Below are 144,179 nucleotides of genomic sequence, written 5' to 3' on the forward strand. Positions count from 1 at the left end.
ATTAACGCTGGTCCGCTGGTCCGAGACCAACAGAATCCCCGACGGACCAGCAGTTTTTCCAGAAAATTCACATAATAATTTTGAAAATCGAATTTGTTTGGCTATGTATCCAACTATTAGTCGGTCCGATCCCCGCTTGCATGAGTGTTATTCCTAGTTTTGCTACTGCAGTACGTAACGAATTACAAACTCTTTGGACAGAGAACGACAGCCACGACAGCTAAAACTTTTTTAAAATAACGCACGCAATTGGCCAATTTCAAGGGCAGGCTATTATTTTGACTTATCACAATTCTTGATACTAGCAAAGTTTGTTAGAAAGGTCATAGGTCTTGCAAGTCCCACTCGCGCGACTTGACTACGCTGTTTCGGATCACTCTACCAATATGTGGGGCACGAAGGAAATATGAGGCCAAAGAAAAAAAATTGTGCTCTTCCGATAACCCGACCTACCCTATTTTTTGCCTGCTGACCCTACATTAGAGCTACGTAAACACGGGAGTAAAAAAAAAGAAAGAAAAAACCCGTAAAATCAAGTGTTCGTAATACTTGGCATTTGATTTTTACTTGAACATGGATGTCTTTTATGTTTATTCCTTTTATATGTATGATACATTTTTCTGGAAATGTTTTGGCCAGTGTTTGACCGCCCTGAACCCCTGAAAAATACATATTTGAAAATAAAAATATTGAATTGGAAAAAAATCCCTGCAGACTAACCTACCTTATTTGTGAAAACCATTTTATCGGAACAGCACAATTTATTTATTTATTTTTTGCCTGATTGAGAAAGAGGAAAACCGCGATCTTTTCAGCATGCATGGCAGAATGAGTTCCGCGACTGGTTGTTATTTGATAAGTCGAAGATGTATGTACTGTATGCCATGCCGACGAGCATACGGCGATCTCTCTGCCCGTAAGGTAGCCGCATATCTTGTAAGTCTGTTTTCTCAACTTATTCTAAGGGTCCGTTTGTGGTTGGCACTAACAACTTTAGACACTCAAATTTAGCCTCACACAGTCAGTCAGAGTTTCATAAAATCGCCGTGGAACACGCTAAGAATCGTAATGCGCCAAAGCTGAGGCAACACTGTAAAAATGAACAGTGCGGTCTTCACAAAACTCTGCTATCTCAGTATCTGTCCCGTAATGCCCATGCCATATGTATGAATAACCGTCTATCAAAAGACTTTGTCTGGATGGCTTCACTCGACGTAAAAAGTGACAGTCACTGCATCTGCATACTCAAGAACAGGAAACTCTGCAAAAGGAGGCAGATACTACAAATGCAGTTGCTACTGAGTGTGCAGATCGGGACACTGATGTAGAGTCAGACTATGGATCTGACTTTGAGTTTGGAGACTCTAGCTGCTCTGAGAATGATGATGCCTATGATCTGTTTGAAATAGCTGATGGTGTAAATGAAACTGACTGGAGACTTGTTCCAATGTTGTAGAGATTTGAGATGAAAACTGAAAGACTTTTCCCCATGTTTATTTGAAATGAAAAAACTGAGACTATTCCCATGTTAATTGGAAATGAGGACTGAAAGAATTTTCTCATATTAATTTGGAATGAAAACTGAAAGACTTTTCCCCATGTTTATTTGAAATGAAAACTGAGACTATTTCCCATGTTAATTGGAAATGAGGACTGAAAGAATTTTTCTCATATTAATTTGGAATGAAAACTGAAAGACTTTTCCCCATGTTAATTTTGGAATGAACTATAAAAACTTTTCCCATAGGGATCTTGTACTGGGTGATACCTACCTCTAGTCATGGCATATATTATTGAGCAAAAAAAATTAAATTTTAAAATACATATTTGTTCATTTATTTGTATCAATTTTGTATTTACAACACCAGAGTAGGAGAGACTGATAATTCACCATATTATCAGCTATTTTCAATTGAAAGTACATTTTTGAAGAGGTTTTTGTTAGTTTTTGTTGGACCAACATACATCAAGAAGGAACAGCAGATTCTCTTTGCTATTGGTCCTTTGAACCAGCATGCATTTCAAGTTAATTTCACACACTGCGTGGTGGGGATGTTGACATGAAACTTTCACAGTACAGTGCGTGCCAAGAGTATCTCTATGATAGCAGCTAACATTTTCTACAGAAACGTCATCATGGTCGATACCAGTTCGCAAGAGAATAAGTTCAGACTTTGTGACAAGATTTTTAGACTGACAAACTCTTCTGAGACGTGCAGTGATGTCTCGAGTACACACTTCAAGGGCTGTTAGCGATCCATGGCATTCACTTGCTTTTCCGGCAGCAATGCCGACATCACAACCCACAGCTGTGACAGAGATATCCATTTCATGACAACAGGTAGATCTGAAATTATTGTGAATTAAGAATGAAAACAAAATTACGTTCCAAATGATTATTTGCTTGTACCTCTCTCAGACACTTTTACACATTCGCCTATTTCGAATTATGAAGCTCTCATACGCAGCATTTGATAATGTGATGCGACGGTAGGTATAAACATTCGACACTCAGGGCATTGCTAGCCAGGGTTTTCCCTACTGCCTCCATGTTTCCAGGTAAAGTGATTGCTGATAATGTCACAGCAGTTCAAGATAGCAGTACATTGCTAGGATTCATCAAGTCATCAAGCTGAAATATGACATTGACTGACATTGACTCATATTTTGATAAATAAACGTCAAGTCAACACACCGGGATCGCTATCACCAATTTGAAATTCCCGCTGTTTCGACCGATGCAGGTTGCCTGGATTTTATCACTGAATTTCACTTCCGAAGTTTGTAAAACTAAAAAAGCAAAACTGTTTGGTGTGTCGAATTTATTTTCATTGATAATATCATGGATAAAAATGCCAATACTCACCAATTTTCTAGGAGTGCACCGGCGGCTGCTTCCGGATTGCGGCAAGCGGGTCCATTGTTTACGTTGGACTGCGTGTTGCAGGTATGGTTACGTAATGTCATTAACCTTTGACCTCATAGTGACTGAAACCTTTGTATTATTTGCTTTTTATGTCTAAACTTACAAACGTCAAAGAATCCCTCTAGCAGTTCCAATGACGGTAAATATTTTTATACTTGTAGTAGAAGCAGTGCTTACTTGCTTGCTGTATCTAAACACTTCCTAATGTCAAATATTTTCAAAGGCGACAGACTTTCAGTCAATACATACAAGAAGTCTAACAATTATTTGTAGTACTCAATGCTACTTCAAGCTTACAAGGAAATGTGTCATCGTATTTTGTTTAGTTTGGAGTTTAAATTGTTCAAACTATTTTTTTGTGTGTGTGTTAAATGTCATATTCCATTTTTTCGAAAGTAAACTGTTAGCAATAAACTGATGATGAAAATAATAACAAAGAAATTAATTTATGAATTCGTCACCCTTATACCTGGAGTATATGTATTCGTATGGTAAAAATAAAACGTGTCACGAAGTTGCTACTTGTGTTGTTGTTGTTATTGTTGTTGTTTGTACATTTGAAATATGTTTTTTTTTTGTTTATTTTTTATCAATGGTATAAAAAACAAACTTGTTAATAAATGATTAAGACAGGCTTTAGCAAAAATCAAAATAGGAAAGTAGCAATATTTCATAACTTTTCATGACAGCATAACATAAAAAATAACTGTTTGCCCGCAAGTTTTAAAAGTGATTCACAAAATATTAGTCATGTTATGTAACATGATGTATATGTCACTACGGGATCTCGCACAAGGGTTACCATTTTTAATTTTAAAAATTGGAAGTTTTTAATGCTGAAATTTGCTCAGATTTCACTTCTCCGGCATTAGAGCGCCCTCTACGGCAGAGAAGGGTCAAAGGTCAATATAAGGTTACGGACTTGCTGAGGGGACCTTACTCATGACAAATATATATACTTAAACATCACTTTTTGTTAGTTAAAAATCTACAATATAGTGAATATGTTGCATTTTTCCAGAATTTTCAACTTGTTAAAGGGGAAAACGTAAGGAAATATTAGGTCCTCACCATATCACGTGACATGGCCTGTAACATCAAAATGGGTCCGTTTTAAACAAAAATTAAAATTCATTCCTTCTTAGTTAAACTATGCCCTATCATATGTGATATGTTTCGTCTGAATTGAAAATTTGACCTTGGCCACCTTTGCAGGTTTTTACAGACAGTGCCTCTTAATAACAGATATAAATATATTTGATTTGCATCAGTTGTTTACAAGTGCTCATGTGAACAAGATATTTAATTTTGGAATTTCGCTCAAAGTGTTGATAAACTATACATGGGAATCTATGACAAAACTGTAAAATAGTTTTTTCACAATTAAAAATATGCAATATTTGTGCATATATGGACCCTGAATAATTGATATAATTGTACTTGATTAGAAGAAGGTGGTAACACGTGCATCTGTGTACAAGAAATTTGTTTTTTGGAATTTCGCATAAAATGTTGATCCATTATAAATTGTTGTCTATGACGAAACCATTATTTTTTTAAAAAACAAAAATCTGTGTATTTATATATGCTTGATTATGATATTCATGTTCTTGATTAGATACAGTGGTTACAAGTCCATGTATGTGCAAGAACTTTGATTTTTGAATTTCACCGAAATGTTGATTCACTATACATCGCAGTCTATGATGAAACCCTATGAATAATTTTTATCCAATAAAAAAGTAGGATAATCAGTCCATTTATGTACACCCGATTATTGGTATTAATGTTCATGATTAGGCAAGAGTGGTTTCAAGTCAATGGTTGCGCAAAAAATTTGATTTTGCCATATCACTGAAATGTCGATTCACTATACATGGCAGTCTATGATGAAAGTATGAATAATTTTTTTCCCAAAACAAAACTAGGTAAATCTGTGCATTTATGTACACTTGATTATTGGTATTAATGTTCATGATTAGACTAGAGTGGTTTCAAGTCAATGGTTGTGCAAGAAATTTGATTTTGGAATTTCACTGAAATGTCGATTCACTATGCATGGCAGCCTATGATGAAACTATGAATATTTTTTTCCAATACAAACTCGGTAAATCTGTGCATTTATGTACACCTAATTGTTAGTATTGATTTTCATGATTAGACTAGAGTGGCTTCAAGTCCATGGTTGTGCAAGAAATTTGATTTTGGAATTTCACCGAAATGTTGATTCACTATACATTGTAGGCTATGAGGAAACTGCAAATTTAACTCATAGATTATCTGATCCTAAATTGTTATTCAAAAGTTGTTCGACCTGAAGCTTCCAGTTGTTATTGATGACATTTTGCAAGTATTCTGAATAGTTTGTATTCGGTCAATGTCCTCAAAAAATAAAAAAAATATACATACAGCTACATGAACATTTGACACCGACCTATACCCAATGTTTTGTCAATGGGAGAATGATATCAAATAAGTGATCTCCCAAATTGTTATTGAAAGCGTCAATATAGGGGACAGTTTATATGCACAATAGAGGAGTTGGATAAGTAGAAATCATGACAACTTAAATCAATGTGCTCCTTGAATCATCAATATATTGTTTATTATACCCTTAAACTGGCGCCCGAAGGGCGCGCCGAAAATGGAAATGACAGAAAATAATATCGATGTTTTTGCACCATTATCAAGACATAATATCTTTTCCTTTTAAATGCACTGTCCTTTATTCGTTTACAAACAAAAACCTTGCATTGTTATGCTCGCTATGGGGCCGCCATGTTGGATATTCGGACTCATTATCAGTAATAGTTAGGGAGTATGACATCACAAAATTCACTTGCATTGACAAAACTATAACATAATTGTTGATAAAGTTAAATTAACAGTCACCCACGCTGCCGTGGATGAAGTAGAACAATTAGTTAGGGAAAGCTGGCTCATCTATCCTAACAGCCCTTTCCAGTTAAGGCCAAAGTAAGTAAATTCTTTGTATTGTGTGTCAAGTACAAATTCTAAAAGGCACTCAGGCACATAAGCGTAAAAACACACATTACATCAACACAAAATCAACTTGCCTTTATTTTACAGTTTTCTGGAACAATGTGCACATTCTTATAGCTGTGTGCTTCGACGGTAAACCACATGACCTTACTTTATGGTGCAATGATTGAAATATGACTGTTGTGAGGAAGTATTTTGTCGCAATGTAAAGGTTAAAGCATGGAAATGTTGCAACGAAAGTTTTTTCCCCTAAAATATGCGCGCGACAGGCGCGAAAAAATAATTGTACTTGTTACGACCTAAAAGTAAATTAACTCCCAAAGTGAAAATATCAATAGCAGGGTCATTGCATTTTTTTCATTTCACCCGTTTTAATTGGTACTATGAAAGGAATTGTTCGCTTCGTAGTAGTAATAGTAGAAGTATTTATTTATTATTGTGACCTGCAACTCTCAGGTTGCCAGCCCTATGGACTTATAAGTCACCATTTACATCTTAACAAGTACAATAACAGAAAGTGAGGAATTGATAGTTGATCTATACAAATGAATCGTATCAAAATTAAACATACAAAATCTCCTTCCTTCTATAAAACGCCTTTTCAACAAAATTTGCAAGCTGTCTTACTGGACCAGAAAAAAGATATTCCAGCTTCTCTTCATTTTGCATCCCTTGAATAGTCGTCAATATTTGACCAAGATGTTGTTGACGTATTTCATCGTATTGGTGATAATCAAAGAGAAAATGACTTTCATACTCGATAACATTCATGTTACAAAATCTACAAAGTCGATCAATTAGTCGTTCACGTCTAAATCTACCTGTTTCAATACGAAGTGGTAGGATACCCATACGCAACTGAGCAATTAAAGACCGCTGACTTCGACTTAAGTTAAGCGTTACATATTTTTCTACTTTGTAATTGAACTTAAATTTAACATAAGTTCGCAGCTTCGGTTTATGGTGAATATTCTCCAACCATGTTTCACAGGTTTTCCGCAAGATGTTCTCCTTAATTACATTAACATTCAAGTCAAAAAGTACATCTTCATGCAAATCAATATCATCTATGATTTTATATATTTCTGAGGACCAGTTATTGTAATTCAGGGAACAATCCCACAGAAATACTCTCTTGGTTATTCTATGTTCATCTAAATTAGTCAAATGTTTCCATAATCTCAGCATATTCAGAAATCTACGATCTCTACATGAACTTCATCCTGTATCACCCATAACAGCTGGGAGGGGAGAGAATCTGTGAATTCCTAGATAAAATCCCAGAGCTCTGTTTTGAACTGAATCACACTTATCAAGTTTTGAAAATCCCAAACACCAGAGCAATAGTCGAGAATCGGTACAACACTTGCTTCATACATTTTTGTATATGTTCTAAAACATATTTTTCAACCCCTTAAATTAACATTGAGGGCTCCTAGAGCTCTACTTGCGGCTTCGGAAGTTACATCCGCAGTTACCGTATAATCTAAAAATTGATTCAGTACAACTCCCAAATATTTATAGTTATTAGAATAACTTAAAGATACATCTCCAATATGAAACTCAAAGTTACTTCTATGAACACCTTTACGTCTGAAATGGAGAGCCTTCGATTTAGCATTATTTACACTTATCCTCCATTTCTTACACCATTCATCAATATGATTTAACATCTGTTGCATGTCATTTTCATTATCAGCAAGGATCACAATATCATCTGCATATAGTAAAATGCTTATATTGTCATTATCAATGTTGACACCTTTACGCATATTTTTAATTTCCATAGCCAAATCATTAATAAACACTGAAAATAAAGTAGGGGAAAGGTTATCACCTTGTCTTACGCCTTGACTAGTAGAAAACCAACATTCAAGAGTAGTTTGTACAACAATGCATTTCTATCGACACTATCTAACGCCTTTCTCAAATCAATAAATGTTGCAAAAGTAGACAGTCCATATACATTTCTATTACGAATGATTGAGGTTAAAACAAAAATATGATCATGACAACTTCTGTCTTTCCTAAAACCATTTTGCTCATCAACAAGTAAATTATTATTTTCTAAATAAATCAAAATTCTAGTATTAATCACAGTACTATACAGTTTAGACACTGTAAACAATAAGCTGATAGTACTTGCTTGTAAGCAACGAACATTCACATGTGTATTTGAATTCATAATAGCTTCCTTAAGACTTAAGTACAACACTAAATCAAGTTTAAAATTTGTATATGTTCGTGAAATGATCTTGAATAAGTAGGAAAGCGGTATCGTTTTTGAACACCGAAATAAGTGGTGCCATATTAATTTTTGTAAAAATATGCAAAAAAGTTTGTTTTCAGTTATTTACAGTATTTTTGTTTGTTTATGGACAACATTACAGCGATAGGATCTCGATTTCGTTATGGAAAGGGTCTGAAAAAAGGGCTGTAACAGTAAGCTGTCATTCAAGTTCTGGTGGTTTGTCCGTCGTATTAATCCATCTTGATGGAAGGCTTTGTACAATGAATGAACCTTCATTAAGACTTCCTACATACTCCAATCATGGTTATTATTTGTGTATACCTTCGACTGTAACGAATTGACATATTTATTAACACAGGGCCAGGTCTGTGCGCTCAATTGTTAGAAGTTATTAAGTAGTTCGGTATCAAGGCCCTTGACTTTAAATTTACTTTGTTTGGGTCAAACCATTTGAAACCTCAAGTTGATATATACTGACTCAAAGCAAAGCCACAAGGATTATCCGCATCGAGTAACACAATATATGTACATTAGAAATGGTGTTATCGCTACCTGATGAGCCTTTTCTGAGAAATTTTGAAAGGAAAATGAGAAAAAGCTCCAAATACTTTGCATATACAAATGTTGTGCTATACGGACACATATCAGCGTCGCAAACCCTTACAAAATAATTTACTGAGTTAAAACTGTATACTCAGCCATTTTTGAGAAAATATTTCGAAGCTTATTCGAAGAAAATGGAGTAACAATATCCTGTAAAATGTACACAACCAGCTAGTTTGAACATACATACACTAACAGAAACATAAACAGACAGACAGACAGACAGACAGATATATACAGATAGACATACAGATGTGCAGACGTGTTGCCACACTTTCTTTACGGTCGACAACTTGAGTCGGAGAATGAGCTCGACGAGAGGTAAAACAGGATGCCACTAAGCAAAAACGTCGTAAGGTGTTGAAGTTGATGAAGTTTATTTATAAGCCGTCAGTTGAGACCAACGAAAAGTCTGCCAAGACCAGGGGACGCCTAGACTGACAAAAGTCTAAGTCTTCCCCTCAAAGTCTTTAAAGTCTAGAGTCTAAAAGCCTCCAAAAGTCTCCTAACGTCTCCAAAAGTCACCGAAAGTCTCCGAATGTCTACCTATACACATCAAAACTTCACATTATATCGACAATTTTAAAAGCGTATCTTAACATGTTAAATACATAGTAGAAAGTAATCATACATTGGCTGAAAAGTATGGAAACTACCTGATTGGATAAAAAGTGAAGTCCCAAATACTTGAGTGGGAGAATGTTTAAGATACACATAATTATTCTGCTGACTCTGCATACCAAACGACGGTTTTCAGTATTTATGATACTCTTGTGGTAAAATGTCGACTTCTAAAAATAGTAGTTACTAAAGTTGCATGGTCAAGATCTGTGGAAGCATAACCGGATATATATGTATGAGCTATTGTTTCATTTAAGTTAATCAAGTGTTGACTAAATTGACATAACCGTATAGTTTTTAAAACTTTTTACTTGTTTTAACTCAAATGTTCATTGGAGTACCAGTATCATTGTCAATGTCAGTAAACATCTTTCGTCCGTACTTAATGAAAAGTAAAGATGTTGGTTGTTTTCCGCTAGCTGCATTATATGTTAATTAACACATTGTCCATGATCCTTGAGTTAATAAATGAAACACCTGTAATGATATTGAAGTTAATCAAAGAGAGAGCTTCAACATTTTGACCGACGACAATTGTTTGTATTTCAACCCACCGGGTAGAATGTTCGTCATGGAATTAAAAGAATTATACATATACCGTGTAAGACTTTAAATTTACCTGAATATTACAATAGTAAAAGACGCACAGACATGTGGACATATGGTAAGTTATCCCAAAAGTTACCCATACTGGAATTATGATATATAAATATTTTAACCATAGTTTAATCCTTTGTCGCAATACATGTCATAGGACCCAAACTGTGTAAAAAACAAGTTTTGTAATATCCGCGCCGTAAGTTGGCAAAAATGTCCTCATTGATTGTACATGAAACGTTACTTCGGAGCATTTCAGTTGAACAGCTTTGAAAATTCAATAACCCTACCAATGTGTTGATAGATTTTGGTAAAAGTTAACGTATGTGCCACCTCATGCACAGAACGTATCTGAAGTAAAATGAATTCTACGAGAAACAACCAAAAAGCGCAACATATAACAACGAAAGGCACATTATGATTTGACATTAAAATTTATGAATATTGTGACACCCAAAGCTTACTTTCATCAAGAAAAATACAATTACTAAATGTAAGAAACATGCAAGATCATCATAGGTCGTGGGGGTAACATCTTTTATGGTTGAGTGGTGACAACACGTTGTTGTCCGAACAAATAAAATCATTTTGTAATGATATTATGAAATAGTTACATGTGAAGTTATCGTCTAAAAACAAGTACTATTGTACAGACAATACATTCGGAGCTAATCCTTAAAGTTTAAGCTTTCGAGCGTATTTTAAGCGTACAACAAAAAAATTCTAGAAACCAAAAGGAAATTGGAATACTTTTGAAGTATTCATGTCAGTGCTATCTTTCTTATATTGTCCTTTTCAAAGAAAAATGTTCTCGCAACTTAAGACACTATTATTCAAAGGGCCTCAAAGCTGTAACTTTTTTTAGTTTTTTTCCCTTTGTTTGTTTTGTGCGTCTATTAAAAGTTCTTATTCTATCCCCAAAAGGAAGTTTAAACACCAACTATGTAGCTTGTCAATTAGTAATGCCAATTTTAATTTCTCTTTTACTTCCTTATTGCCTTTTTAACTGGTTATCCCGGTACAAAATGTCTAAATTCAGAACTGCGCTTTTGAATGGAATTAGCGTTATCGCACTTTTCAATGACTATGCAATGCGAGCGAGCCAACATTAAATTAGAACACCTGCCTGCACTTAGTGACAGGGCAGGCAAAGATCAACGTACAATCCCTTCCAAAAGTCATTATTGTGGTAGGGTAATGACTAAGTAAATGTACTATGCATATAAAATATGGAAAAGCTATTAACATGAGACTGTATTCCTCCTCCGACAGTGAATAACTCTATGGAATAACGCTGCTTTTCAAGAATTAAATGAATGAAAACGTATGATGACAAGACCGCTTGCACATCATTTACTTGCCACAGTACACACATCTTCAATAATTATGAAGATGTTAAACTTCAAAGTCTATTCCCGACTCATGTGAAAAATACAATTGACACAAACAAATGTTTCCTGCCCCTTCCCTTGAAATATCAAACGACCTACTTTTTATTTGGTGTATGAAAAGAAACACCCGCATATTAAAACCAAGAAAACCTCTGCCGGAAATCAAACGTAGGCCATTTAAAGTTATTGCTATTCTCCCAGCAGTCTAATTAATACTCATTCGTATCGCTTATAATTTGAAACATTTCAGGTTCATGTTCAAAAGTAGGTGCTTGACCATTTCATCCACTGGAGCGTGTTTTCTAAACTTCGCATACTTCTGGTTTGTGATCCGTACATGTAAGATATTGACGTCACTACAACTAGCCAGACGAATTTTTCCCAGTCTGTTGACAAAGTATTCCGTATGCCCAATTCTTTCATATTCTGGATCGAACACTCCTCGACGGAAAGCTTCAGTTCTTGCCATGAAGAACATGATGATAGCGTCTGTCATGTAGCATTGAGGATACTCTTTGAGTTGCTGATAGTGGGTGTTGCTATGCCGAACAAAACAATCACCATCATCGTCGCCTTTATACCAGCTAATAGTTCGACAGCCGTACCACTCTTTTCGAGATACGCCATCTTTGTTACCGAGTGTACCTCCAATCACGTCTAAAAGTATATTTTGGTTTTCAAACTTTTCGATAAACAGTTCCAATTTGGTACCGTTGGTGAAAATAAAATCGTCGTCCACCCAAAGAAAGTATTTTGTGCGGATTTGGCTGAGAGCTAAGTTTCTTCCCGCCGAGACACCTTCTGCGAAAGGCATTATGTATTGCTTGATGTTGCTACCGTTGATTTTCTGTGGACGTTCTGAGTCGTCAGCTACAATTATTGTCATCCCTGGATAGTATTTATTGATGCTTTCAATGAGTCTGGTAACGGCTTGATAACGTTCAAATGTTTTGGTTATTACTGTGACTTTTTTAGTGATGTCATCACCAGGACCGACATCAAACAGAAAAGGCACAGTGGTTCGTCGGATATGAATATGGATCTGAACAGTGAAATTGTTGAATTGAAAGTTGACTATGTCTCTCTCGTTTATATCGTACACAGTGCTGTTATAATACAGACTTCTTAAAATTGGATCAAGCACAGAGATTTTGAGCTCACCTCTTATCTGAAGCATACTTGTTCTGTTCCCAACAACTTCAAAACCTTTTGCTTGAGGAGGTTCATTTAAGTATAAGACTCCTAAAGATTTTTCTGATCGAAGGAGAACAACAAACGTCTTGTCTTCAGCGAAAATTTCAGTTACTGCTGGGTGCATAGCTAATCCAACTAATCGCACACTGTGAAGCGGTTCAACGGTGATTCCACTACCGATATATTGAATTGGTGATAACGCATAACAAAGAGACAATGGTTCTAATTCGGCTCTATGATGTCTCTCCCATTCCTTGGCTTCGATGATTCGTCGTCTATTTAAGCTCTCATCTAAAGGTCCATAACGGTTGCGGTTTTGGTTTCCACACGAGCATGGACCATATTCTCTGTCAACCTCGAACGGCAATTTGTTTTCAGCAGCCATGTGTCTCACATACATTTTGCTGTCGCGGATTTGGTCGGCACCAGTCATGCTGTCTCTTCTTAAATGATAGATAATTGATAGCGAGCCGAATATCAAAGCAAGCGAAAAAAGCAGTAATATTCGACATGAAAGTACCTGCCATCTCGTCGACATTATTGCAACTTGCAGCAAGCTGTGAAAATCACGGAGGCCCCGGTTCTTGAACAGCCACTTCCTCAAAAAAGTAGGTGTCTAGAATCTACTATTTAATATTCAAACTGCCATAAAGTGAGAACTTTACCCGTTTGCCAAAGGTGATGCCGTACACATATGTTTCAGATAAAGCTATGATTGGATTATACGACTCGCGGAAGGCTTTCACGCGCATGTGGCCCTGGTTTAATAAATAAAAAAAATAAAAGGAAACGTGTTTACTAAAATAGGTTGGCTGTAATTGTTATTTAATGCCTGTAACTTTTTTCGTGTCTTGAAGTTTTCTTCATGCCTGTACTTTTTATTTCATGCCTTTATTTTTTTTTCATACCTGTAGGTTTTCCTTCATACCACGCTTGTAATTTTTATTTCATACCTGTTATGTGATACCTGTAATTTTTTTTTAATGCCTGTAATTTTTATTTCATGTCAGTCATTTTTATCCTTACCTTTAAATCTTATTTCATGCCTGCAATTTTTGTTTCATGCCTATGGCTCGCAGGCGACCTCATTGTATTGCATCTCTGCCGTTCCCGGTCTCCGCCGGTGTCAACTCGTCAAGCCCAAACCCAGCCGTAAATATTACTTATAGTGACAAGCATGCTGCATATAGACATCTTCAAACTTCTTTCACTTAATAAAACTCTGTTATGTTGTTGATTTTGGACAATATCAACAGCCCTGCAGAGTTGAGGCTGCAGTTCAGGTACTAGGTTGACAATTGTCTTCGCTAGCCCTGGAGGTTCGATTCCGATAGAGAAAGTTTACGTAATTTTGTTAATGTGCTAAAGAAAATTTTATAAAGGAGGCAGTCCAACCAGTACTCTTTGCCTTCTGATGATCTTTATTTAAAGTATACCGACGTTTCGGCAACACACAAGTTGCCTTCTTTAGGGTAAAAGTTGACAAATAAAAGCGAGCACATACAAAAGTAAAAATCAGGCTGGCAAAAGGTAAACTGAGGACATGTATAACGCAAATCAAATCTCCTCATAAAATCTTGAACTAACCCTCACACGCATTGACCACGTGAGGGACGCTTCGAGATAAAATCCCTACGAGGGAGGGCGTTACACTTCGAAGATGTGTTATGTTAGCCCACGACTTTGGTACGGTAGGGTTACATTTCGGATATGAGATCAAAGGAATTTGTAATCGAACAGACAACTCAGGTTTATGGCCAGTAAGAATAATTGAATTGTTTATCGGAATAGCTGTCTCTACTTTAGCCAATTTGAGTTTTGTTTTGAAATTGATAAATGTATATTTCCACTTTGCAATTATTTACCGCGGTGAAGAGGATAAACATGGGGTTAACGCAAACTGAAAAGTTCAAATGGTAGACCCAAATCTGAGGACGTTAAAACACATGGCAATTATTTACTTTTAAGATATTTTTGTTGTACATATGTTTACAGTTTTTCTCCGTCTTGGAGTACTTGTGAAAGTGCTTAGACTTTATGGTCAACAATGACTGTATACGGAATGCTTCTATTATTGCGGTCAGTTTATAAAATCTAGACTTCAAGTCGTCACTAAAAGTGTCAGTGGGAGAGTTTGTTTTGAAAAATTCGAGGAATGGTAATTTTTTGTCGTCCCTTAGAATTAAACCAATGAGAATACTATGCTTCACTGCAAGGGATGTGTTTGTTATGGGTCAAACAGAAACGGTCAAATTGATCACGAAGTCGTTGATATACCATGCATTGTATATTGAACGTCGCACGCAGACAGACAGTCACAGCTTTCAGCTTCTTTCCTAATGGCATCTCACAAAGAATCAGAATCTACCAGTTGAGCGCCCTCTGTGTAATGACATTTCGGCCCGTTGTTACTAGCACCACTCAGACCTGTTTATGTGAGATAAATAAAACAGAGTTTTACTCTTGACTTACTCTGTTCAATTTCGTGGAAGAATCTTATTGTCACACTCTAAAGAATAACGTAATGAACAAACCGTACCGAGGGCAAAGTTGTCGGTTCTGAAGATTCGTCCACATAATAAAAAATATAACAAACTGGATTAAGTGTAGAAACTTTCGTTGCCGAAAGCTTACCAAACACAAATTTATCTGGCCTGGAGATCTGACCGAAGGTCCAGAGCGGACTGTCCATGGTGCCAGGCTCCGACTCTATCGAGAAAGAACGGGGTATATACTTGTCACCGGTAGCTTCATTGTAGTAGAAGTTGATTCTTTCAAGCTGCAGATCTGAGTCACCATGGTAGGTACCAGTGGGATCGATACCATGTTCATCGGAGAAGACTTCCCAGAACTACCGTGATAAGGAAGGAGAACAAATTCTATGTGAGTTGCATTCAAATGTATAGAAAATGTTCAACGAAGAGCGACGAAGATGCTCCAGGTTTACAGAATTTGACATACGAAGATCGTCTGAGGATTTTACAATTGCCAACACTTAGATTTCGACGTCTACGCGGCGATCTCATCGAGATGTTTAAAATTATGGGCGGATTTTATGATAGACGGGTCACAGAGAACTTATTTCAACGTGCTGTATATCTACAAACCAGAGGTCACTCATACAAGGTGGATAAAAAACTATGTCGACTTGAGCTTAGAAGAAACTACTTCACATCAAGGATCACTGACATTTGGAACAATCTTCCAGAGCCAGTCGTCACTGCAACATCAATCAACATGTTCAAAAATCGCGTGGACAATTACCTAAAGAATCAACCAATGAAATATAACTACACTGAACAGTATATTATCAGAACCAGACCGGACAAGACTACACTAGCTGACATTCCAGAGCTGAACATAGAGGCACTAGGGAGCCTGCGTTCAGAATCAACATAACATAACATAACATGTGTAAAAAAAATTGAAAATCCTAAGATCCTAAGATGCTGAAACTCTCTCTCTCTCTTTCTCTGTCTCCGTCTGTCTGTCTGTCTGTCTGTCTGTCTGTCTGTCTGTCTGTCTGTCTGTCTGTCTGTCAGTCTGTCTGTCTGTCTCTCTCTCTCTCATTCTCTCTCTCTCTCTTTTGTATACTGAGCATGTCATGATTCTCTAAAAATGTCGTCTGGCAACCTTTAATGGGGTCATCATCAGACTGTCGCATATTAAAAGACTCTTTTCAAAACAACGTCGCGAGAGGGTCAACTAAAGTAGCGTTACTTTTTTCACCTTGAGTTGAAATTACCCACAGGGGCGCTGGAGCGTCATCCATTGAAACGATGTCAGGGAAGGGTTAGTTATGGCGTTACGATGGCAACGAGAGGTGACGTCAGTAAACAAACGCAGAAGTCGCTAATGAGGGCCGAACGCATCCTTTTCCTGGTGATGCGTCTCCTGCGCGACAGGTCATCGTGCATCAGACCTTGTGAGCCAGTGATGGAACAGACATGTACTCATTTGTTTTCAGAAAAGCATTGCAGTGCGAGGCACAGGTAATTAGATTGCAAATACCACGTGATGTCAATTAAATAACGACAATTTTTCCCATGCTTACCACTGCTGCCATGACGATAATATATGTTCCGTAATGAAAATTGTCATCGTAAATCAACGACATGTGATTTGAAAAAGTTGGGCTTCGAACAGATAAATCTAAGAGGGAACCTACACGCCTGATCCCATGGAAACTATTGATCGCATTTGAAGACGTCATTGAAAGGCATGAGGAGCCTTTGTCTGGTCCTCTGACATATTTCTACCGCTGGCTGTGCTGTTAACGAAAATAGGGTCAGGCGTGGGCCGTCATTTTGTCAGAATTTTGACTACATATTAATGAGCATGTCGCAACCGCCACGTGGTGCAGGGAGATTGGCTGCAAATTGTCGGAAAGTTGTTCACTAGAAGAAAAGTATTTTGTATTAAGAGCCTACAGCTCGTGATTTTTCAAGATAAAAAGCCTGATAAACATGTCCTACTCCTTTGAAACTGGGATCTTTCCTTTGATGAACATTTTGTGAACGTCATTCAACTATGTTCCCCTGCTGAATTGTGAACTGATGGTCCAGAAATGGTCCAGTGACCATGACGAAATAGGAGCGAAATAGACCGAGATGCAAAATCATGCCGATGAAGATGGTAATAAGAAATTCACATTGCAAAAATAGCTGTCGTCATTTTTGGCATGAATAATTCATTTTACACGTTGTGCAAAAGTAAGGCAGGCAGGTGTGCGGCTGTTGCTTCTATCAATTTAATATTGATCGCAGCTATTAGCTGAGAACACAGCAGGCACTATTGGTATTATGTCTTCGCGCTGAAAATTTTCGATCACAGGTAGTAGCTCAAATCAGGTGCCGCCGACTGGTAAATTTAATCAATTCTACAAAATCATCACAAAAATGTTTTGAAGGCTTATAAATTTATTTTGCTTATTGTTGACCTCGACCTAAATTTTGAAGGGGAAAGTTGAGCTGTTTGATTGCCTTGTTTGATTGCCCTGGACGTAGAACTACCATGCTAGCAACAATACGTTATGTACCGATGCACGCCCCTGAAAGTTAAAGAGTAGGCATTTGTACATCATGTGTCCAGTGTGAAAGGTTTAGTCATGGAGCTAGAAGGGACTTTTAGCTCGATGGTTGAGTAGAAGCCGATAAACGGAGTAGACATGGGCGCAGTTGATTGAGATCGGGTCGGTTTGGGGTCGTTTCGTCCAGGAACCTACAAAGTCCTGTGTCTGTGCGGCATGTGGATTAACTCAAATTGGCTCGCTCATAGTAATTCCGTAAAAATGTATGCCAGATTTCCTGTTTTGTTTTTGTCACCGTCATATGGTTATACGGACGGTTTTCGAATAAAAACGGTCAAAATATTCAGTGTTCCTTAATGCGTGCAAAGTATATCTAAGCCTGCTGCTGTTTTTCTTTGTTAATCGGCACACGGCAGTCGTCGATACAATAGAGTAGGATTTGTCACATAAATCAGATGTAACCCGCATCAATGGTCCATATGGAAATTTTGTACTGAATCGAGGACGACAACAATTGTAGTAGGAAAGGTCAGTCCATTTACCATCAAAGTTGTTGATCTGAAAAATCTTCACCGTGCACAAACTACATAAGTGGCTATGATAGGTCTACACGTCTCACAGGCACTCCACTGTTCCTGTTCCGAACTACGTTCAAAGTGCCTCAAGCAACGACTTTTGTCAAGTCTGGAGTTACAGACATTGGTGGTGAATCACATTGATTGTGTTCACAACCACCACCTGTTTGTCACTCGTGTTTTTTGTGTGTGCGTTATGTTAACCGACTTTATTTGCGTACACACATATCTGCCAGGAGTAAGATTTCCCTGATAATTAGATACACTCATAGTTTATTACGCCTATAAAGTAATGGTAGACACTGTGTTACATTTATCGCTCCTAGGCCCTTGGATCGATTTCCCTACCTTTAAAGACTTCACATATCAAATATTTGGTTGCCACACTGGCCAGCTCACATTTGAACGATTTCGCGCATCGTGGAAGTTGTGTTCTGTGCTCAAAGCAAAAGAAGCTGAAGATTGATGCTTGTTTTTCTCTAAGATCTATTGCCTTCAAGACAACCCAGAAATGTGACGTAAATGTGCACAAAATCACAAATTTCAACTCTTGGGCCTGACAACGCACTTAATAAACACGCTCACTCCGCCTATCAAGCAGATCCGTTGAACCACAGAAATACTAACAATTCTAAAAATTCACTCTTCTCATATAAAATCGTAGAAATTTTCAGGATCCAAAAGTTTGAAATACTTTCCATGGTAATATGACAAACTTTTGTATTAGTGAGACAAATCTTAGCAACAGAAGTGAAACAGAGCAGTTACTTTTGTTTACGGTGGCTCAGACTGGTGTGAACTACGATATAATCATCTGCTGGTGTGAGAAGGCTGTGTATGCCACGTGGTTGGCATGTGTCGTTATCACAAAGCTTAGTGAGAAGTTGACAAGTCTGTCCGACCTACTACATTACACCGACGAAATGTCTCTACACACTGCTTCCAAGAAACAAATCTGTCAGAGGGACACTCGGTTGAGAAAATAAATTCTGAGAGTGACGAATGGCAACTTTTCACACCCGCACAAAAGGAGATTGCTTGGCTTACAACTACAACCTAAACTGACAAAGCGATCGTGTGTTACTGTTGGAATTTAGAAGTCACGACAGACAGCAATTGAACCTCTATCAGTTGCAAAGTCACAGATAAGAATCTAGACATGTTCGAGGGGATCAATAGCGGTATTTACAATTTTCGACGATGGATCACTGCCAATTGCTTTTCGGTGTGATATGAATCGTTCTTTGCTACACTTGTCGTTATTCGAACATATAGTACAATACGAGTCCTTTCTTTAAAAAACAGCATGGACCCATACATATTTTCAAGTAACAAAATACGCAAGATCCTCTTTGCTGGCCGTTGTCTCCTTCTAATTGACGTGTAGATAAAGAATAAATGACGTCATCGATTTTTAGTATTATAAGGTTTACCATGCGCACTGTACTCGTGGTCTCACACATCATTGTTGTATCTCTGCCACTCTCTTCATGTATTAGTTTTTGGTGTCTGACATACGCGGGTTTTTAAGAAGGATAGAAAGTTTTCGTTTGGTGGGATAGTTCAACTTGCATTGAGTGACAGAACTCGCCAGATGAAGTATTTCTTTTTTTTCAGTCTTACATTCTACTGAGTTTCCTTCACCAACTGACATTAAGGTAGACCGTGCCTTGGGGACAGATGCCTTGATTTGATCCGATTATATATTTGATCCGATTGAAAACTAGCCGTATTCTCTAACCTGGGTTGGTAACACTGCTGGTGGACAGAATTGTCCCCGAGGTTATCGTTCGCCCAGTTAAAGCGATGAAATTCATTTCTTCGCTTCGATAAAGTGTGTATGTGCGATGTATGATAGTGAGCATGCGTGCGTGAGTGCTTCACAAACTCTACAACGTGTTGAGCGGTCTCAGTCAGAAAAATGTAACAACTTAGCCGGCTATTGAACCACTCTTTTTGGGAGGGGAGATTTAGCCGAGTGGTTCTGTCTGTGGCCTCTCAGCTAGGCGACTGATGCCGTATGTTGTGGGTTCGAATCCGATTGAAAACTAGCCGTATTGAATAGATATCAGACGGACAACTATGAATGCTTAAATGTGTTCAGTCATACCCGACAACGGACTCGCCACATTCTTCGTCTCCACAAACACATCAACACAGTTAGTGATTGACAAACAGCACACAATACCCATATGAACTCTGAGGCAAAATACATAATAAAGCTGCAAGCAGCTCGCAAGCAGCTTCACGGGGCCCAAGTACTTGCAAACACTTGGAAAGGTACCAGAATGATAATCAATAACCCTCTAATGCTGTTAGATATTTCATCCCTTCATATTTAAAGGGTGTGGCACTTGTGGTTGCTTATTTACAGGCGTATTTGTGAAACCAAGGTTAAAGGTTAATTTGGTCACATGACAGTTTGGCAAAAACCGTTTTTCTGATATTTATTCCCTATACCAAAAATTGAAGCTTTAGCTCTATTTGCTAGCCCAGATTTGCATATGCGCATAATTAATGTGGCACAGAATGTGGTGCTATTAGGTCACCAATCATACCGAATATCATTTGTGGTTTCTTGATTTATAAGCAATTATCTATATCTGAGGTCAAAATTCATCGAGTTCACATGAAATGTCCAAAAGATTTCATCCCTAGTTATAATTTTGTATCTAAAATTAGCCCTCTTGCTCTACTGGCTAGCCCGGAATTAGATATGTGCATAATTTAGGTACAGGATATTGTGTCATGAGGTCTCCCATCATACGAAGTATGAATTGTGTAGCACATGTGGTTACTTATTTATTGCATATATATATATATATATATTATATATATATATATATATATATATATATATATATATATATATATGAGGTCAAAGGTCAATGGGGTCATGTGATATTTTGACCAAAATTTTGTTCCCATAGTTATAACTGTGAACCAAAAATCTGACCTCTAGCTCTATTACCAAGGCCAGAATTAGCTATGTGCATAATTAATGAGGCACATGAGGTGGCTGGTCATGTGACAATTGGTCAAAAAACTTTGTTCCCATGCTTTCCCCTGTATACCAATAATCAGACCTCCAGCTGTCCTGGCTAGCCAAGAATTAGATATGTGCATAATTAATGAGGTACAGTATGATGCCAGGGTCAAAGGTGAACAGCAACTCAAAACTTAGATGTGCAATTTGGTCCCATACCTTACATTTTTCGATTGACACCAGCCCTTTCATACACTTGTACAGGCTAGAATGAGATAGCCATAGCTTAGCTGCAGAGGTATAGGGCAGGTCATAGGTCATTGGAATATGTGAAAAAGAATATTTTAAAATCTTTTTCTCAAAATTGACATTGCCTGTGTCCTTGAAATGTGGCATGAAGGAGCCTTGCCGTATGGTCCCCAAATAGTGTGTCAACAGAGTTTTGATTGATAATTTTTATGCAAATGAGATGGATTTTAAACTTTCATTTGAAGATGCCTTTTCGGTCATGTGACTTGTTGGCATGGTAACAAAATGGGAAAATGTGTTCTTTCAGTTTGACCCATGTGCTAAATTACAAGATATTTGGTGCAACGGTCTTTGAATGGAAGCCATGATAATATAAAAGTAGGTCAAAGGTCATTCAAGGTCAGCCAGAAATTGTAAAAAAACTTTTGGTCCCATAGTGACTCCTATAAACTAGGAACCATACCTGTAGCCCCTGTATGCGTAACTAATTAGTTATGGTAAAATATCGATTTAATCACTTAAAAATCTTCTTCTCAAAAACGACAAGGTCAATGAACCATAAATTTGGCATATGGCATCTCAGTACTATGTCTTACAAAATTTGTTCACGGCATTTTGATTGGTTAAGTTTTATGCAAATTAGGCAGAATACAAAATTTGAATCCAAGATGGCCGCCAGGTCACATGACCCACAAAAATCAAAAGGTCAGGTGAACTAGAATCCTATAGGCTTAATAAGCCCTGCAAGTTTGAAAAGGCTTTGCGCAACAGTTTTTGAGATCCAGCTACGCAAAAAAGTGATGGAAGAAGGAGAAAAAGAAGAAGAGGAAGAAAGTTGAACCCCAGTAGATACAATAGGGCTTGGGCCCCTAAATAGAAGTAAATCCTAGACACAAGGAGAGAGAGAGAGAGAGAGAGAGAGAGAGAGAGAGAGAGAGAGAGAGAGAGAGAGAGAGAGAGAGAGAAGACAAAATAGCAAAAATACAACCTTAAAGCGTAGTTTTGTATATAATTGATAAATATAGGGCTGTGATTCTTCGTTTTATATCATCTAACGTTAATAACAGACATTCAAGATACCGAGAACTCTCCCTTGTTCAGAGTGATATACAGATAGAACCCTAAGTTGTTGGCTATGCATTGAGTACTGCGAAGTCAGCATCCTATGGAGATCTTTATCACAGTTAAAGCTGTGACATTGTCAGATTGGTTTCCCTCACAGCAAATCTCAATATGCATGAACCAAAAAACCGCAGGTGTTTGTCATAACATTTATTCACTGTTATTAACAATGATATGACTTCAATGTCGGTTGATATATAACAGGGGCAAATAGTTTTATTGTCACCCCGTGCTTGTTGATAATTCGAATTCCAAAGATGTCTTCGGGGAGAGGACGGTGATGTTGCGAGAATGTATAAAAGGTGTCATATCATATCATATTCTATCATATCATATAATCATATCATTATTACACAGCAAATCAGTAAATCTTCATATTTGACAATTTTAGTCAAAAAAGGTGTGAAAAGATATTTTGATATAAAATTGCAAGTTTCTTTCAATTTAAGTTCAGTGGCAAACTTTCACAAATAAGACCATAAAAAAAATCGTTGACTGATAAAATCAAAAGAAGGCTGTAAACGACACTTCATATTTGCGAGGTGAAATCATTCTTCATAGCCCTGTGTTCTTGTTACTCTCACCCCTTATGCAGTCTAAAGTGACTTTTTCGTATTTTTTCGAAGATAGTGCCAAGTTTACAATTGTGAACCGTCAACGAAACAAAATTGAACACCATGTTATTGAGTCAGAAGATAACCAGGAGCAGATGTGGTATCGCAAAATAAATGTTGGAGATACTAACATTCTAAAGTGGGCAAATACTGGCTCGGGACGGACCTTATGCTATTACCAGTATTTCGAGCTTGATTGTAAAAAACCTTTACTTGACATTCAATCAAGAGGTTTTGGGAAAGTACATGTCACGGCAAAATATCATGAATTCCAGATTTCCAGCTTCGGCCACACTTTATTTTGTACAAAACCTTTGGAAAATTCAGACTAAAGATTTGTACAGAACCTGGTGATTGGTATTCGTTCAACTTTACACAGGGTATAGGTAGCCCGTCATGCCTGTTGATTCCCGTAAGGAAAGTGAAAAACTAAAACTTTTGCTCAAACTGTCCTCAAGGAAACCTTGAATAATCTCTTCCAAAATCGATATACATCAGCAGCCACCGTGCAAATTTGATACCAGAGAAAGGAAAAATCTTAAATTTGCCCTTATTTGAAATTCAAAACGACCACCTTTCCTATGTTAACTCTATGGGATAAATAGTGATTTCGATTTTCAAAAAAATGACGGTGTTTATACACCAGGCAGCTTCAAAATGCGTCAACACAAGTGGTAGATCTGAAAAGTATTGTATTAATGTCAGAGTCCGAATATTGGTTCCCGCATTTTCCCTTAATATGTAAATTTTACAGATATTTGATATTTTGTCGTAATATCGTTCACTAGACTATTTGTTCAGCAAGTAAATAGCGGTTGTATTCAAGGTTACGTAAAAGGCTTAGTTGGAAAATGTTTCGAGATGCCACGCAACACAACACTCATAAAGCTCACACAAAGCAAAATATCGTCTAAGTGATTTTTCCCATTTCACATATCGGGAGCTGAGGGGGTGATGTTAGGCGATGTAGCATTGTAAATAGGCTGGTGACCCCATATTTTATTTGAAGCATGTAATGTGCAATATCTGAACAATAAATTATGTGAAAATAAACAAAATTCTTTGATTGGAAATCTAAATAATTCTTCAAAGTATGGATAAGGCCTGGTCATCACTTTTAAGTTTGCAATATCTTTAACTGTTGTTTGGGAAGGCCTGAGAAATGACAATTTAATTTCTTATGCACATTTTCAGCGGAACAATAGCTTAAACTTTCATTTATTATTCAATGTGGATCACATGTACAAGTGCACCATTTCAAGAAAGGGACTGAAAGTAAATATATCGGGTTTGGCAACGCTTACGGCAGGTTCATAATTTCTGTCATTCGAATTGGATAAAGTGGGTGTATTTCAAATCCTTCTAGCTGCCAAATTAATCTGGTGACATATTGATTTTTTGTTGTAATCTCATCCCCACATCTAAGTCTTACTGTTACAGAAAAATAACGAAAATTTTTGGTAAAAGATTTAGTGGCTCGATCACCCTTAAATTACAGAGATTGAAAATGCTGTCATTTATCGGAAGCATTTTGCATGCAGGTATCGAGCGACGATGACATGTTACTATAGAGTAGAAAAGAACATAGATGTTGAGAATTCAGAATTTATGCAAGTCAAGTTCTGAAGTTAGAGTGCAACAACTCAGAATATGCAAAAAATACCGGCATAAATAAAACTAGGCTTAAACGTAAGCAGGTAAGAGACTACAAGATAAGAAGAGGTCACAGCAACCTTTCAAGCACAATTTCTTGGTTACAATTTCTTAAGCAAAATAGAATCTGCTAGGCGAAAATAAGCGGGGTATGACTCGGACAATAACTGATAGCATCTTGTTGAAGTCTTTCCTTCAGAACCAAACGGCGTTGCATAATGGCCTGATTGATTGATACTTTCTGATGGGATTGATAGTTTCTGTCAGGACTCTGTGAACTACATGACATTTAGTGCCTTGATGACACTACGTGTCTATTACCTGGTCCACGGTTGTAGATGTATGAAGGCATCCTCGTTTCACGGTGTCTTCCTGCACAACTATTTTTATTGGATCTCATTTTTAATCACCAGCTGCTTTCGTTTTTCTGTTACCACCAAGCCTACTTACTCTTGTTCAAATCACACCACAAAGTTTGCATAACATAGCACCAGCAAAGGTTTTCAAGGTTTTCTTGTAGCAAGCGGTTCTCTTTGTTGGTTCCTTGTGATGTAATCGATGTTCAAGTAAACGACCACAACTTGCAGTTTAGTGTATCGAAAACTGACAAGAACAACAGCAAAATCGATGTGGTCTACGATTTGTTAAGTACAGTTTATAAGGAAAGACTGCATCGCATTACACTCGAAGCGATCACCATGGTTGTTACGGATTGCAGAGTGTTTATACGAAAAAACATCACGAAGTATGGCGGATGAAATTAACTTTCTGGCCACTGGAGTTTTAATCGATGGAATGAAAATAATGCCTACTTTATTCACAATAAAGTTTTGAAGCTGAACTAACTGCTGCAAATTTTATATAAAAGTTCAACTTAATACGTTCAGTTAATCATTATCATGTTACGCAGTTCTCTCTGCAGAGTAGTTCTTACATGATACAATTCAGCCTCCCATATTGGTGGCTTGTGCGAATGCCTTTCTTATGATCAACCTAGGGTGGATAATTCAGTAAATTCTCGATCTGGAATAAGCATCCAGTCACAAAGCGAAGGTATTCCAAAACGCTCAGGTCCTTTAAAAAAGAGTGGTTCAAATAAACGAGCTAGGTTCTATTATTTTTTCAAATCAAAGTTCCACCACCTCATACTAGCAACACATGTCGCCAATAATCTCGCAGAGTACGCCTACATATCATGATCGTGCGAGTAGGCATACAAACCTCGCTGAGCCCTGGTTACAAGGTAACTATGTCTGACAATTATGCAAATCAATGTTCAACAGGATGTGACCCTCACTTTTCAGAATAATGATAATAGAGCCAAAAGGCTGTATACATTCGATACTTCACACACAATCTTATCACAAAACTTAGCGACATGCTTTCAAATGAGTTCATTAAGCCGTAGTTTAATATAATACATGATAAAACATTGTTATAGTGCCTTAATTTTCGAATCGCTGAAGACAGCTGCGTGCACACTGATTTGTTCATAGGCTTTAAAAATCGTTGCCAAACGGACATGCCGTTCCCTGTAGGTTAATGATAAGGCTATGATTGCTAGCCGAATTTTCAGTGAATTGAGATTATATGGCACACAAAACAATTATTCTCTGACATAAAAAACTCGAATTTAGTTAATTACTGATGGTTTGGTCGTAGTTTCCAAGCACAGATGTATTTTGTTCAGAGTCGTCAGGGACAAATGCAGCCATCCCTCAGGCTGGATAGTATTTATTGATGCTTTCAACGAGACTGGTGGTGGCTTGGTAACGTTGAAATATTCGTCTATCACTGTGACTTTCTTAGAGGTGTCGTCACCAAGACCGACATCAAATTAAGCTAGAGTGGTTCGTCGGATATGAATATGGATCTGAACAGTGAAATTGTTGAATTGAAAGTGGACTATGTCTCTGTCGTTTATATCGTACACAGTGCTGTTATAATAGAGACATAAAATTTGAACAAGCACAGAGATTTTGAGTTCACCTCGTAGCTGAAGCAAACTTGTTCTGTTTCCAACAACTGCAAAGCATTTTCCATAAGCCTGTTGATTTAAGTATAAGACTCAAAGACTTTTCTGATCAAAGAAGGACAACGAACGTCTTGTTTTCAGCGAAATCTTTAGTTACTGCTACGTGTACTGCTAGTCCGATTATTGGCGCACTGTGAAGCGGTTCAACAGTGATTAAACTACTGATATACCGAATTGATGATAACGCATTACAAAGAGACAATGGTTCTTATACAGTTCGATGATGTCTCTCCCTAATCCTTGGCTTCGATAGTCTCATCTAAAGGTCCATAGAAGCTGCCCTTTTGGTTTCCACACGAGCGTGGACCATATTCTTTGTCAACTTCGAATTGCAAATTATTTTCAGCAGCCAAGTGTCTCACATGCATGTTGCTGTCATAGATGTGGTCAGCACTAGTCATGCTGTCTTCGTAAATAATAAATAATTGATAGAAAACCAAATATCAAAACAAGCAGCAATATTCGACGTTGTTGCAACTTGCAGCAAGCTGTAAAAAATTCGGAGGCCTCAGTCCTTGAAGAGACACTTACTCAAAATGTTTATGTCTGGAATCGTCCACTAAATATGCAAAGAACTTTAACCTATTATCAAAGGTGCTGACCTATACGTACATTTATTAAGCTATGACAACTCGCGGCAGGCTTTCATGCACACGTGGGTTAGGTTTAATAAATCAAATAAAAGATAAGACATCTCGTAAAATGGGTCATGTGATCTTTACCAGTGTTTTGAAGTACAAGGTAAAGAAGCGTCGCGGGGTTTTAATGTTATCATCAAACTTTACAGGTCCGTGTATTAAGGCTACCTGTAAGTATATGTCGGTATGTGACGTGTATGTATGTGTGTATAAATGTGTGCTATGTTGCATTTAATAAAACTACACAAGATGTATACGTGTGGCTGTTTCTTACACAATCGCATTAATTAGAGGCTGACCCACATGAGTGATTATTGGTGTTAACTATGAAAGTAGAAGAGAGAAGGACATGTAACCGCGGCGAACGTCAATGGACCGCTTGATTTACACTATTTAACTGGCTTTATTTACACTATTTAATATGGAGTGCATAAAACAACAACAAGTAAGCATGTGCAGGATTCCCACTCGCTTTACATCTCTCTCATATAGACGCAATTACAGCTTAAGAGCAGGTTTAAGTGTTTTTGTAAAGAAGAACTTTGGATACTTTTCATCCCAAGTTTGATTGATAAGTTACTATTTTCTATCAACTATTACACTATTATTTTTAAACGGTCATCTTTGTTGTATTTTACTGTGCACCGAGCTCCAGTGCACCGTTGTACTGTTGTCGTTCGATAAATCGATTTTGACACAATGAGTCAAATTGTACTAGAACTCTTCATTAGGTAAAATATCAATCGAGCTTTGGAGAAAACAAATCGTTATTTTGTTATCCAGGAAGTGCAAAATCCCCTTAACTGTGATTGCATGGGAAGAATAAGGGGTCTTTTTATGTAGGCAAGTTGTGTTGTGTTTGCAACCTTTTCGTCACCGCCCAATATTGTTTTACCGCTCGACTAGACACGTCAATTTTGTACCAACTCTCAATCCTGGATATCTATCCATCTAGCTGTAGAAGCAAACAGATCGTCATTTGATTTGTAAATTCCGAATAAATTTGAGTGTAGAGGAAGAATGTTTTATTTCGGTAAGGAAATTTTTTTGTGTTCAAGATGTTACTATCATGGTGTTGATGCCATATTTGTTAACGCTCGAAAAAAAGACTAAACAAGTTGACTTTGTGTCAACTCTGCTCCTCTGTGAAATTATAAAGCCAGCAAAAAACATGACAAAATCGTCATTTAGTCATATGGGAATGACAGAACTCTATGGTTTTAGTGCATATCATGGGTATAGGATCATTTGTGGCAGGGAAGTTTAGCTGTGTTCACGATCTTTCATTTTGAGGCGTCGACGCCATATTATTTACAATAACAATCGACTGAAAGCACAGGACATCTTAACTCGTCGAGTTTGTATCAACTCTCCTCCTTTGTAAAATTATAAATTGAGCGGAAAACATGACGAAATCGTCATTTAGTCATCTGGGAATGGTTAAATCCATATGGTTTCAATGCATATCATGGATATAGGATAATTTGTGGTAGGTAAGTTAAGCAGTGTTCACCATCTTACTATCATGGCGTGGACGCCATATTTGTTAACGCTCGACTAAACGACTAAAAACGCGTCGACTTTGTATCAACTCTCTTCCATTTTGAAATTATGAATTGAGCAGAAAACATGATGAAATCGTCATTTAGTCATCTGGGAATTGCAAAATCCATATGATTGCAATGCATATCAGTGGTATAGGATCGTTTGTGGCAGGGAAGTTTAGCTGTGTTCACGATCTTTCATTCTGAAGCGTTGACGCAATATTATATACAATAACAATAGACTGAAAGCACACGACAACTACGGTCCCTCTATCACTCGTCGACCTTGTATCAACTCGCCTCCTTTGTGAAAATATAAATGAGCAGAAAACATGACAAAATCGTCCTTTTAGTCATCTGGGAATGGTTAAATCCATATGGTTTCAATGCATATCATGGGGATAGGATCATTTGTGGTAGGTAAGTTTAGCTGTGTTCACCATCTTACTATCATGGTGATGACGTCGTATTTGTTAACGCTCGAATAAACGACTAAAAACACGTCGACTTTGTATCAACTCTCTTCGTTTTTGAATTATAAATTGAGCAGAAAACATTATGAAATCGTCATTTAGTCATCTGGGAATTGCAAAATGATTGCAATGCATATCATGGGTGTAGGATTGTTTGTGACAGGGAAGGTTAACTGTGTTCACCATATTTCATCCTGAGTCGTCGACGCCATATTATATAATAACAATCGACTCAAAGCACATGACTTAACTCGTCGTTCTTGTATCAACTCTCCTCCTATGTGAAATTATAAATTCAGCAGAAAACACGAAATCCATATGGTTTCAATGCATATAATGGGTATAGGGTCGTTTGTGGCAGGGAAGTTAAGCTGTGTAAACCATCTTTCATTCTATCTCTACAATCCTCTGTGAACAGCTCAGCCAAAATATCAAAACCATATTTTTGATACACTTCTTTCGAGTGTCTATATGTTATCCATGTGCTACTTGGATGATAGCAAGAAATAGGAGAATCTCTTGAACTTGATATTTGAATGACTCTTTACTCTTTGCACAAATTACATTTGCGTAATTATATATTGTCCACCTTAATCAGAACAAAATCCTCCAAATTTCAAAACTGAAAGGGACATTTCCTCTCTAGGGAACCTGGAGAAAACACTTAAAAACGGATGTATAATATCAACCCAAATATGACACAAATGTGCCTAAAAACAATGGCAACGTTATTGGTAGCCTAAAAGGAAATGTTCCTTTCTAGAAAAGTAAAGACGACGATAATTGCTTAGGTGATAAAATCAATTTAATAATAATAATAATAATAATAATAATAATAAAAATAATAACGCGAATAATAATAGGTCCATTTCTGTGAAAATTTCATCATATGGGTATTTTGGGTCGAAAAGACCAAATATGATATCGAATTCACTGCCCCATGTTTCCATGGTAACCATTTTAGGGGTTGAAAATTTCAGTTTTTCTAATATCCCATGAAACGTACTTTGATTGATATGAAAATAATCTATTGGGGGAGTTCGGGTCAGAGAACACAAAAACCAGACTTATTTTAATGTTTCGAGTTGCCATGGTAACTATTTCCAGAACAATGTCATATTATGGCAAATTTCTGTGCCCAGTTTGGTTTGACTGCATTTATCTAGCTCGTCCCAAAGTGACGGACGCATCTTTCAACCTTTCAGCTGGTGAAAAAACGCATTTATTGATTCGCCAAAGGCCTGTGGATTCGCTTATTTTTGCACAAGTGCTACATGGACATAGGAAAAACTTCGACTCACCCTAGCCCTCTCGATTGTTGAATACAACCACGGTCCATGATGAGAGTTCTCGAATCAAAAACTGTAGCCATGCTCGAATACAAATATCTTCTCATTAAATTACGCCATTCTTGATATACAAGAGTTAGCATTCCAAAGTCTGTCACCCTTTTTTTTCAAAGTTTTGAGAAGGGCGGTATTTCCATCTGAATGATTGAACGACGTGAAACGCAAAATTCCATCGCATATGTTCCGGCAATATGTGCACTGTACAGTAGAAATACTGTATACGCTGCAGCCAGTGCAGGTACGTATATACTCCACAAAATGGCCACAGACAGCGTGAACTTTCTGAAAGGATTTCCTAAACGTCCTCCTTGGTACCTTAGAGACTTACATGTGATGTCCTGGAAAGTATTCTCTGCAGTAATTCCAGTTTCTGTTAACATGCACACATTTTATAGCTGAACGACATGATAGCGCGAGAACTCGCGCTCGCTCCAGGCTCAATTGCGCGTGCTCATACTGGCAGACTACGTCACCTGTGTTTTGCTTCCGGCGCGGCGACTTGGCAACTTAGGTTGAGCAAACAAATAACTAACAGCCGAACGCACTCTCAGTGATGGCGGCCGTGTGTATACCGAGACGATCGCTCGCCGTGCGCGTGTTGTTCCTCGAGTTCTGACCAATAATTATTTAAAAAATGCATTCAAATGTGATAGTGAAAGCTGTTCTCAATTAATAAGGTGGCATACTCAGCATAGCTGGATGTTTATCGCTAGTTTACCTTTGACCTCGCGACATTTGCAGGAGAAGTTCTTAGCACGGACAACTTGATAACATAAAGCATGGCGGTCTGTAAGTATTTTCATTAATGTGATGTGTAATTTACGAGGTTCAGATTTTAAGTAAATCAATTTTAACAAGATTGAAACCGATTTAACCGTGTCCGCAGTGATTTAATCTGTACATTTCATGGCGTGATTTGTCATGGGTTATTTTTTATGCGTGTGGTTTTTTTTATTACGTCCATATGGCATGATATGTGCGTTGCAGTTGAGCATAGTTTTTCGGACCATCACGCATGTCTCCCTGGTAACGGGTTTGTTTACACACTGGCATATTTTCTGGCGCCTTTTTAATCGTCTGTTGGCCTAGACTGTGAAAATGTCATTCCAATTTCATGCTCGTGTGCTAAAAAACTGGTGTCGTATTTGTGCACGGAAAATAAATGGCACAAGTTATCCATGCTCCAATTTTATCGTGGAGTTAAAGAATTGTTTCAGAGTACAGTTTTAGTGAAGACATTCTGATGTTCACCCGTCCAATTTTTGTTGTCTCTGTAAGAGAGTCATTGCTTCATGGCAGCAGGCAGAAAGCAATAACAAAACCTATCGGCCAGGGACACACGTAGTGAAATGGTCCAGACACTGTAGAGGACGGAGATGTGCGGTGTGTGATGCATTGTGTAAGGCAGGAAAGAAAAAGAAAGACAGTAAAAACAGGGGCAGACCAAGTCAATACCAAGGCAGTGACATTTCTGGTATCACTGGCAAGGAGACAGGAAAGACGGGGAAACTACAGAGTGAAACTCATGGCAGTTGTGCCACTGCAAGATCTGCAACACAACATGGAACGGTGTGTTTACCAGTCCATTGCTGGAGACCACTGCTTCTCGTCAGTGAGCCCATTTCCCATCAGAAGCCACCATACTCCAGTCCCCATTCCTGACCCAAGCAATACCGAGACATCAAATGATGAAACATCAAGGGATAGGCAGAACAATATATGTGCAGTGAAGGCCGCAGAAATTGTGTTGCAGAATGTATCAGCGGTGCATATGCTGCCACAGTATGAAGAAATGGCAACAACACTTGTCAAGAAAAAAAATAGAAGCAAACAGAAGTGATGATAGTTTGATAAAGGTTAAAACCAAGGGCCAGGTGAGTTTTTTACCAGCATTACTCTTGCTGATCTATACCCACATATCAATATACAGTTAGATTTTGGAGTAAATTCTTCTGATAAAGCTATCATGGAATATGATAATTTGTAAATTTGTATTTGTAATAATATTTATTTGGTTTTGTAGTACATGTGTGACCTGGTAGTGGTTCAACAAATTAATTTCATCAAGTAATGAGCTAGTCTAATTTCATGAATTTATCACCCACATATACTTTTGAAAGATAAATTTTGTTTTTCAATTTTTGGTGTGATTTTTTTCAGCCATTGTGTTTAACATATACACCAAAGCCACGAAAAACAACCTCAGAAGCTAGTACTAGGACAAGATGTCAGAGGGTGTTGCAGTTAAGTCAGAGGAGAGACATTGTCAGTGGTGGTGATGCGATGCGATGCTGCAGCTGAGTGAGAGGAGGTGAGACACCAACAAAAGGACAAGAAGGAAAATCCTCCAGATCTTGGGACTCACTCCTGACATACCTCCAGGTGCTGGCCTTCATTTGGAAGTTGCTATGGGAACAACATGGGCTGCCAAGAGGAAATTACGGCGTTACTTCAAGGCATGGCATGTGAATATTGGAAGTGAGGTATGTTATGCAGGTCATTTCCCCCCACACTCATCAAGGTCACTGTCCTTCTTGACCTCACAACCATGAATTTAATAAGTCATGTTTGGAATTTTCTGGAAATTTAATTAGTTGCGTAAGAGAGAGAATTTTAGAACAGTAATTAGCATGTCAATAAAAGTTCTAGATTGTTCTTATATGCTCTTATATAAGCACATGAGTATTAATATTGGGACAGCAGGCTTGCAGTCAGACTTTTGGGATTGTGTGCAAACTCTATTATGATCATGTAGAGAAAGACTGTGGATAAGTAATCTTGTTATCACATATTACTGAATATAAGTGTTACTGTTGTTTTTGCATCTTGTTCATATTTGTCTTTAGGTCTAGCAAACTTACCCGGCATGGTACAATACCTACCAGTGAAATTTGGATAAAGTTAGGTGGGGACAAGGGTCAGGGAACCCTGAGAATGGTTTACCAAGTTGCTAACATCAACAATCCAAATGTAGCAGATAATACAGTGATTTGGAGTACATTTGCAGCACCTGATTCCTATTACAATTTAGAAATAGCTTTAGCTGTTAACAGAGGTCAGGTAGACAAACTGGATGGCACAAAGTGGAAGTAAGTCTAAACATGCATACTGTGTTTTACTAAACAATGAACAGATTGTACCATATATCTATTTTGGTACAATATTTGGAACTTAAGATACATACATATTGGTTATCCAAGTTTAATACATGCATTATACTGCTGATCCAAAAATCTGAAAAACAATGTGCAAATCTGACCAAACTTATGCAGCATAAATATGATACCTACATTAAATAGTAAAAAAGGCAAAGTTGTTTTCTTGCATGTACAAAATGCATTGATGTGTAGAAACATGGGTATTAATTTAGAATGGTGTGGACAATTGTCTTACATTCCACTTTGATTTATTTCAGGGACAAGACACTATTAGCACGGATGATGGGAGATTATGAGTATCTGGCCAAGAGTTATGGATTGTCTGGACCAAATGGTATGAAATGTATACTTGCATGCTATGATTTATACGTAAGAAAAGTTGAGGCACTGACAGGACAGGCAGTTTATTGTGTACACTTCAGTTTTACCTATGATTTACATGTGTACATCCTTGACCTATCAGTTTGCAATATGTGCGACTGTTAATAATCAGCATGCATTGTGTATGATATGCTGTAGAACACAATTATGATAATTTGTTGTAGTTTTTCGTTGACTTAAGACATTCACAGCTAACATTGATTAGTCAGATAAATTTAAAGGAAGGGGTACACAGTGGGTCAGATCTTGATAATATTTGCAAGCTATTGACAAATGATTGTTTTCCTCTGTAGAAATTCTTGTATTTATTTCTCAATTTAATTCTTACACATAGTATTAATATGTATACTGGCAATGCAAAATGTAGTAACCATGAATTTCTTTGAAATAAATATTTAAATTGATAAGTTTGCATATTACAGGTACATCCTCTTCAATAGTTCACACATGCACATCAAATTGACTTCATGAACACCAGTCATGTCTATACCTACTAAGGTTTTTAAGTAATTATGTCAGTTTTTGTTCCTTGTCTTCTCACATTGAAATATTTTAGGAAATATTTTTGCGTATGCTGTGTGATCAGCAAGGAACAAGCACAGTTGCTGAGGGAGGAACAACTATTGTCATCAATGAAGATGAGAAACCTTGATGATATCAGAAAATGTCACAGTGAATTTCTTTCAACTGGCTGAAACCTAAGGCATGCCATGCAGCACTACAATAGTGTCAGAAAGCCACTTTTCAATGTACCACTGCACAGAGTATGTACTAATCAATTCAATCCACTATGTTGTTTGCTTCCATTGACCAACTAAACATATAGCTCTGTTCTGTTTCAATCAGTTCACTTTACCTTTCTCTGAACAGTTCAACAGACCACACTGTGACTATCTACATGTATGCATGCCACTATGTCCATAATGGTGTGCACAAATAGAAGTTTATTAGTGAAGCTATATGCGAAAACAAGTTGACAATGAAGCCAGCACATATGTCAGCATTTGTGATCAATCTAGTTGTTGTATATTTGTATGTAGTGTTTTTCATAAATAGGTAGGTATGAAAGTTACAAGATATTGTCATACATTAAAAGTAAAAGATACATGTGCTAACCCTTATATTTTATCACAGGTTGCAGTCCCAGGGTTGCACATCAGTCCTGGCTTGTTTTAAAAGTTTTTCACCATGATGGAAGCTAGCTGTGCAGTACTGGATATCAAGATCATCACGAATCTGGAGAGAGATGATGACATTGATGAACCCGTGCTGAAGCCTGCTGGATTTGACACATATGTAGCCATGTTGAAACAAGTCAAGACATTACAGTGTGAAGCGAAAGAACTCCAAGAAGAAGCTAAGACCTTGGCTGATAGTGTTGAAAAGGCTCTCCTTGCTGATGATGACTGTGACAATGATGATGATGATGACGACAACAGTGAAGATGATGGCAGACCGCCACTATTGACCTTGGGCAAAGTTAAAAAAGCCCAGGAGAAAGTGCAGGAACTCAGTGAAGAAGCTGACAGGAAGGTTAGTATTTATTAATAGAAGACCATACTACATTAACAAAATAAAAATACATGATTTTGTGATAATTTGAAATCTTGTGAGACGCAATTAATTTCAGTGGCAGTGAGTTGCTAGCCAAGTCAAACTTTTTATCAAACTGGAATAGTTGCCATGTTAAATAAACATGTAATGTTTGTTTAGCATGGTGTTAAATTTCCTGTATCATGTGAGAACACCCACAGATAACCTGTCTAGCAACCTGAGATCTCAGAGGGTCTCCTTCATCTTTGAAAATGGCATATTGATACCAGAAGTAAGATCATTTTTGTGATGATAAGCAATAACATCGTCAATCTCAAGTGCACAGTCATGTCTATGCTGCATTTTCAGAATTTTGGCTTGTGCACATTTGTAGTGCAGTCAATACTTTCCAGACAACACAGTGTTTATCTTTGTTTTCTTAGATATCTGAACCTACAGACGTAAAAGCGAAACTGCCAAAACAATGTGGTTTTGTAGTCTGCGGTATTGACCAAGCTCTGCAGTCATTTGGTGTTGGACGTTATTCTTACCACGGGCAGGCATTCATCGGAAATCATGTGAACAAGTGCTGTAAAGTATGTGTTTTACAACTGTAAACTGTTTTGTTGCTAAAGTCATTAAAAGGTTCAGTATTCTGCTTGTCAGGATTTTCAAGCTTTCAGTGTCAGATTTATTGTGTGTTATATATATACTACAGAAGATGTATTTCGTCTACATTATTTTGACCTACTTTCAGTGAAACAACTCTGTTTGCTTCTTTGAAAGAAAGTTATCATATCCTTTTTTTATTTTTTGTGTTTCAGGAAGAAAACATTCAAACGTTGTGTAAGAGCGTCATCAGGACCACAGCAAGAATATGCCCACAGCTGAATGAACAGGCTGCACACATTTGTGGTCTGTATAAGCCAATATTTTCAAAATTTGCAGCCTGCCATAATCTTTAGAGTACAAGCAATAGAATGTCAGATGAATATATTAGCATTCTCAGTTCAAACATATCACATTTAATGGCATATTACAGAGAACACTTTCCTAATGAAAGTGTACCCCCCAAAATGCATATGTTAGAAGATCATGTCATCCCTCAGATTGAAAACACAGGGTTTGGCTTTGGTTTCCTCACAGAACGGTGTAGAGAGTATCCATCATGAGATTAGGAAGGGAATGGATCGGTATAGTAAAGTACCTGGCCATAATGGTTTAAAGAAATTAGAACTTATGGTAAGGGAGCATCATGTGATGACCAATTCAAGTCATGTGAAAGTGCCAAAAACACAAAGGGGTTCATACAGAACCAAATAAGCAACGTGAAATAATGATGGCCATAGTGATAAAAGTAAAGATAAATCATGATAAAATAAACATGTAAAGAACAAATTAATTAAGTCAATAACAAACCAATATGTAAATAAAAACATTGAAATCTGGTTCTTTCTATGATCATATTTTTACTAAATTGATGCTTGTATTTTTAGTCCCCAAGATACCGTCCGGGGGGACTTATAGGTTTGGTCATGTCCGAGCGTGTGTCAGTGTGTGCGTTTGTCGTCCATGCATCCGTCTGTTCACGCAGATATCTCAGAGATACATGGAGCGATTTCATTCAAACTTGGTACAAGGATTACTTGATATGTCATACATATGCACGTCCAATATACATACATATGCATGATCCAATGTGGCCGCCATGCGGCCATTTTATTACAATTTTGTTATGTACGGAGCCATAACTCAGGCATATCTCAACCGATTTATTCAAAGTTGGTACAAGGACATTGACCTATGTCATACATATGCATGTCAATTTGTTTCATGATATGATCCAATATGGCCGCATGGCAGCCATTTTGTTACAATTTTTTCATGTCCTTAGCCATAACTCAGGCCCGTCTAAATGGATTTTATTCAAATTTGTACAAGGACTTTGACCTATGTCATACATATGAACATGATATGGCTACCATGCCACCATTTTGTTACAATTTTTTCATGTACGGAGCAATTACTCAATCATATCTCAACCGATTTTATTCACAGTTGTTACAAGGACATTGACTCATGTTATACATATGTATGTCGATTTGTTTTATGATATGATCCAATATGACCACATGGCGGCCATTTTGTTATGTTTTTTTTTCATATCGAAAGCCATAACTCTGGCAAGTCTCAACCGATTTTATTCAAAGTTGGTACATGGACATTGACTTATGTCATACATATGCATATAGATTTTTAGAAAGTAAGATTAAATATGGCTGCATGGCTGCCTTTTGTTACGATCTTTTCATGTACAGAGCCATAACTCAGACATCTTTCCACCAGTATCATTCAAAGTTGGTATAAGGACATTGACCTATGTCATACATATGCACATCGATTTGTTGAACGGCGTGTAGCAGTATCATGTCAATTACCTAAGTTTCATAATTAGACTGATATGTCGAGAAATACTGCATCAGATTTCATGAAACTTGGTACAGATGTTAAGCTTACATTGCTTTAACAATGAAAAAGGCATTTATCAGTGTCATTTTACTTAATTTGTAATTGCTTATTTAATGAACTTTCCCAATTAGAGTTATATATCCACAAATACTGCGTCAAATTTGATGAAACTCGGTACAGATGTTGATCTTATAGTTTGTAAATACTGCATCAAACTTTATGAAATATGGTACCGGTGATAATCTATTAGTGTTAGGATAGTATGCAAAAATGTTTGGCAACATCCTGTTGATTCATTACTAATTGACTCATTTAATGACCTTTTGTAATTAGGATGGCGGCCTACATTGGTTTTATGTTTTCACCACCGTGGAACTCATTCTTGGCCAATTAGCGCCATCTGTATCACAGTATTTTTATCATAGACCTAATTAATGAAGAGGACTCTATCCTCTCTGAGGACTTTAATTAAAGTACCAACGAACAAGTGGGGACTGTGCCATCAACGACTTGTTCAATTTAAAATTGATGCTTGAAAAGTCATCTTTATGGTAAGTCCAGTATATGTAATGATGACTTACCATTTTAGGATGTTTTCACATGTTCAAATGAAACTTCCTTCAGTTTTATCTTACATGAAATATCATTGGAAAAGTTAAATTTTTAGCATGAAAATAAGAATGAAATACTTCTAAATGCTTTCATTATGATTTAGTATATATACTAACAAGTACAGATGTAAATAACCTTGTTTTGCTTATCTGTTTAGAGAATACAACGACCCTGGAAGTTGCAGGTGTCCATTTGATTTCAAGTATTTCTCATTTTTTAATTTTGTCTGTATTTTCATATTGTATTTAAAATAAAGGTATTTGATCATTTCAATTTGTATTTTTTTCAGTTTCTGTGTACCTTTCCTTTTCGTTTCCTATATTTTTTGTTTAGCTCTTTATTTGTCCCTTTTTTAAAATGCAACTTTGTGGGATAAGTTACTTTTGATATTCAGAGAGTTTGTAAAAGATGTTTGCCCGAAACTTTGTTATCGGTACATGTAATTTATTTGAGTCTTGTCACTTCAAGAAATAAAAAAAAATGTTTTATTCTATATGCACGTGCCTGTTTTGATCATTTATGTTATGGTTTGAAGTAATTTTTAATAACATTACAGTTAATTTGCCATTGTGCTGTTAAACAATCACCGTACAATACAAATAAGGCAATAATACATTGATTTCTGCCTATATGATGAAAAAGGTGCATCTCTAATTTTTGCCGTTTGTGGCACTGTTCTGTGACTTCCGATTGAATGTGTATCCATAAAGTTCGCACACAAGTTAAAAGTCTGGGCCTGCTGGGTATCGCTTTAAACTGCTTAGTGTCACTTTTCCGACAAGTATTTAATTACTCCTTGGCCTAATGATGTCCCTCTCTTCGTACAGTATTATGTATAATTCTGCGCTGCACGTACAACAATTAGAAGTCACCCCTTTTGACAAAATTAAAATAAACAACACCTCTTTTTCAGAATTCCCAGAGCTTCAATGAACTAGTGTTTTTACATTTCTATATAATACTTATAGCCCCTAAACTTGTAATAATAATAATTTAATAATAATAATAATAATAATAATAATAATAATAATAATTCACTAATTAATCTCACCTAGAAAAAGTATGATCACAAATCAAACAAATATATGTAAGTATTAATCAAACAAATATATGCAAGTATTTTGATCGTATACAGTAAGTGTTTACAAAACTAGGTGAAAGACTAGAAAATCAGAACAATATCATTATCCCAGACAAAGTAAAATTAAAGATGATATTTTGTAAGTAAATAAACAAATAAATGTGTGTATGCATGGCAACTGTGATCACGCCATTAGCCGGAATCAAGAACTCTGTCGTTTTTGTCAGGTTAACACTAGCAAGGTCGTTCCAATAATTACATACGAAGTACTGGTATGCTTGCAAACTATGTCCCCTCCCTTAGCAACCAGCAACATTCGGGTATTGTAGGGAATACTACTGGTAGTGTTTAGTGAACTATATATAATTCAAATAAACAATAAAATTACTAGCAAGCATTGCTGTACCATTTTCTAACTAATTACAGCATTATCTTGATGCAATTATCTCTTAAATGCATGAGAAAATGTTTGGAGATAACACTGGCTGCTATATTTAAAGTTTAACGTATTTTCGGTAATCAAATGTGTAATAAACTCTCAGTGGGCAATGTAAGTTTTATTTCATATCGGATAAATCCAACATGTAATAATTCAGTAAATTCTCCAAGCGAAGACATCACAGTCAAAATCGCTTGGCTAAATTCCCACCCTTAAAAAAGTGATTCAATTAAACCGAACTATGATTTGTTACAATTAGTCTGACTGCCACCCCTCCAAACGGTGTAGAGTTCACGAAGCACTCACACATATATACTCGCTATTACACAGGAATGACAAACTTTCGAAGCAATGAATAAAATGATTATACAGTGATAACAGGGTGGCAAACTGCCTAGGCGACAATGCTGTCAAACAGCAGAGCAATTAACCTAGGGTAAAAAATATATTACCATACCAAGTCCGTCACATTTTAAGTGGTGGAGCTGAACCAAGTGACTGACCACAAATACAAGGTAACGGGTTGTTTACTTGACCGAGAATATGAATAATAATATTAAGAACTCACATTATCGAAAGCATCGTACCCTTACAGTTAAAACCTACATTGTGATTTGCATAATGATCACAATAAAATGAGACACTTTTTTCCAAAACTCTCCGGATTTGCAAACTTTTGACAGCGTACGTGACAGTGTCTCGTGTTTTGAACTACTAGCCTCTAACGTAGCACGTCACTGTTCAGTGAATACTACATTTTTGTAATACAAGTTCTGAGGTCCCGTTGTCTTTCGTGAATTTTGACAGTTTTCCTGGGTTCATTGATAAAATAATGAAAATAATAGACTCCGCCCTGACCACTAACGTTTATTTATGGGCTCAAACTACTACATATTTAAAACGAACATACAATCATCCAAATCTAGGCTTTTTATATGTGTTGATTATTCTTCCATCAGTGTTACTAATATTAACCCTTATCGATTATAACTTGAAACACTTAAGATTCATATTAAGAAGTTGGTGTTTAACCATTTTATCCACTGGAGAGTTATATCTAAACTTCGCATACTTCTCGTTTGAGATCCTCGCATGTAAGATATTAACGTCGTTACAACTTGCAAGTCGAATTTTCCCCAGTCTGTTAACAAAATACTCGGTATGTCCAAGTCTTTCGTATTCTGGATCGAACACTCCTCGACGGAATGCTTCAGTTCTTGCCATGAAGAACATTGTTATAGCGTCTGCCATGTAGCATTGAGGATACTCTTTGAGTTGGTGATAGTGGGTGTTGCCATGCCGAACAAAGCAATCACCATCATCGTCGCCTTTATACCAGCTAATAGTTCGACAGCCGTAGCACTCTTCTCGAGATACACCATCTTTGTCACCAAATGTACCTCCAATCACGTCTAACATTACATTTGGGTTTTCAAACTTTTCGATAAACACTTCCAATTTGGTACCTTTGGTAAAAATAAAATCGTCGTCCACCCAGAGAAAATATTTGGTGCGGATTTGGCTGAGAGCCAAATTCCTTCCCGCCGAGGCACCTTCTGCAAAAGGCATTATGTATTGCTTGATGTTGCTACCATTGATTTTCTGTGGACGTTCCGTGTCATCAGCTATAATTATTGTCATCCCTGGATAGTATTTATTGATGCTTTCAACGAGACTGGTAATGGCTTGATAACGTTCAAATGTTTTGGTTACCACTGTGACTTTCTTAGTGATGTCGTCACCGGGACCGATGTCAAACAAAAAAGGCACGGTGGTTCGTTGAATATGAATATGGATCTGAACAGTGAAATTGTTGAATTGAAAGTTGACAACGTCTCTGTCGTTTATATCATACACAGTGCTTCTATAATACAGATTTCTCAAAATTGGATCAACCACGGAGATTTTTAGCTCACCTCTTATCTGAAGCGCACTTGTTTTGTTTCCAACAACTTCAACACCTTTTACATGAGCTTGTTGATTCAAGTACAACACTCCTAAAGACTTTTCCGATCGAAGGAGAAAGTTAAACGTCTCTTTTTCAGCGAAATCTTCAATCACCGCAGGATGTATTCCTAATCCAATTAATCGCACACTGTGAAGAGGTTCAACAGTGATTCCACTACCGATATATTGAATTGGTGATAACGCATTACAAAGAGACAATGGTTCTAATTCGGCTCTATGATGTCTCTCCCATTCCTTTGCTTCGATGATTCGCCGTCTATTTAAGGTCTCATCTAGAGGTCCATACAAGCTGCCTTTTTGGTTTCCACACGAGCATGGACCATATTCTTTGTCCACCTCGAACGGCAAATTGTTTTCAGCAGTCATGTGTCTCACATACATTTTGCAGTCGTAGATTTGGTCGGCACCAGTCATGCTATCTCTTCTTAAATAATAAATAATTGATAGCGAGCCGAATATCAAAACAAGTGAAAAAAGCACTAATATTCGATGCGAAAGTAAATACAATCTCGTCGACATTGTTGCAACTTGTAGTAAGCTGTGAAAATCTCGGAGGTCTCAGTCCTTGAAGAGATACTTCCTCAAAAAAGTGCGTGCCTAGAATCTTCCATTTAATATTAAAACTGCCAAAAAAGAGACCTCATCCCTCTGCAACAGGTGATGACATATACATATATTTCAGATAAAGCTGTGATTGGACGATACAACTCGCGACTGGATTTCACATGCATGTGGCCTAGTTTCATAGGTTAAATAAAAGGGAACGTGTCTCGTAAAATGCTTTTTGTATGGTAGCTTCATTACGGTGGCTCAATGAAGCCACTAGAGTAATTTTTTATTTCATACCTTTAATTATTATTTCATGCCTGTAATTTTTATTTCATATCTCAGTTTCCTATTTCATGTGTGTAAGGTTTATTTCATGCCTGTAATTTTTAGTTCATTCTTGTAATTTTTAGCGTACGTGTTCAAACACGTGAGCTAATGTCACAGCGATTAAATATGCCTGTGCGTGTCTGTCAGTCTGTCTGTCAGTCTGTTGTGGATCCGATATCTCAAAAACGGCTTATCAGATCAGAATCAAATCTATTCATAGATTATATTTTGGAATGGCAAGAACTGATTAGTTTTTGTATGTGTGGCTTGCATATTTTGTGCTCGTTTGCATAATTCATGATTTCAGAATAATCATACATACATTGCAAAGAGTTTGATGAGATTTGCTACAAATGTTGATCACACAGAAACTTATCCATCATTTAAGACATAAAGGGGTAACATGAAAGTTAATCGCTAATTTGCATATTTGATGAACTTTTCTAATGAGGGATATATATCTTAATGAAGATGATCAAAATTTACAAAACTTGGTATGTATATTGAAGATACCATGATTTAACACTTCTAAAAGTCATTTAGCATTTTTACTTCAGCAAATTCCTAATTTAATATTTAATGAACTGTCCAAATGAGGGTTATATATCTTGATTGACTACACCAAAGTTGACGAAACTTGCTACGTATATTGAGGATGCTATGATACAACATTATTTAAAGATACTTAGCATACTTATGGCATTCAAACTTAGAGGTCTGGTGAAATGATCCCGTTCATGTGACTGAATATCTCTCAGGGGATCAATACTATTACACTCGCAACATAATTGCAACCTAAAAGTACGCGCAAGTGTTAATTTTTTTGATATTTCTATGCGCGGCTTTCATGGGGTCATTTTGCGACACTCAGGTCACGCCCGCAGCGGTGATCATGGTTGGTCGTCTGTGACGTCACAGGTGTGTTCATTTACATCGAATAGCGGTCCAACGCCGCCTTATCTCTGCCCGGCATCCGCTAACAAAACAGTGTTCGCGCTGCCCATTCGCCACGTTCGTTCGCCAATGCGAATCGAAATCCGAAGTGGCGAAAAAAAATCGATCATAATTCGTCACAGTGGCGAAACTGATTTTTGTTTAAAAAATATGGTAAAAAAAAGAAAAAACGTGGGTTTTTTAATCTTTTGTTTAATCTGCGCTTCTCTCTCGGCGATTCACAAAAACTGTGTCTACTTCCGTATTATTGCGTTCTTCCGTCGTACATATTTGCAATCGAGCCAAGTCTCGCGAGAGATTTGACGTCATTTAGTCTAGTGTATAACATGCATAAATGGCTCTCGCGAGAATTGAAACTTCACACGCAATAGAGCCCTCGCGATAAATTTGACGTCATTTTGTCTAGTGTACAGCAGGCATAGGAACGCTCGCTCGCGAGAATTGAAACTTTTGCTATACATAGCAGACATACGCATTTTAATCGAGGCAACAAGGTTCGGTGTTGCAGTTGATTTATTGCGGTCTAGATGTTCTGTGTTGTGCATTTTAATTCCATGTTGCGGTCGATTTGCATCGCGGTCCAGTCCTCGTGGTCCGGTATTCCCCGTTGTTCTTCAATTTAATCGCCGTCCCAACGACGCGTTCCGTGTTGCTGTCGTTTTGTATCAGGGAGGACTCTACCTCCATGATTTGTATCGCGATCTCTACGTTCCGTGTTGTTGTTTGTTTTAATGGTGGTAGTCTCAACGTTCAGTGTTGCTGTTCATGCAGCTGATTTGCATCGGGGTCCCAACCTTCCGTGTTGTAGTTCATTTTAATCACGGTCCCATTTAAGCTTACGTTTTAAGTTACTGTCGATTTGCATTGCGGTCTCGACGTTCCGTGTTGTAGACTAGTGCATTTTATAAGTGGCAGTCACAACGTTCAGTGTTGGTGTTCATGCAGTTGATTTGCATTACGGTCCCAACCTTCTGTGTAGCGAGTAGCGAGGCAGGCTCAGCCGATGGACAGTGGCCGATCGTACGAACCAGAAGAGACAAGCACATTATGGTTCAAACACTCAACACTGAAAAAGTTTACAGTTGAGCCGTTCATGTTCTTGCCGCTAGCGCTGTCATAGCCACCAAAAGAACAACGTGAAGGAGGACACTGTCCTGATCATGTAAGCGGAAACCCTAGAAGTTACCCCCGTGGGGAGCTTACGGAGGTGTGAAATACTTTTCTTTCCGTTATGAGATACGGAGTCGGGCAAACTTCGGAAAGCCGAAAAAAGTCAACTGGAGAGGCTCGGGTACCAGGCGCCCCAAATGTAAAATAATTATTTTACACATTAGAAGAACATATTCATACGAAAGGGTGTATTTGCATGCATTTATCAATAAAAATAAACTACTATAGCATAAGTATAAATAAATCAATACAGACATAAGTAAATACATATATGAGTGAAAAAACATACATATATGTGAACCAATTCACACAAGACATGAAGACAACACATACATACATACGTGCATACGTACGTGCATACATACATACATACGTACGTGCATACATACATACATACATACATACATACATACATACATACATACATACATACATACATACATACATTCATACATACATACATACATACATACATACATACATACATACATACATGCACTCACGCACGCACATACATACGTGCATACGTACGTGCATACGTGCATACATACATACATACATACATACATACATACATACATACATACATGCATGCATGCACTCACGCACGCACGCACGCACATACATACATACATACATACATACATACATACATACATACATACATACATACATACATATACACACATACAGGATCGAAAAGTTTACATGAGGGGAACGAAGTACGCATGCGTATATCCAGTCGCACACACACACACTCACACACACACACACACACACACACACACACACACACACACACACACACACACACACTGCTACTCGGAAAAGTTTACATGAGGGGGAACGAAATACGCATGCGTATATCTACTCGCACACACACACTGCTCTGAAAAGTTTACATGAGGGGGAACGAAGTACGCATGCGTATATCCACTCGCACACACACACTTACACACTCACACACACACACACAACAAACACAACACACACATTGCTACTCTCTCTGAGATACACACACTGACGCGACGATCTGCAGGCCCGGAAGTGCCACACCGGGGAGCTCACTCCTAACTCGGACTCTACGTACCTCGCGGCGTCGAAGGCTAGTGACGATGACAAAGATGTGCGACACTTTTTCTCTTTCTTGCCTTTGTGTCGTGAGTCGGGTTCGTACAGGGCTTTACACAGCGGTAAAGTGGTAGCCAGCCTGAGTAATACTACACTGCTTAGAGGCCCCGTAAGGTTTCTGACTTAATGGTACCTGCCATGCCGGCGAAGTTCTGCTGGGGTTAACGGCCCAACCCAGGCCAATAAAACACTGGAGTCGTGTATTACAGCTCTCTGCCATTCGGCTTATATTCTTTAATGGTTAAATACAGCATTCAACAGGAACTACAGCAACAGCTTACTGGAACTAAAGCAACAGCTTTACCAGTCCGGGTTATGTCCATAGAGAGGATATTACGATTGACCAATCAGCGAACCTGCCGCCACCAACGTCACGAATAATTAATCATGCAAACCTGGGCTCGTACATTGCAACGAGTTTGGAACTTTTCGGCTTGATTTCGCCCTTTACTTTTAGCACTGGGTAGTTTTTAGATGTAGACGTTACTCACAATGTTTAGTACGGTCGAGATGGTGACCGATACCAGTGATTAGTACATTGAAAATTACTTATTTGGATGAATTTCCTGGCGGGTACGACTCCTAGAAATCAGTATTTGACCCTTGTAAATCTACAGTAAGTTATTTGTCGCCAAATATCGCCTATTTTTGGTCAAATTTCAATTTAACCTTGTAATCTGCAGTATGGAGAATGTTTCAAGCTTTGCAAAGATGGGTCAACTGTTTTAGTCGGTCATCGGAGCACGATGGAGCACGATTTTTTCGATCACCATGCATTTCCCGGTACGATTGACCCTTTGCTCAGAAAAACGCGCGCCGGAACAATCGCCGAGAAGTTAACCAAAAGCTGGAAAAGAGAACGAAAAACGTCCAATAACTCTTTGTCGAATATGGTCAAGGTAAAGAAACTTAGAAAACTATTCCTGAAGAAATCTTACAATTTTTAACACGGTAGAACGTCGCCAATCGACTGGAGCTAAGATACTTCCGGGTAGCAACAGTCTCACTCGATCGGTGGATCTGTCCGGTCACATCGCTATCTGAACAAAGTGAACCAACGTAACCTTTGACCCTTATTACATATACAGTACGTGATTGGTTCTTGCCTTAATTTTATTACATATACGGTACGCCATTGGCTCTTCCCTACTATCCTCTATATGGACATAACCCGGACTGTTTACTGCTAAACTCTCTGCTCTCTAAACTCTCTGCTTACTTTACTCTGGATCGTACGTAGCTCCACTCAGCAGGAATGAATGTCTGGAATGCCAAGTATGCCCACTGGAACTAGACAGCAACGGAGTACGGAGAACTGGAATTTTCAAACTAATATTAAGAGCCACTGTGTATTTTCTAATAAACTCATTTTCACGCCTACGACATTTCAGTGCCTGATGTACAAGGCAGTGGTATTTTTTTACGAATTTTCATTAGTTCTACGCGTGAATTTTTTGATCGAAAATTGATGCTTTGTAAAGTTTGGTCAAACACCAAATGTATTCACTTTCCCCGGACGTTTTTTGATGAAAGTCATATGGTCAACCCGGTCAATGTAGTATCATTCGACTCTTAATGGTACGAAATGTGTCAAACTGTCATCCGACCCCTATCGACCCCTAGCGTTTTCACGTAATGGGGGCTTTCTTTCTGCCTACTTTTAGTGATTTTCTAAAATGTGGACGCCTTATGTAAACATAGCCAGGCCGTCAGGCCTGCAGTTGAGGACCGGGGCAGCAGGTCACCTCGACCCCTGTCCGTTTCGACCCAAGTAATTCACACCCTCTTGTCGTTGTTTGTGGTCAAATCAATCCCGTGGCCTTAGTCACTTCGACCTCAGTCAGTTTTCATGTTACATGTACCTGACAACGTTTTACTGAGTACATTATGCAACTTGTTTCTGTGAGAAAAACTGCTGGCTTCGCTACAACAATCCACGGGTAGCTGTGATATCGCAGCGGTACTTGTGGCGTGTCGAACGCGCTCGGGTCATTAGTTTGGGGTCATCGCCACAGTCCCTGTGGCGATGACCCCAATGACTCGATCGCGTTCGCCACGAGTACCGCTGCGATATCACAGCTATCCACGGGGCTGTGAACACTCTGATACTTGTGGGAGGCCTGGGGTACCCCGGCCCCATTGTCATTTACTGACTGGGGAACGTGTCTTCACTGAAGTACGGATGGATAAAGCATGTCATTTACTGATTTTTGGAAATAAAGCATTCGTCATTAGCGCCAGGTCATGTAAAACCCCCACCCCCCCACCTCGGGGTTTAGTGGGGGATTTGGAAATTAGTGCTGTGAAATCTGCCAAATGCCCCACCCCCTGGGGCAAGACAATCTGGAAAATCCCCACCTAAACCAAGTAAATCCCCCACATAGGGGGTGGGGAATTTGTAAATTCCTACACACAACCACTCTTTGGAATTTTCATGTCGTAACAACCTGCATCAATATAAAAAGTTCATGATCAAGTTTAGAACAATCTTATCATTTAAAACAGGGTTTTGTGACATTTATGCTGTTCACAAATGTCTATCACAATCAACACAAATAGATCCAGGAAATAACATACTTTTCGCATTTGTTTTTCAGCCACTTATACTGTGACCAGATAAAAGTGTTGAGGTGTCACTGTCACGTAATTCACCTATTTTGGAGCAAGAATTTACAATATTTTTCAGTCTAGTTTGCTTGTATGTTCTCAGGCATAAACATATTTCAGGCTAGAACAAATGATTTAATTAGATCAAAACCAGATGTATCACACAAGACATGTCGCCTCAATAAACTTATTGAAGCAGATGAACAAGATACATGATGTTCAATCTCACAAGTGCAGCCTTTTTGTCTTCTCGCTCTCATGTTACAAGCACAATGACACATTCTACGTCAGTCATGCACTGATTTAAAACAAGCAGAGGAATGAAAATTCACAATGGTCCGTGTTTATTCATCATAAAACACGGCAGAAAGATACTGTGTAAAACTCAACAGAACAGATGATCAGAATGATCACACTGATGAAACAGAACTGTTTCCCTAGCTATATGGGTCATCATGAATAAATTTGATAATACATTTAGCGGACATAAAATGGAATCCCGTCGTGACCGAACATGTTTTCCAAATACACGAGCAATTTAAAGGGACAAAGTCGGCCATTTTTCATGAATTTTGTTTGATGTGAGATACTACTTATATTGTTAGACATGTCGAAAGATACCGAATGAATGGCTGACCATGCTTATATTCGACCCCAGGTTTTAAACACGATACATGCAAACCATCAAAAAAATGAATTCATAGTCAAGACCATTAATTCGTTTTCGTGATTGTTTTATTTAATTTGTATAAAACCGGGGTCAAATATATGTATGGTCACTCATTCACTCAGTATCTTTCACATGTCAAACAAATAAGTAGTATCTCGCATCAAACAAAATTCACGAAAAATGGCTGACTTTGTCCCTTTAAGCTTTATCAAAATAGAGTTGACCCGGAGGTCTTTTTAGTGCTGGACCATGTCGATGACGCATCGTGAACATCCGAAATGTCACGCTCACGTGGGAAAATGTGGGAAATTTTGCGTATGGTATGTTCAGTTTTCCAAAAAATAAGAATACACGGCGGATGAAAATCATTATTTAGTTATCGATATTTAAGCCATCAATCACAAATATACTGTCATACACACCTCTGAATATTGCTGCATCGCGTTCATCAATAGCCAGTTGAAAAGCTGCTTACCGGCCCACATGGCCTTGACAGCCACCTTTCGCCATGCTACCGCTCTGAACAACAACATACCATTACCAGGGCCTGAAAATTTCTGTTTTTTCCCACTGGTCCCAGGACCAGTGACCTGTTTTTTTTTCACTGGTCCAAAGGTAAAATCCACTGGTCCTCAACAATTTGCATAACAATACAAGAATGATTCATTTCTCATACTCATGCTATATATGCATTTCTATCAGATTTGCTTGGGATTTACATACAGCATAAACTGCCAATCTTTGTAATACAGACACACTGCATAAACATTTACTTGGTAGTTTGCTCAAGTTCTTGTACACACACTTGACATGTTTTTTTGTTTACTATTGCTATAAAGTTCACTTCATTTTTATAAGTGCCCAGCAGTTGATTCTTTTCCATTTAAATTGTAAAAAATAGGTTGAAAACACCAAAAACCTGAGAGGAACTTCTTTTTCCTTTGATAGCAATAGCAAATTGCCATAACGCTGTTTTGACAAGCTAGGCGGTTCTTGTTAAGGTCAACTACAATCGAGCTAGGAAGTCTTGACTATATAAAGAATTCAGCATATTGACCTTCTAAATTCAGAAGCATGAAGCTTGCTTGCAACGGACGATCGGAAAGTTGTAATCAGACTCCTTCCAGAGAATTTTACTGAAAAATAATACTTTGATAGACAGAGATATAATATTTTCACACAATTTTGGGGTTGCTGATATTTTTAGCTGAGGCTATGGTCTGGTTTTTACCACATTAAATTTTACATGTAAAATGAGTACATGGCCCGTCATTTGATTTTTGCAGTGCCGTGGCTAGTGGAAGCACATCGCCTGGCTCATATCATGAATCGCAAGCTGTAATAGAGTAACTGATTTTCCTTTAGAGTTTACGTTGTGATGAAAGATATAGACTAAATTTTAAATGTTTGATTGACTTAAAGACCCAATAATTATTGTAATTTTGTAGGTAGAAGACGTAGTCTCTCAATGGGCTCTTGGTTTTAGTGGAACCATGGAGCCATATGGTGTAACTGGCTTTAGTGCGTCTCTGCTACCTCCATGGTTTCAGTAACTTCGGGGGACGTACTTTCTAATTTTTCGTCAAAAGACACTAAAACACAATCTGGGAAAAACACTGGAAATTCCCTTGCAAAATAAATTGGCTCCCGTTTGTACTGGTCTGCGGACCTTGTAGAGGTAATTTGTACTGGTTCAGGATAAAAAATCACTGGTCCGGGACCTCGGATCAGGGTAACTTTCAGGCCCTGCATACGTGCGCATGCGTAGTTATTTACGAATATCTTCTTGGCCGTCAAAGGAATAGGGGGTCAAAACGAGGCAATTGCCCCACCCCCTCGGGCACAGTTTCATGGCACACACGGTCTAATCCCCCACATTTTTCCCGTATCGCCCGAGGTGGGGGGGGGTGGGGGTTTACATTGACTGGCGCATTATCGCAATTGCTTGCCATATGCGGCAAGATTGGATGAGCGAGGCCGGTCCGCTCGCCTTGGTGTCTTGACGCCAAATGAGCCTATTTCCGTTTTAGGCGTTGGGCTTACAGCAATGCATTATAGGATATCTTCCAGGGCGGCGTGGATCAGTGTGTGTGTGTGTGTGCGAGTAGATATACGCATGCGTATTTCGTTCCCCCTCATGTAAACTTTTCAGAGCAGTGTGTGTGTGTGTGTGTGTGTGTGTGCGAGTAGATATACGCATGCGTATTTCGTTCCCCCTCATGTAAACTTTTCCGAGTAGCAGTGTGTGTGTGTGCGAGTGGATATACGCATGCGTACTTCGTTCCCCTCATGTAAACTTTTCGATCCTGTATGTGTGTATATGTATGTATGTATATATGTATGTATGTATGTATGTATATGTATGTATGTATGTATGTATGTATGTATGTATGTATGTATGTATGTATGTATGTATGTATGTATGTATGTATGTATATGAGTGTGTGGGTTTGTGTGTATGTGCGTGCGTGCGTGCATGAGTGCATATGGGCTATGTATGTATGTATGTATGTATGTGCGTGCGTGCGTGCATGAGTGCATATGGGCTTGTGTATGTATGTATGTATGTATGTATGTATGTATGTATGTATGTATGTATGTATGTATGTATGTGCGTGCGTGCGTGAGTGCATGTATGTATGTATGTATGAATGTATGTATGTATGCATGTATGTATGTATGTATGTATGTATGTATGTATGTATGTATGTATGTATGCACGTACGTATGTATGTATGTATGCACGTACGTATGCACGTATGTATGTATATGTCTGTGTTCATATGTCTTATGTGAATTGGTTCACATATATGTATGTTTTTTTCACTCATATATGTATTTACTTATGTCTGTATTGATTTATTTATACTTATGCTATAGTAGATTTTTTATTGATAAATGCATGCAAATACACCCTTTACGTATGAATATGTTCTTCTAATGTGTAAAATAATTATTTTACATTTGGCGCCTGGTACTCGGGGACACGCCCACATTGCATTTTTCTGTTGCCATATTTCATAATCACGCACGCTAAACGAAAAAAGAAATGAATGTAACTGTTTTATAGACCATCAACTGTATTTCTGTGATTTTTGCAACATGGGCATTTCACCAGACCTTTAAGGCAATTACTAATTTGCATATTTTGATAACCTTTCCTTATTAGGGATATATAACTGGATTAACTTGATTAAAGGTAGTGAAACATGCTACGTACATTGATGATATTAGGTTAAAACAATATTGAAAGTCATTTAGCGTTTTCACTTCAGCTAATCACTAATTTTAATATTTAAAGAACTTTCCTGAGTTTGGATATATATTTGGATTGGCATGACCAAAGTTGAGAAAACTTGTAATGAACACTAAAGATACTATTTCCAAAGATTACTGAAAGTAATTTAGCATTTTTATCTTAGCTTATTGCTAATTTGCATATTAACGAACTTTCCTATTTAGGGATATATATCTGAATTGATTCGATCAAAATTGTTGAAACTTGCTCTGTACATTGAAGAAACTATAATGACCAAAAGTCGGTTTAGATTTTTTTAAAACATCTATAAATTCAACAATCTTTCCTAATCAGAGAGATATCTCTAAATTGGCTTAATCAAAGTTGACGAAATGTTCTATGTACATTAAAGATACTGAGATAAATAACATTATTAATTGAAGATACTGAGATATAACATTATTGAAGTCAACTAGCATTTTTATTTTAGTTAATTGCAAATTTGCGCATTTCACAAACGTTCCTAATTAGAGTTAGATATCTGGATTGACTTGATCAAAGTTGACGATACTTGCTATGTAAATTGTAGATACTATGATATAATATTACCAAAGTCAGTTTCGATTTGTAAAACATCTTTATTGCTAATTTGAATATTTGGCAATTTTCTCTCGTAGGGATATATCTTGATTGACTTTATCAAATCTGCTATGAAATCTGCTATGTACATTGAAGAAATATTTTTTAATATAAATGAAAGTTGTTTGGCATTTTTAAATCAGCAAATTACTAATATCCATATTTAATTTACTTTCCCAATTTGGGATATAAGACTGGAAGGACTCTAAAAAGATTATGAAACTTGCTAATATGTGTATTGATGAGACAATTATGTTGTAAAAGTGTAAGATATTATGCATTTTCATGTCAGCTAATTTATAATTTGTATATCTAATGAGCTTTCACAGTTTGGCATATACTGCTTGATTGAAATTGCTATATAAAGTGGTAATACAGTGGCAGCAGTCAAGGAAATTTTAATTTTTATTTCAGCTTATTACATATTTTTATACCTAATGACCTTTGGCATTCATCTGTTGATCGTAACACTTTCACTGAAGTTGCAAAGATGTGGCAAAAGTTTAAATTCACAGACAACTGCAATGTATACTGAAACACGTGAGCATTTTTAGTTCATATATTGTTATTTCATGCCTTAAATTTTTTAGTTTTATGCCTGTATTTTTATTTTATTTCATGCTTGTTATTTTTATTTCATGCCTATAATTATTGTCATACCTGTAATTTTTTAGTTTTATGAACTTTTAACCTACCAGTACTGATCGCTGTCCGCCTGGGTCAAAAGCCTACTTTCGCCTCAAATGATGCGTTGTTGAAGCCAACAAATATCCCTCTTACATTCGTACCAGGCGCCAAATGTAAAATAATTATTTTACACATTAGAAGAACATATTCATACGAAAAGGGTGTATTTGCATGCATTTATCAATAAAATAAACTACTATAGCATAAGTATAAATAAATCAACCCAGACATAAGTAAAGACATATATGAGTGAAAAAACATACATATATGTGAACCAATTCACACAAGACATGAAGACAGACACATACATACATACGTGCATACGTACGTGCATACATACATACATACATACGTACGTGCACATACATACATACATACATACATACATACATACATACATACATACATACATACATTCATACATACATACATACATACATACATACATACATACATGCACTCACGCACGCACATACATACGTGCATACGTACGTGCATACGTGCATACATACATACATACATACATACATACATACATACATACATACATACATACATACATACATGCATGCATGCACTCACGCACGCACGCACGCACAACATACATACATACATACATACATACATACATACATACATACATACATACATATACACACATACAGGATCGAAAAGTTTACATGAGGGGAACGAAGTACGCATGCGTATATCCAGTCGCACACACACACACTCACACACACACACACACACACACACACACACACACACACACACACACACACACTGCTACGCTACTCGGAAAAGTTTACATGAGGGGGAACGAAATACGCATGCGTATATCTACTCGCACACACACACTGCTCTGAAAAGTTTACATGAGGGGGAACGAAGTACGCATGCGTATATCCACTCGCACACACACACTTACACACTCACACACACACACACAACAAACACAACACACACATTGCTACTCTCTCTGAGATACACACACTGACGCGACGATCTGCAGGCCCGGAAGTGCCACACCGGGGAGCTCACTCCTAACTCGGACTCTACGTACCTCGCGGCGTCGAAGGCTAGTGACGATGACAAAGATGTGCGACACTTTTTCTCTTTCTTGCCTTTGTGTCGTGAGTCGGGTTCGTACAGGGCTTTACACAGCGGTAAAGTGGTAGCCGGCCTGAGTAATACTACACTGCTTAGAGGCCCCGTAAGGGTTTCTGACTTAATGGTACCTGCCATGCCGGCGAAGTTCTGCTGGGGTTAACGGCCCAACCCAGGCCAATAAAACACTGGGAGTCGTGTATTACAGCTCTCTGCCATTCGGCTTATATTCTTTAATGGTTAAATACAGCAGCAACAGCTTACTGGAACTAAAGCAACAGCTTTACTGCTAAACTCTCTGCTCTCTAAACTCTCTGCTTACTTTAGGGGAGAACCATTTGATTTCTGGGGGGGGATATGGAGGATTTTGAGAAAAAAAAATTTGTCACCAGGTGAGAGAGAAGAAAAAAAAAATTGATCCTGTCATGGCCTGAGAAAAAAAAATTGTCATAACAGACAGAAGAGAAAAAAAAAATTGTCACAATGCACCAGAAATAAGCAAAATTTGGAGACTTATTCTCATGTATTCTATGCCGGCACGCCGCCATAGGCGGCGCAAATGTTTTTACCACAAGCAATTCTTATGTTTTTTTCCCCAGCACTTATGATATAAGCATGCACTACATAGGTCTACTTTACACCTCAGTACACTCAATGTTTTCCTTCCCTTTTCTGACCCAAGAAATCATATTGCAGGATTTCTGTTGCAATATCTCAATGGCATAGGCACTATCTAAAGGGGACTATTTGACTTCTGTAAATTGTGAAAATTTAAAACACAAGACAGGAGTCAATAAACTAGTATTAAAACCAATATATTATTTTCTTGATATAAATTTGTTAGAAAGATGTACCTTAACAATGAAAAATTGAGGAACAACAAATATAATGAAATACAATGTGTGAGCCTTGTTTTTCTGACCACAAACACCGGATCGCAAACATACCATATTCAGGCTTTTCATTAGAAGCTGGCAGCTGGAGAAATGACACCAGAAGGTCACAGATTTTACGTTCCTGTATATTCATTTGTCTTCAGTCTCTGGCAACAGAACTGTTTTTCACAATTGTATTGTCATTGTTTGGTTGTTGAATATTGTGACTCAAAAACTGATCATGCAAAAAAATGTAAAAAATATCAGTGTTCAATGTCATTTTCAAACAGTTTTACCGAGTGCAAAATAAACTGAAACTCCTCTCAGATTGCATCATTAAACACATCAATTTCTCAAAATTTCCAATACGAGAGGGGGAACCCCCCTCTCGTGCTCTCCCCCTTAGGGTATTCTAACAGTTTCACTTAGTAAACAAATTAAAAAAACTCTCAGATTGCACCAGACTGCACCATTGCACACATCAATATCTTAAACATTTCCATGCAAGATAGGGAAAGCCCCTGTGACACTTTCCCCCTAAGCCTCTCTCATGTTCTCCCCCTGTACTTTCAAATTCTGCCCGCGGTCAGATATCCTAGTGAAAACCCTGTCATAATATCCATCCAAATTAAACAATATACTATATGATTAGATACTGCGTGATCTTTTATATCTTTATTTTATTGTGACTTTGAATTTCATTTTGATGTGTTCACCTTTGTTGAACCATCATGAGATAACTGATGATAGTCTAGCAGGGTACATCAGGATTTGATAGGTCTTTACTGTTGCTGTATTTTGTGAATTTTACAATTACATGTATTGGTATTTAACTTTTCTAAGTGGGGGATCGGTCAAAATTTCAGAGTTAGAGAGGGAGGTTACTCAAATTCATCATGGTTGGCAAAGGGCGGGGGGTCACTCGAAATTTCGGAGTTTCAGGCCGTAAATAATGACGGGTCCCTTATATACAACGCATTACAAACTTGATGACCAATAAAAAAAAATTGCACTGCTACTCCATTTGGAAAAAAAAAATTGATGCAGGTCTGACAGTAGAAAAAAAAATTGCTGTCACTCTGACAGGAAAAAAAATTTGCTCCCATACCCTCTTCCTCCATACCCCCCCCCAGAAATCAAATGGTTCTCCCCTTACTCAGGATCGTACGTAGCTCCACTCAGCAGGGAATGAATGTCTGGAATGCCAAGTATGCCCACTGGAACTAGACAGCAACGGAGTACGGAGAACTGGAATTTTCAAACTAATATTAAGAGCCACTGTGTATTTTCTAATAAACTCATTTTCACGCCTACGACATTTCAGTGCCTGATGTACAAGGCAGTGGCATTTTTTTACGAATTTTCATTAGTTCTACGCGTGAATTTTTTGATCGAAAAATTGATGCTTTGTAAAGTTTGGTCAAACACCAAATGTATTCACTTTTCCCCGGACGTTTTTTGATGAAAGTCATATGGTCAACCCGGTCAATGTAGTATCATTCGACTCTTAATGGTACGAAATGTGTCAAACTGTCATCCGACCCCTATCGACCCCTAGCGTTTTCACGTAATGGGGGCTTTCTTTCTGCCTACTTTTAGTGATTTTCTAAAATGTGGACGCCTTATGTAACATAGCCAGGCCGTCAGGCCTGCAGTTGAGGACCGGGACAGCAGGTCACCTCGACCCCTGTCCGTTTCGACCCAAGTAATTCACACCCTCTTGTCGTTGTTTGTGGTCAAATCAATCCGGTGCCTTAGTCACTTCGACCTCAGTCAGTTTTCATGTTACATGTACCTGACAACGTTTTACTGAGTACATTATGCAACTTGTTTCTGTGAGAAAAACTGCTGGCTTCGCTACAACAATCCACGGGGTAGCTGTGATATCGCAGCGGTACTTGTGGCGTGTCGAACGCGCTCGGGTCATTGGTTTGGGGTCATCGCCACAGTCCCTGTGGCGATGACCCCAATGACTCGATCTGCGTTCGCCACGAGTACCGCTGCGATATCACAGCTATCCACGGGGCTGTGAACACTCTGATACTTGTGGGAGGCCTGGGGTACCCCGGCCCCATTGTCACTTACTGACTGGGGAACGTGTCTCACTGAAGTACGGATGGATAAAGCATGTCATTTACTTATTCTTGGAAATAAAGCATTCGTCATTATCGCAATTGCTTGCCATATGCGGCAAGATTGGATGAGCGAGGCCGGTCCGCTCGCCTTGGTGTCTTGACGCCAAATGAGCCTATTTCCGGTTTAGGCGTTGGGCTTACAGCAATGCATTATAGGATATCTTCCAGGGCGGCGTGGATCAGTGTGTGTGTGTGCGAGTAGATATACGCATGCGTATTTCGTTCCCCCTCATGTAAACTTTTCAGAGCAGTGTGTGTGTGTGTGTGTGCGAGTAGATATACGCATGCGTATTTCGTTCCCCCTCATGTAAACTTTTCGAGTAGCAGTGTGTGTGTGTGTGCGAGTGGATATACGCATGCGTACTTCGTTCCCCTCATGTAAACTTTTCGATCCTGTATGTGTGTATATGTATGTATGTATATATGTATGTATGTATGTATATGTATGTATGTATGTATGTATGTATGTATGTATGTATGTATGTATGTATGTATGTATGTATGTATATATATGAGTGTGTGGGTTTGTGTGTATGTGCGTGCGTGCGTGCATGAGTGCATATGGGCTATGTATGTATGTATGTGCGTGCGTGCGTGCATGAGTGCATATGGGCTTGTGTATGTATGTATGTATGTATGTATGTATGTATGTATGTATGTATGTATGTATGTGCGTGCGTGCGTGAGTGCATGTATGTATGTATGTATGAATGTATGTATGTATGTATGTATGTATGTATGTATGTATGTATGTATGTATGTATGTATGTATGTATGTATGCACGTACGTATGTATGTATGTATGCACGTACGTATGCACGTATGTATGTATATGTCTGTCTTCATAGGTCTTGTGTGAATTGGTTCACATATATGTATGTTTTTTCACTCATATATGTATTTACTTATGTCTGTATTGATTTATTTATACTTATGCTATAGTAGTTTTTTATTGATAAATGCATGCAAATACACCCTTTTCGTATGAATATGTTCTTCTAATGTGTAAAATAATTATTTTACATTTGGCGCCTGGTACATTCGCGACTCAATTGCCCTCAGAATCGACAGTATTATATTCACTTCACGCTGGAAACACTTGTTTTCTGCACTATGCTACATAATTGGTGGCTGCCACAAGTCCTACATCATGGGCTGTCGTCATAACCCCTTTTTTCAGTAAATCTTCAATTTTAGGCATGCCAACTGCATTTGAGTAGTGCATAGGGATACTTGTTAAATTCAAGAATGCTACATTTAGGGCGAAAAGTCGGCTTGTTGTGACCCAGGATGATGGCAATCAGTACTTGTGGGTTCAAAGGACACAAAACTACAAAACATTACAGGTAATTTTTTCATTCCTCTAATTTTATTTTCATACCTGTAATTTTTATCCCACACCTGTCTTGTTACGTTTGTTTCTACAACTATAAGCTTACATATCACTGTCAGCTTGGCTGTACGAGCGGCGCCAGCTCCAATAACCCTAAGTACAAAGATTTTGACATGACATGATTAACATAGCGTGTTTCAAATGTGTTGTCAGTTAGGCCGATGTAATTTTTCGCCTCCATTAGATGAAACATTACATCGGCATATCTGCCCGATTGTTCCTAAGCAAGGTATATGCTTCTAGCAAAGAATTATTAAAGTATGTCTGGGACTTGAAATCTAAGGACAAACCGTTTACTATATCATGGTCAATCCTATCAAAAGCAAGTAGTTACTCAAATGTGTCCATGGATATTGCATCGTTATTGTTCTAACAAGCTGTTACAAAAGAAATTATCATTTCTTCATCATATTATCAATCAAAATTATCTTTATAAAACAAAGGAAATACTTAGCATTAGGAGTTGATATGCTCACGATATTGGGATTCTGCTAAACAACGTTATTGTATTTACGCTGTTGGTAACAACGGAAATCATAATAATAATTTACGGTTGCATTCAAATGAAAGGCGGAGCAGCTGCCCACTTCTAGCCATGGGATTCAAAATTCCCCTTTTAACTTACAACATTGGCGATAAATTGTACCTACATTAATGGTTCTTATATTATACTACAGTTGATCAGACATCGATTTTTAGACATGTTTTGAGATATTGAGAAGAGGGAAAAGGAAGCCAAGAAATTGGGTGGTTTGGGTTTTGGTTTGCATACATTTTCACCTCTTTCTCTATACCATGCAAGATTCAAGGTACATAATAAGGAATCATTATCATAAAATTTTAATACCGAAACAATCCTCATTAATATCATTTGTATACATACATATAACACGATTGGAAATATTTTGGGATAATAGGATATTGTAGTAATATTGGTTTATTCAGTAATTTAAGCTCATCTACTCTTCTGTTTTTGCAATTCACATGTTTTTTAAGGGTAATCTGTAACATTGTAACTTTCAGCTATAGGGTACCCGACACTTTTGATAAATTTGCACAATAATAGATTTCTACCATTTCAAAATGACAGATCCTATTGTTTTCTTTGAAATTGTCATTATTGTTTTGTCCATTCCCCAAGTTTTGGTAATTTGAGAAAATAGAGGGTCATGTCCAAGGTGGCCTTGAACAATAGAGAGTCATGTCCAAGGTGGCCCTGAAAAATAGAGGGTCATGTCCAAGGTGGCCCTGAAAAATAGAGGGTCATGTCCAAGGTGGCCTTGAAAAATAGAGGGTCATGTTCAAGGTGGCCTTGAAAAATAGAGGGTCATGTCCAAGGTGGCCCTGAAAAATAGAGGGTCATGTCCAAGGTGGCCTTGAAAAATAGAGGGTCATGTTCAAGGTGGCCTTGAAAATATAAGGTAGTGTTGTCATGTACAATTTTTAGACATTTTCAACTTTTCAATTTCAAAATATCTTTTTAATACAAATATTTCACCAGCTACTTGAACTCCTTGTATTTTTTAAGTAGGTAGAATAAAAAAATACAATTTTAACTATTTTACTTTGCCTTATTGAGGTACTACATCAAAAGTATGAAATACCTTAGTTTCCTGAACATCTACCACACAATGAAAATGACAGTTTAGCAAAATAGGAGAGTTTACAATGTACTATCAGCAGTCAAACAAAGTAGTTGTTATAACTGTTCGAAAAATCGCAATTTGACAACCGTGATATATCAAAAACAGGTAAAGGATCAAAATTTGTAAGATTCAAACATTCTGCAGAATTATATGATAAGTACAGTTTGCAAATTTTTTGTTTATTTCACTGTATTTACATTTGCAAAAAAAGCAAATTTGACTAGATTTAGTAAAAAGCAGTTAACTTAACTTTGTTGCCAAGTAGATTGAACAAAATTTACCTTAGTCTGTAGCAACAAATTATGGTCTGGTGCCTTATTTTTCAATAATTTTTGACAAACTTTTCAAAATCCTATAAACCCAAAATATTTCCAATCGTGTTATATTGATCCACCTCGCATCTTGCAGAAATGTCTTTCTCACCCAACTTGCGACTGCTTGACAAGCTTAAAAATGAACCCAGTCAATACTTTAATCTTTTGTTAACAAATTAATAAACATGGAATAAAATTTTGCAAAAAAGGCGATTTGGTCAAATAAGCTGTATTACGTTCAACGTACGTTTATTTTATAGATGACGTTGAAGCCGAGATTCTACATTGCTTTTTTTCATATACTATTGTTCCAGAAGGAAAATAACATTATCTATTTACATTCATTGATGTTGTACTAGCTATTGTCCTCTATAATTTTATCTAACATTACTTTAGAACATTTTTCCACAAGACAAAGAACTTTCCATAATTGTCCAATCTTTGAGTCATATAAATAAAGTGCAGGTAGTTTTGAAATATATCGTTCGATAGCACCGATTTTTGGCTTTCGTTTTCTGTTCTTAAATGGGCGCGTGAAGAAAATATGCAATACTTTGATTCATGAAATGGTTTATAACCTAATGCAACGATACGCAAATTTATACTTATTAATATCACGTTTTGTCAGCAAAGAATTGGCCTGCTCCCAGAAGAGTTAAAGCCTTTTGCAATTTAGAGGCATGTGCTCAAATGAATAAGACATTGTTTATTATTACTTTTTCGCTGCTGTCAATTTTCGATGATAATGATGATATTGATGATGATGATGATGATTATGACAACGATGATGATATTGAGCATACGTCTCGCTTTCTTTATACGGATCAACATGCATCTTTTGAAAATAAATAACGTAAAAGTGTTTCCATGTTTTAGGTCCATAGATCTCTGTCTCTCTGTCTGTCTGTCTCTGTCTGTCTGTCTCTGTCTGTCTGTCTGTCTGTCTGTCTGTCTGTCTCTCTCTCTCTCTCTCTCTCTCTCTCTCTCTCTCTCTCTCTCTCTCTCTCTCTCTCTCTCTCTCTCTCTCTCTCTCTCTCTCTCCGCACAATGAGCACGCCATGATTCCCTGAAAGTGCGATCATGTCGTCTGGCAACCATAAAGGGTGTCCCTACCAGTCGTACATAGAAAGACTCTTTTCAGAACATCGTCTCGAAAGCGTCAACTAAAGGTTGCGTTACTAATTGTTCGCAATGAGTTGAAAGTGCCCAGGGGCACGTGCACTTCGGTGATACAATGCCAGGGCAGAGTTATTTTTAAGGCGTTACGATGGCAGCTGCAGGCGAAGGCACTAAACATACTCAGAATCAATAATTAGCCGAACGCATCTAAATTCGTTCAGAGGCGTCACCTGCACGATAAGTCCCTTTGCTCGTGAGCCAGTGGTGGAACAGATGTTTTCGAGTCATTTGCTCATCTTTCTTAAGAAAAGCTTTGCACCGATTTGGTTGACACAGGCTGGCATGATGGAAGTTGTGTTCTGTGCTGTGCTCAAAGCAAAAGAAACTGAACATTTGTTCAAACTTTGGTTTTTCTTCAAGATCTATTTGCCTTCAAGACAGCCCCGAAAGTGGACGTATGTTTGAACAAAGTCACATATTCAACTTGGCACATATCTTAGCAACAGACGCTAAAACAGAACAGTAACTTATGTTGACTGTGGCTTCAGACAGGTGTGGATTACGATATAGTCATCCGCTTGTGTGAGAAGGTCATCTGAAGTTAACTGAGTAGATGCCCCGATGTGACCCTGCAGGCGATTAAACGAGTTCGTTCAGGTTGACATACGTCGTTCTCACAAAGGTTGGTGGGAAGTTGACAAGTCTACCCTGTCCATTACCTTCCACCAATGAAATGTATGCAAACACTCCTTCAAAGAAACCAAAGCTTTAAGAGGACACAAACACTCGATTGAGAAATAAATTCTGAGAGGGACGAATGACCCGCACCAAAGGAGGTTGCTTTGCTTGCAACTACAGCTTAAAGTTTCAGAGTGATAATGCATTGCTGTTAGAATTAGGAAGGCACGATAGACAGAAAATTGAACAGCTTTCATTTGCAAGTCACAGTTAAGAATCTCGACATGTTCGGGAATCAACAGCGGTATTCACAATTTTCGACACTGGGTTGCTGCCACTTGCTTTTCACTGTGCTCTAAGTGCCACCTTTGCTTCACTTGTTATTAGGCAAGCACTTTTATCGAACGTATACATGCAGTATACAATACGAGTCTAAACACCACAGTTGACCCTCAAGTGACAATATTCGCATAATCCATTTTGCTAGCCTGTCTCATAATTGATTTGTAAATAAAAAAATCAATGATGTCATCGATTTTCGATATACCATATAAGATTTGACCATGTGCACTGTTCTCTTAGTCTAACGTCATTGTTGAGGCTCAGCCTGTCTCTCCACTTATTTGTTTATGGCGCCTGACATAAGGGGGTTTGTCTGAATGACATAAAGTTGTCGTTGGCAGGATAGTTCAGGTCGCATTGAGTGACAGAACTCACCGGATGAAGTATCTTTTTTATTCTTACATTCTATTGAGTTTCCTTGCCCAACACACATTAATTTTCAGGGGGTAACTTTCCCACTGTAAAAAAACCCTGACGTTAATGAATTATGTTTATGTTTTGCAATTTTTACCGTAAAGTACAAATTTGAAACAAAAATACTGTAATAGTGGCTTCTCAAAACAATTGCAACGGCATTTTGTTTGAAGGGGTTGACAAGCTCGTATGTGGTTTTCGTCTGTGTCATGCTCGGGTACACTAGATCCTGTCATTGTGATCTATGCAAGCCCTGATTTGAATATAAATCAGACAAGACAACTATAACAGTTTCAACATGTACAGTAATCTACGCAAAAGGACGCGCCTTATTCATGGTCTGCACAAACTCATCCATACAATTATTGATTTAGACTAAAATTGCCCACATGAACTCCGAAGCTAAAACATACCTGAATACAAAGCACATTCTAAGTGCTCAGGGAGAAAGAGAACGGGTAGAGAGAGGGTGAGAGAAGAAAAGACAGAGAGGGAGAGAGGGTAGCGACAGAAGACAAACAAAATGAGAAAAATATGCTGCCTAAACAGTGTTTTCCTATTTGATTGAAAAATGTACTGCGATGATATGATTTCTTCGTTCAATGTATAATGTAGTATAACGATTAATTCACGTTGAAGATACTGTTCTTCTCCCTTGTTCAAAGGGATATGCAAATACAGTCTCTGAAGTCGTAAAACTGTTTGCTTCCACTGTATTGACAGTGTTTATTTACACAGGCATTGCAGGCATTGTTGGCAGCAGTGAAGAAATGTTTGAAACTAAACACAGTTGAAAAGAAGTTAAAAAAGAAGTAATTTTAAAAACCTGCAGTTTCTTTTGTTGATGCATTTCTAGAGCGAAACCAATCTAACGATGTTACAGCCTATACTGTGATGACAATCTAATGATATCAAAGCTTGTACTATACTAAGATAAAGATCTTCGTTTGATGTAGACTTCAGAGCACTGGATGTATTTCCTATAGCGTTTTATTATCTCTTGCTAATTGATAAAGCTATAGATTTACTCTCTATTGTTTAATTTGGATGGAGAAAAAATATGTTGCAAATTCGTATAATGTGATCTCATATCATCATAACATAGCAAATCAGTTAATCTCTATATGCCAATTCAAATCAGATGAAGATGTGAAAACTTAGGATATTTTAATATCAAATTGCAAGTTCAGTGCGGTGGCAAATGTTCAAAATAAAGCATGAATAATCATTGACTAATAACCATTCAAAAGACAGGCGGTACACGACACTTCATTTTTGCGGGGTGAAATCAATTTTTATGTTCCTATGACTTTCATCTCTTATGCAGATCAAAAGTGGCATTTTCGTTTTTCTTCGAAGATGGTGCCGAGTCTACAATAATAGTGAACCGTTGACGAAGCAAAGCTGACCACCGTGTTATTGAGTCAGAAGATAACCAGGAGCAGAAGTGGGATGGCAAAGTAAAATGTTGGAGATACTGACATTCTAAAATGGGCACATTCTGGCTTGGGACGGTCCTTATGCTATTACCAGTGTTTCGAGGTTGATTGTACAAAACCTTTACTGGTTCATGACATTCAATGGAGAGGTTACGGGAAAGTACATATGATGGCAAAATGCCTAATTTCCAGCTTCGGCTACACCTTAATCTTTACCAAAAACCGTTGGGAAAATTCAGACTAAAGATTTGTACAGAACTCGGTGAATGGTATTCACTCAACTTTACTGCCATAACAGTATGAACCTCGAAAATGAAAGCTTTTGTTCAATTTTTTCTCAACGAAACATTAAAATATTCTCTTCCAAATCCAATATTCATCAGGGTCCACCGTGCAAATTTTGATACCAGAGAAAAAAAATTCCTTAAACTTTCACATTTGAAATTCGAAATGGCCACGATTCTTATATTAACTCTATGGGACAAATTAAAAATTTCGATCTTCACAAAACTAAGACTGTGAAAATTTTATTTACACTAGGCAACTTCAAAATGAGCCCACACAGGTGATAAATCAGAAAACTATGAAATTCTATATCTGTCAGATTCCGCATTCTCCCTTAAGGTGACTTACGAAAAAATCATGCTAAAATTAAAAGTAATGTCATTTTCATGAAATTTTGCGAATACATTCTTTAATGTAGTAGCATTTCAAAAATGAAATAAAAAGTGGCGGTCACCATCTCCAGTTCCATGGAAATAGGATCTGAATAGGGCTCCCTAAGATATGGAAAAATTGCCAATTTGAAAATACAGCTGATTTTATCATTATAAAGTATCGACAATATGTTCTGACTTATTGATATTTCGATCAATTCCATTTCATGTTTTAACATAACTGCTTCTTTAGATATTTCATTGTCGACTACATTGTAAATCAAAGTGAGACTTGAGTGGACACCATGGGTCATCAGTATGTATTAGGGAGATGGTGCAGTGGCAAAGAATGTGAAATTTTCAGAAGTGAATATGAAGGTGTAGCATTTGTGGTTACTGAGTTATGGACAAATATGTATATTTGAGGTCAAAGATCACCAAGGTCAAGTGACATTTTGTCAAAAAAATTGTATTGCTAAGTTATCCCTATATACCAAAAATCAGACCTCATGCTCTATTGGCTCGCTCAAAATTAGATATGTGCATAATTAATGAGATACAATATGTGGCGTCATAAGGTGTCCCATCATACCAAATATGAAGGGTGTAGCACTTGTGGTTACTGAGTTATGGACAAATATGTATATTTGAGGTCAAAGGTCACCGAGGTCACATGACATTTTGTCAAAAAAATTGTATTGCTAAGTTATCCCTATATACCAAAAATCAGACCTCTAGCTCTATTGGCTCGCTCAAAATTAGATATGTGCATAATTAATGAGGAACAATATGTGGCGTCATAAGGTGTCCCATCATACCAAATATGAAGGGTGTAGCACTTGTGGTTACTGAGTTTTGGACAAATATGTATATTTGAGGTCAAAGGTCATTGAGGTCACGTGACATTTTTTCAAAATAATTGTATTGCTAAGTTATCCCTATATACCAAAAATCAGACCTCTAGCTCTATTGGCTCGCTCAAAATTAGATATGCGCACTCTTAATGAGGTACAATATGTGGCGTCATAAGGTGTCCCATCATACCAAATATGAAGAGTGTAGCACTTGTGGTTACTGAGTTATGCACAAATATGTATATTTGAGGTCAAAGGTAATTGAGGTCACATGACATTTTGTCAAAAAAAATTGCATTGCTAAGTTATCCGTACATACCAAAAATCAGACCTCTGGCTCTATTGGCTCGCTCAAAATTAGATATGCACATAATTAATGAGGAACAATATGTGGCGTCATAAGGTGTCCCATCATACAAAATATGAAGGGTGTAGCATTAGTGATTACTGAGTTATGGACAAATATCACTGCATGAAAACCCAATAATTCAGATAAATTCACATTAATGAGTTGCCTGTATTAAAGTGTAATACACGTGAATTCACACGAATTCACATGAATACAGGCTTGCTGAATACAAAAAATGGATTCTTGACTGTATTCATCTGTATATGCACTCTTCAGCTAAAATACAGGCAATAATCCATGTTAATACAGTAAGTATTATAGGGTTTTTATGCAGTGTATGTATATTTGTGGTCAAAGGTCACCAAGGTCACATGACATTTTGTCAAAAAAAAATTGTATTGCTAAGTTATCCATATATACCAAAAATCAGACCTCTAGCTCCATCGGCTTGCTCAAAATTAGATATGCACATAATTAATGAGGTACAATATGTGGCGTCATAGGGTGTCCCATCATACCATATATGAAAGGTTTAGCACTTGTGGTTACTGAGTTATGGACAAATATGTATATTCGAGGTCAAAGGTCACCAAGGTCACGTGACATTTTGTCAAAGCGTCTGAGATATCTGCGTGAATGGATGGACTCACATGGATGGGGACTAACGGACTGACATGACCACATCTATGAGCCCCCTGGACTTTATCTGTGGGGACTAAAAACTGTGTCACTGCATCCTTTTTGCAATATGAATACGATGAGAAACTAAATTTTTATTTTTCTTTGCCTTCTACATGGGAGTCTATGGACTGCCTTATACATGGGAGTCTATGGACTGCCTTATGCATGGGAGTCTATGGACTGCCTTATACATGGGAGTCTATGGACTGCCTTATACATGGGAGTCTATGGACTGCCTTATGCATGGGAGTCTATGGAGGTGAAAACTAAAAAGTCCTCTAACACAGCCAAATTTGATCGAATTGTGAAACAAATCGACGTGCACCTGTATGGAGTAGAGTACTATCCTTGTACCAAGTTTGAACGACATCGCTCAAGGCGTCTCTGAGATATCTGCGTGAACGGACGGATGGACATGACCAAACCTATAAGTCCCCCCGGACGGTGTCCGTGGGGACTAATTAAGTATGGGTACAGTCACATCAAATTTGGTTCAATATTTCTTGAGATATAGCCCTATGGCAAAAAAGTCATAAAATATGCAAATGAGCAATTAATTAATAAGCCACACCCACCAAAATCTAATCAGATCTAAGTCTCGTCATGATAATACCAAATACCAAATTGCATGACATTGGACCTAAGGGTTCTTAAGTTATGAGTGGAATAAAATCTGTCTACGGACGGACGGACAGACGGACGGACAGACGGACGGACGGACGGACAGACGGACACACACACAGACATTGTGGCGACATAGGACACCTTTGGTGCTTCGCACCACGGTGTCCAAAAATGATATGATCACTTGACGTCGGTATGATGGGGAAATAAAGATTTCATTATTAAAACCCATTCTACTGATATTAAGTTCCTAAAAACTCGTAAACAGAAACAAAACTATGCGCTTACTACTTAGCATCACTATGCTAAATTTCAAAATATATCCTGATTAATCACTTGGCGTAACTGAAAAAAAAATTATGCCCAGCTATCACTTAACTGCCTCTATTATATAAAAATGAATGACTTTGGGAAGTCATGTCAGTGAGTCGAGTGGGTCAAAGGTCAATGAGACCCCTTCAAGTAGACAACGAACTTAAATTTTCACATAAAACTACAGTCATGTCAATTGATGCTGAATACCGTCAAATGAGACCCTCCTTTTAATTCCATTACTGTTAATCTAGGGACCTTAGTTGCGCGTCAGCACCTCGGAATTCGGCGCACTTATATAACAAGTAAATTTTGCATACGTTTGATATTCTGCCATGATCGTTTACGAGGAGTATTTGTTCGGGCAGTGAACGGGCTTGCGTTGAAGGGTGCATTGATGAATAGCGTTTGGAGATGCCGCTTAACACGGCCACTAAAAAAACAACACTTGGCAAAAATATCGCCCAAGGCTGCGGAATTTATCCCTCGAGGACACTGGAAGTCGAAATTACGCGGAATGCTATACAATTTTGATTCAAACTTTGTCGATTGCGCGATTGCAGGTTCAAAAATCACAGAGATTCAAAATACATAGTCACCTATCGTACGCGATTTGTATACAATTATATTACCTTGACCTATCAGTCGCATTTTAATTGGTCGAGCTGAACCACGTGACTGACCACAAATACACAACAATGGTTTGTTTGCATGCCCGTAAATATTAATAATAAGGTTAACATCGTAAATTAACAGTTAAAACGTAAATTGTGATTTGTACAAAGGTATAAATCAATCACAAAATATAATTGGAGCACTTGTGGGCCACGTTTAGACACTTTTTTCCCAAAAATCTCCCGATTTGAATTTTTTACAGCGCATGGCAGTGCGTCGCTCATCGCACAAGTTCTGGGCCCCGTTATCTTTCGCGAGGGAACTTTTCGTAAATTTCGATGGTTTTCCTGGCTTCGTTGATAATATAATGGAAAGAACAGACTCCGCCCTGACCCCAAAGTTTATTTATTGGCGCAGGCTTGAGGAAAGCCAAAATTAACAGACTCGGCAAGCCTCGGCCATTAATTTTTGGCTTTCCTCTCGCCCTTGCTCATAAATAAATGTTATGGTCAGGGCGTCGCCAATTATTTCTATAGTATCGAGCGAGGATGAAATTTAAGTAGAATTGAAAACAACAAAGATGTTGAGAATTCAGAATTTATGCAAGCCAAATTCTGAAGTTCTAGTGCGTTAACCCGGAATATGTAAGAAACACTAGCACAAATAAAACTAGACTTAAATGTAACCAGCAAGAGAATTGAGGAAAACAAGAAGTAACAGCAACCTTTCAAGCACTATTTCTTGGTAACAAAACATTAAAGCTTAATAGTATCTGCTAGGTGAAAATAACCGAAGTATGACCCGTATAATGACCGATGACAGCTTTGGTGAAGTCTTTTCTTTAGAAACAAATAGCATCGCATCATGGTCTGATTAATCGATAGTTTCTGATGGCCTTCACACCGTCACACTGGTTCATGAACGGTCACAGCTGATGGGTCTTGGTCCTTTATACCTGCGACCTATTATATTTGGCAAGAATGACTCAGCTGTGTAAGCAAGACTGCAAACGCAATAATAGCTCGTACGGGGTCTTTCAAAAAGGGCTGTAGGCCTACATGGCAGTTTTCTATACTGGCTTTTAATGAAATGTCTATATTTATAGAAGAATTGTCAGTATGAGCCATACTGAAACAAATCTTGTACCATAACAATATTGTTAAAGGACCTCTGTACCCACTATATCTGGCATTATGCTGTATACGTCATCCATACCATCCATGTCTATAGAAGCGACGGGGACAGCGGCCATATTTTTTGTATATCGACAAGCGTAGCACGAACATTGTTTGCCAAGCGTTTTTTAAGACCTTGCATGACCTTTAACGTACTTTAAAGCGTCGCAGCACCTATAGGACCTAATTGATTGGTTTTTGCTGAATATTAACCATAATTGAATGCATTATTATCAAACTATCATTTTTATAAGTCCCTGCCCACTTAATCAATGTATTCATTGCTTTGATAAGTTTGTTAGCGATGCCTGATAACGTGTGTCTGTGTCTGTCTGCGGATGCTTCATGAACTCTACAGCGAATTGAGGAGAAGCAGTCACAAAAATTGTAACAACTATTGCTCGGTTATTGAACCACTTTTTCTAAGGACGGGGATTTTAATCGAGCATTTTAGACTGTGACATCTTCGCTAGGTGTATAGGTGCCGTTTGTTGTGAGATTGAATCCCATCGATAGTTTACTGAATTTTGTCAGGCTTGTGACCCTGTAAGTTCGAACCCCATCGAAAACTTCCTGTATCAATAATGCCTCATTACAATCCTTTGTGAACAGCACCGCAAAACTATAAAAACTTTTTTTTAATATGCTACTTTCAAGTGTCTCTCCATTTCCTAGGATCCTACATGGATAATATCAAGAAATAGGAGACTCTCTGTAAATTGATTTTTGAAACACACCTACTCTAAGCACAAATTACTGATGCGTAATTAATTACTGTCCCCTAAATCAGAAACAAATCCGCCAAAAGTTCAAAACACATAGGGAAATTCCCCCTTTTGAGAGAAATCTGAAGAAAACACTGCAACAAGAAATATAACATTAACCCTAATATGATAAAAATGTGCTTAACAGCAACGGCAATGCCCTTGGTAGCCTCAATAGATAAGCTTTAAAAAAATTAAGTTGAAGATAATTGTTAAGGTGATAAAATTTATCAAACAAAAATAATATGCCTAGCAACCATGACCACGCCCTTTACAACAATAATATTATTCCCGCCAAAATAACATGTAATTTTTTTGGTCACAAAAAAACCTAAAAAATTAACACCACTGGAACTAATTTGGAATAATTGGATTTTCATATTTTGCAAATTTCTCAAAAGTGTTAGGTGCCATATAGCTGAATGTTGCAATATCGCAAATTACTCATAAAAACAAATGTGTAATATAAAAAGAAACGCAGGTGAGATAACATTTGTAAACTAAATCGACATTACTTCAGCATCCAATTATCCCAAATTAGTTCCACTCGTGTTAAATGTAAGTATACATGGCAACTGCAACCCCGCCCTTAGCAACAACCAGGCATTCTGACGTTTTTTGTCGACGTAAACACTGAAAAAATCAACACAAACAATTAAAAAGCTGACCAAACCAAACAAAGTACCAGTATGCCTGCAAACTATCAAATAAACAGAAAAACTAATAGTAATCATGAGTGCACCATCTACTAGCTAATTATAGCATGACCTTAAGGAAATTATCCATAAATGCATAAGAAAATGTTCGGAGATAACACTGTCTGCTGTATTTTAATTTTAACGTCTTTGGTGAATTTAACATGTAATGAATTCAATATATACAAAGCGTGTAGGTTTAAGTACATGTTTGGCCAGCTTAATGTAATTAACTTTCTATTTACACATTTTAGTTGCTCCATATGCGAATAAAGGGAATTCATTATATTGTGATGTGGATCCATTATATTGAGATGTTGACTCTTCATTTTACGATGATGACCATATTTTTGAGATGCAAATAAATATTTGTGCAACTTAATTTTTAAAGGCTAACTTAACATATCTTCACGCATGTAACAAGAAACCGTACTGTGACTCTCCGTGACAGCCTATCTCTCTTTCTCGTTACATTTGAGTGGTTTTCTTCATACTAAAAGGAATCAATTTAATTGAAAATGAATTTTTCAATCAATCAGCTTTATCGTACCTTTCAATGCAAATCAAGACAAGCAATCGATAATTCGTTCCCAATAACTATTAGTGCTTAATCACTATATATGAATTATTAATGGGGGTGACTAAAACGTGTATATACTATACATAAAGATAAATTAAGACTGGTCTGAACAATTAACACTGAATTCTACCTTTTTCAATAAAATCCAACCACTCATCGGAAAGAATCTGCTTTTGCAAAGGTGCATGATGATGTAACCCTCGGCACATCACCTCCTGCAGATCATTAAAGCTCGGTGCGGACATAATCCAAAAATCTAGCAACATATTTATATAACGATTGCTATTTCAAAGGAGAACAAAAGACAGAAACACCTCGTAATCTTCTTGACACCATTGTTAATCTCGATCACGGGCCTTTTCGACCCGGGGTTTAAGCAGGATATACGAAAGTTCAAAATGAATTATCATACATTAAGTAAACATCAATCAAAAGAATCACAGCAAAAAAGGGGTCAGCTTGGAATCTGTTGTGTGGCGCAACAAAATAAACGCAGCCATTGACGTTTTTATAGACAAAACACACTTTCTTTTTTATTAAAAAGGCGTACTCGCATTACCAGGACTTGTTACTTTTTTTTGAAAGCGGTGTTGATTTCATGTTAGGCAAATATATACATGTCTTGACAGAAAAAAAAACTGAAAAAGTTAAATTCCAATGTTATCAATGAATTTATCCAATTCAGAAACTGAAACGAGGGTTTCCCGTCTTTAGCAAAAACGACTGACGCTAAACACGGGTAGGGTCAATGGGAAACGCACTAAATTTTTAACACGAGAACGGGCAAGAAAATGTCAGTAGGTTCGTAAGCCTGGTAATACTATGAAGTCTAAAGTTGTGTTCCTTGCCAATCAAGGTGTTTGTGGATACGATGGTGGAGGTTCTTTGGAATAGGTGGGAACCATTCATCAGTACGGATAGTCGCTGGTTTGCTTGGCGGGGGAGCAGCAGAGAAGTCGGTCACAATCAACGATAGTGTGCTCGCTGTCGTCGAACTTGACGTTGATAATAGACATACTGTGATAAAAGCGGTGTCGAATAATATAGTATGGATAATATATTACACTAGCAATTACGATTACAGCGATCTATATTGAGCTACCTGCTGCGGTGTTTGTTAGGTCGATGCCGTCCAAGTTTCGTTGAAGCTACCACCTCGATTGAACAAGGAAATTTGTGTAAATGCAGACGCAAGAAACGTGATACCGCGCCTTCAAGCTCTTCCTGTACAGGATTTACCGTATTTTTGGTTTTATTCTCGAACTGATCGTTGGGAATCTTTCGTTACAAAAGGATACAAATTGAATCTTTTGTTTGATTTGTGGGATTCGTTTAACAGGCGGCGTGCCTTTAATAATTTTCAGTGTGGGAGTTGCGTCCGTGAAAACAACGTCAGTGGCTGAGTTTATGTTGTTTCGCAGCACAACAGAGAGTCCATGCTAACTCTTTTTTGCTGTAAACAATCTACCACGCTTTTCGGGAGTGACAAGCAGATTCTATTGAGACAGGTAAAATACATATAAATCTTATACAAAATAAGTAGAACTTATTTGATGTATGAACAGAAACGACCACATATTTAAAACAAAGATACACTTTCCAAAACTCAAACCTACGCAATTTAAATTTGCTGTTTTAGTCTTCCATCCATGTTACCAATATTCACCCTATCGCTTACAACTTAAAACATTTCAGATTCATGTTCAGAAGTTGGTGTCTGACCATTGCACCCACTGGGGCGTGATTTCTAAACTTTGCATACTTCTTGTTTGAGATCCTGGCATGTAAGATGTTGACGTCACTACAACTAGCCAGTCGAATTTTTCCCAGTCTGTTGACAAAGTACTCGGTATGTCCAATTCTTTCATATTCTGGATCGAACACTCCTCGACGGAAAGCTTCAGTTCTTGCCATGAAGAACATTGTTATAGCGTCTGCCATGTAGCATTGAGGATACTCTTTGAGTTGGTGATAGTGGGTGTTGCCATGCCGAACAAAACAGTCGCCATTATCGTCGCCTTTATACCAGCTTATAGTTCGACAGCCGTAGCATTTGTGTTTAGATACACCATCTTTGTCACCGAATGTACCGCCAATCACGTCTAACATTACATTTGGGTTCTCAAACTTTTCGATAAACACTTCCAATTTGGTACCGTTGGTAAAAATAAAATCGTCATCCACCCAAAGAAAGTATTTGGTGCGGATTTGGCTGAGAGCCAAATTCCTTCCCGCCGAGGCACCTTCTGCAAAAGGCATTATGTATTGCTTGATGTTGCTACCATTGATTTTCTGTGGACGTTCTGAGTCGTCAGCTATAATTATTGTCATCCCTGGATAATATTTATTGATGCTTTCAACGAGACTGGTAATGGCTTGATAACGTTCAAATGTTTTGGTTATAACTGTGACTTTTTTAGTTATGTCATCACCAGGACCGACATCAAACAGAAACGGCACAGTGGTTCGTCGGATATGGATATGGATCTGAACGGTGAAATTGTTGAATTGAAAGTTAATAATGTCTCTGTCGTTTATATCGTACACAGTGCTGCTATAATACAGACTTCTCAAAATGGGATCAAGCACAGAGATGTTTGGCTCACCTCGTATCTTAAGCAGATTTGTGTTGTTTCCAACGACTTCGATACCTTTTGCATGAGGAGGTAGATTTAAGTATAAGACTCCTATAGACTTTTCCGATCGAAGGAGAATTACGAACGTCTCTTTTTCAGCGAAGTCTTGAGCCACCGCTGGATGTATTCCTAATCCAATCAATCGGACACTGTGAAGTGGTTCAACAGTGAGTCCACTGCCGATGTACTGAATAGGTGATAACGCATTACAAAGAGACAATGGTTCTAATTCGGCTCGATGATGTCTCTCCCATTCCTTGGCTTCGATGATTCGCCGTCTATTTAAGGTCTCGTCTAGAGGTCCATAGCTTTTTTTATCTCCACACGAGCAAGGACCATGTTCTTTGTCAACATCGAATGGCAAAATATTTTCAGCAGCCATGTGTCTCACATACATTTTGGTGTTATAGAGGTGATTAGTATCAGTCACGCTGTCTGTTATTGAAAAATAGATGATTGATAGAACACCGAATATCGAAACAAGCGAAAAAAGTAGTAACAATAGACGAAGTGAAATTCCATTCCATTTTGTCGACATTGTTGCAACTTGCAGCAAGCTGTGAAAAACCCGGAGGCCTCAGTTCTTGATCAGACACTTCCCCAAAACTGTGCGAGTTTGGAAATTTCCAGTTCTTACGCACCTCTTGGCCAAAGGTCATGACATATACATATATTTTAGGCGAAACTTTGATTGGACGATACACACACGACAGCCTTTTAAGTTAAAAAATAAATTAAATAAAAGGTGAGATCTGTCGTAAAACAGGTCATGTGATAAGCATTGCAAGATTTATCGTCGTTATCTTTCTTTGCAGGTTCGTTTTTAAAGGGTACCTTTATGTACATGTCACTATGTGACGTGTACGTATGTGTGCATCTGTATGTATTATTTTTTATGCTACATGTAATTAAACTACACAAAGGCATACAGTATGACTGTTTCCTACACGATCCCATTAGGGGCCAAAGTCCACATGAGTACTAGTCATTTTTACGTGTTCACTCTTCTCCTTCTTCGTCCGCCATATTGAACAGACACCTACAAAAAGGGCTCCTGGTTGTTTTGCACTTTCCACCAGTGATAAATTGCATCATTCATCATTTTTCATCTTTTCATAAGGTTATGATAGAATACACTAGAAAGGCTCTTTTAGCTGGTGTATATTGTAAGACATTTTGATTAAACTTTACAGGCAGAAATATTTCAACCTAGCACCTCAGGAACAAGCATTTCAAGAGTGACCATTTTCACATCGAACTCCGACAGATAACGCAGTTGTTTTCTTTCATTGATTCATGATTGTTCTGAATAAACATATTTTTCCCTGTAATAAGCTCTTGTGAATCTTTTGGACAGTCAATTAATGTTGGTTCAGTTAAAAATTGATGTATTTTACATATCATCATTCGCGTAAAGGAGCATAGAAATGAAGAAATGACCCTTGCAAACTAGGCCCGCCCAAAGAAACCTCAAACTTGTATATTTCTTCTAGCCAAACTGATCATGGTATCATGGTTTTGGCAACGCCACTAAATTCGCAATAACCTTTTCCTCCCAAGGAATAATGATCATGCCCTAGACCATAACAAAACGCAAACGTTTCTGGGTGACTTCGGATGACCTGAACCTACTCTTACAAATCTCAGCAACTACGCAGCAGTAGTTTTTGTTGTATATTGACAAATACGGCACTAGATTGTTTACCCCAACTTTGAGATGACCTTCGATTACTTTGATGTCTATTGACCTCCTCTGACATATCCAAGCATCAACAAATGCTAGATGTTTGCTTTTTGTTTGATAATGGCCAGTATGGCACCAAATGGACTGTAGCGTGTTGTCAAAAATGTGTTTCCACTGACTTTTAACCTTCTTTCACATATTATTGAAACTGTAAGGTTGAAGAGAGGTTTTTGGTTTGGGGATACTGGTAATTGTCAAAAGAAAACTTTCATCAATTTCTTTGTAATCCTGGATTATCTATGACCCATGCTAGGAACCTCAGAGACAATAAAGGCTGTAAGTTTGGACATTTTGCATATCGACAAATATGAAACAATGTTTGGTCAATCTTATGACCTTTGACCTACTGTCATATGTATCTTAGCAACAACAAGACCAGAAGTTTGGAGGCTTTGCATTTTGACCAGTAGGGTAGTTAAGTTCATAATGACTTTGCACGACCTTTGACCGACTGCCACTTATCTCCACCAATACATGAGCAACAGAGTTTGTTTTTGTTGAATATTAATCTCAATAGAACTTAACATTTTCCTCAATATTTTGGATGGCCTTCGATAAGCTTTGACTTTCTTCCAAGTACTTTAGCAGCAATATGGGCTATATATTTTGTTTCTGCGGATATCAATCGGATTGAGAACCTTTCCTTATTACTCTACATGACTTTTCCTCGTTCATCATCCAACGTCGATCAGCTTTTAACTTCGTCTCGTAAATACAGTATTGGGGAAGTGTTCAGGATGAGGGTCTGGGCATGCCTGATATATTTGTAATTATAAAACCTCACACATTAACTGGTTAGGTCGTTATCTGGATAAATCCATAGTGAAATCATGGAAATGGTTTTTTTTTAAAGAAAACTCAATGTATGGGTGGCATGGACTAATCTTGCGTTCCAATTTTAACATCAATTTTTTTTCCAATTCATCTAAACCCTTTTCTTACAGCCATTCTTAAAACATGAAAGTTAATGACATCTCCATCTGGCACGGAGGCTCATTTTTAGACCAGTGTATCTGGAACAATGGAAATATTCTAGTTGCTGAGAAAAGTATTTTCTAAGGGAGTTGTATGAACTTGGCTTTAAATATATTGGTCACCTATTTGACACCAATGGTAACATTCTAAAATGTGAGCATGTAGTTCAGAAGGTTGCAACAAACCAGCATTTTAGGTGGTATGCTTTAATCTCTGCATGGCCGGATGCCTGGAAACAGATTGCTGGTATGTCAATATTTACAATAGGTCATGATGAGGGTATGCTCGGCATTTTATTCAAAGACCATCACAGAAGTATTCATTATTAACTCACGTGTGTAAACACGTGGGCTAATGTCATAGCGATGTCTGTCTGTCTGTCCAGGTGTGTGTGTGTGTGTGTGTGTGTGTGTGTGTGTGTGTGTGTGTGTGTGTCTGTCTGTCTGTCTGTTTACACGATAACTCGAAAACGCTTGAACGGATTCAAGTCAGATTTGGTACACAGGAACCATATGCTACTTGCAAGAACTGATTAGATTTTGGTAAGTGTGGCTTGCATATTAATGAAGTTATGCAATATCGTTTTTTTCCGTACAATGATATCCCTATGGAGACGGTAATGACAGTGTAGACATATATCAAGAAATAATCCACAAAATTTTATGAAACTTTTCACAGATGACAATCTAAGAACATTATGATGATACTGTGAGTGTCATGTCAATTATCTTCTCATTTGCATATTTCACGAGCTTTTGTTATTAGTGAGATAACTCTGAAATTCCTGCACCAAACTTGATAATACTTGCAACAAATATTGATCTGATATATATCTAATTATACTTACAAGCATTAGGCAGTGTCAAGCTAATAAATAGCTCATTTGCATATTTTATGAAGATTTGTAATCAGTCATATAACTCTGATATAACTTCACCAAATGTGATAAAATCTGCTGCAGATACTGATCCGACTGATATCTAATTGTAGTGTAAAGCATTTAGTGGTGTGAAATTAATAAAGGGCTCATTTGCATATTTAATGAACTTTGTAATGAGGTGTATAACTCTGAAATTACGGCACCCATGTCAGTGAAATTTTGGTACAGATATTGTTTTGATAAATGTCTAATTGTACTGAGAAGCATTTGGCAGTGTCAAGTTAACAAATAGGTCATTTGCATATTTTATGAAGTTTTGTAATTAGTGATATAACTCCAAAATAACTGCACGAAATGTGATGAAATCTGCTGCAGATACTGATCCGACTGATATCTAATCGTGGTGTAGAGCATTTAATTGTGTAAAGTTAATAAAGGGTTTATTTGCATATTTAATGAACTTTGTAATTAGTGATATTACTCCAAAATTACAGCATTAAATTTGATGAAACTTGCTACAGATGTTGATCTGATAATATCCAATGGTACTGAGAAGCATTGAGCAGTGTCAAGTTAATAATTAGCTCATTTGCATATTTCATGAAGTTTTATAATTAGTGATATAACTCCGAAATAACTGCATCAAATGTGATGAAAACTGCTGCACATACTGATCCGACAGATATCTAACTGTGTTGTAAAGCATTTAGTAGTGTAAAGTTTATTAGGGGTTCATTTGCATATTTAATAAACTTTGTAATTAGGTATATAACTCTGCAATTTCGGCACCAAAATTTTGTGAAACGTGCTACAGATATTAATTTGATAAATATTTAATTGTGCTATGAACATTGAACAGTGTCAAGTTAATTTAGGGTTTATTTGCATACTTAATGAACTTTGTAATTAGTGACATTACTCTAAAATTACAGCATTAAATTAAATAAAACGTGCTACAAATGTTAATCTGATGGATATCTAATTGTCCCATACAGCATTGAGCAGTGTCAAGGTAATTAACATCTCATTTGCATATTAAATAAAGTTTTGTAATTAGTGATTAAACTCTGAGAGTACTGTGTGAAGTTGGAAAAAACCTGCTACATATAGTGATAACATATATCTCATTGTTCTGTGAAGCGTACTACTATTTATGAACCTGTTGTAAAACACGTGAGTATATTTAGTTCATATCTGGTTATTATATTGGTCAGTGCACCACAAAACGTATTATAGCTGGTATTGTAAAGCAATAATTTATTTCTCCTCGGTCAGAAATATTTTTCATAAATATTTTAACAGTCTTATTCGTGAGTGGGAATATATTTACCGGTCAGCTTTTGCGTGAATTCCAGTGGAAGATGACACATAATATTCTAGTAACGAATGTCACCCCTTTTTAATATGACACCACCCAAAGTTCCCACAGGCGCTTGCATTTTCTGTGCAGATAATGAGGAAACTCTTCTCAATCTGCTTTTTCACTGTAACCATATCAGCCGGTTTTGGATAATTTTTAGTGATATATTGAGAAGAGGGCTAGGTTTCCAGACTCCGCTGAATCCTGAGACTGTTTTGCTTGGAAATTTACAGTTTCCGAAGAGTGTTAATATCCTACTACAAGTTACTATGAAATATATAATTATATTGTCAGAGGTAATAAAAATGATCTTAACTTTGCAAACTTTATGAACTATGTCCAAAATGTGCAGAAGACAGAAGTTTTCATTGCAAACATAGAATTCAAACTAGGTAAACTCATAGAAAAATGGGGAAAATATTTACAACTGGTTCACATCGATGACTTGTTATTTTCACTGATACATTGACCATATTGTAATGTTACTTTGTTGATACTTCTGACAGTAATGAGTAAGGCGACTGTTTTCCATTTATGTGACTCGAATAAAAATCATATTAATACAACAAAACTACGTCTCGTAAACAATGCTGCTCATAATTTTCCAATTGTTTTTATCCCACGTGTTCACACATGTGAATTAATGTCGTAGCGATGTCTGTCTGTCTGTCTATCTCTCTGTGTCTTTGTCTGTCTGTCTGTCTGTCTGTTTACACGATAACTCAGAACGCTGGAACAAATTCAAGTCAGATTGGGTAGAAAGATACCATACGCTTTTGGCAAGAATCGGTTAGATTTTGGTTAGTGTGGCTTGCATATTGATTAAGTTAAGAAATATCTTTTTTATATAATGGTTTCCTATGGAGACGGAAATGACAGTGTCGATATATGTATATATATATATAGAGAGAGAGAGAGAGAGAGAGAGAGAGAGAGAGAGAGAGGAGAGAGAGAGAGAGAGAGAGAGAGAGGTTATTACCCAATATCGCCTGTTCCTGTGTCGTATCAGCATGAGTGTCATTTGTGCTGCGTCAGACACGAGACGAAGTCGAGTGTCTGACGCAGCACAAATGACACGAATGCTGATACGACACAAGGAACAGGCGATATTGGGTAATAACCGATTTATCATATACCCATGCCCATAATTTTAGGGAATGTTTACTAATAGAACGAAAAACCTTAAATTTTGAGGCTTACTTTATTACGCCTTGCGCATAAATATCAGAATGTTTATGTCAACAGGCTTCATTCATAAAGTATACGACGAAGATGTCAACATCACGCCCGACATCGTATATATCTCAATGAAACCCGTGAAGAAGAAAGACACCGGGATACAAAAATCGTCATACAGAAGGAACATTTTAAGGTGCAATATGTTATTACAACTGTAACCGATCAAAAACTGCTCAGCTTTAAATCTATCCTGATTTCGATCGTCGTATGGCACGGAGCTCGCGCAGAGAGGGGACGCCATTTTGTTAGTTTACCTTTAGAGTTGCCATGTCAACAGTCGTCGCGCGCGAGACATCGCTGTCACGCCACGCACTCACTACCTGTTCTGTGGCGACCGTGCACAGTGCTGGCGTCGTGCGAACGGCAGAATGTTTGCTAGAACTTGACCAAAAAATACCATGGGAAAACATTTTTCGACTCAACGTGATATTTCCGTATTTTGCAACCAGAAATACCCGTGTTCCTCGAAGCCCTTCAAGTTTTTACGTCGGCGACATCGCTTCGCAGGCGGGGAGCGGCAGCCATTTTGTTGTTTACGTTGTTTACCATCAAACTACTAATGTAGTTCGTGAAAACTCTAAAACTGATGACGTTCATCGTGCATATCTCGACGTTTACCGTGAAATATCACGGCTGATATTTTACGTTGAACGTCACTAGGATGTAGCAATATGGACATGGGTATATGATAAATATATATATATATATATATATATACACATACAGAATTTCATGAAACTTTGCATTGATGACAATCTCATAACATTATGATGATACTGTGAGTGTCATGTCAATTATCTTCTCATTTGATATTTAGTGCACTTTTTAAATTAGTGATATAACTCCGACACCTGCTTTTATGACACCTGCTACAAATATTGATCTGATAGATATCTAATTGTATCAAAAGCATTGAGCAGTGTCAACAGCTTATTTGCATAGTTAATGAAGTTTTGTAATTAATCATAGAACACCAAAATGACTGCACCAAATTTCATGAAATCTGCTGCAGGTACTGATCTGACAGATATCTGACTGTATTGTGAAGCATTTAGTAGCGTGAAGTTAATTGAGGGTTCGTTTGCATATGTAATGAACGTTGTAATTAGCGATATAAATTGTGACACCAAATTTTGAGAAACCTGCTACAGATATTTATCTGATAAATATTTAGTTGTCGCGTAAAGCACTAAGCAGTGTCAAGTTAATTAAGGGTTCATTTGCATATTTAATGAACTTCGTAATTAGTGATTATCTCGGAAATTACACCAATACATATGATGAAACCTGCTACCGATATTGATCTAACAGATATCTGATTGTTCTGTGAAGCAATTAGTAGTGTCGGAATTTGAAGTAACTGGTGGTCATGCGTCAAAAGACCACCAATTATCTCATTTCGACCACCAGATTCTATTGTTTCTTGACCACCAAGTTTTCGGCGGTCACACTAATATATTACAGAACTATAAATGTTACACGCCTCACATAGGATTTATTGCTAGAAGTATCCAGACAACACAATAGATTGTCCTCAGAGATAGTTACTTTGCCAGTTATGTAATACACATCTTGTCTGTTCAATCACAGTCTCACCACTTTGTCTAACTGAGGCAGGTCAAGGGACAATTCAGGTCATCAGCAGCAATTGTAATTGCTTGATTACTCAGTCTTTAATTCTGTCAAAACTTAAAATATGCAACACAAGTCCTTTGCATAAAACCAGTCAGTCGGTTAGTTAGTTGGTTGGTTATGCAGAGGTCTATAATAGGTCAAGTTGATAAGTTGTGAAAATACTGAACATTTATCTCGTGGATATACTGGGCAGCCAACATAAACCAACTTAACAAATCTGACAGAGTAGCAGCATGGTTCTAGAACAAAACGTCAACCCACTGTTAAAGACGACTGCTATATATACTGAAACACGTGAGCATTTTCAGTTCATATCTTGTTTCATTAAGGATTACTTGACTTTGGTTTGTTCAGGTTCTCATGAGACATGTATATGGAAATTTCGGGGGCTTATTTTAGCATTTTCAGTCACAACATATCATTTCAATTACATTTGTAGTTTCCTAGTTACCCGATGACTGCACCCAAAATGTACTTCCCTCTTTATTTTATTTTATTTTATTAATAATGACTTCCACAGCCGAGGCCATTTATGGAAGACTGTTAGTAAAAATACAGATACAGAGTTAAAGCATGAAGACAAGACGAACAAACTTTAACAAATACTGAGAAAACAATATTTTAAAAAAATTTTAAAACCATTTAAATTTACAGAAAAAGGATCAATGTCATTGTATTCGTTTAAAAGCAAATTAAATTGTCTCGGAATTCTACTAAAAAGAGAGTCACGAACACAATTAACTCTACCAAATGGCACATGAAACAAAGTAGTACGCCGAGTTGAAAACCTTGGTACATGAAGACTAAAAAATGAAGCTAAAGCATTAACATTAAACTTTGCATTTATGCATTTGTATAAAAATATATAATCAAAAATAGTCCTCCTTGATTTTAATGACTGTAAATTGTAAATATTGCACAACGAGTCAATGTCATCACTTTAAAAACCAGTAATTCTTTTATGAAGAAATGTTAAAAATTTATGCTGTACTCTTTCAATTCTATCAGACTGGTGTTTACTAATACTGTTCCAAATAACAGAAGCATATTCAAGCTTAGACCTTACCAAGGTAAAGTACAATAATTTGAAAACGTGCACACTGTTAATACAATGGCTATTCCTCATAATAAAACCTTGAATCATGTTATTTACATGGTCACAAAAATTTAATCTTTGGTCAATAATAACACCGAGATCTCTCATGCTACTGACTCTACTCAATGCATGAGTGTCGAGTTTGTAAGGGAAAATATGAACATTTCTTTTCAATGAAACAGTAAGAACTTTACATTTAGTAGGATTAAGATTCAATAACCAAGTGTCGGACCAGCTGACAATTCTATCGATATCAGATTGCAGCAATAAAGAGTCATTATCCGAATCAATGATACGATAAATCTTCATGTCATCGGCAAAAAGTAACGAATCCGACACAAGATTATCAGAGATGTCATTAATGAAAAGAATAAATAAAAGTGGACCAAGGTGAGAACCCTGAGGAACGCCCGAAAGGACGGGAGTCCACTCAGAAAAAGCATTTTTTATAATCACTCTGTGTAGCCTGTTATCAAGATATGAATTAAACCATTTCAGATAAGTGCCCTGGATACCAAAAGAAGTCAACTTATGAAGTAAAAGTTTATGATTTATACTATCGAATACTTTAGCAAAGTCGGTATAAATGATATCACATAGTGATTTGCTGTTAACTGCTAAGAGGAGATCTTTCATAAGAATAGATAAATTAGTGATACAAGATCTACCTGAAACAAAGCCATGCTGATTAGTAGATATGGAATTGGAAACATGATGTGAGAGTTGTCTGTGAACTATCTTTTCAAAGATTTTAGACAGACTTGGTAAAATGGAAATTGGCCGGTAATGTTCAACTTTTGAACGACTTCCTAATTTGAAAATAGGGATAATGTTTGCACGTTTCCAGATATCAGGAAAAATCCCCTCTTTAAAGGGAAACCTAAGTCCAGCGACTTTGACAGTTTATCCCTTCCAAAATCATCCTTGAGTAAAATGCAGCTCAAATTTGCAACATAATTGCACGCGCTGACGACTACGGCGCGACGAAAAGAGAAGTTCAAGTAGACGACATTTATGGAAATGAGCCCGGAATACCATGGGCGCGAAAGGGCTCATGGGAGAAGCGTGCGTGACGTCATCGGCGATACAGACGATTGTAGCTTGCAGCTGGAGGAGTACTGTGAACAGTTCAGCGCGTTCGTAAGACGACTATGGAGAGTTCGGACAGCGATATTTCTGACATCGAGTATTACTTTTCCCTGACTGAAATCAAACCATACTAATTTGAACCTGTCCAAGATATGTAATAATTAGAAAGCATCTCAAAACATCGTTCCTATCTTGGTTGCTTGCGTTTTGTGTATGATTCAGCAGAGGGAGTCACCCTGTGCTTGTACAGACCCCGAACTGGATTGGAGAGTGAGTGACCCTGCGATCCTTCAACGCTACGTTTCCAAAACAAGAATTTTCTGTATCAGTCGCTTAAAATTAATTTTTGGTTCGTAAATGATACGGAATGATTGACTGATTGTATGTGTTACCGTGTAAATCGAGCTTGGCCAGATCTTTAAGGTTGCGAAATCTCCGATATGTATCAGAAAATATTTATTCGCGATTTGACAAATCTATTATAGTGTCATCTGTTTTTCGAAGCTGGTGTCCAACTTAGGAAGTCGGACTTACTCAGATCTACAAAGTGATGAAATCGCCGATATAATGAATATTTGCCCGCTATTTAAAAAATAGTATCGTCTTAAAGCTTGTTGTAAGGATTATGTTTCATACAAGACCAGCCCAAACTCCCGATGATTTCCGATATGTCCTCTGTTCAAGTTCCGATCGCCAAGTAAAAATGTTTACATGTAAAGAATGTAATTTGTGCAAGGGCCTCCCGAGTCCCGATGATATCCGATCGGCCCTCTCGACGAAGTCCCGAGGGACATTTAATGAAAAAAAATGCTTTACATGTGAAAAATGTATTTCGTGCATTAATAAATCTAATATTGTAAAACATACAGTATTCTTGACTTCCGGCCATGGATGCTATTTTTGAACTAAGAGTCGGACAGAGGTATTCGGGTGGTCAGATCTGTTAGGTGGTGAAATCTCTGATATACATCGGATATTTACCCACGATTTGACAAAGTATCGTCTCGTATCAGAGTTAAAGTCCTAAGTCGCCGATATTTATCGGATAAATATCCGTGATTTCGTAGACCCGGCATGCCAACACCATACAGTGCAAGTAAATCTAGGATCGTCTGGTATCGATATTAGCCTAGGAGTTCCGGCGCAATTGATATTTATCGGGTAAATATAATATCGGCGGTTTCTCACACCCGGCGTGCCGATACACAGTAGGCAAAAAGTCATTCCAATATCTTGTAATATCAATATTACAAGGTATAGTCCCGAAATTGCCTATATTTATTGGTTATATCGGAGATTTGGCAGACCCGGGATGTCAAGATAAGAGACGCTTTGTGTAGTTTCGTCTTCGGATTTTAGAGTCCCGAAATCGCCAATATTAATATTTATCTGGTTTAAAACCGGCGATAGTAGCAGGGCTCCCGCTACCTATTCGCCAATTCGCCAAATGCGAAAGAAAGTTAAAAATGGCTACAAAAATTCCTGTTTGGCTAATGTAGTGGCTATTGAATTCTTACACCTCCTCAACAGAAAACTACACCTAACAATAAAATGTTGTGAGATGTTGAAACAGTTTACCCTCCTTCCTACAAAGTTGCAATGTATTGAAACACTTTACTCTCCTTTCTACAAAGTTACAAATTCCCTGGTACGTAAAACAAACACTGTTGCTGTTCGATACTACAATACATCATGAACGTAACGTCCATGAATACACTGAGGCCTGCTTCGCCTCTGTGAGTCCTGGGTCGTCCTTGAGTCTATCAAAGTTTTACCTACTTTGCTGTATCAAAATTTGGCCTGCAACTACTCAGTTTGATAGTAAAAACCATTATTTCAAAGGAAACTTTCACAAATGGAGTCATAATACAAAGGAAAAGGAGAAAAACTGAGGTTATCTGAGAGGTCAAGTCTAGGTCATCTCATCATGTGATGTCATGCATGAAGACCCCCTAATTACGCAATTATGGTTCACAAGAAACTACCTAGGGTGGTCCAATAGGTGAAAGGTAATTTTGCTGCCTTCCAATTTAAATGGCATTTTGCTGCCTTCCAATTTAAATGGCATTCAGCTTGATTGACTCCCATTCGGCCTACTTTCAAACTGCTATAACTTATACAAGAAATTATGTGATTCTGAATGATTTTAATATTTTTGTAGATTCCACCAGTTTAATGATCTAGAAGTGAACATCACCAGACATTTCTTGATGATATCAAAATATCAAATGAAAATATATCTGGGCTAAAATGTTATAATCATTAAAACAATGAATGCCCTCAAACAGTGAGTAATTTAAATGAACATATATCGTTGTGTCTTGTTTTACAAGAGTTTTGTTTGGCCCAGCCCTTTTTGTCTCAAGAAAAGTACTTATACTCAAGATGCTATTTCAGCCTGCTTGATCACAACTATGACATACACGTAAAATCGGGGCCTTAAATACCACAATAATCGTATCTTAACTGCCATTGTGCTATACCATAAATGCTGTCTTCTGCATGGACAATTGTTTTACTTGTGTGGCTCAAACATTTAAGGTTATGGAAGACTGCATAAATTTGCCACATGAGAAGCCTGTAACTTATCACAAGCTATCATACTGTGAATACTAACTGAATGTGGCAGAAATATTCAATCTGTACCACTTGTAATATACACCTAACATCGCTACCAGATTTTTAGAATTCAATTGCTATCTAATTTTATTTCTGGTGTTTAAAGTTTACCACCAAAAATGAAAAAGGATTTCTATCCCTGAAATGTCATAAAAACACAGATTATAAATGCAAAAACTAAACACATATTTCTTTAATGTAAAAACCATCATGAACATCATACAAAACATCTTGATTTGTAAAATTAGGGACTCCTGAATGACGAGAAAGCTGTTGCCACACTTGAGATCATAAACTGGCTAAAAGTTACTCAAAATGGCTAAAAGATTTTTGATTTGGCTAATGAGTTGGCTAATCATTTTGGTGACTTAGGGGGAGCCCTGAGTAGGCTGACCCAGCATGTCAAGATACGAACCGCATTGTGTAGTATCGTCTTGTATCGGTATTAAGAATCCCGAAATCCCTTATAAAACAATCATCCTAAAAGAATTAGAACATAACGTTGTATCTTTTACAGATTTTTAAACTCGCCCGACTTTCTTTAGCCACTGTCTTCGAAAAAGCTGTTCTGTGGGAAGACGGTAAAAGCTGACTCCGTTTGTTCTTCCCTGAGTGATTTTTGCACTCAACTGAACAACAGTTAACTATTTTTCATGCTATTGAGCATTAAAGAGTCGTAACGTGCAGAACTGCACTCCTGCAGTCATAGACTCCAACGCTTTGGTAGGCTGTCACTTAGGGACGGACCATTAGATCTTGGGAGGGGGGGTGGTCAAAAACAGAAAAAAAAAATTTTCAGAGCAGAAAGTTAGGAAAAAAAAAATCTTCAAACTAGTTTGCAAAATAAAAAAAAAAATAAATAAGAAGACAAAGGCGTAAAAAAAAAATCTGCAAAAGTCTTTAAAATTTTGAATTTTTTTAGATTTTACCGACAGAAAGCAACTTTCTGTATTTTTTAGTACATCCTCCAGGCACATTTTTAATTTTAATTTATACATTTAGAGTGACTGTATCCCTTATACTGGAAGTTGTGATTATCTTATCTTTTCAGGACTTTTGTATTCTGATCACTTGAAAATTATGAAATTATAGAGCCTGTTTTCTACTTGTTTCCTTGTTGTATTTGTCTTTTAAGATCAAGGTGAACAGATGCAGGCCACATCAGTTTCATTTTTTTCACAGCATTTTATTGCAATGATGAATGCAAGAATGGGTGAACAAGTAGAAACACGTCAATAATGATAAAACAACATATCAAGTCATTATGTATTATTTTGCTTTTAAAAAGGCATTTTCTCAAAAAACAGCCTCAAAAAACAACAGCAACACATGTTTTAACATTCAACAATACACTACGTAGAATGCCATCTATCCAACAAATCCCAACACAAAAACACACAAAAGGGTTGAACTTTGAAAGTTTCTCGATAGCAAATACTGAATAAATCTGCATGAATAATCGTTTTTGTGTAGCAAATTTCAAAGAAATTGGACAAGCCCTTTCAGAGAATACAGATTTTTTGACCATGAATGGCATAAATTGCCCTAAAAAGACAAATGTTGAAATCTCAACACATCTATACACATCCAATCAATTTGGACATGCTGCTACAGAGAAATAGATGTTTTGATCAAAAAGGGCAACAATTGCTCTAAAAACACAAATATGCAAATTTAACTATATTATTTAGCTTATTTTAGCTTCTCAGCTTGTCAAAATCAATTGTAAATCATGAGATATGCATGATGTTTGGTGGGGTGAATGTAGGCATTTCACCACGCAGTAGAAAGGGAAGCCAGGAAACCAAAATAGTCAATTTTCAAAACTATAGGAAGCTACTGAGGAGCAAGAAGACCATGTTCAGAGGAAGATGTGTAATCCGAAAAAAATGCTCCCAAAGTGCCACCAAATAACACCATTTTTATCTCTATTTTTCAAAAGCTCCAACAGCAGGAGGGGGACACCCCCTCCTGACCACCCCCTGCAAAAATACTCCCCAAGTGCCACCAAATAACACCATTTTAATCTCTATTTTTCAAAACCTCCAACAGCAGGAGGGGGACACCCCCTCCTGACCTCCCCCCGCAAAAATACTCCCCAAGTGCCACCAAATAACACCATTTTAATCTCTATTTTTCAAAAGCTCCAACGGCAGGAGGGGGACACCCCCTCCTGTCCTCCCCCCGCAAAAATACTCCCCAAGTGCCACCAAATAACACAATTTTAATCTCTATTTTTCAAAAGCTCCACAGCAGCAGGGGTACACCCCTCTCCTGACCTCCCCCCCCCCCCCCGTGACCGCTTGCGTGGCCGCTTGTGGTGCTTGGCACCACATCTTTGCCCTCTTTATCTTCAGACAGCGACGAACTAAAAACAAATTATAAATCTGAAAATTTACTCTGAAAAAAAATTTGCACAGCTAATCTCAATTGGAAAAAAAAATTTCAGAAATTTACAATAGTAAAAAAAAAATTTTCACAATTTCATTGTGACCACCCCCCCCCCTCCCAAGGTCTAATGGTCCATCCCTTACGTTCGTGTATCGCCGATGACGTCCACGCACGCTCCTCCCATGAGCCCTTTCGCGCCCATGGATTCCGAGCTCATTTCCATAAATGTCGTCTACTTCAATGTCTCTTTTCATCGCTCCGTAGTCGTCGGCGCGTGCAATTATGTTGCAAATTTGAGCTGCATTTTATTCAAGGGTAATTTTGGAAGGGATAAACGGTCAATGTCGCTGGACTTAGGTTTCCCTTTAATAGACCTATTAATAAGATGGTAATTGGTATAGCAAGTTCATTTGCACATTCCCTCAAAAACATATTGGGAATGCCATCACTTCCTATAGCTTTGCTGGTGCTAATGCAAAGCAACTCTTTCCTGACACTATCGACATCAATATCAATAGAAAATTGGTCGTCAATTATAGTAGCAACATCGGGAATATCAGCAGCAATATTGTTATTGAAAACTGAATTGAAAAATTTACAAAACAAATTGGCCTTTTCAAAATCAGAGCTCGCCTTTAAATCATTATTGTACGTAAGAACAGATGGAAAACCTTTTATACGCTTACGTGACCGCAGCAATGTCCAAAAACGCTTAGGATTGGTTGGTATATCATCTGCAATTGAGTTAATGTAAAGAGCATAGTTGTCTTTGACCCTCTTTTTAAAGGAGGACCTAATTTTATTATACCTTTCACGGTTGTGCAAGGATGGATTTTTCTTTAAAGATCTCCAATATGCTTCCTTTGTTTTCAAAAGGTCAAAACCCTCGTCATCAAACCATGGTGGAACTGGTTTTTTCGCATGGATAAGAGGAACATGATCTTTTAAAGCAGAAAAACAAATGTCATAGAATATATCACACTCGCTATTTAGAGAGTCAGACAACAAAGAACTCCATGGAATGGCATGGAGGTCGGCTTTGATGTCATCCCAGTTAGCCCTCTTGAAATTATAGAATTTACGGTGAGTCGGAAAGCCAATGGTAGAATGGTTATACGTGGGAATACTCAATGTAAGAGAAGAATGATCAGAATCAAGCAAGTTCTCACCAATATAAATTGGAATGCACTCAAATGAAGACAAAACCAGGTCAAGGATATTGTTACCCCTTGTTGGTTCAGAAACATGTTGATTTAAAGCAAAATTATTTAGAATACTGTCAATGAAATACACCTCAATGTTATTAGATGAAGTAGGTGCTGAAGGGAACGACCAGTTAATAGATGGCAAATTAAAGTCACCCAACAGCATAATGTCCTTATCATCACTGTAGACCGAAGACAGCGAGTGTTCCAATTGGATAAGCGATGATACGTCATCACTAGGAGGGCGGTAGAAAACTCCAAGGTGCAGACTACGTGTATTCATGTCGCTTTTCTGAATTTGAACCCACAGAACTTCACAGTCTGTTTGAAAATCAGGACGACGTCTTGACGAAATCGACGGTTTCACAGCAATGAGAACTCCTCCTCCTTTCCTGTCAATACGATCTCGACGGTAAACAGTGTGGTCAGGAAAAAGTTCTTGATTCTCTATATTGTGATGTAACCATGTTTCAGTGAGAACAATAATGTCGAATTTCAAGAGATGTGGAGCCAAACTATGAATATCCATAAATTTGTTCTTGATACTCCTGGCATTCTGGTAGTATACTGATAGATTACATTTGCTCTCAGGCCAATTAAGTAAATTCTTTGTTTGCGTCCTCTCAAAATCCTAAATTGTACGCGGGTAAGCTGTTAAACACACACAGAAAATTTAACAAAAAATCAGTTTGCCTTTATAGGACAATATTTTTCAAAAAATATGAATAATCCTGCCATATTTTGACTCACTGTATGATCTCTGTATGTATTTCCATGACAAATAGATGAAAAAAACCAGTCTTTTATTGACGTTTGTTTTTATCTTTTTAGATTTAGATGTCTTTCTTGTGCGTTCAATGTGCCCACAGTCTTTGCATGCTCTGCACAGAGGCTGGATAGACTGGTACTGTTGTCTCACATCTGGCATATAGGGATGAGATGCTCTCCTGTTCTAGAAAAGTAGCATACATCAGGATATTTCAATCTCGCACTGTAGTAGTGTGGAGAAACTTCCATCTGGCAAGTTTGGTTCAGCACTATGTGACATTTCTGTGAATAAAATATTTCAAAATTTATGTTAACTAATAAAACACTCATGCTCCTGAGTACATTTCATAAAACAATAAATGACTCACTACGAATCTCCTGATATATAAAAAAATATTTCATTTCGACAATGTTATTGCACTGGAAATGATATTTTTCAACTTCAGGTCCGTCACTAAATTATTAATGTACCACTACCACTATACAATTTTGTGTTTGCTTACACCCCTTAATGCTCCCTTTCTTCTGCTAGTACCTCTTTAAGCAACCGATGAAGTGGAATAAGACAGATTCCAAAGGAATAGTCACAATGTTCCTTTACTATATCTAGCGTAACCATTTCATCATTTATCAGCTTCTTTTTTGAGTCTATCAGTCTGATGACTGACACACAACAAACAGCAACAACGATGATTTTGTTCTTCTATGACAATAGAAACTGTACAGAGATAAATACTTTACCTGGCAAAGGGCAAAAAATTTGAAACATCCTTCGGTAGATGATGTAGCTTGCAGATATCACAGTTATCCTTCCAACATGTCTGTATCGCGAAGAAATCATTTCTGCTTGTATTACAGTGCTCCTTGAACTTACTCAGGGCTGGCTTTGACCGGATGTCCTTAGTTGTAAGCAGTTTGAGAACAGCTTGCCACAATTCATCTATCAAGGTTCCATTTGTTGGCTCTCCGACTTTGCAAGGTACACCCTTCAACTTCAACTGACCTAGTAGCTCATTCAACTGATCTCTGACACTACCCAAACTTCCCATGAGAGCATCTTTCAGTTGTGATCTCCTGTCACCAAGTATTCGTCTTTGCTTCATTGTAATGGCTGATGGCAAAACCTTTTCAAAATGTTGTGCCATGGCACTGCAGTGTATGGCAACTGACTGCAATGCTAAGTTCATCACAGTATGCCATCGCTATGGAGTAGGACTGGTCAGGTGCGCATCTAGCAGCGACAAGGATGTGCAGACCATCCAAGAGAAATAGGCCAATAAATGAAATCTGAACTGACGAGTAAGAAACTCTGTTGTCTGACCCACCATCTGAATATATTGCTTATATGGGTACATCAAGTTTTATCTCTCTCGATACTGCTTTCCTCATTTCAGCCACATGCCCGAATGGTGATGATGGCCCAACTATGGTGTCTTTAAGTATTTCAAAAACCTGTCGTCTGTAGAATGATTCATCCACTGAATGAGGGATGTCAGTGACAATGATATTTGACCCAGGTTGCAGGAGTCATTTTGAATTTAGTGTTCATATCATGATCTCAAGGAACAAGTTGAATTTCAGACTAAATCACTGTTCGATTACCTCGACTAACAGCAGCTAAAGGGACACCAGAACCCCCCCCCCCCCGCGGTATCTTGTTCTTGTCATTTACACACAATAGCACTGTGTGATCTCGGTACTTTACAGAGAACACTTTCAAGTACTTGAAAATTGCACTGGTATAATGAGCATCTTGATATGTCATGTCGAGCCTGCACTTTGAATTTCAGCGGAAATTCGCCAGTGTATTGAACAGCTGATGTGAGGAATAGGCTATTTAGCATAAACTGTAAATATAGCCATTTTCAGATGCGATAACAAACTTTGAAGGCAATCTCCCTGTAACCTTCTGAAAGAGGTCTGGTACTGACATGGCTGTACGTGTAAAACAAACAGTGCCCATGCCATCTGTCATCAACGTCCTTGGAAGCCTCTTCCTCCAGCAATTTATCAACCTCAGCCCAAAGCCTTTTAAATACCGATTGCCTACCTTCATTTATTTTTCGCATATCAACAGTAATATCTGGATCAAATTACCTTCAGTCCCTCTCTCACACTTTTTGAGGTATATTTATGAGATATTCATGAATTCGTTTGACTTCTCCATATCAGTCAGTGGCATTGATTACCAAACAAACCACATACTGCCATATTGACTACCTAAAAGGAAGGACCAGTATATGCACATATCTGTACCGAAGACGTCGGTCAACTGGCATGATTTCATTTAGTAACACGAGTTCATACATGCTTTCTCCAGAAACCAAACTTCTATCTTTTTATACAGCAGTACTGTATGATTGTCTTATCTTCCCTTGATGTGTCAAGTCAGTAGATTGACCATAAGCTGGTACTCTTTAGGGAAAGGGCTGTTGTGATTTGACTACACCCTCTCAGTTGTTTCTTCAAGGTTTTTGATGTCAATACCATTGCACAGCAACTTGACGACCTCATCAAATTCCTTAAATCTCGGCAGTTTGAGAAATGGGTACACCATAACAGTATACAGTAGCAGTCTTTTGTCTTCAGGTTCTTGCAATTTAACTTGAGTAATGTTTATGCTCTGATGGATTGTTATAGTTTTGCTGAAAGGTGTCTTTGTTTTGAAAAAAAGACCATACAGATCGGATAACTTGAAGACTCTGCATTCAATTTTAGAAAGATGGTGCATCAGTGAGAACAAGATACTGGTGACATTGTTGACAAAAGTCTTCCCTGTAGTTTCCTCCTTACCATCCGTAAAGCCAGCACCTTTCCTTTCCATCAAATCAATGAAATCATTTCGTAATTGCCAGTCTCCATGCACAGACTCATCGTAAATTTAGATGGATACTTCTTATGTATTTTCCTTGCACGTTCAAATAGCACGTCATCGGCTTTTCGTGTACATTACTGATCAGTGGTTTCTTGTGTTTCGTTAACATGGACAAATGAACCAAATATTTGGCAAAACTGAAAGACCGATAAACTAGGATCTTTCTCACTATAAATGTTTCGTATATTACCAACCCTTCAAAAATACAATGGAAACATGACGATTTGTCTGATCATGGAGCTTAAACCTTGTTGTCACTTTGCATTCAACCAACAAAAATGGAAAGATAATATATCTAACTTCCTGGGGTGATTGCTTGAAATTACGGCTTTTTACAATCACCAGAGCAAATCAAACTGATTGCTCTCGCACATCTCAACTTAACATGGATGTAAAAAATAGATGGACTGACCAACTGCCGAAAAAAATCGAGTTTTTAGCTCATGTTTAATATACCAATGTGAGGTTATTGTATAAGCTGTAGTCCATGCCATCTGTATGTATGCATGTCTGTATATCTGTATGTCTGTATGTATGTATGTATGTATGTATGTATGTATGTATGTATGTATGTATGTATGTATGTATGTATGTATGTATGTATGTATGTATGTATGTATGTATGTATGTATGTATGTATGTTGCATGTATGCATGTGTATGTATGTATGTATGTATGTATGTATGTATGTATGTATGTATGTATGTATGTATGTATGTATGTATGCATGCATGTATGTATGTATGTATGTATGTATGTATGTATGTATGTATGTATGTATGTATGTATGTATGTATGTATGTATGTATGTATGTATGTATGTATGTATGTATGTATGTATGTATGTATGTATGTATGTATGTATGTATGTATGCATGTATGTATGTATGTATGTATGTATGTATGTATGTATATATATGTATGTATGTATGTATGTATGTATGTATGTATGTATGTATGTATGTATGTATGTATGTATGTATGTACGTATGTATGTATGTATGTATGTATGTATGTATGAATGTATGTATGTGCATCAAGTATGGCCGTCAACATCAAAAACTTGCAAAACCGCTGCACTTTTTAGCTCACGTGTGTAAACACGTGGGCTATTGTCATAGCGATGTCTGTCTGTCTGTCCATGTGTGTGTGTGTGTGTCTGTCTGTCTGTCTGTCTGTTTACACGATAACTCAAAAACGCCTGAACGGATTCAAGTCAGATTTGGTACACAGGTACCATATGCTACTTGCAAGAACTGATTAGATTTTGGTTAGTGTGGCTTGCATATTAATGAAGTTATGCAATATCGTTTTTTTTTCGTACAATGGTTTCCCTATGGAGACGGTAATGACAGTGTAGACATATATCAAGAAATACTGCACAAAATTTCATGAAACTTTTCACAGATGACAATCTCAGAACATTGTGATGATACTGTGAGTGTCATGTCAATTGCCTTCTCATTTGCATATTTAATGAACTTTTGTTATTAGTGAGATAACTCTGAAATTCCTGCACCAAACTTGATGATACTTGCAACAAATATTGATCTGATATATATCTAATTATACTTTGAAGCATTTGACAGTGTCAAGTTAATAAATAGGTCATTTGCATATTTTATGAAGTTTTGTAATTAGTCATATAACTTCGATATAACTTCACCAAATGTGATGAAATCTGCTGCAGATACTGATCCGACTGATATCTAACTGTAGTGTAAAGCATTCAGTAATGTGAAATTAATTTTGGGTTCATTTGCATATTTAATGAACTTCGTAATTAGGTATATTACTCTGAAATTACGGCACCCAAGTCTTTGAAATTTGGTACAGATATTGTTTTGATTAATATCTAATTGTACTGAGAAGCATTTGGCAGTGTCAAGTTAACAAATTGGTCATTTGCATATTTTACGAAGTTTTGTAATTAGTGACATAACTCCAAAATAACTGCACCAAATGTGATGAAATCTGTTGCAGATACTAATCCGACAGATATCTAATTGTGGTGTAGAGCATTTACTTGTGTGAAGTTAATTAAGGGTTTATTTGCATAAAATAATGAACTTTGTAATTAGTGATATTACTCCAAAATTACAGCGTTAAATTTGATGAAACTTGCTTCAGATGTTGATCTGATGGATATCTAATTGTCCCATGAAGCATTGAACAGTGTCAAGTTAATTAACAGCTCATTTGCATATTAAATAAAGTTTTGTAATTAGTGATTAAAATCTGAGAGTACTGTGCGATGTTGAAAAAAACCTGCTTCATTTAGTGATAACATATATCTTATTGTTCTGTGAAGCGTACTACTATTAATCAACCTGTTGTAAAACACGTGAGCATATTCAGTTCATATCTGGTTTTATTGAGATTTGCTTTTGTATGTAGGATCTGCTTGTCCCATTGCTATAGAAATGATATGCATGTTCCTAAAGTTTACCTCCAGTACCTAAGTTGAAGACCGTATTTGCTTTTGTCATTCTTGTTTTTCTGAATTAAAAATTTCGTGAATGGACCAAGTCAAACGGAATGTGAGCACAGTGTGCTTGACGGTATTTTTTACATTCAAAGACTTGAGGGCAGACATGAAACTTTCACCGAGGATAGATTTTACCCTAATGCTTATGATGAATCGTAATCTACATTTTGTAGTCTAGGCACAATGGTCAGTTTAAGCATGAAGCGCCCTTTGGACCCCCCCCCCGCCTCACAAGACACCATTCTTCGACCTCTACGAAGAGTACGTCACTGCTCTGCACAGTGTTTTCGGGCATATTTCTCCCTGTGAAATCATCTATTTTGCAAATTCCGTGCATCCAATAATATTGTAAATTAATTGTTGAGTTTAATATGCAGTGCCGGGACGTACTTTGACTTGGTTTACCATTTTAGCTACCACTTTTTAGCTCACGTGTTCACACACATGAGCTAATGTCGCAGCGATGTCTGTTTGTCTTTGTGTCTGTCTGTCTGTGTGTCTGTTTTTCTGTGTCTCTCTCTGTCTGTCTGTGTGCTCGATATCTCAAAAACGGCCTGTCAGATCAGATTTAAATCTGGTGCATAGATTCAATTTGCAAATGGCAAGAACTGATTTGTTTTTGGTGGGTGTGGCTATCTTACCTTTTGCTCGTTCGCATAATTAATGATTTAAGAAAAAAACAGATATATATTGAGAACGACTGCACGTACACAATTTAATGAGATTTGCTACAAATGTTGATCACACCAAGATATATCAGCCCTGAAAGAGATTAAGGGGTGACATGAAAAATATTTGCTAATTTGCATTTTTGATGAACTTTTCTAATTAGGGATATATATCTGAATTGACTCGATCAAAATTGACGAAACTTGGTATGCATATTGAAGATACTATGATTTAACATTATTGAAAGTCATTAAGCATTGTTACTTCAGCCAATTTGTAATTTGCATATTTAATAAACTTTACTAATTAGGGATATATATCTGTATTGACTCGGCCAAAAGTGATAAACTTGCTATGTACATTAAAGATACAATGATATAACATTATTGAAAGCCATTTACTGTTTTTATGTTAGGCAATTCCGTATTTGCATATTTATTGAGCTTTCCTAATTACGGATATATATCTGAATGTACTCGGCCAAACTTTACGAATCTTGCTACATATATTGAAGATACAATAATACAACATTATTGTATGTCATTAAGCATTTTCACTTTAGCGAAGTCCTAATTTGCATATTGAATGAACTTTCCTAATTAGGGATATCTATCTGAATTAACTAGACCAAAGTTGACAAAACTTGCTATGTACATGAAAGATACTATGAAATCACATTATTGAAAGTAATTTAGCATTTTTACTACAGCCGATTCCTTATTTGCATATTTAAAGAACTTTCCTAATTAGGGATATATAACTGTATTGACTTGACCAAAGTTGATGAAACTTATTATGTGCAGTAAAGCTACTGTGATGCAACATTATTAAAAGTCATTTAATATTTTTACTTCAGCAAAGTTCTAATTTCCATATTTTATGAAACCATTTCAGTTAATTCCTACTTTGCATATTTAATGAACTTTCTTAATTAGGGGGATATACATTTTCATGTCAGCTTCTTTGTAATTTGCATATTTAATGAGCTTTCACAGTTTGGCATATAAAGCTTGAAGGACTTGACCAAAGGGAATTACACTTGCCATATACAGTTGTGATACAATGACAGCAGTCAAAGAAATTAATTATTTTATTATTTTAGCTAATTACGTATTTGAATACTTAATGATCATTAGAATTAATCTGTGGTGAAAATTGTTCATTATGTTTATCATAACACTTTCAATGAAGTTGCAAACATGTGGCAAAGGTTCACATTTACACATATATAATGAAACACGTGAGCATTTTCAGTTCACATCTGGTTGTATATAGTAACTTAAGCCTCAGTTCTTGAATGACAAACTGTCAAATGCCTGAAAGCGGCCAATTTGTCTACCACGACATTTTATTTACAACTAACACACACGCACACACACACACACACACACACACACACCACACACACATATATATATATATATATATATATATATATATATATATATATATATATATATATATATATATATATATATATATATATATATATATATATATATATATATATATTTATCACATGAACTGGCCCGAATTCCCACCTGTGTGACGTAGAACAGGACGGATAAGAAATCCGAATTACCCCTGTTGTACGTCATCAACCGGAACTTTTTTCTTTCATGGTACCGTTCATACATGCAGGCGTCGCGACATGAACAGATTTGTTGTGATCGATGCCGTGCTAGCTCGCACGTTATTTTTACAGAAAGGTGAACAGATAAATCCAGACATGGAAACATAGAAAGCATATTTGTCCAACGAAATTTCAAGTCGCTATAACAATAGCTTTTCCCGAGAATCGAATGGAGATACCGACGATCGTTATTTTAATGGCTCAGTAACGTCTCGGCTCCAGTCGAGTCGTGTGGACGTCGTACCTGGCGATCCCGGTTGGCGATAAAACCGAAACCTACACCTCAAACTGAATAAAAGAGTATAGTATAATCTTCGGGAAAGCGACATAGGAGGCACAAGCCTAAAGTCATTCGACTAACAACGATCAATTTCCTTAATCACACAAAAACTCCGTAAAGTCTCGCCCGGAATTAAACTTGCAGCGCGGCATAATGCTGTAGCGAAGACAAGCTGTCGAGCTGTGTGCAGCGCTGTGGAATCCCATGTACTTCGAAAGTTGACTCAGACAACACTCAAAACAGAGTTTCCGTCAACAAAATTAGGATGTATCCATGGACGAGATATGTGTCAATGCAAACATCAAAGTTCGTAAGACGAAAACATTGATGACCGAGATCGGGATTGACGAGTTTGACACCGGCAGAGACCGGTGACGGCAACGTTGTGGGCACAGACATGCAGTGAGTGTGTCATCGAACGGAATCTTTCGCGCTCGCAAAGGTCGTAAACTTGTGTGATATTTTGAAAGCCACGGCATCTCTGAGAATGGGAATTTCTGTTTCGATCATGTTGTCTCATTTACTTCATAAATATAATTGTAAATATTCTAAGTAACTCTGAATACTATGGTTATCTGTCGCTAGCACGGTGAAAGCTATGTCCGCCGGTGGCCAACTTGCCTTGGCATCGGTACAGCGCGAGACAATGATTGACACGTTCACGTGACCGAATCCGTACGTCTGGTTGGTGGAGATACCCTTTAATGTAGCAAATTTCAGCTTGATGGGATTTATGAATGAAAGTATCTCCTGGGTGACGGGCCGCTTTACTCTTTAAATGAAAGTAATCCGCGTAAGTAAAACACAAATCGCGACGAAATTCATGCAATTTGTTACGATAATTTTGATCCATCTACGTCAAAAGAAAAATAAGAAGACTGTTCATGTGATAAATATATAATCCCATGGTATTTTTCTCTGTTTGACGTCATCGTATACTCGTGTTTTTCGCGGAGCCGCACAACTTCTCGCCTTCGGCTCGAAGTTGTACGGCTCCGCGAAAAACACTCGTATACGATGACGTCAAACAGAGAAAAGTACCATGGGATTATATATAAATATATATCTTTTACTCGGTATGTCTTCGGTAAAAGAAAATCAGTCTAGTTTCCCCCAAGTATCTGTCGTATCATAGCAAACAACAGAAAATCCAGGCAGAATTTCACAAAAAAATGGATTTGCCTTTTAAATATACAAACCTTAGACTTGTATAATATAAGTAATGTGTAAAACCCGTCAAATCTTTCAAAATGATGTGAGGAAAGTGACCATGTTTTCCGGCCCAATGCACAATCATTTATGTCAGAACATAGACCCTCGAGGGTCAATGGTCAGAATGACCTTGCGGTTTCAAACAAAATCCGCATACAATTACATGCAAATAAACCATTGGCTGTCTGGCCTGGCTGAGTCAACGTAGCTGCACGGTACACGTGTAAACATCGTCAGCTTTGGCCTGGGCCATTTTAACATCGAGCTTTCCGCTTTTATTATGGGTATTCCATCAATCAATACCATATAATATTATATTGACTCCAGGGAGATCAATTTTAATAATCAAGCATTTAATGAGAATAAAATTATTGTTTATGATTAAAAAAACACTCAAACAAAATATGAGTCTTATCCCAATTTCATAATTATTGGCTTATCTTTTTTATGTTAAATCCCTCCAAATGGGGCTTACCTACCCATTTTTACAGTGGCGTTATTTTCGAAATGGTACGGTCCAAAAGAATGACGTGCTTGGCCGATAACAAAAATCATCAGCCTAACGTTTCAGAATGGCTGCAAGTGAGTCATTGAAAGTTTCATAGCTGGTTGGAAATTTATGGGGAAAACTTACCCAATGGCATAAGTCTTACTTCTGTTATTGTTGAAGGAGTTTAGGGTAATGTAGGCGACACGAGGTACGCGAAAATTAATTTAAGGTGAAGTACTACGAATTACGTCAAAATTAGGTTGCGGTGTCATTTTTTTGAAACTTTGCACAAATATTCTTGGAGGTTGTGCAAGTGCAAAAATGAAATAAAAAATGGGGGTCACCACGCTCGTTTCCATGGAAACGGACGTTAAAATGGCGTCGTTAGAAATAAATAAAAATGATATAATTCACTTAAACTAAAGAAAGCAATTATAAAACGCTTAGCAAATGAGTTAATTTTAATAAATACCAAGACTTAAGATCCATATCTATCGAATGTACAGTTTTCATGATGTTTGTAATGAAATTTTAACATAAGTATCGATTACAAAATGACGATATCGAAATTATATCACTACATAATTTTCGAACTTTCTTCCTGTCGCTTTGAGTGGTGTCATTTTGACCAAACTTGGCGAATAAAATCCTGATATAATACCATTTAGTTTACACTTTTATAAAAGGGTGTCATCACGCTACTTTTTACAATATCTCCAGGTGAATGGGTAATATGCGCCATGTAAATGGGAGAGAAATGTTAATTTTTCGCTAATATTGAATAAAAACCAGCTTCCTAGGGGGTCAAAATATGACAAGGTTATAGGTCACATGTATTTCTAAGAGACTGGGTCAAAAAATTAGGTAAAAGCGCAATTTCAACAATGACAGGTGATGTTAAATACATGCGCTACAAAATAACCCATTTGCGGCAGGCTGGAGTTAAATCTGCGCAGAAACGTTCTAAAGCGCTTGCGCGTCCGAATTCGTCGCCCTTTACCTTAAAAGGTCACGTAATTGAAAACTCTACTTCGCGTTCGATGACTTCAATCGTTAGACCACGCAAGGGGGTTACACTTGATACACTCATAACACGTCCGCTTTTATTTGTTTCGTCGTTAGGCGTGGGTAATTCTTTAGTGAAACTGCGAAACAATGATAAACACCATTTTGTGATATATCTTAGAGGTTAAATCAATCCAAATGTGCAAATTGTAAACCTTTCCTTGTTTTCCTTGGGCATCAGAAAACCAAAGAACTGCATAGGGTAATCAACGGGGGTCATATATGATAGCATTCGAAAACGGTGTCAGGCAGTAAATGGAAGAGCATCATGTGATCCGCTCGATGATCCACAAATATACACATACTAATCATTAAAAATATTTATAATTTCAGTTAGATTCATCGGATCAACTTGATTTGAACAAATCCCCGTCTTCATTCCTCGAGCCAAGTTGTAACCAACTGTCAGCAATCGCTGTGCAGGGATAATTGAGTTTAAACGGTTTACGGACACACTTTGGTGTTGTCTATCCATCCATCTATCTACCTATCTGTCTATCTATATATCTATCTTTCCATCCACACTAGTGTACAGATGCCAGGAGGAAAAATTGTCTCCTGCTGCGAGGGCACATACACCCGTGTATTTAGGCAATAATATCGTTTTTACATGCCTCTTCACAGTTAACGCTATATGACAATTAGTTACAAGCAGAGCATTCTGAAACAATTTTACCTAATCTACCAGCATCAAACAGAGTTTAATGAAAGTCAAAATAGCAGTGCGCGCATGGGTATTTTACATCTACTTTGAAGTCAAAAACATCGAAGGGCTTTACCGGACCGGGTAACTATGGAAACCGGTTAGTACATGGTCCACACGGCCCGCTAACTCCTCCTATGTTCCTGTTCAAATTACTCTGATTTGCACTCACACCTAGGCATGTAGTAAGGCACCACTGACTACGTCAGTTGTGCTAAAACCCTATTGGAAGTATAATTCCCTGCCCAGGTTCTACCGCTGGCTGCGCTGCTAATGAAAATAGGGTCACCGTCAGGTATGGGCCGTTGTAAGCATGGCATGGCATGTGTAGTAAGTGTAGATTTTATTTTCAAACTTGGAACTACCTTCGAATTGAGATTTCGTATGCCCACGGAGTAATTTTACTTCCAAGGTTTCCTGAACCAAGCATCCTATGTCGACATTCAATGAAAAACAAAAAAATCATTCATTTTTTAGTCATTTCCGTACATCAGTTAAAAGGTCACCATGGTCACCTTGTCATGTTTGAGAAAAAAATCATAGACGATAATCGCCATTCCACCACTGAATACCATCACAAACGAACAGAGTAGGATACTTAAAAGTGAAGCTGTGCAAACAACGTCAACATTTTATGTTTCGTCATCAAATTTCCGAGCTTGCCACTGTGCAAATGTGGTGATCACATAATCTTTTCAGGTGTCTGTTTCTCATTGATACGCAGTCAACATTATGACACAAACATTAGCCAATACCTGACCCTATTTTAGTTAACAGCGCAGCCAGCGGTAGAAATGGGTCAAGGAACCAGACAACCCTATCAGCCCACCCGGTTACATTGACACTGGACTGGAATTCACCCACACGTGGTACGGAAAATTTTCTCATTGAATAAATTACCGCACAAGAGGTACAGAAAATTCCAAAGTGGGACAAAAACTTCAAAGTCTCGGAGGCGTTTACACACACAAACCACACTCGAAAACAGCGAGTCTTCTACTTACCTTTCCCCTCTCTTTTCTTTCAAAAACTTCCAAGTGCAGTTACGAAGAATTCGTATTTTTGGTGTACAACAGTGGAGACCCACCGCCATACGTTCGGCTGTCACTCGAAATATCCAGACGCCGTTCTCACCGAAGTTCAGTTCTGTGAACACGACGTGTACTTCGCGGAATTCCACTGGATACCACGGGTCAACTCTGCTGCGCGGGTGCCGTACCGAACGGAAAGCTATGTAGAAATACGGTCAGGTATAAGATACCTGCAGAACAAACAACAGTAGACTGTAGAACAACAGCACAGGGTTCATCAAGCGCGTCCTATACCAATAACAAGGTCGGGTGACAAATACCAACAAACCCATAGAATTCCATCGGCGACTTCCATCGTTAAGGACTTCAGCACAGATGATTGCCCAAATACAACAGCAATGTAAAGGTTGCAACATGGATAATGTTGCACCAAAAGTTTCCCCCGAAAAATCTCCAGGGCGCATTCTAATGGGGTGAGGGGGTGGGGCAGTCCCGAATCAGGTTCAGTTGCGGCCTGAACAGTTAACTCTACAAAGCATAAGCTACAATATCTGTGTAATAATTCTAGAGTTTCGATAAATGACGATATAAAAATCTACAGTTTTTGTCAAATGATTGTTCAAAGTGCCAGTTCGGAATCAAGAGTCATGATTGAGTGAAACACGAGGTTCAAACTTAAGGGTATACCCTATCTGTGGCACTGCCACCAAATCCCATCCCACCCAACCCCCCGCGGGCGAGTTCTATCTTAACCCCGTCTATCATCTCATGGAGTCGGCAACGGTATTCACGCAAGGGTCAATGTAATAGCCCCAGTCTTCAGATGATCCGATCCTTTCCGTCTTCCCTCGCCCAAAAATAAGATAATTTTTTACTGTTTTCTAGCATCACTGCTATGTCAGCTGTTAATGTTCCTAAAATATGTGAAAGGGTTATTGCACGAATTGGCAAGGGTTTTATCTTTATATGACGACTATGTGACTGCAGTAGGATCCCAAAGCTGTGACAAAACGTGTCTGGAAAAAAGCTGAAACAGCAAGGTGCAACATAAGTTGCGTAGGTTTTGCCGTCTTACTCACCTATGGAAGGTAATTTTAAATGTCAACAAATGAATGTATAGTCAAATCATGGCTATTATTTATGTATACCTTCGACCCTATCGAATTGTCATGTGCATGTACTCATGGCCACGTCAGTGCATTCTGTTGTTGAAAGATTAACTCGTTGGGTATCAAGTCCTAGCCTTTAAATCTATTTTCTTTGGAAGATTAATATCATCCAGGTACACAATATATATGTAAATGTAAATGATACAAATATACTATGGCTACCTGATTAGCCGTGATATGAATTTGACTTTAGAGAGAATTTCACGTTTGTTTTGATGCAAAAATATTGAGAGAAAACAATCTACCACTCTTTTCAGGAGTGACAGGCAGATTCTGCCGAGACTTTTGTGAGACATACGAGTGATTGCATGTAAATCTTGCACCCCCTCCCCTTGGAATATCAAAATATCTACCCTTTATTTGATGTCTGAAAAGAAACGACCACATATTTAAAATCAAGACCAACTCAGCCGAAAATCAAAGCCATCAAATTTTTTTGGTATTCTCCCAGCGGTATTACTGATGTTCATCCTTATCACTTCAAACATTTCAGATTCATGTTCAGAAGTTGGTGCTTGACCATTTCATCAGCAGGAGCGTGATTTCTAAACTTTGCATACTTCTGGTTTGTGATCCGTGCATGTAAGATATTGACATCACTACAACTAGCCAGTCGAATATTTCCCATTTTGTTGACACAGTTTTCCGTATGTCCAATTCTTTCGTATACTGAATCGAACACTCCTAGATGGAAAACTTCAGTTCTTGCCATGAAGAACATTGTTATAGCATATGCCACGTAGCATTGAGGAAACTTTTTGAGTTGGTGATAGAGGGCGTTGCAATGCCAAAAAACAGTCACCATCTTAACCTCCTTTATACCAGCCTGTAGTTCGACATCAGTAAGCACTTGTTTCGGGATGTACCATTCTCGTTGCCGAATGTGCCTCCAATCACGTCTAACATTACATTTGGGTTTTCAAACTTTTCAATAAATAATTCAAATTTGATACCGCTGGTAAAAATAAAATAATCGTCCGCCCATAGAAAGTATTTGGTGCAGATTCGGCCTTGGGTCAAATTCCTTCCCGCCGAGGCACCTTCTGCAAAAGGCATTGATTTTCTCTGGACGTTCTGAGTCGTCAGCTACAATTATTGTCATCCCTGTATTATATTTTTTGATGCTTTCAACAAGACTGGTAATGGCTTGATAACGTTCAAATGTTTTGGTTATCACTTTGCCTTTCTTAGCAATGTCGTCACCAGGACCAACATCAAACAGAAAAGGCACAATGGTTCGTCGGATATGAAAATGGATCTGAACAGTGAAATTGTTGAATTGAAAGATGACAACGTCTCTATCTTTTCCATCGTACACAGTACTGCAATAATACAGACTTCTCAAAATGGGATCAAGCACAGAGATTGTGAGCTCACCTCTTATCTGAAGCACATTTGTTCTGTTCAAACAACTTCAAACCTTTTGCATAAGCCGGTTAATTCACGGGCATTCTGTTGTTCTTAATTGATGGTGTAAAGCGTGTAAACATGATTTCGTATTTTAGTTTCTATTTGCCGCTGGAGAACTTCCATGGTGATTTAAAAAAATAAGAGCCTCAACAAAAATGAGGTATCATTAATACAAAAGGGAAGAGAAACAGCTGCATTCTGCTGGTTCCCTCTCACACCCGGTCATTCTGCACCGCGACATGCACTGCAGCACAGTCGCTCGAGAGCTACTCAGCTTTGGGACTATTCGCCCCATAGACGAGTGTATATAAGCGAGAAACAACCCAAGTCTGGAAACAGAATGGCTATAAAAACCACGCCATGTCACATTCCGTATCCGATTTCACTGTGAAAATTAGCAAGTTCATCTATCATGTAACCGTCGATCGTTCCCTGATATTCTCAAAATTCATACCTGGTACTTAATTTGCTTCAAAAACGCTCGTTTTGTGTGATTTTTGGCCGAATTCGACGGACACATCACCAAAACATAAGCGTGAGCAACATTCCGGTCACCTCACAGTGAACGTTGGGCACCTCCACTTTACTAACGTTAGCGCCGCGTACCCATGAGGGGTGACTGGAAGGTTGTTCACGCCTTATGTTTTGGCGAGGTGTCTTCTGAACTCGGCCTAAAATTACATAAATATTCATACCTGATACTTTATCTGCTTACAAAATGCTCATTTTCAAGTGAGTTTCGGCTGAGGTCGAGAGACACCTCGCCAAAACATAAGCGTGAGCAACATTCCAGTCACCCCTCATGGGTAGGCGGCGCCAACATCAGTAAAGTGGAGATGCCCAAGGGGTGACCGGAATGTTGCTCACGCTTATGTTTTGGCGATGTGTCCGTCGAATTCGGCCGAAAATCACACAAAAAGAGCGTTTTTGAAGCAAATTAAGTACCAGGTATGAATTTTGAGAATGCTTGGGAACGATCGACGGTTACATGATAGATGAATTTGCTAATTTTCACAGTGAAATCGGACACGGAATGTGACATGGCGTGGTTTTTATAGCCATTCTGTTTCCAGACTTGGTTGTTTCTCGCTTATATACACTCGTCTATGGGGCGAATAGTCCCAGAGCTGAATAGCTCTCGAGCGACTGTGACGGCAGAGTTCTTACCAGCGCGTATTTACCGCCATAAGCCTTGTCCCAGTTCCGTACGCCATTTTGAATAATTAAGAGGTCAAGAGGTCAAGAGGTAACAACCATTACAAAGATTGCGCAACACGTACGTAGATCTGTGCAGCAGACAGCAAATGGGCACTGAAACGGCCAGTTCGCCGCGTTAGCGTCAGGCTCTATTTATACAACTATCAGGGTAATCTTTATACTCAATATTAACAAGCGTATTTCCTGTACACCGTAGTGTACCAGTTAAAAATCTGATTACCAGCCGAAGAAATGGCCGGCGATGTAAGTATATTTCGTAAAAAATGTGATTTTGTACGCGAAGTCAGATGACAATGTGTTTTTCTGTACTTTGGTTGCGCAATCGTCACCACGCTGTCCGGAGCTCAACACGCGTGACGATAACCAATAACAATGTCGTCATGTAGACGCCGTCTTGCACACGCTCAAGACGATAGCTTGTCTGTTTGCACGAGTACCTACATGATTTTTTATACTCTTTGTCTGTGGTTTGGAAACCAAAAACACGAAAATTTCTAAGATACAAAAAAAATCCATGCAAAATTTAATGTTCAATCTATCAGTCACCACTACTGCAGTGTTCAGTCGTATGACTTCCATCATGGAGGTAGTAGCTCCTACTACCTCCATGCTTCCACATACGTAGTGACTGGTCGTTTCGGCACCAAGTGGTTTAGGTCCAAGTCATTTCGGCCTCTCAATGTCCGACCCAAAGTCGTGTCGGCACCGCCACCGAAGACGTTTCGGCATTTCTGCACATGTTTCGATGCTTCTTTTTAAAACTAACAAGTAATTGACTGACTAGTCATATTCTTCAGCGTGACCTTTGCGTTCTGACCTGTACCCTCACATGCATTTTTGAGTTTTGTGTGAATTTTGCCGTACCGTTTCAGCATCGGGTCCGCTTCCAGACTGTTGCTGTGTCGGCGGCTATAGTTATCGATAATCTTGTGTCACAGATTTGAAAATAATTGTTTACAAATTATTGCCAACGTATCGAGGTCACATTTAAAGTTGCTAATGGGACGGAGACATTACATCAAATCATTGACTTGCGTCTATGATTTTTGCGCGGAACAGAATATCATATCGACTATGCTCGTGGAGCATCTCAAGCACAAGTAGCATTGAAAATTACACATTATTATCACGTTTTACACAATAATGTCCTATTTCAATCACGGCTAATGGATCAGTCGTAATACGCTGGGATAAATACTTCTTTTTTAGTTTCATTTTTTACGATGGGCCAACAGTGAAGTCATCGTCTTAGATAGCTGCAGTACAGTAGCTCGAGGTTTTGCCTGGGTATTTGGGTCGGACGGCAATGTAACCGATGCAGTTTCTGACACCATGCAAGCCGCAACAATTTTTTTTGAAAGGATTATTTATTTTTCATAATTATTGAATATACAAACATGCAGATCTTGCAGTAATTTTACTCACCGGTATCAATGGCTATAGCAGCTCCATGTTTCGCTGTAAAACCCCTGGAACTCCAAGAACCATCGACAGAAACAGCAATATCTAAGACACTGTTATCCCTGTCCTCAATGTCGCCTTCGTCCAACTCTGTTCCCATGGCTGGATTTCGTCAGCTGCTTCTTCGAATTCTTGTTCGAGGCAATCTTTCGCGACCTCTCGTATCTTTTTTACATGTCTTTCGTATATATTGCCATAAATCAGAGGCGGCAAACCCATGTAACTGCTAAACTTCCGCAGCGCTTGTCTTCCTTTGCCGATGCCACGGGCTGCAATAACTGACCTTCGATTTACGTCAAATCCACAACCAGTCTTTGCCGATGATGGAAAGTTGTCTGATTTGACGTTGCACTCTGGGTTGTCGCATTTAAAAAACAAATGACTTCCCCATCCATACCGAGTACGCCTGTTTTCAGATAGAATTACATGTCCCTTTTTGCACTTTGCGCAAACAGAAAAAGCGGTATTAGCTTCGTTGATTTGATTCAAATCAACCAGTAGGAGAAGTGCCGGACATTGAACAGCCTCTTCTGCGATGTCGCTCTCGAGACTCTGGGTCTCATCGTTAAACCATTCTTGTGGTTGGTTGTAGTATGAACCTTTGTCACTGTCTTTTAGAAGTCTTTTCGCCTCGTCGCTAAATTTCTTCTTGGTCTTCGACACGGGCGGCATACTACGACTGTTGTTATGGTAAGCTTATATGTTGAGAACAAGTGACCAAAACTCAAAAATGCTGCTAAAGATGCTCGACGATATAAAATGACTTGCTGTCTGCTGTAGACTATGTCTGCAACTGTACGAATACTTGTTTATTGGACTAAGCTTCGACAAACATTTAATTACGGTTTATTGTTTACAGACGGAAGTAATCCTGGTGTTTGGAGAAGTCACAGCACGTCACTATGTAAATTAGCTAGTGCCACGCACCGTTTTGTCACTCAAGGGAGATTATGCAAATAGCAATGCAAATGTGTCCACGATGTTTACAAAAGCTCCCCGATTTAACCGGGATAGCCACGTGGATTTGTTTTGATTTTGAAAAATCGTGAATTACACGGAAACCATTCCTTATCTTGAAATGGCGACACATCTCATTTCTGGGTCTTACTTCAAGGCGTATTCTCAGAGAATTTTGAAAATTTGACAGAAAAATGAACGATTTGGTATTTATCATCCTTAAATGGTCTTAAAAAGTCAAATATGGAAACCCCATTCCGTATCCAATTTAATACTTGGTGTTGTTGATCTTGATCGTTCAGCAAAGCTTCCCACCGTTCCACGTGGTTGTGCACCTCTCCTGCCTTGAAATACTTAGGGTCCCGAAATGGTAAATCCCTTGCCGAGGCTTTTACAGAACCAGATGAAACTAATCTTGGGTGAGGGAGTGCCGCCACTGGGGGCGCTGTTGCGTCCCAACTCGTCCAGGAGATTTTCCTAAGCAGATTATCAAGGGCAGCGTTACTTGGGTCAAGGTTAATTTTCCTCTCCCATTCAGGCATTTTTTCGGAACCAGCGAATGTCTGAAAATTAAAAAGGGGGAAATTTGACCTTTCTATCCCCTAGTCATGATATCAAGAACCAGATAGATATCTTACTCATTAAGGCAGATTTTCAGTATGTAACCAAAAAACAAGGTGGCAAACAGTCGCAGGTGGCAATTTTTACCACCATGTGCAGCCAAATACTCTTTTCTTGGATGAATGGCGTTAGTTCACCAGACTCCAAGGCTGCACTATATTATGTATCATGGACATGTAAATAAATATCAATATCGAAATATCGTCACAATCATCCCACAAACTTCCGATCGGTCATCCGTGAAACACCAGAAACGCAAAAAGAAAATAAAAAATGTTTCCATGATTATCATTGCCTCATCTTTATTATATTCATAGTCATCATGTTACAGTCAAATCCAAATCAGTCCGTGAAAGCAGTCATTTGTTCCTATATAACTGAACAAAAATGAGCATCCAATTCACTCTTTCTCATTATAATAATAATCTATTTTCTTTCCCTAGATCTATCTCGCTCTCGCTCCCTTTCTCTACCTCTTTGGATAAGGAGAACTATAACACTCTCTAGCAAAATGACCCGTTAAGACAATTCCAACAACGCGTTGAGATACGTCTCCGTTGACTCTGACTACGTAATCGGGTATCCCTTGCGCCACCTTCCCCTACTGCCTTCTTTATTTTCGCTACCTTTTCTATAATATCTGCCTGACTTTTATTACCGACTAGAGCCAACAACATGGTGGGCAAGCCCTCAGAATCTTTCTCTTTTCGCAAAATTTTTAACATTATTAAATATCGTTCATACTCTGGCTGACGGGCCTCCATTGCCGTGTCTACCACCAGCTGCAATCTCGCCAAGGCCTCTTCTGCCTGAAAGATCACCGGCTCCCGTTCCGCATATAGTTTCAACTCAGATAACGCACGCTGAAATCGTTCGGCCGCCTCCTTTTGTCTCGTCACCATCTGGGTAGCAGTGAGAACATCTTGCTGCACCACCTGTGTAAAATACAAAGACATACGGATCTTACCAGTCACATACTTTGCGTTCGATGCTGGTCATTACACGCCAGAAGTCCAATATACGGCTACGCCATTTAAATCGCAGTTACTGCATTATGACTCTCCCTTCACATGCTGCTGAAGCAAGGCCATGTTTCCCTGTCACATATTATTGACAATCTCTGCGTGTCAAACCACTCAGGGGACACCAAATATAATTTCAACCGTGTCAAACCATCACATGGGACACCTATACAAGTATAATGTGTCAGACCACCTCGTGGGACACCTAACCGCTACTCAAACCTCAAAACCCCATTCAGGCGACACCAGCCGTCTCCTTTTATGTACATCCTATTGTCAGCCAAAATTTCAATGTAATAGGCTCACATTCAAGTCAATGTCGTAGCAGAGTAAAGTTGTGCACTGCAATTACCCGTTGGCAAATAGTTCCGAATAATTTTCACCGCAAAATGTGCAGACTTGCTATACAGTATGCACCAAAAACAATGCGAATTCCAAAACGTGCAAAGAAAAAAAAGGAAAAAATTCCATGGCACTTTACGTCTTGACAAGCTCCCATTCCAATCACAGCTTCCACGTTGACACTTTTTTTTTGTAATACAGCTAAAAGCAAGCCTTTACTAAACCGTTCCACAAGTAGTTATATTTCAACCTGCCATAGCCCTGACAGCCAACATATATGCAAAGAAAATGCTTCATTTGCTATACTTGTAATACTCACCATAGTCTGTCGAGCTGAAGTCGACGCAGCCCCAACCGCCTCTGTCACAGTAGCCCTTGTAGTCGGAGTAGCCGTTTGCTGTGCGCTAGTAGATGGTTGGCTCGTTGGCGGTCCCATCGGGGAGGGTGTTGTGGGCGGAGTCTGTGGATGTTCAACGCTGGAGCAGGTGGCGGACGAGGTCTCTGTGGCTGACTCATGGTACCGTGAGGAGCAGTAGAAGAAACCCTCGTGCTGCACTTGCTCTGCCGTGTGATGTGACACCTGGATCACTGGGTTTCCCCCTTTTATACTTATCTCATGAATATTAATATTTACTCAACCAATCACAGCACAGTGGAGATAGCTAATAGAACTTTAATTTATTCAACTTAAAAGGCTGTCGTGTGTGTATCATCCAATCAAGGTTTCGCCTAAAATATATGTATATGTCATGACCTTTGGCCAAGAGGTGCGTCACAACTGGAAATTTCCAAACTCGCACAGTTTTAGGGAAGTGTCTGATCAAGGACTGAGGCCTCCGGGTTTTTCACAGCTTGCTGCAAGTTGCAACAATGTCGACAAAATGGAACGGAATTTCACTTCGTCTATTGTTACTACTTTTTTTGCTTGTTTCGATATTCGGTGTTCTATCAATCATCTATTTTTCAATAACAGACAGCGAGACTGATACCAATCACCTCTATAACACCAAAATGTATGTGAGACACGTGGCTGCTGAAAATATTTTGCCATTCGATGTTGACAAAGAACATGGTCCTTGCTCGTGTGGAGATAAAAAAAGCTATGGACCTCTAGACGAGACCTTAAATAGACGGCGAATCATCGAAGCCAAGGAATGGGAGAGACATCATCGAGCCGAATTAGAACCATTGTCTCTTTGTAATGCGTTATCACCTATTCAGTACATCGGCAGTGGACTCACTGTTGAACCACTTCATAATGTCCGTTTGATTGGATTAGGAATACATCCAGCGGTGGCTCAAGACTTCGCTGAAAAAGAGACGTTCGTAATTCTCCTTCGATCGGAAAAGTCTATAGGAGTCTTATACTTAAATCTACCTCCTCATGCAAAAGGTATCGAAGTCGTTGGAAACAACACAAATCTGCTTAAGATACGAGGTGAGCCAAACATCTCTGTGCTTGATCCCATTTTGAGAAGTCTGTATTATAGCAGCACTGTGTACGATATAAACGACAGAGACATTATTAACTTTCAATTCAACAATTTCACCGTTCAGATCCATATCCATATCCGACGAACCACTGTGCCGTTTCTGTTTGATGTCGGTCCTGGTGATGACATAACTAAAAAAGTCACAGTTATAACCAAAACATTTGAACGTTATCAAGCCATTACCAGTCTCGTTGAAAGCATCAATAAATATTATCCAGGGATGACAATAATTGTAGCTGACGACTCAGAACGTCCACAGAAAATCAACGGTAGCAACATCAAGCAATACATAATGCCTTTTGCAGAAGGTGCCTCAGCGGGAAGGAATTTGGCTCTCAGCCAAATCCGCACCAAATACTTTCTTTGGGTGGACGACGATTTTATTTTTACCAACGGTACCAAATTGGAAGTGTTTATCGAAAAGTTTGAAAACCCAAATGTAATGTTAGACGTGATTGGCGGTACATTCGGTGACAAGGATGGTGTATCTAAACACAAATGCTACGGCTGTCGAACTATTAGCTGGTATAAAGGCGACAATAATGGCGACTGTTTTGTTCGGCATGGCAACACCCACTATCACCAACTCAAAGAGTATCCTCAATGCTACATGACAGACGCTATAACAATGTTCTTCATGGCAAGAACTGAAGCTTTCCGTCGAGGAGTATTCGATCCAGAGTATGAAAGAATTGGACATACCGAGTACTTTGTCAACAGACTGGGAAAAATTCGACTGGCTAGTTGTAGTGACGTCAATATCTTACATGCCAGGATCTCAAACAAGAAGTATGCAAAGTTTAGAAATAACGCCCCAGTGGGTGCAATGGTCAGACACTTACTTCTGAACATGAATCTGAAATGTTTTAAGTTGTAAGCGATAGGGTGAATATTGGTAACAGGGATGGAAGAAAAAAAGCAAATTTAAATTGCGTAGGTTTGAGTTTTGGAAAGTGTATCTTTGTTTTAAATATGTGGTCGTTTCTGTTCATACATCAAATAAGTTCTACTTATATTTGTATAAGATTTATATGTATTTTACCAGTCTCAATAGAATCTGCTTGTCACTCCCGAAAAGAGTGGTAGATTGTTTACAGCAAAAAAGAGTCTGCATGGACTCTCTGTTGTGCTGCGCAACAACATAAACTCAGCCACTGACGTTTTTTTAACGGACGCAACTCCAACACTAAAAATTATTGAAGGCACGCCTCCTATTAAACGAATCCCAAAAATCAAACAAAAGATTCAATTTGTATCCTTTTGTAACGAAAGATTCCCAACGATCAGTTCGAAAATAAAACCAAAAATACGGTAAATCCTGTACAGGCAGAGCTTGAAGGCGCGGTATCACGTTTCTTGCGTCTGCATTTACACAAATTTCCTTGTTCAATCGAGGTGGTAGCTTCAACGAAACTTGGATGGCATCGACCTAACAAACACCACAACAGGTAGCTCAATATAGATCGCTGTCATCGTAATTGCTAGTGTAATATATTATCCATACTATATTATTCGACACCAACACGATAGAAACTAATTTGGGAAAATTGGATGGGAGTAATTATTAGGAAAATATAACGAAATCGAAATTTTTACAGCTGAAATTTTACAAAATGATAGAATAGTGTAAAATTTGAAATATTGTTCTCATCGAACAAAACAACGAAAACACAACGATTATTGCATAACTCTTTCATCGGATTCATTTTCATGAAAAAAAGTTCATTTTTGTGTAAATGTACTAAAGAAACGAGACAAAATGCTTAAAATTTCTCTAATTGACGACTTTTGAGTCAGGGCACTTTTGAAATGCCCCTGACTTTTTCGTGAATTTTAGGCTTCATAAACATTAAATTGAGTCAGGGCACATTTTAAATGACCCTGACTGACTTAACAGTAAATCAATCGAAAAGCTTCATTTTGGTCGAGGAAAAGTGACAAACTGAGATTATTACTGTTGTTTCAGTAATGAAGAAACTACAGACAAACTCTCATATTTTCATTCAAATATGAATATTGTTCAAATGTTTTGAACAATATTGCATTAGATACTATCATGCACTGATTCTTACTCATTACATTTCAACAGCATTGTAAATTTTGAGTAAAATTTAAAGATGGTAAGCAAATATGGTGTAACATTAGACAAATTTCTAAACTTTTTGAGAAATTTTTGCAAATCCAATTATCCCAATTTAGTTCCAATCGTGTTCACCGCTTTTATCACCATATGTCTCTTATCAACGTCAAGTTCAATGTCAGCGAGCACACTATCGTTGATTGTGACCGACTCCTCTGCTGCTCCCCCGCTAAGCAAACCAGCGACTATCCGTACTGATGAATGGTTCCCACCTATTGCAAAGAACCTCCACCATCGTATGCACAAACACCTTGATTGGCAAGGAACACGACTTTAGACTTCATAGTATTACCAGGCTTACGAACCTGCTGACATTTTCTTGCCCGTTCTCGTGTTAAAAACTTAGTGCGTTTCCTATTGACCCTATCCATGTTTAGCGTTAGTCGTTTTTGCTAAAGACGGGAAACTCTCGTTTCAGTTTCTGAATTGGATAAATTCATTGATAACATTGGAATTTTTACTTTTTCAGTTTTTTTTTCTGTCAAGACATGGATATATTTGTCTAACATGAAATCAACACCGCTTTCAAAAAAAGTAACAAGTCCTGGTAATGCGAGTACGCCTTTTCAATAAAAAAGATTTCATGACATTTGCTAAATTGTCTGTGTGTTTTGTCTATAAAAACGTCAGTGGCTGCATTTATTTTGTTGCGCCAAACAACAGAGTCCACGCTGACCCCTTTTTTGCTGTAATTCTTTTGATGTTTACTTAATGTATGAGAATTCATTTTGAACTTTCGTATATCCTGCTTAAACCCCGGGTCGAAAAGGCCCGTGATCGAGATTAACAACGGTGGCAAGAAGATTATGAGGTGTTCCTGTCTATTGTTCTCTTTTGAAATTGCAATCGTTATATAAATATGTTGCTAGATTTTTGTATTATGTCCGCACCGAGCTTTAATGATCTGCAGGAGGTGATGTGCCGAGGGTTACATCATCATACACCTTTACTTGTTTAGTTCTGCAAAAGCAGATTCTTTCCGATGAGTGGTTTGATTTTATTGAAAAAGGTAGAATTCAGTGTTAATTATTCAGACCAGTCTTACTATCTCTTTATGTATAGTATATACACGTTTTAGTCACCCCAATTAATAATTCATATAAAGTGATTGAGCACTAATAGTTATAATGAACAAATGATCGATTGCTTGTCTTGAATTTGCATTGAAATGTACGATAAAGCTGATTGATTGAAAAATTCATTTTCAATTTAATTGATTCCCTCACATGTAACGAGAAAGTGAGATAGGCTGTTACGGAGAGTCACGGTACGGTTTCTTGTTACATGTGTCAAGATATGTTTAATTAGCGTTTAAAAATTAAGTTGCACAAATATTTATTTGCATCTCAAAAAATATGGTCATCATCGTAAAATGAAGACTCCACATCTCAATATAATGGATCCAGATTATAATATAATGAATTCCCTTTATTCGCATATAGAGCAGCCAAAATGTGTAAATAAAAAGTTAATTACATTAAGATGGCCAAACATGTACTTAAACCTACACGCTTTGTCTATTGCATATCTATTGAGGCTATCATGGACATTGCCGTTGCTGTAAAGTACATTTTTATCATGTTGGGGTTAATATTATATTTCTGGTAGCAGTGTTTTCTTCAGATTTCACTCACAAGGGGGAATTTCCCTATGTGCTTTGAATTTTTGGCGGATTTGTTTCTGATTGAGGGGACCATAATTAATTATGCAACAGTAATTTGTGTTTAGAGTAGGTGTGATTCAGAAATCAATATACAGAGAGTCTCCTATTTCTTGCTATTATCCATGTAGGAAATGGAGAGACACTTGGAAGTAGCATATTAAAAAAAGTTTGTATAGTTTTGCGGTGGCACCTATCCTGTTAATTCTCTTAAGTATCCCAGCACAGCTATATCAGCCTCTTTCGGGGGGGGGGGGGGGGGGGGGTTAAGCAACAATATCTACAATACTAATTCACATAGCACAGTAGTTAGTAGCTTAAACCCCTCCGAAATTAGGTGTTTCAACTTGCAGCCTAAAGCTGATATAGCTGTGCTGGGATACTTAAGAGAATTGAGAGGATAGGTGCCAGCCGGTTATCACCAGCACCATAATTGACACTATTGACAACAATTGGTATACAATTTTTTTGTAGGATGTTGTAATCAAGATGGATAAGTTCACGGGCAATTATTATGTATCGTCTCTAACATGGTGCACAATATTGCAAAACCGCTTTTAGAAACACGGTTTTGGCGGCACTCCGAGTGGCTGTGCTTCTTTCGATACCGAATTTTTAAATGATATTGTTTCAACATGACCAGGATGAAGTCAATGTGCCATTATATTATCATAATATTACAAATTGGCGAGAAGAAAATCAATTGTTCACGCTTACGCGACATAGGCGTCCGAGGACGCGATAAATCCAGTTGAAATTCCACCCGATTTGGATTATAACAATACTGGCGCCACGAAATACCAGCACGGTATCGACAGCATGGTCTTACTCGGTTACATTTCCTCATGGAGGTGTTCTGCGTACTACCCCCCTCACCAATATTCTATTGCATTTCAAAAACTTGTAACGTTGAGCTGCTAATGTCGGTAGAAATCAAAGTATTGTATATCATCTTATTGTATTCTTTTTGGCGTCGGTATCCGACATAGCCACGATACTGTATAAATGTACACACTAACTCACAGGACAAAAAAACTCGAAAGACAGGACTAACTCAGGCAGAGACACCGACTCAAGCAGCCTCACACTCACTAGAAGTGCGAGCGAATTTGAGGGCTTGAAGAGAGGGCCCTCACTGTCAAAGATCGAGCGATTAGGGAGCATTCGTTTTTTACGGGGAGGAGGGGGGGTCGGTGAATTTGAGCGACAAATGAAATGTAAAAAGCGACCCCCCTCCATATCAAATTTCTAAAATTTAAACCCCCCCCCTCAATTCATCAATTGTAAAATGTGACCCCCCCAATGAAAAAAAAAATTCATCGGATTTGATTCATTAACCCTTCGCACCCTGTGGCCCCGGGCTGAAAAAGTTTCCTCACATACTAGAGAATCAACATTTTTGGTGAAATTCCAAAATCAAATTTTTTGCACACACATGAACTTTTAATCGGTCTAGTCTAATTAAGTACACTAATATCAATAATCAAGAGTACATAAATACACAGATTTACCTAGTTTTATATTGGAAAAAACTTATTCATAGTTTCCTCATAGACAAGATAGTGAATCAACATTTCGGTGAAATTCCAAAATCAAATTTCTTGCTCACACATGCACTGGTAACTACCCTAGTCTTATCAAGTACATTAATATCAATAATCAAGAGTCTATAATTACACAGATTTAGCTAGTTTTGTATTTAAAAGAAATAATGCATAGCTTCTCATAGATTATGTATAGAGGACCTGTGTATTTTCTATTTTGCCTGGGAGTTCTTGTATGTGTTATCACTGTATACCTAGGGAGTCCAAGACGAGAACTTTCCAGAGAGTGTTTTCCGTTGCATGCTGCACTGGAAGTTTGAGTGTCAGCGTGTGCTTTTTAAGTCAGATATTTCTCTATTTTGAGTTTTACTCAAGTCAGCAGATATGTAAAGAAACCGGTGAGTGGCAGAGATCGAACTTTATGCGGATCGGACTGTTTATTTAAACCCTACGCCATCCTCTACTTTAGTTGATCGAACGAACATTGCTCACACAAGTGAAACTTTGAAAGCCGTGCCGTATATATGGCACAAGACCACTAATTAATTTCCCATAGGCCACCACAGTAGCGTTGAGCTCGATTTTCCTATTTTAAAACATTCAGCGGCACGAATCCTCTTAACAGGTGTTAGGTCAATGTCAGCTTGACTACTGATTAATTTTTCGTGTGGGCAAATCCATGGAAATTTTGAGATAGCGATGAAAATAGCGCCCTCAGTGGTGTGTTTGACAAAATTCAGGCTTATTGTTATGATTTCTATTAGCCCTAGAACTCCTCATATTACCACCAAATGCTTCAGCCATTATTCACAACAGTCTGCATTTTGATTCAGGCAGAAAAATACAAAAATTCTTGACGTTAAAGTTCAAACTAAACAAGCATCCATACAGATATCAAAACTTCAAGGTCTGCACTATGGGTAACGAACCCGGAAGTGAATTAGTGGGCTTGTGCCATATGCAATATGCGCACTGCACGCTGAGATGGTATCACCACAAGTTGAAAGCTGATCTTTCTGCAGCAAATTGTGTGTTAACTGCGAACTTTATTCCGTTTATGAGTTCAGTCAGATGTCTGAGATTGTCATGAGAACATTATTTATGATTGTGCCACTGAACTTTTGTCGATGCGCGGAGTTAGCAGAGGAAGACGTCAGATTAGTTGGGCATGTCCCCGGAGCCGACCGGAAGTAAACAAAGATCTAAGATGGCTGCGCCCGTGGTGGCTGAACTGGACGCTGCTTAGCAGTGAATTGCGTGTGTTGTCGCCGACTTTCATGTGCGGACATGAAAGTCGGACTTACAATTGTGCTCATCATCGAACATTTGTTAAAGTCGCGTGTGAACTATTTGTGTTTCCGAGCCGCGTAGTCAAGTCTGTTGTACCTCTGCAGCTCTGCGGTAACGTTAAGCTTTTCATAGAAATTGTTAAGCAATTAGAAAGGGTTTGAACAGAGTTTTTGTTCTGAAAGTGTGTTCGACTCCTGTCGTCGGGAGGTCGATCAGTACGGTTATTGTTACCATGGAGTAATATTTATAGTTTTGAAGTACGGTTTTACTATTTTATATGTAGACCCCGATATTTGACACAATATATAGAAGTTGTTTGTTACATTATATGACTGTGTGTTAGTTCCTGCGTACAGGTCTGTGCACGTGTGTTCCCAGCATTATATGGGCTCTACCACAGCCCTGCAACGGTCTATGAAGAGAACTGAGGTCTCTGCGGCCTTGATCTGGACCGCAATGAAGAAACGGTCTTTTTGGCCGAAATTCTGCTCTATTGGGGCAAAATCCTTTCCCTGCCTACCTATACCTCCTAACCAATCCCAGAAAAGATGCGATTAACTTCTCCTAACGTCCAAAACCGCTCATTTTCTGAAACATAACGTACTCGTTTACCCATGGAGATCCCCATTTTGAATCTCGCTGCAGAGACCCCAGTTATCTCCACAGACCGTTGCATGGCTGTGGTGGAGGCCGTATAACGCCAGGAACACACAGATCTGTACTCAGGGCTACATGCTCTGTTGCTGCTCTAGAGAGGTTAACGCCAGTCTTGGACTTGTTGGCCCTGCTAGAGAAATAAATTTGGCTGTTATTATTCTGCCGTCTCGAAACATCGGTTACACAAGCAACATTTCGGTGAAATTCCAAAGTCAATTTTTTTTCCATAACTCAATACAAACCTTTGTAAAATTTGACCCCCCCCTTCAATCATTGATTGTAAAATTTGACCCCCTCCCTAAAAAGCGGTTTTGTAAAAGTCAAACCCCCCCTGATTTCCATCGACCCCCCCCCTGTAAAAAACGAATGCTCCCTTACGTCTTTTTCATTTATCTTTTCGCGTTCTACATACGCCTTAGATATAACAGGTATCGTTTTTCATTATTAAAAATGTAACCCATGAGAGCAACTCTTCCTACATCCACGACGTACGACTGAACAAGCATGTTGAATCTAACCGCAGTTCACGACTTGGACACGTGAATTCCGTAAAGCTTGAATACAGGGTCACATTCATGCTGTTATTGGAAAACGCTGGCTCATTGACAATAATTTTACGGTTGAGCAGAGAAATGCTTGAACTCTGTCATCAAACATGTAGGATATCTACCGAATCGGTACGGTACATGCAAGTGTTGTGTTTGGTATTATATTCCAGAACGCATTTACCATAAATACATGATATTTTTGAAAGTTGTGCTTTTGAATTTGCCGGTCCTCCGACATGTCCGATAGCACTTTTGCTTGTCGTCTGCGCGTCTGTGCTCATGCAAACAGCTGGACTGTCATCGATCTGTCAGTGCCCGTACGGTGTGATGCTCTGCTCTTTAATTTGTTCAAATTGGTAGCACTACTAGCAGGTTAATCCGATATCGACACATGTGTTTTATTTAGTTACCCCGCATTTCCCTATGCTTCAAAACCCTGCCACTTTTGGAGATCGGACATGATATCGTAGTCAAAGTCAAAATCATAGACGGGCACCATGGTTTGTTTTGATTAGGGCGCCACCATGTAAGTAGTCCGGTATGCAAATCAACAGGCCGTATCAGGCTTTGTTATGTAAATCAACAGGTCGTATCACTTTTTCATATGCAAATATTCAATTGAATGAAAGAAAGACGCGTTGATCATTCCTTTCATATGCAAATCAACAAGGCGTATCACTTTATTGACATGCAAATCAACATGATAAATCATGTCACTGAACTCAGTACAGACACAATATAGGGCATAGGTATATGATAATAAACTTTTATCAGATACTGCACTTTTGTGAAATCGCCGATACAAATCTGACAAATCTGACAAAGCCAGACTTCTTCTGTTCGACTCTAACTTCGATACAAGACGATGCCAGACTTTCAAATTGCGGTTAAATGTTCTGATATATATTGGAGATTTCACCGCCGCTGCACCGTATAGATCTGGCCAAGCCCGACTTCATTAGTCCGAGTCTAGCTCCCTCTAACTTCGATACTTGAACTTGTCTTAATAGTAGGCAAATATCCGATATATACGGGATAGTTCATCATCGTACAGATCGGGCCCAACCAGACTTCCTTAGTCCGACTCGAACTCGGTAAATTTAAATATCCGATAGATCGGAATTTGACCACCCCAAACCCGACTTCATTAGTCTGACTCTTTCTTCGACACTTGACGATATAGCAGACTTGCAAACCATGGGTAAATAACCTATAAATATATGTATCGGGGATTTCACCAACTTACAGATCTGACCAAACCAATCTACTTTCGATAATGTATAGTCTAGTAGCTGTTAATATCCGATATCATTAAGAGTGCAATGTCGTGTTCGTCAGACGCTAGTATATCAATCCGCCTTAGCAAGATGACGCAAATAAATGTAGTCCATCAAGAAAAACCACCGTGAAACGTATCATATTTTAATATACGAGATTTATTCATTCAATTACGTGGGCATGGGTATATGATAAAGAGGTTATCCCTCGATATCACCTCTTGGTAGGGTCGTATTGCTGCTCGTGCGGTTGTGGGCCGCATCACACTCGTCTTCGACTCGTGTGATGCGGCCCACAACCGCACTCGCAGCAATACGACCCCACCAAGAGGTGATATCGAGGGATAACCTGGATAACCTTATAGTATCGGTCGGGCAACAAAAACTAGCTGAAGAACTATAGCCATGTGTCAGTCAGTACGGTCGAGTCATATCTGGGGGGCAAAGAACTTTCGAACGAAAACGGGGATGTCATGGAAAGGCGATGACTGATTTTTTTTACAAGAGTTGAATAAATGTTCTCTCTGCTTTTGTTAGTCAACCAATCGAAATATTTTGTTCCAAATTATAGGCAGTCTCTTCTAGTGTCTATGAAACGATATGTTCTATTCTTTCTCTTTTTTGTCGATCGATGAAAGTATTTTCACCTTCAATATTCCGTCCTAGTTTGACTATTGTAATATCGTAACATACACTACGTTAGTTTTGACCAACGTACAAAGACGTGGTCCTGCACCGGGAATTTGTTTTGGATGAAAATAAGCCTGCAGAGAAAGACATAAAACTTCGGAGTTATTACAGGCTCACACTTCAGTTTCAATTGACCGGTGTAAACTCGCTCTCACCAGCGGCCGCGATGAAAAAAAAATTGTATTTAATTTCTCTGAAATCGGTATAACTGCTCCACCATATTTATTGTTGGTTGTACAACCAGTTTATAAGTAACATACTTTCTCAATGGTGAAATTCATATTGCCCTTCAATATTTTACGCATGGAGTTAGATTCCAATACATCGATTCGGAAGCAAATACTTTCGATTGTGATAACTTGCTCAAGGACGTGACATGTCTTCAGTCAAGAAGTTAACCGACTTTCGAGACAAAAGATGCAACATTAAGAACGATGTTCGCGTTTTGAGAGTTTGATATTGAAAACGGTAAAACATTAGCAGCGACAACAGAGATCGCACCCGACACCCGAAATTGACGTCAACATTAAGCAGTGACCGTGAACCGTTAAATACGTGTAAATGTCCAGAAAATAGAACATCAAAATTGCTAGACTTCGCGAGCGAGAGAGAGAGAGAGAGAGAGAGAGAGAGAGAGAGAGAGAGAGAGAGAGAGAGAGAGAGAGAGAGAGAGAGAGAGAGAGAGAGAGAGAGAGAGAGAGCGGGCGAGCGAGGGGATTTACGATGTAGGGAACTGATTGTAGTCTTTTGGATATGGCGTTGTATCGAAAATCTAATTATACTTTCCAGAAATTTGACTAACTTTATAACACGTTTCATTTTCAAAATAACAACGTTTTTTGAACATAGAAAAGCATGATCAGTGTAAGCTGTGTAGGCACGGACCGTGGGTATATTTACAGAAATTGTAGTCTCTAATGTGTAAAACTGCCCCTCTAGAGTTAGATCGCCGAAGTTCCATGCTGCTTGCTAGCGCCACGATTATCTTGTCATGGAGGTAAAACTAAAGGTCACTTCCATGCTCTATAGTAGAGTCACTCATCTTCCGCTCGCACAGGTCCATTACTTCACACTAACTACTGACTACTACTTTACTTTTACTTTACTCATACTTATCGGTACGATTTGCATCCAGTGAAAAGTTGGATGCCCCTTTATGGTAGTCTGAAATTTCTAAGCCAGCCACAACACCCTGTTTTTTGTGCTGCCCCTGCCTTTAATACTGCTCGTTCCCGAAACAATATTTTGGCGAGAAACATCATCGCACGACAACACGGCTAAAACACCCCTACATCTGAAACATTTTACAAAATTGCAAAATAATCGTCAAAAACAGGAAATGGCGTGGCTTTGGAAAAGCGTTCATAACTTTGACTCATACACTGTTTCCGACCTATAACCGTAGACACTGGCCGCCATCTTAAGGTGTCTGACTCGACCGATTTCAGGTTATATTTAATTATTGTCTGAGTGGGTGAAATGAGTGATTTCGGATACGTTAAGATTGCGACCGTGGCGGAAACGCGACGGACAGTGGCTTACGAGTTCCGTGCGCGTAACGTTGTGCACTTTTTGGCCAGATATGTCGATTAATCGAGAATACGTCTAGCAGACGAAAGTAGAAAACCCACAAACCGATGGCCCAGATATACCTTCCAATGTCATGTCCACCAAAATACCTGGTGACTAAACCGATATAAAACGCAGCCAAGCTGATATTGTGATCCAATAGTTCCGTGTGATCCAGTTCATTAATTTCAAGTACTAGTAAATATCATTGGTTGTCTGGAACACTATCTGAGATGAAACATGTAGAAAATAGACATCCCATTTAATTCATACAATGAGAATCTCTGAAATAAATTTGATAGGAAAAATAAGTATTTGAATTGAATTATTTGTTGATACATAATGTCATTGTGTTGCATTGCTTTCATAAATTAATCGCCCCGGACAAATTATAGGGTTTATCAGTATGCTCTTTCTACCTGAAGCTAATCGAATACGGTAAAATGCAATGTATTATTTGTGAAGCAGGTAAATCAACATAACAGTTTGATCTTCCAATTCTCATTCTTTCGTTGAATTTAACGCAAAATGACAAAATTTACGTGTCCATACAACACAAATCATCTGCGCCCTTCTTCAATAATTAACGTCAGGACAACTTGTGATTGTGTCAACTGTGAACATTCACGTGACCATAGTCTGCAATGTACGATTTGGTAAGTCGTCACACTCACAGACATGTAGCTACTTTGAATCAGGGTGTTTCACGAAACCAACATCGTGACCTCAGTGGAGTTATTTTGCAGCCATGGTGATTGAAGACACGATTATAGCAATTATTAATGCGATGAGTCGGCTGATGCGCATATATTTTGATATTAATTATATATACTACCATAATTCATAGCGAAAATGGTAACATTATGTCGGATTATAAGTGAAGAAACGACTATATATAGGCCTTTGTTGCGTTGGAGATCTTACCATTGGGCGACCTACCTGTCTTACTTCAAAGAATAGAGATGTGACCTTAGACACTATCAAATTCTCAATACAACTTCTGCCGTAGAACAACGTTCGTCGTATTTGACCAGCAGAACATAACTCAATAGCAGCAGGAACACAAAGTACGAAAACTGACAGAAAAATACTTGTATCAGCAAAGTTGAAGTTTAAATGTGATATTGATATGACTAAGTTAAGGGACTTTTTGCATCATATGTGACTTTTACATGTCAAATGTGAATATTGCTAGTTTTACCTCAAACACAACGTTTATATGATCTACTTTTATGTTATCTCAATTTTAGTTAATACACATTGCACATCTTCAGCAATATGATTTTCATTCAAAACGTTGCAATGGTACTGATAAATGATGATATTGTCCACTTATCGGAATATATCAACAAACTCAAGCTGCCATAATAATTTTTCATGCAATGTAAAGATTTATCGCCAACGCCGAGAGGGTCATGGAACCAGAAGCCTGGGTTTTCGGGTGCCTGATTTTTTCCTTATTCAAGGACGTTTTTCACAATCATCATTATTTATTTGTGTAATTAATAAAGGTAAGCATGTCCAAATCGTTACTTATACTTGAATATTCTTTAGACAGTAATTCATTGACATAATCACGAGTAGAATGTTATGATCTTATACATACTTTGTGTCTAAGTCTGTGGGTCCGTGGCTCCTGATGCAGGAGTTCTATCCTGTCAAACGAAAGCCAAATCAAATTTACGCCAAAAAAGACTTATGCTACACGCCGAAAAGCATTACTTTTATTGGGCAGTTAAAGAGAATACTGCATATGTTGAAATTCATTGGACTTTCTCTGTATTGAAAGCATTCGCTATTTCTGCTCTGCGTCTTTTAACGTAATCACATTCGCTTTGGATCTGGCATTTGGATGACTTCAAAATTTGATGTTATACACTTTTGTTTGGTTATTTGGTATATTTACGTTGGTTTCTTGACTGTTTACCTAAAAATTCTTATTACCTGTTTATTCACTGTCACTTCTCTACTACTTCTTTTGAGACAGACGAATGTACCAACAAAAATCAGCGCACGCAATGTCATACACTCATTTAGTATACTATAAGTATATACATGTCATTCTTCCGACGTTCATACGTACGAAACACGTCACATATTGATAGACTCAAAAATATCAATTTTGATACTTAGATTAACTGGGTAAGGCATGTCTGAAAGGCATTTATCAAACAAGTTAATTTAAAAATCAGTGATAAGTGGAAAAAGAGAATGTGAGGCTATTCCGTAATCAATTGTGCTTGAACCATTCGGCTTGCAACAAGTAAAACTATTTTTCAAGTACAAACGACCTCAAAAGAGGGATAAAACTGCATCAAGTGAAAATGAATACAGTAAAAAAATTGGCCGACCGATTTTTCAAGTATAAACGTCTGCGGACTTCGAATAAAAATCCAGCTTGGTATCATATAATGGTCAATGATGCCAAGGTGGACTTTTGTTCGAAGTCCACGGACGTTTATACTGGACTTGAGGGTTATGAACATAAGTGTGATCATGCTGGATTGCTCATTTGATATACTTAAAGGGGTCGAGCATGTTTGTCAGCATCTCACGCCGCCGTGACGCATGCGCAATCAGATCACGCACACAGCCACACGTACGCACGTTCCATTGTTCTGGGCTAAATTTGCATATCTTACGAAACGTTGACGATACGTTTTAATATCACACCGTTTAGTAAGTTTTTAATTTTAAAAAACTGTCTATATAGACATTGTCCGCCTTATGTAAGCGTGTGAGCTTCGGCTACACATATAATAAAATTGGAACGATACAGAGAAGATTAGCATGGCCCCTGCAGCAAGGATGACACGCAAATTCGTGAAGCGTTCCATATTTTCTTAATTTTTTTTTATTTACTATTCTTATTAATAACCTCTTTTGCTCCTTCTATTCCCACTCACCAAAGCGATTATAGTTCCTTTTTAACCATCTCCAAACTGCTGACATACTATTCATAAGTCTCAAGGTTAGAACACACATGAATAGACTTGATCAAATATTACTAAAAGTCGCTAAGTATTTGAACATCAGCTAGTTACTAATTTGCATATTGAACTTACTTTCAAATTAGGGACATACGACTGGAAAAACACCCTAAAAGTTTATGAAACTTACCATGTATATTGATGAGATATACATGTATTAGTGATGAGATATTTTGCATTTTCATATCAGCTAATTTACAATTTGCATATCCAATGAGCTTTCACAGTTTGGCAGATAAAACTTGAAAGACCTGACCAAAGGCAATTACACTTGCTTTATAAAGCGGTGATACAACGACAGCAGTGGAAAATCCAGTATTTTTATTGTAGCTAATTACATATTTGTATACTTAGTGACCTTTGGAATTAATCTGTGGTGAACATTTTTTATGATGTGGATCATAGCACTTTCAATCATAGTTGCAAACTTGTTGCAAAAGTTTAAATTTACAGAAAAATGCAATATATACTGAAACACGTGAGTATTTTCAATTCGTATGTGGTGTACTGAAGTCATCCGCCTGACTCACTCATCTCACTATCTTGGCGCAGTATTTTACATTTTCATACATCACCCTTTGTGGCAAAAAATCTCATTTTCAAATATTCGTCTTATTTGGAACCAAAATAATGTAGAGTGTTAAAAATTTGCCACCTGAGAGTGATTTAATTTAACATTGAAGTTTAATCAGGTCTCACAGGGAAAGTAAATGATGTCGCACACGCCAATTACAAATAGTATATACATTTTTTTTTCTTTTGGCTTAATTACTTGCAATGAGTTCACATAACATGATATTTGGACTATATAAAACTGATTTCTTCAGAAAATGAACAGTCGTGCCTTGTTTGTCTGATTTCAAACATATATAAATACTAGCTTTTCATTTTTTCCGCGAACCAGCAATGTAACTGTCGTCATGTTTACTGTTGAGTTGAGGGAAACTGTTTGTATGAAGCTTCAGAGTACAAAGCATTATCAAAATGAAAAGAGTTGTCATGATGCTGAATGCTGCCCTCGCCGGTGAAGCCTGCTCGCTTCTTTCGAATGTACCATATCGCTGCAGCTAATGCAGAAATAACGACGACTGCTGCCACTAACACAACGGCAGCCAATGTAGAAATATTTATTCCTGAAAAACAAAATGATAATATTTGAAGCGAGGAATTGACAATATTGAAGTGTATGCACTGTAATTAAGGTGTTACGCGTCTCGAAAGTAAAGACTTACTTTCGGTCAAATTTTCCTCAATGAAGCTTTCAACGGAACCGTACATACTCTTACTAAATCAAAAAATATAAAAATCAGGAGTCAACCTGCAAAGTTTGGCACTAGAGAAACAAATCACCAAGCATTTACCAATATTTGAAATGTTTTAAGGCCGCCATTCCGAGTCAACTCTATGGGGAAATATAAATTTTCCATTTTTCGAAAAATTTAGATGGTAAAAAAATGCTCACTCCAAGGGCTTTAAAATGAACCCCCACAAATGGTAGATCAGGAAAAAATCTGTCCCTGTGGCCCACACTTTCCCATCGCGGAATGCATGCAGGGTAATAAACTTATAGAGCTTCTACAATAGACAAAGAAAACAAACTTAGGCTGTGTTTAAACGGCAAGTTCAACTTGACGTCTCATGTCTTTTGATAACCGCTATGATTTGTCCGGGCGAAGGCTTTGTTTTGAGCCTAAAATATTTGTTGTCAAATCTTCACACTGCCCTGTCAACTCTATAAGTACACTATAATTTGAGCTGGTAGGACAATATTCCTGTATCCCGTAATTTTTCACAACTTGTTTGAAGAGTGCATTGACGGGGTGCATGGTGCATTGATACACGGTTATCCATGAAAGAAAGAATCAAGTATCGGCGATTAGCATCCTGTGGCATTGCTTTTCTTTTGGGATGTTCAAACCCCACGTAGATATCACTTTTTAATTTATGGACATTCAACAATGTATTGAAATGGGAATTACCGTCACCACTCTTCCTCTTCTGTTCTCCAGCTGGCGCTGTCTGAGTTCCCGTGATGGCAGTTACCTCTTGTGTGCGAGGCTTATCAGTCACGGCCAGTGGTGACGTCATAGACTGTGTCGGCATGACTGCAAAAAAATGGACATTGTGTTTTCGGTGAACTTAAATTTCAAATACATTATGTCGTATTTAAAAAAAATGTTGTATTGTTAAATTTCAATATTCTTCATGTCTCTCCGTTCATCTTTAGCTTAATTTATTCAGAGTAATGCGCAAATCGATTGATTGATCGTCAAATATTACAATTTCGGATAGGTATTTGTCGTCTCCGAAATGTGATTTTATTTTCTCAGTCGAAATTCATCATTGTCGAACAAAACGCTCCCAGTTTTTAACAAGGGACTTGTTCTGTACAAATGTATGGAAATCTCTCTTCAAGTTCTGTCTGCATACGGTTTACGGCTTCGAAATAACAGTACACGTATAGTATTAAGGTAGTATATGCGCCTCAAAATTAAAAAACTTAAACTTTCGCTGAAATTTTACTCAATTAATCTCTCAACCATGCATTCACTTTCAAAATCAAGAATTAAAATTAGGGGTCATCCCGCAAATTTTTAACTGGGGCAACCCAAGATTTACCGATATTTGAAATTCAAAATGGCCTCCATCCCTGTGTTAACTCTATGGAGGACAATAAAATTTTCGATTTTCAAAACACTAAGACGGGGAAAGTTTTTCTTACTCAGAGAGCTTCAAAATGAACTCCCACAAGCGGTAGATCAGAAAAGAATTGAAAAAGTTCGATGGTCCAAATATCTGTCCCCGAGGCTCGTTCTACCTTTAAGTCAACAAAGATGCATCTATAATCTTTTAATAGCCTGTCGAGACACTCGATTCCGTCAAAAGATATGCAAAGTCGTATTGTTGAACCGTATTGCACAGTCACAAAACCGCTGCGATTGAGTCGAGAACGGTGAACTTACTCATTGGAGATTTGCAGATGTACCCCATTCTCTGGGAATTACAGCGAAGATCACGCCATCTACCGTTGAACCTGGATACTGCTGTGCATTCCTCGTCCACACTCGATGGTTCTCCCTGTTCCCAATTGGTGTATTGTATCGGCGAATTGTCCATCCATCTAAATCCACCTGCAATGCATATGGAATACACACGATTGAGCAAACAAGAAAAGTTGAACGCATGAGAATATATATTCTTTAACTACTTAGACACTAAAGGGGTTTTGGTCCAATTACTTCACGATCCTGCTAAAACGTAATTACAATTTTCCATCAAGTTCAATGTAGGGACCGTTACACCTGTACATTTTGACCCAACAAAGCGCTATACTAGCTACTGGTAAACGCTCGGTTACTGTAGAATCAACAGAACAAAACCAAAGCGCTTCCCTTTTAGTCTGCATGATGACGGGTCTGGCGGACATACCGGCTCCTCGCAAGAGTCCGATCCACACATCTCCTGTAGTGCCCATTTGTCCGGCGATGAACTCATTCTCCAGTGCGTGGTGGATGCTGACGAGGTTACCGTCGCGTTTGTGGCATTCGAACTGTGCCTGAGGGGCATCTAAGAAAGCGTCCTTGCCACCAAAGAAGTAGCAGTTGCTCATGAAAGGGGTCCAGTCTCCAGATGTGCAGTGGCCTTTCGGTGGTTCGGGAGTTGTCGGAAGTGATGCTGTCAAAGAAAGTTTAACAAAAAATATAATTTTCATTGCGGATGGCCAGAAGCTGAAAGTTTTTCATGATTCAATCATTTTTTGTTTTGTATGTCACTTTCAAGGTTTTTTTGTTCTACGCCCCAAAGCATGTTGAAACACTATACATTTTTTAGCTTTTCACTACAGCATATATGTATGTGTAAAATGCGCTGTTAAAGGTATACTGTCACCTGTTCCAATTTTGCCACAGTTACCATGGAAAGAGAAAATCTAACCAATCACAGATTTTAAGCGGGTGGCCGCTTTTTAAAAACAGCGCCCTCACGTGGGCATTTTGAATACCAAGGAACGCCCCTTTGACCATATATGGGCATATTTAGATTACAGGTGACTGTATACCTTTAATATTCACATTCGAATTCTAAAAGTCCGGCTATCACAATTCACTTGTCAACAATAACAAGTTCGGCTTATACATATGCATACCGGGTTGACGAGCTGAATACTGTGTATCTCAACATGCTTTGAGGGAGTTGGACAAGAAACTGTTGTTGACTTTAATAACAAATCCAGTGAAAAAATCATCAGATAGTTACTACTTCTGGCACTTTAAAAGAGAGGCAATTTAATAAGTAGGCCTAAGCAATTGTTCTATGACAATTACAAATTTACTAGCCGTGGAGACCCTGGTGTTGTGTACTGACATCATTCTGAGTGTCTCGTTGCAATAATTAAGATGTTATTCTGGAGGTGATCTTCTTTCGTGGGATTATGAAAATGTTGTGTCAATGTATTGAGTGACTTCAATTAGATCAGTCCAAAATCATAAATGTCTGGTAGACAATGCAATGTTTGCTCGCGAGTATATTTCTCAACATGCACCATATATGGATGTAAATGACTTACATTTGTATATTTTACATATATATCCTTTATCGTCATTACAATTCGTGTCATCCCAGCCATCCGCTGTGGCCTGAACACATCCACCCGTTGGACCGCGGCTTGGCTCTCCGTTTGCCCATTTTGTAAAGAATACTGGTGCTCCGTCAATCCATCGGTACTCTTGAATCTGGCGATGAAAATTAACATTTCAAGTAAAGACTACTTGTCATGTCATTTTTCCCGAGGACGTTGTCCGGGGACAATCTAAAGTTTGCATAAGCCAATGCTTGCACATTTTATGTATGTATGTATGTATGTATGTATGTATGTATGTATGTATGTATGTATGTATGTATGTATGTATGTATGTATGTATGTATGTACGTACGTACGTACGTACGTACGTATGTATGTATGTATGTATGTATGTATGTATGTATGTATGTATGTATGTATGTATGTATGAAATACTAAGGATGGATGGATGGATGTATATATGTATGCACTCGTCAATTTACCTTTAGTATCTACCAACCTGGCTGTTTATGTTCATTGAACGATGACAATTGACATGTCACAATGTAGCTGTGTATTTGCTGTATAATGTGTACCAATTCGTTGTATTATCATATACTAGCATGCGATAAATGTAGCGGAGTCCATAAAACAAGGGCATGACCGTACCTGAAGTCAATCATGAACTGCAATAACAAACGATTGTCTCACCTGACTGTTGAACACCATGCCGATCCACAATGTCATAGTGGACTGATAGACCAACGTCTCAACAAGGGCTTGTTCGTAGACATTCATGATACTCGCCAAGTTGCCACCATCGTCTTCACAATGGCGCTTCGCTTCTTCAAAATTTTGCGCGACGGTCGACACTTTGTAACATCCCTGGGAATGGTGCTTGTATCCCGGATTGCACGGATCCGGAGTTGGCTTTGGCAACCCTGGGGTGACATCTGAAATTTAAAGTTATCGGTCATTCAACAGACTTTTTAAATGGTATTACGTTGTCCTTTATAGTTTAGGGATTATCAGAACAAGGTACGAGATTCATTGACCAGATTTGTTAAAATTTGATAATCTTACTTCATGAGGCACACGTGATCAACGTGCGAAAATGGAAGACTATAAGTTATGGTGTGAAAATCGTGAAACAAACTATATCCTCGTATAGCGCACAATGTATCCTAAAATCCTCAACTCAGTGTTTTTAATGTCAGGTTTCAAAGACGTGGCAAAAACATTCAAATGCCTCCGCTCGATGATGTTGAGTCGGTCACAGAAGACAATTAAGAAAGACAAAGTCCAGTTACCTTTCTTGCCCTTACAAATCCATCCCCTCTGAAGATTACAATCGTCATTCTTCCATTGTCCTACATGTACTCCATAGTTCAAAACTTCAACACAAGTTTTCTGTGGAGTTATGAGTACATCGAGCATCAACGCTAGTCTACGCTGTTAAACGAACGCCCTGAGTTGGTTTCAAAATGTCGCCACCAAAACAAATATTATATATTTATCAAATTTCAACACCGCCTAAAACAGTGTATTGTGGTACGTTCCAACGATATAAAGGAGAGGAAGAGCTAAGGATAATCTAGTCGTGTTTATCTGTCTGAAGATTGCAGGATGCATGAAACTTAACTGACAGACATTATTACTTTGTACAATATTTTGGCCTCTCCAGTATGAGGAGTAGTGTTTGACAATCCCAACGCCGATCGGTTCAAGTGAATATAGATGTATATTTTTTGTAGATCATGATACCAGCTTACGCTCGTAAAATATCTTGGTTGTCCAGAGCCCCAGTTCGTATAATCTACAGGGCTTCCATCGGTCCATTTGTTCGTACCCTTGATGCTGCCGTCGCTCAGGCCAATCCAAACACTGTCATCTATTGTCCACAGGAGACTCGTCAGAAAAGCTAAAATTTACAAATGAATGTTTGTCATTCTATTGCCGCAAATTACAATGATATTATTTTATGTAGGCTTTCTGTGTTTTTCGTGACGTCTTACACAGTCAATATCAAGATGCCGTTCAAATGGTTCCCATATCTGAATATTTACGGAAACTGCAACATGATGAAGGGTGACTCGCTTTTGTTATACATGTTTGCAAGATCCTGATTTTTTTTTATAAATGTCGAAACATGGTTTAGTTAGAATTATCCTATTTGCGCGCCTGTGCACTGAAAGGTTTACGGAAAGTGAATGGGAAATGTTCAAGAAATCACGGTCCTGATGTGGTGAAGTGGATCAGAATGTGTTTTTCTCTGCTGCCCTTAATGACTTCATAACCACTTTTGGCACAAATATTTTGGCGCCAATTTCTTAATGTGTGTGGCTGAAAACTTACCCTGTAATGCCTGATTATGTATTGTGGCTAGGTCGCCACCAGCGTTCCTACAAACATTTCTCGCCGCGATCCAGCCAAGTTTATCGCCCTCAGTGCCAGCGCCATACAGTCTGTAGCACCTGCCGTCAAATTCGTTCCACTCTGCAGGACAGGGTCCGGGCATAGGGGTGGTCGGTGGGTAAGTAATGGGCGTTAGAGAGTGGTTGAATTTCTTGCAAATGAACGGTAGTCTGACGCCACAATTTTGGTCATTCCAGCCACCATCTTCAAGAGAAAGACAAACATTGGCGAATGGAGAGGGCGCAGTCAGAATTGTAACGTCCTTAGCTCGGTTATTGAACAAATCTTTTTGAGATTGGGGATTTGGTCGAGTGGTTTTGTCTGTGGCCTCTGCGCTAGGTGATTGGGTACCGTGCGTTGTGGGTTCGAGCCCGATTGAAACCATCGTATTGGAAAATATTAGGGACTTCCTCACAATAAACTCGTAACATTCTGATTCAGAAAGTGATGATCGTGAATTTTAAGGAATATACCTGAATGTGTCAGAATAGTACCACACTCCTCTTCGCCATTGTAGTCATTTGGTTCACCAGGTTTCCAGTTGACGTAGTCTGTCGGCGTACCATCTGACCAACTGTCAAACGGGGAGGGGGAGAGAGAAACTGCATGAATGCATTACAAGTATGCATTGGTCGTGTGTGTGTATGCTGAGTAGCTGGATAAAGTTTATCAATTGTTTGGCCAACGGTGGTGTACTTTCATAGAGATAGTCTACGTCGGTACCACGTAGGAAAAAACCCGCAAAATATCCACCCGAAAAGGAAAATAACATGTCTGGTTTCTTTCTTATCTTATATATACGAAACAACCACCACCTCAGCAATCGAGGTTTTACATAAAGGGGAATTGATGTATCACACCGTTACGTCACTTCACAATCTCCTTCCAGGCGTTAACTTACATGTAAATGCCGTTCCATCCATATTCCCTCAAACCCATGAATAACTGATTGCTGTCGACATCCTGGATCTGTATGGTAATGTAAGAATACATTTTACGCTAATGAAGAGTCCTGTAGAATAACTGTAAGTAAGTCGATCAATATACCATTGATACCCCTTGCAAATTCGATTATAGTAGTTAACTTTTCGTGATTTGCGCAGAAATAATGATAGCTTTGTCATCTACCTACTTAAATATACTGTATCCTTTTGATCTCGCCGTAAATAATTTGTGATCTTCATAATTTTAGAAAGCAAACTAATGCACTACGTTGCAGTTACCGGTGATTAAAGTTTCAGTTGAAGGGTCAATAGCAGTAACATTTTATGATTTTTTTCAAACGTTTGTGTTTTAAATGCCAACTACAGTTTATTGTTCTACTCTCCAACGCGTTTTGAGATACACAGTATTCAGCTTGTCAATTCGGCCTGTACTGAGCATAGGGACGCGTTATCTTCCGAGTTCTGTCACACGCGGGCGCTGCAACCTCTGACGAATTTGGGTACTAATTTTTTGTACACACACTCTTATACGAAGTCGAGTACTCATTTTCATAGAATTCGAAAGACTACCCTTCCCTGTGGTACTGAGTAGACTCTTTCGTTACTGTCGTCAAATGAATTCTGGTCCGGACTGAAATTCAAAATTAATGTGAAAAAGAACTGCATTTTATACGACCCGTAAAGATGTTGTCTTGATAAGCTAAATAGTTCGTGTTTCAATGAGCCTTTGAGAGTAGAACAAGAACTTACAATTGACATACAAGATAGAATTAGAGAAAAGTCATTACATTTTACAGTTAACTGCCCTTTAAGTTCTCACACCTAGTACCTACGTTTGCGTACAACCAAGCGTTCTCTTCTTGACCGTGAATGGAGAGCAACTCCCCGCCCATCGTGTTGCAGTGAGACCGGGACTCGTCCCAAGACATTCTCTCAACGCCAGACGATTCACTTATCCAATAACACATGCCATCGAAGTGCAACCAGTCAACATCGTCCGGATAACAGTATTCCTCTGTGGCCAAGACTTGAAGCTCTTGTCCTGAATGACCAAAAAAGGAACTTGTGGATTTTCGTTTCAGTGACTGTTCACTGCCAGTTATTCTGCGCTAATCGTGTCCTTACTGCGTCTGATAAAACCGCCTGGTTGATCGATTTTTTTGTAATTATAGGCACTTAGACACTTTAGTTGACAAGTTGATCTTTATGAGGACACCTCGGTCTCATCAAATAAATATATACAAAAGTAGACATTCACTGAAAAAACCTACAACTCCATACAAAACTGACTAACAATGTATTTGGTCCCATAACAAAGGCTTGCGTGCATTAATTTCCTATCAATGCTGGCGAACCAATAGGTACAAAGACTAATAGGCGACTAATAAGTCAGTTGCTTACTGTACCTAGTTTATGACATCACTGTTTACCTGTAAGTTTAAAGGTTATGTGCGGAAAAGGTATATCAATACATACGCAATTGTAAATAGACCAGCTGCCAAGTTTAGTTAGGGAGAAGTGACTTGGAAGAATGCATACCTGATGTTTATATGGATTCGAAGTAGACCCTACGGTTACTTAAACCGCAATCCATCGTGTGTGAATTGACTATGTTCGGGGGCGTTGCTTTTCTCGTTCCCGCTGGTGATAGTTCCCCAAATAATAAAAAAGTTCCAAATATTTCATACAAATGTTTCTTGATATCACTAGCATTAACGTGAACATTTGGTGAACTTGTATCTGGGCCTACAGCGTAATACTCGAGCCAATCTGTCATTTTTTCACGTTTTCTTTTCAATAACGAATACGATCACGGTCTAATTTCCCCCTTCCCGTTGCACTACGATATAGCCAGGAGATGTACCAGTGAGTAGATTTGTCAACTTTGCGCCGCCAAATTCCACATTCTGAGGACGGACGTACCCGGCAGCCGGTCCACACTGCTGGCTACTCTATCAAGCTTGAAGCAGTTACGATGGGCATTTAACGACTGCGATTTACAACAGGAAAATACTTAACATTTGAAAACGGGATCACGGGTTTGGAAAGTTCTGGTTTGACGAGCCTCTTGTAGTTAAATCTGGGATATTAACTTTTGAAGGAAACGCCACTCTGTTTCAAGGGGCGTATCTTGCGTTGCAATGTCCAACACCGCCAATACGTTCAATTTTAAGACTTACCCCAAAATGCCATGACCAAGACAAGCAATGGCCGCATTTCCATCGGAATTATGGAAATAATTCACAACCTCACAGACTGAGTGTAACTAGGATCAAACAAATCAAGGTAAAATCTAACGTTTCACACACACACAGGCTCACTGTCCAGATAATAGGCAGTAAAGAAAGGTCGATAACCCGATTCGAGATTTTGCTCTACACCCACAGAACAAGTTTATATGAAATGAGTTGACAGTTATGACTGGTTTGAGTGCTGAGTGATTGACTTAAAATAAACTATGCTCAGCTATATCTGATAAAGCGAATGATTAAGTCTATGATTTACCTGCGTTGAAGGTGTCCTATTGACCTTTGTGCAAAACAAACTTTGCGTCGTCCATAAAAATCACAAAGGTTTTTTTTCCTGCTCTAAAACACTCCTGTAGTCTTTGCATAATTATAATATCTATAATATATTTTAAGATCTATAATTTGTGCTCTAAAGAATACTGCTTACACAAAAGAGATGTATTGCAAATAACGAAATTTTCGTTCATGATAACAAAATTTACTTCAATATCAATTTAACCATAGACACTTAGGGTCTATGCTTTGAAAAATACGGTAGGAGCAATATCTGCACACACGGCACTGAACGCAGTGCATTGCATTGCCATTGCAAAGTGTGGCCCAATGATCGGACGTATACACTGACAACAGAAAAGCTTTCCATACTAGTATCGCCATCCCTCAAGATCGCCATTGGAATATAACGCTGTGACCAAAAAAAATCCTTGTTCTGCCAGACGCAATGCGATGACAAATGATTTTTTTTTTGCCAGGGCGCCTTGGGTGGCCATTGGCATTTACAGGCCGCAATAAAATTGCGTATTTTTCTCAAACGGCTTCTTGTAGTATGGTGGTCGTAGCTGTCGCCACAGGCTCCAGGATTGTAATCACAATTTCGACATCGTCAAACATTGATGGCAAACTCTCCACTGGCAAGGAGGTGGTAATTAAAACGAAGACCCCCCCCCCCCCCCCCGGCGCAACCGCAACATCGATGCAAAAATATTTCAGCGGTTAATTGTATATCTGCTGGAGACTCGCCAACAGAGGTTTCGTTCAAGGACTATCTGTTCTGTACAAAATTTATATCAATATTATCACTTCTGTATGTCGCCTCCTTTTGCCTTTTACTGTAATGCTAGACAGGACTGATATCAATATGGTGTGCTCACATGGTTGTCGAGACATTTCTGACCCTAGGGATACAGTAAAGTACAATAGTGGAAGAGTTAAAGGCACGGATCGTTGGGCAAGTGATTTTGGTTAAGGTAGAAGTCATTATGACAGCCCGGGGGGGCTCACTTAAATAATCAGCATTAAGCTACAAATATCTCAAATATATATATATATATATATATATATATATATATATATATATATATATATATATATATATATAATATTATATATAATATAATATATCACATATATATATATATCTCAAATATCTTTGAATTGGAAGAAAGGGGCTGCTCAAACACTGTTTTGTGCACAATTGTGTCAGGGATTTCTTGGCGGTAAGGAGCATTCTTATTTACGGGGAGGGGGGGGGCCGGTGGAATTTGAGCGACAAATGAAACGTAAAAAGCGACCCCCCTCCAAATCAAATTTCTAAAATTTGACCCCCCTCAATTCATCAATTGTAAAATGTGACCCCCCCCCTCATGAAAAAAAAAAATTCATCAGATTTGATTCATTAACCCTTCGCACCCTGTGGCCCCGGGCTGAAAAAGTTTCGTCACATACTAGAGAATCAACATTTTTGGTGAAATGCCAAAATCAAAGTTTTTGCACACACATGAACTTGTAATCGCTTTAGTCTAATCAAGTACACTAATATCAATAATCAAGAGTACATAAATACACAGATTTACCTAGTTTTATATTGGAAAAAAATTATTCATAGTTTCCATATAGACAAGATAGTGAATCAACATTTCGGTGACATTCCAAAATCAAATTTCTTGCACAAACATCCACTTGTTACCACCCTAGTCTAATCAAGTAAATTAATATCAATAATCAAGCGTACATAAATACACAGATTTAACTAGTTTTGTAATGGAAAAAAATTATTCATAGTTTCCTCTGACAGGATAGTGAATTAACAATTCGGTGAAATTCCAAAATCAAATTTCTTGCTCACACATGCACTGGTAACTACCCTAGTCTTATCAAGTACATTAATATCAATAATCAAGAGTCTATAAATACACAGATTTGGCTAGTTTTGTATTTAAAAGAAATTATTCATAGCTTCTCATAGATTATGTATGGAGGACCTGTGTATTTTCTATTTTGCCTGGGAGTTCTTGTGTGTTATCACTGTATACCTAGGGAGTCCAAGATGGGAACTTTCCAGAGAGTGTTTTACGTTGCATGCTGCACTGGCACTGGAAGGTTTGAGTGTCAGCGTGTGCTTTTTAGTCAGATATTTCTCTATTTGAGTCTTACTCAAGTCAGCAGATATGTAAAGAAACCGGTGAGTGGCAGAGATCGAATTTTATGCCAATCGGACTGTTTATTTAAACCCTACGCCAACCTCTACTTTAGTCGATGGAACGAACATTGCTCACACAAGTGAAAGCCGTGCCGTATATTTGCAATATACGCACTGCACGCTAAGATGATAATATCACCACAAGTTGAAAGCTGATCTTTCTGCAGCAAATTGTGTGTTAACTGTGAACTTTATTCCGTTTATGAGTTCAGTCAGATGTCTGAGATTGTCATGAGAACATTATTTATGATTGTTCCACTGAACTTTTGTCGATGCGTGGAGTTAGCAGAGGAAGACTTCAGATTAGTTCGGCATGTCCCGACCGGAAGTAAACAAAAGATCTAAGATGGCTGCTCCCGTGGTAGCTGAACTGGACGCTGCTTAGCAGTGAATTGCGTGTGTTGTCGCTGACTTTCATGTGCAGACATTACACGGGACTTACAATTGTGCTCATCATCGAACATTAGTTAAAGTCGCGTGTGAACTATTTGTGTTTCCCAGCCGCGTGGTCAAGTCTGAGGTACCTCTGCGGTAATGTTAAGTTTTCCATAGAAATTGTTAAGCATTTAGAAAGGGTTTGAACAGAGTTTTGTTCTGAAAGTGTGTTCGACTCCTGCCGTCGGGAGGTCGATCAGTACGGTTACTGTTACCATGGAGTAATATTTATAGTTTTGAAGTACGGTTTTACTATTTTATATGTAGACCCTGATATTTGACACAATATGGTAATATACAGAAGTTGTTTGTTACATTATATGACTGTGTTGGTTCCTCATTTCATGCCCCATGCTGTGTAGCCCTGCGTACAGGTATGTGCACGTGTGTTCCCAGCATTATATGGCCTCTACCACAGCCCTGCAATGGTTTTTGAACAGACTTGAGGTCTCTGTGGCCTGGATCTGGACCGCAATGAAGACTAAACGGTCTTTTTGGCCGAAATTCTGCTCTATTGGGGCAAAATCCTTTATTTGCCTACCTTTACCTCCTAACCAATCCCAGAAAAGATGCGATTGACTTCTCCTAACGTCCAAAACTGCTCATTTTCTGCAACATAACATACTCGACAAGTTGTGTACCCATGGAGATCCCCATTTTGAATCTCGCTGCAGAGACCCAGTTATCTCCACAGACCGTTGCAGGGCTGTGGTGGAGGCCATATACGCCAGGAACACACAGACCTGTACTCAGGGCTACATGCTCTGTTGCTGCTCTAGAGAGGTTAACGCCAGTCTCGGACTTGTTGGCCCTGCTAGAGAAATAAATTTGGCTGAGCTTCGGTCGGTTATTATTCTGCCGTCTCAAAACATCGGTTACATAAGCAACATTTCGGTGAAATTCCAAAGTCAATTTTGTTTTCCATAACTCAATACAAACCTTTGTAAAATTTGACCCCCCTTCAATCATTGATTGTAAAATTTGACCCCCCCTAAAAAGCGGTTTTGTAAAAGTCAACCCCCCCCTGATTTCCACCGGCCCCCCCCTCCCCGTAAATAACGAATGCTCCCTAAAATGACCCCTATCGTTTCTGGCAATTAATAACATAGCTTATCAGTTTACTATGGAAATCCGGTCACGACATGCGACATGCGACGTGCGACTTCAAAACTGCGTCCTGCGTCCTGCGTAGGGTAAGTGTTAGGGTTAGGGGTTAGGGTTAGGGGTAGGGGTAGGGTTAGGGTTTAAGTTAGGGTTAGGGAAGTCGGACCCAACCAGAAGACAAGTTTTGAGCCTTGCCTCTCCCCAACGCCGCCGGCCAGGGCAACGTAGGGCCGCCGGGAGCCGACGCCCCCGACAAGAAGACAGGTTTTCAGCCTTGCCTCTCCCCACGCCGCTGGCCAGGGCAACGTGTAACTAGGGTTAGGTCGCAGATCACAGTTTAAAGACGCAGGCCGGGGACGCAGGTCGCATGTTGTGACCGGTACCAGCTGCGTCCCGGCCTGCGTCTTTAAACTGTGATCTGCGACCTAACCCTAGCTACACGTTGCCCTGGCCGGCGGCGTTGGGGAGAGGCAAGGCTCAAAACTTGTCTTCTGGTTGGGGGTCCGACTTCCCTAACTCTAACTAACCCTAACCCTAACCCTAACCCTAACCCTAACCCTAACCCTAACCCTAACCCTAACACTAACCCTACGCAGGTCGCAGTTTGACAAACACGCAGGA

The 144,179-nt window shown here is 38.2% G+C and overlaps 5 protein-coding genes, 1 long non-coding RNA gene and 1 other non-coding gene across 11 annotated transcripts; 4 read left to right on the plus strand and 3 right to left on the minus strand.

Annotated features, from left to right (window-relative positions):
• Positions 1-11,621: 11,621 nt before the first annotated feature.
• Positions 11,622-13,019, minus strand: LOC139117595 (beta-1,4 N-acetylgalactosaminyltransferase 2-like). The gene has a single exon (XM_070680837.1). It carries the CDS (start codon positions 13,017-13,019, stop codon positions 11,622-11,624), a length of 1,398 nt encoding a protein of 465 aa, XP_070536938.1.
• Positions 13,020-13,970: 951 nt separating this feature from the next.
• Positions 13,971-105,658, minus strand: LOC139116897 (tubulin beta-4B chain-like). 5 transcript variants are annotated; one of them, XR_011548411.1, is made up of 3 exons: positions 105,290-105,658; positions 15,221-15,437; positions 13,971-15,013 (listed from the first exon to the last, which is right to left on the minus strand). XR_011548411.1 is itself a non-coding variant. In XM_070679627.1 (3 exons), the coding sequence occupies exons 1-3, from the start codon at positions 75,891-75,893 to the stop codon at positions 14,934-14,936; spliced, it is 351 nt and encodes a 116-aa protein (XP_070535728.1). In that variant the 5' UTR covers positions 75,894-76,539; the 3' UTR covers positions 13,971-14,933. The 5 variants fall into 5 exon arrangements, 1 of the variants encoding a protein (XP_070535728.1); XR_011548412.1 differs by lacking the exon at positions 105,290-105,658 and adding an exon at positions 46,585-46,741; XR_011548410.1 differs by lacking the exon at positions 105,290-105,658 and adding an exon at positions 31,182-31,271.
• On the plus strand, positions 33,142-34,627 carry LOC139116898 (uncharacterized). The gene is made up of 3 exons (XR_011548413.1): positions 33,142-33,336; positions 33,700-33,942; positions 34,269-34,627. It is a non-coding gene; the product is annotated as an uncharacterized lncRNA (long non-coding RNA).
• Positions 34,954-39,499, plus strand: LOC139116896 (uncharacterized). The gene is made up of 5 exons (XM_070679626.1): positions 34,954-35,156; positions 35,527-35,925; positions 36,369-36,521; positions 36,750-36,840; positions 39,166-39,499. Exons 2-5 carry the CDS (start codon positions 35,581-35,583, stop codon positions 39,258-39,260), a joined length of 684 nt encoding a protein of 227 aa, XP_070535727.1. The 5' UTR covers positions 34,954-35,156; positions 35,527-35,580; the 3' UTR covers positions 39,261-39,499.
• An 8,869-nt stretch (positions 105,659-114,527) lies between the features above and the next one.
• On the plus strand, positions 114,528-115,886 carry LOC139117596 (beta-1,4 N-acetylgalactosaminyltransferase 2-like). Its single transcript, XM_070680838.1, has one exon. It carries the CDS (start codon positions 114,528-114,530, stop codon positions 115,884-115,886), a length of 1,359 nt encoding a protein of 452 aa, XP_070536939.1.
• A 13,235-nt stretch (positions 115,887-129,121) lies between these two features.
• On the plus strand, positions 129,122-129,227 carry LOC139118015 (U6 spliceosomal RNA). Its single transcript, XR_011548618.1, has one exon. It is a non-coding gene; the product is annotated as a U6 spliceosomal RNA (small nuclear RNA).
• Positions 129,228-130,039: 812 nt separating this feature from the next.
• On the minus strand, positions 130,040-139,613 carry LOC139116909 (macrophage mannose receptor 1-like). The gene is made up of 13 exons (XM_070679638.1): positions 139,472-139,613; positions 138,125-138,333; positions 137,249-137,316; positions 136,821-136,921; positions 136,288-136,551; positions 135,705-135,853; positions 135,243-135,342; positions 134,644-134,885; positions 133,939-134,104; positions 132,804-133,049; positions 132,338-132,505; positions 131,354-131,479; positions 130,040-130,507 (listed from the first exon to the last, which is right to left on the minus strand). Exons 1-13 carry the CDS (start codon positions 139,512-139,514, stop codon positions 130,299-130,301), a joined length of 2,091 nt encoding a protein of 696 aa, XP_070535739.1. The 5' UTR covers positions 139,515-139,613; the 3' UTR covers positions 130,040-130,298.
• Between the last annotated feature and the right edge of the window lie 4,566 nt (positions 139,614-144,179).

The sequence above is a fragment of the Ptychodera flava genome, chromosome 18 (genome assembly GCF_041260155.1).
Source record: "Ptychodera flava strain L36383 chromosome 18, AS_Pfla_20210202, whole genome shotgun sequence".
Taxonomy (NCBI): domain Eukaryota; kingdom Metazoa; phylum Hemichordata; class Enteropneusta; family Ptychoderidae; genus Ptychodera; species Ptychodera flava.

Excerpts from the sequence above, each read along its gene's own strand:
- LOC139117595 (XM_070680837.1), bottom strand. The coding sequence starts at position 13,019 with ATGACTGGTGCCGACCAAATCCGCGACAGCAAAATGTATGTGAGACAC.
- LOC139116896 (XM_070679626.1), top strand. The coding sequence starts at position 35,581 with ATGATGGAAGCTAGCTGTGCAGTACTGGATATCAAGATCATCACGAAT. Across the intron at positions 35,926-36,368 it reads GTGAAGAAGCTGACAGGAAG|ATATCTGAACCTACAGACGT; the intron begins GTTAGTATTTAT and ends TTGTTTTCTTAG. Across the intron at positions 36,841-39,165 it reads ACAGGCTGCACACATTTGTG|AATACAACGACCCTGGAAGT; the intron begins GTCTGTATAAGC and ends ATCTGTTTAGAG.
- LOC139116897 (XM_070679627.1), bottom strand. The coding sequence starts at position 75,893 with ATGCAAAAGGTATCGAAGTCGTTGGAAACAACACAAATCTGCTTAAGA. Across the intron at positions 15,438-75,839 it reads AAATCTGCTTAAGATACGAG|TTCTGGGAAGTCTTCTCCGA; the intron begins GTGAGCCAAACA and ends TTATCACGGTAG. Across the intron at positions 15,014-15,220 it reads GCCAGATAAATTTGTGTTTG|GTCTGAGTGGTGCTAGTAAC; the intron begins GTAAGCTTTCGG and ends TCACATAAACAG.
- LOC139117596 (XM_070680838.1), top strand. The coding sequence starts at position 114,528 with ATGTATGTGAGACACGTGGCTGCTGAAAATATTTTGCCATTCGATGTT.
- LOC139116909 (XM_070679638.1), bottom strand. The coding sequence starts at position 139,514 with ATGGAAATGCGGCCATTGCTTGTCTTGGTCATGGCATTTTGGG. Across the intron at positions 135,854-136,287 it reads ACATAATCAGGCATTACAGG|CTTTTCTGACGAGTCTCCTG; the intron begins GTAAGTTTTCAG and ends TGTAAATTTTAG. Across the intron at positions 134,886-135,242 it reads GATTTGTAAGGGCAAGAAAG|ATGTCACCCCAGGGTTGCCA; the intron begins GTAACTGGACTT and ends TTTAAATTTCAG.